Source organism: Podarcis raffonei, chromosome W (assembly GCF_027172205.1).
Source record: "Podarcis raffonei isolate rPodRaf1 chromosome W, rPodRaf1.pri, whole genome shotgun sequence".
NCBI lineage: Eukaryota > Metazoa > Chordata > Lepidosauria > Squamata > Lacertidae > Podarcis > Podarcis raffonei.
The window spans coordinates 11763432-11907610 of record NC_070620.1 but is presented as its reverse complement, the minus strand read 5'-3'; the positions used below and the strand labels follow the sequence as shown (position 1 = coordinate 11907610).

The 144179-nt window shown below is 44.7% G+C and overlaps 1 protein-coding gene across 1 annotated transcript; it reads left to right on the top strand.

Moving 5' to 3' along the window:
- Positions 1 to 110982: 110982 nt before the first annotated feature.
- Positions 110983 to 113914, top strand: LOC128406093 (uncharacterized protein K02A2.6-like; the record flags this gene model as incomplete). The annotated part of the gene is made up of 3 exons (XM_053373135.1): positions 110983 to 112318; positions 112376 to 112830; positions 112984 to 113914. Coding segments are annotated over exons 1-3 (2529 nt in total), but the record flags the coding sequence as incomplete, so codon positions are not given.
- Between the last annotated feature and the right edge of the window lie 30265 nt (positions 113915 to 144179).

Below are 144179 nucleotides of genomic sequence, written 5' to 3'. Positions count from 1 at the left end.
TCCACTGGAAATACTGCACTCTGTTTCTCCTCTGCCCAGGCCCCAAGAGACTAGTAAAATAATTGGCAGGCTAGTAAGTTCTGTGGGTCTGTTTACAAGACAGCTATAAGTGTTTCATTATTGCAGCCTTGTAAATAAGGCTGGATGTCAGGGAACTGCCATCAGCTCAGAGGCGAGAGGTAGAAGGGCAGTTGTGTTACAGGGAGCCTCCGAAGATCTTGTGAAGCAGTTCTTCCTCTGGCGAGGAGGGAAGCCCCGCCTCCAGTGGGGAAGGGGCGCAGGGATCAGAAGATGCTAGGGAGAGCTCAACACCGAGCCTGAGCAAAGCAGAGGGGAGGCAAGTCCCCCTTTGCCAGCGCCCACTCTGCACAGTAGGTTTGGGCGCAGAGAGGGGAGGAGAAGGATGGGGGTCACACGACTGTTATGCTGGGGAATGTATAAGGACCGCCCACTCCCAGATTCTGCTAGCGACTGAGCAGACATGGACTTGCGACGCTCTGCACTGTAAATAGTTTTGTACAGATAATAAAGCCTGGAAAAGACAGGTTGGAGTCTTGCCTGTTTGCTCTCGAGCAACCACACCAGCACCTGACACCATAGAAATTTGTTCAGGTATTGATTTCATTTCCACACACCCCAGTATATTTCTTCTGTGCTATAGGTTGCTCTGAGTGCTCTACCAAGAGAAGATTGGAGCAATGTCTAAGACAGCCTTGTAAAAGAGCTTCCAAAAGTTACTAGCCTGTTGTTGCTTTTAGTTGGCATGGTAAGAGGCTAGTGGCCTCCATTTATGTGCTAACTGCAGCATTGGGGAAAGCCCTTCATCTTTAGCTATTATCTGATTTTGACAAAACACAGCCTATAGTGAGGAAATTTAAACCACAGGATAAAGCTTTAAAACTGAAACAGTCAATATAAAACAGAAATCTAGAATTTTGAACAGTTTATCATCACAAACTAAAGGGCTAGGTATTTTCTAAGTTTGCTAAATCAGTTGTATGAGCAAAAACAAGGAACCATTCAGTAGACTGTGTTATCTTTTCAGACATGATGCTAAACTATGAATTGACACTGGGACTCAAATGCACTCCCCTTCCCTCTTCCTTTACTGTGATGTAAGAAGGAGAGTGGACACTTCCTCCTTTAAACTAATCAGAGTTTCCTGTTGTGTTTGAACTTGGAGGGGGGGCTGTTAATTTAAGCTATGGTTAATTCAAACAAGCCAGGTTCAAATCATAATTTATGATCCCTAGCTGGCTTGAACTAACCACAGTTTCCCAAACTTTAGATGTAACAAAGAGCTCCAGTTAGATTCAAAGCAAGTAGATGCTTCCAGTCTCCTTTTAGTAGCTGGTTCACTGAGGAATGGGGAGCAAATAAGTCTGAGAATCATTTGTGTAATTAAATGTGATTAAATAATCAAGGTTTTGGTTGAGTTCTGTGGTGTATTTGAATAAACTGATGCATTTAGATTTAGCCTGCACAGATTTTTTAATCTATGAATGTGCCAGAGGATTTTAAGTTCAGAGCATTGAAGAAAGTACGAATCTTTGATGCTCCTGATGAACTCCCCAAAGAGTGTTCCAGTCTTCTTGCTGTATCCAACAAATATGGATTACTGTTTGCTGGCTGTGCAGCTGGACTGCAGATCTTCGAGACAAAAAACCTTCTAATGCAGATTCCAGTGGGGGATTCTCCTAATAAAATAGGTAAGTTTTTTCTCTTTCCTCACCCTCATCCCCAGCCTTCCTTAATTTTTATCTATAGAGCTGTATTTTTTAGCATTAAGCATAAACTCACTTGTTCTGCTTTTAATACCCATCAAAAGCTTTGGGGTGGCAAGTATCCTTTGCAAATTATAGGGCTGGGATTTTTTTACCTATTTGGGCTTATGTAGCATAGTGGATAAGGGACAGCTAAACATCTGGAAGTCTGCATTCAACTGTTGCCTCATTCATTAACTTGGTTGCCCTAAGTAAGTCTCCATTTTCTTTTTTTCCTTTTGGATTTTTACAATTTTATATTCAGTCAAACAACACAATATAACATTTGTCATATATAAGAAAAAGAACCACCCCCTCTGTGACTTCCCTCAACTTCCCCTTCTGGTTCTTTAAATATTTACTGCTTCTTGTTGTTGTTTAGTCGTTTAGTCATGTCCGACTCTTCGTGACCCCATGGACCAGAGCACGCCAGGCACTCCTGTCTTCCACTGCCTCCCGCAGTTTGTTCAAACTCATGCTGGTAGCTTCGAGAACACTATCCAACCATCTCGTCCTCTGTCGTCCCCTTCTCCTTGTGCCCTCCATCTTTCCCGACATCAGGTTCTTTTCCAGGGAGTCTTCTCTTCTCATGAGGTGGCCAAAGTATTGGAGTCTCAGCTTCACGATCTGTCCTTCCAGTGAGCACTCAGGGCTGATTTCCTTCAGAATGGGGAGGTTTGATCTTCTTGCAGTTCATGGGACTCTCAAGAGTCTCCTCCAGCACCATAATTCAAAAGCATCAATTCTTCGGCGATCAGCCTTCTTTATGGTCCAGCTCTCACTTCCATACATCACTACTGGGAAAACCATGGCTTTAACTATACGGACCTTTGTTGGCAAGGTGATGTCTCTGCTTTTTAAGATGCTGTCTAGGTTTGTCATTGCTTTTCTCCCAAGAAGCAGGGGTCTTTTAATTTCGTGGCTGCTGTCACCATCTGCAGTGATCATGGAGCCCAAGAAAGTAAAATCTCTCACTGCCTCCATTTCTTCCCCTTCTATTTGCCAGGAGGTGATGGGACCAGTGGCCGTGATCTTCGTTTTTTTTTATGTTGAGCTTCAGACCATATTTTGCGCTCTCCTCTTTCACCCTCATTAAAAGGTTCTTTAATTCCTCCTCACTTTCTGCCATCAATGTTCTGTCATCTGCATATCTGAGGTTGTTGATATTTCTTCCGGCAATCTTAATTCCAGCTAGGGATTCATCCAGCCCAGCCTTTCGCATGATGAATTCTGCATATACCGGTAAGTTAAATAAGCAGGGAGACAATATACAGCCTTGTCGTACTCCTTTCCCAATTTTGAACCAATCAGTTGTTCCATATCCAGTTCTAACTAAATCAGTTGTATGAGCAAAAACAAGGAACCATTCAGTAGACTGTGTTATCTTTTCAGACATGATGCTAAACCATATCCAGTTCTAACTGTAGCTTCTTGTCCCACATAGAGATTTCTCAGGAGACAGATGAGGTGATCAGGCACTCCCGTTTCTTTAAGAACTTGCCATAGTTTGCTATGGTCGACACAGTCAAAGGCTTTTACATAGTCAATGAAGCAGAAGTAGATGTCTTTCTGGAACTCTCTAGCTTTCTCCATAATCCAGTGCATGTTTGCAATTTGGTCTCTGGTTCCTCTGCCTCTTCTAAATCCAGCTTGCACTTCTGGGAGTTCTTGGTCCACATACTGCTTGAGCCTACCTTGTAGAATTTTAAGCATAACCTTGCTAGCGTGTGCAATGAGTGCAATTGTGCTGTAGTTGGAGCATTCTTTGGCACTGCCCTTCTTTGGGATTGGGATGTAGACCTTCTCAATCCTCTGGCCACTGGCCACGGCAAGGCAGTGATCCCCCTTCATGGATCACTGCCTTGCCGTGGCGAAGAGGCTTGAATAACTCACAGAAGCTATGAACTATGCCGAGCAGGGCACCCAAGATGGACAGGTCATAGTGGAGAGTTTTGACCAAACGTGATCCTGGAGCAGGAACCGGCAAGCCACTCCAGTAACCCTGCCAAGAAAACTCCATGGACAAAGACAACAGGCATTTACTGCTACTAATTATTATCTTATTTTTATAATTTTATACCTTAATACTCTTATTTTCTTATCAGTTTTATACCAAATTTTCCTTCATGATTACATCTTACAGTCAATTTCATTCCATGTTGTCCTTACTTAACCTTTGATCTTCTTTTCTTACTTGTAAGTGTTTAATCAAACCCTGCTAGTGAGTCCGTATCTTTACAGTATTTCTGTAAATACAACACAAAAGGTTCCCAGTCTTTTTAAAATTCTACATTATCATTGTCTCTTATTCTTTCCATTAGTTTCGCCATTTCTGCATATTCCATAAGGTTGACTTGCCATTCTTCTTTCATTGGTATCTTGTCGTCCTTCCATTTTTGGGCTAGTAGTATCCAAGCTGCCGTTGTAGCATACATAAACAACTTCTTCTGCTTTTTTGGTAGTTCCTGTCCTATTATACCCAACAGAAAAGCTTCTGGTTTTTTAACAAAGGTTATTTTAAACATCTTCTTCAGTTCATTATGTATCATTTGCCAATAACTTTTAATTACTTTACAATTCCACCACATGTGGTAAAGCGTACCTTCTTTCTCTTTACACTTCCAGCACTTATTAGCACTTGTTCTATACATTTTTGCCAGTTTGACAGGAGTTAAATACCATCGGTACATCATTTTCATATAATTCTCTTTCAAAGTTGTATATGCGGTGAGTTTTAAATCAACTTTCCATAATTTTCCCCAGTCTTTCATTTGTAAGTTATATCCTACATCTTGTGCCCGTTTAGTCATTACACATTTAACCTCTTCATCTTTGGTTTCCCATTTTAATAATAAATTATACATCATCTTCAATAATTTGGTATTATCCTCTACAATTTCTCTTTGAAATCTAGATAAATTATAATTAAATCCTTTCTTTTTATCTTCTTTGAAGACCTCATTTACTTGAAAATATTGTAACCAGTCATTAACATGTTCTCTGATCTCTTCCAATTCTTTCATTTTTAATTTCCCTTCTGTTTCTATTAATAGATCTCTATTTGTAAGCCATTTTCCTCTCCTATTTATTTTTTTAATCGATGTTGCTTCCATTGGAGACAACCACCATGGAGTCTTCTGTTCTAATAAATCTTTGTACCTTTCCTTTGCACCTTTGTACTTTTAAGATCTGGAAGGGAAAAACCACCTCTATCTTTACTGTCTGTAAGTAATTTATGTTTTATTATTGGTTTTTCCCTTTCCAGATGAATTTTGTAATATCCATTTGTCATTTCTTGAAGCATGCTGCATTACCTATAACCGGTACTGACTGGAATAAAAATAACATTTTTGGCAATATGTTCATATTGATCACTTCATATTTATCACTTCCTAACAGTGATAAATTCATTCTTCCCCATACTTCTAGATTCCTTTTTATTTCATTCCATTTTTTTTCATAATTATCTTTAAGCATGTTAATATTTTTGGTTGTCAACCAAACTCCTAAATATTTAACTTTTTTATGAACCTCTGTTTCTATATTTTGCTGTAATCCCCCCCCCCTTTTCTGGTACATTTTTCACTATCAGCTTTGTCTTATTTTTGTTCAACTTAAAACCTGCCACCTGCCCAAAGTTCTGTATTTTTTCTAAGACTTTCGGCAGAGAGTTCTTAGGGTCCTCCACTGTTACTACAAGATCATCTGCATATGCTTTTGATTTATATGTTCCCCGTCCCCCACAATGATTCCTCTGGGTTTGTTTGTTTGTTTACCTACTTGGGCTCATGTAGCATAGTGGGTAACACTCATTGTTCAATAGTGAACAAACTATTGGATACCAAACCAAGAAACACCAGGACTGGTTTGATGAGAATGGCAGTGAGATTGGATGCATGATTGACAAGAAAAGGAAGGCATTTCAGATCTGGCTAAGAGATAGAAACTGTGCCACTAAGGGGGAAAAAACCTATGCCAATGCTAAGAACCAGAGAACTAAAAAACACCTGGTGGATAAAAAAACCCCTCAAGAGATCCAGCACTTAGCCGACACTCATGATGCACAGAGTTTCTTTAAAGCCACAAAGACGGTCTATGGACCAATAAATCATGGCATATGCCCCCTACGCTCAGCAGATGGTACCACACTTCTAAAAGATAAAGAAGCTATTGCACTGTGCTGGAAAGGACACTACCAACATCTCCTTAACCACAACTCCCCCATAGCTGCTGAGGTCCTCTCACAAATCCCGCAAAAACAAATTAGAGATGAGCTTGCAGTATCTCCAAATCTGGGAGAGCTGTGTACAGCTATTAACCAAGTGAAAAACAACAAAGCCCATGGACCTGATGGGATACCTGCTGAAATCTTCAAGGTGGGTGGAACTGAACTTACACAACAACTTCACAAGCTCATCGAAAAAATCTGGGAGAGAGAAGCAATCCCAGCAGACTTCAGGGATGCCAAAATTATCAATCTCTTTAAAAAAGGTGACAGAACTGATTGCGGAAACTATCGAGGCATCTCTCTATTAGCTGTGGCCGGCAAAATTCTTGCAAGGATCTTAGCAAACCGTCTCTTAACAATATCCGAGGTGACCCTTCCTGAATCCCAAAATGGTTTTCGGCCTTCTAGGGGGACAGTGGACAAGATTTTCACCGCTCAGCAACTTCAGGAAAAATGCAGAGAGCAAAACCAACCCCTGTATATGGCGTTTATCGACCTGACTAAGGCTTTCGACACTGTAAATCGTAATGCCCTGTGGACTGTCCTTCTGAAAATTGGCTGCCCAGATGAATCTGTAAACATCTTTCGGCTCCTCCATGATAGTATGACAGCAACAATCGCAGATAACAATGGCTCTCAAAGTGAACCATTCACAGTGGGATCAGGTGTTAAACAGGATTGTGTTATTGCCCCAACTCTATTCATTATTTTCATTACCATGATCCTACACTTTGTTGAAGGTAAACTCACCACTGGGGTAGAAATCATATATCGAACAGATGGAAAGAAAGCTCTTCAATCTGAGCAGGCTGAAAGCAAAGAATAAGGTTACCGTAACTTCCGTCATAGAGCTTCAGTATGCTGATGACAACGTAGTGTGTGCACGCTCAGAGGATGACCTCCAAACCATCCTAAATATCTTCACAGAAGCTTACGAAAAGCTCGGCCTGTCCCTCAACATCCAAAAAACCAAAGTGCTGCACCAACAAGTACAAAATAACCCCTCTGCAGTGCCACAAATCCAACTCAATGGTGTAACATTGGAAAATGTCAATCACTTCTCCTACCTAGGCAGTTATCTTTCCACAAGGGTCAACATTGATGCTGAAATCCAGCATCGCCTGAGCTCTGCGAGTGCGGCTTTCTCCCGATTGAAGTGCAGAGTGTTTGAGGACCGGGACATTCACAGGGAAACCAAAATGCTTGTTTACAAAGCTATTGTACTACTAACCTTACTGTATGCTTGTGAAACATGGACCACTTACAAATGCCATCTCCAACTCCTCAAAAGATTCCATCAACGGTGTATCCGAAAAATCTTACACATCACTTGGGAAGACAGGTGAATTAATATCAGTGTACTGGATGAAGCAAAGATCACCAGTGTTGAAGCAATGATTCTTCAGAATCAACTTTGCTGGACTGGTCATGTTGTGCAGATGCCTGATGATCGTCTTCCATAGCAACTACTCTATTCCGAACTTAAAAGTGGAAAGCGTAATGCTGGTGGTCAACAAAAGAGGTTTAAAGACTGTCTCAAGGCAAATCTTTTAAAATGTAGTATAAACACTGACAACTGGGAAACACTGGCCTGAGAGCACTCCAATTGCAGAACAGCCTTTCCCAAAGGTGTCATGGACTTTGAAGACACTCAAACTCAGGACACAAGGGAGAAACGTGCTAAGAGGAAGGCACACTTGTCAAATCCTCACCGTGATCAACTCCCGCCCAGGAATCAATGTCCCCACTGTGGAAGGACATGTAGGTCCAGAATTGGCCTCCACAGTCACTTGCGGACTCAGTGTTAAAACCGTGTTTATGGAAGACAATCTTACTCGGCTGTAAGGGACTGTGTGCTGATAAGCTAGCAAAGATAAACCTCCGGGCACGCAGCCATCTCTGTACAAGATTTATTGCTCAGCTTCAAAACAGTTACAAGAGTTCAAAAACATACATCCATCTTCTACGAGTCAGATGAGTCGTCTGGCGACTTTTTACGACGTCCCCAGCAGGCCCATTTTCTGAGTTCATGCCTCCTTTTTCCTCTGCTCTGTGAGTGGCTGGGTCCTGGCCTTGGCTCCCCCCGCCCAGCCTCCTCCTTTGACGTGGAAGGGAAACTGCTGATTGCCTGCTTGGGCTCTCTGTACTTGTCTCTCTCCCCCCTCAGCTTTTTAGCAGCCTCCAATTCCCTGACATCGGCTATGAGGGATCGCCGAAGAAGAAGAAGAAGATCTCAGTTCTGTAGAGCTTGTAAGACCAAGTTGTTTCACCAGTCCTAAGGTTGAGGGCAGCAATGGTTTTATTTTTACCTTTCCCTTCCCCTCCCCTTTTTATTTTCTTCTCACTCTTTCCCTCTTCCTGTTGGGCCTTTCCCTCTTCCCCTTTTATCCTTACCCTTGCTGGACTAGTAGCTGGTAATCAGGGTGCCTCAGTTATTGGAGTCGAATTGTCTTTTAATCTATCTGTTTCATTGAATTTCTGATGTTGCACACTGCTCTGAGCCCACTTTGGTGAGGAGAGCAGCTTAAAAATCTAATAAATAATAAAATTATTATTATTATAATTATTATTTTTTTAAAAAAAGGGCCAGGGCGAAGGCTGAAGCCCATTCTCCTCTTTCACTGTGGTACCAATCCAAATTTGGCCCCCGTGGTGCTTTTCCCACCAGGAGGTCACAACAAGGTGTCTGTTGTGGGGGACGAAGGGAAAAGAGATTGTGAGATGCTTTGAGACTCCTTATAGGGAGTGACAGGCGGTGTATCAAGTCCAAACTCTTCAGGCTGCTATTATTGCACTAATTTACACAGTGGGACCAACAGATACTTCACTTGGACTGCACTCTTCCCCAAAACATCATATCAAGGACTGGAAAACGACAACTGCATCATGCTTAGATCACAAGATGATGCAGGTGTTCCCCAAAAACCACCCGCAGTTGGGTGGCTAAAATGGACACAGACATTGACATGAGACAGCCACTGTAGCATCTGAGTGGAGTTAACTAAAGAAAAGATGATCCTTTGGGGGAGGGCTAATCGAATCTGCCCCCCATCCCATGCATGTACCTATGAAGATGTTGGCATGCTGGCAATCAAAAAATGTGTGGGAAGGTGAGACAAAGTTTTTTTCTTAGCTATACATGCAGGGAGGGAGCAAAACTCCAGTAGAATTGTGCCAGCACCTCAGTGGGCTTGCCTCAGCCCAAACTGGCTGCTGTGTAGGTCTGTGGGGCCTTCACTTCATTTATAGTACCCTTTCTCACCAGTGGGGACTCCAAAAGAAACACATCCTTCTCCTGACTTCTACTTGGTACTCACACCATGCCACCAGTTCTAGTGGTGCATCCAGCACCTCAGGGGCTCCCCTTGGTTGCTTATGAGAAGAACTGGCTCTGCATTCCATACACAATCTTGTTGTGCCTGCTGTTTGCTACAGGGACTGAAGATTCCTTCCCCCAGGTTTTGGCCCTGCTCAAGAACCAGCTAAGCACTTCCATGCCCCATTCATTTAAAGTGCAGAATAAACTTGGCCCTTCCATGAATCCCATTGAAATCTATAACATTATTTGGTTGTGTCTCAGCATATTTATGAGACATGTCACTATTACAAAGAGTTTGGAAGAAGAGTTTGGACTTGATATTCCGACTTTGACTTCCCTTAAGGAGTCTCAAAGCAGCTAACAATCTCCTTTCCCTTCCTCCCTCACAACAGACACCCTGTGAGGAGCTGCATGTGGAGGAGCAGGGAAGCGAACCCAGCTCACCAGATTACGAGTCCACCGCTCTTAACCACTACACCATACTGGCTCAAAGACTAATAGATGGCAGCTATACATAACCTTTAGCTTAAAAAAATAGCAACAATATCTATCAAATGGAACAGTGCAGTGTAGTAGCTAGTGTCATAGAATCATAAAATAATAGAGCTGGAAGAGACCATAAGGGCCATCTAGTCCAACCCCCTGTCATGCTGGAACACACAAGCAAAGCACTCCTGACAGACGGCCAGCCAGCCTCCACTTAAAAACCTCCAAAGAAGGAGACTCCACCACTCTCGAAGGTGGCATATTCCACTGTCTAACAACCCTTACTGTCAGAAAGTTCTTCTTAATGTTTAGGTGGAATCTCTTTTCCCATAGTTTGAATCCATTATTCAGCAGAAAACAAGCTTGCTCCCTCTTCAACATGACATCCCTTCAAATATTTAAACATGGCTATCATGTCACTCCTTAATCTTCTCTTCTCTAGACTAAACAAATCCCACTCCCAAAGTCTCTCCTCATAGGGCTTGGATTCTAGACCTTTTACATTTTGGTCACCCTCCTCTGGACATGCTCCAGCTTGACAATATCCTTCTTCAACTGTGGTGCCCAGAACTGGACACAGTATTTCAGGTGTGGTCTGACCAACCAGAATAGCGTGGTAGCATTCCTTCGCTTGATCTTGACACTCTACTCCTATTGATACAGCCCAGAATTGCATTGGCGTTCTTAGCTGCCACATCACACTGTTGACTCATGTTCAGCTTGTGGTCGACTAAGACTCCCAGATCCCTTCCTTTTTTTAATAATATTTTTTATTAATTGTTTGCATACAAATTTTTTAAGACATACCACACAAATTATTATACATATGTCCCTGTTTGGACTTCCTTCAGCATCTCTGATACTCTTCCGGTTTGATTATTTCTCCTGCAATTCTTAACTTAATATTGCCTTTACTTTTTCTAACAAATCATTTCTCCCTTTCCATTTTTACAATATTTCTTAAATTACTCCTGACAGAACTTCTTGTAGTCCTACAAACGTAATCTGATCTTCACAAATACTTTTCAAATACTCAGTAAATTTAGTCCAGTCTTCGGTAAACCTCTGGTCCCGCCGGTCTCGGATCCTTCCTGTTAGCTTGTCTAATTCTGCGTAGTCCATCAATTTCATCCTCCATTCTTCTAATGTTGGTAGTTCTTCTTGCTTCCATTTTTGGGCCAATAATATTCTTGCTGCTGTTACTGCATATAAAAACAACTTACAGTCTTTCCTGTTTATATCATTTCCAACAATACCTAAAAGAAATGCTTCCGGTTTTTTAATAAAAGTATATTTCAACATTTTTTTCAACTCATTATATATCATCTCCCAGAAGCATTTCACCTTTTACATTCCCACCACATATGATAAAATAATCCTTCTTTTTCTTTACATTTCCAACATTTATTACTAACTTTATACATTTTTGCTAATTTAACTGGTGTGATGTACCATCTATACATCATCTTCATCACGTTTTCTTTTAATGCATTACATGCAGTAAATCTCAAACCTTCTTTCCATAGTTTTACCCAATCGCTTAACTGAATATTATATCCTAAGTCTTTTGCCCAATGAATCATAACTAATTTTACCTCCTCATCTTTCAAGTGCCATTCAAGCAGTAATTTATACATTTTTGACAGAATTTTAAAATCATTATTCAATATTTCTTGTTGAAACCTTGATTCTTTTTCACAGAAACCATTTTCTTTGATATCTTGTTTAAACATTTCATTCACCTGATAATAATGTAACCAATCATTAACATACTCTTTCACTTCTTCGTATGGTTTCAATTTCCATTTTCCTCCTTTAATTGCTAATTCCCCATATGTTATCCACTTCCCACTCATATTGACCTTTTTTACACACATCATTTCTAATGGAGACAACCAATGCGGTGTTTTTGGTTCCAATAGGTTTTTATACCTATCCCAGATTTCAATAAGAGATCTTTGAAATATGTGGTTTCCAAATCCTTTATGGACCTTTTTCTTGTCATACCATAAATATGCGTGCCAACCAAATCTATTATCATGACCTTCTAAATCCAACAGTTCTGTATTTTCCAATTTCATCCACTCCTTCAACCAACAGAGACATGATGCTTCATAATATAATTTCAAGTCCGGCAGGGCGAAGCCTCCTCTTTCTTTAGCGTCTGTTAATAGCTTATATTGTATTCTCGGCTTCTTACCCTGCCAGATATATCTTGAAATTATCTTCTGCCACTCTTTAAATATTGCTGCCCCTTTGATTATTGGAATTGTCTGAAACAGAAATAATATCTTTGGTAGCACGTTCATCTTTATTGCTGATATCCTTCCTCAAAATGACAATTTCAACCTTCCCCATACCTCTAAGTCTCTTTTCACACTATTCCACATTGGTGTATAATTGTTTTGAAACAGATCAATATTTTTGGGAATTAGCCAAATTCCTAAATATTTTTTTTAACCACTTCTATACCTATCTGTTGTTGCAATGTTTTAACCAGTTCCTGTTCCATATTTTTAACCAATATCTTAGTTTTCCTTTTGTTCAATTTAAAACCTGCCACTTGACCGAACTGTTCTATCTCCTCTGTTACTTCATTAATACTTATTGATGGTTCCTCAATTGTTAATACCAAGTCATCAGCAAAGGCTTTTACCTTATATTCATTCCGACCGACTGTAACCCCCTTTATCAACTCATTCTTCCTTATCAACCTTAGAAGTACTTCCAGTAACGATATGAGTAATAGTGGAGAAAGGGGGCATCCTTGTCTTGTGCCTTTAGTAATTACAATATTGTCTGTTGTTATATTATTTACAATCAATTTTTTCTCAGTATATATAGCTCTTAAACCATTAAGGAAGGATTGACCCATATCCATCAATTCCAAATTTTTAAGCATAAATTCCCAAGATATATTATCAAAGGCCTTTTCCGCATCCACAAAAATTAACATTGCTTGTTTTTCATTCCTGGCTGTCAAGCAGAGGCTTGACAACCATATGTCAGGAGTGCTCTGATGGTGTTTCCTGCTTGGCAGGGGGTTGGACTCGATGGCCCTTGTGGTCTATTCCAACTCTATGATTCTATGATATTCAATAATATTAACTATGTTCCTTATGTTATCTTTCATCTGTCTGCCAGGAAGAAAACCTGCCTGATCTTTATGTATAATTTATTTCAGTATTTTTTTCATCCTGCTCACTAATATACTTGCAAACAATTTATAATCATTATTCAACAATGAACAATGAAATTGGCCGATAATTCTTTACTTGCATTAAATCAGTCTTGCTTTGGAATAAAAGAAATATATGCTTCCTTCCATGTTTCAGGTAATTCTCCATTATTTAATATATTATTCATAACTTCTTTCATTGGCACAGAAAGAATGTGCTTCATTTCTTTATAGTATCTTACAGTGAATCCATCTGGTCCTGATGTCTTCCCACTTTTCAATTCTTTTATAGCTTCCTTAATCTCTTCTATTTCAATTGGGTCGTTCAGTCTGTCTTTCTTATCAGTCGGGATTTTTTGCACCTCCTTTTTCCTCAGGAATTCTTCTATTTTTCTAATATCACTTTTCTCAGTTCTTTTATATAAGTGTCTATAGAAATCTACAAACCCTTTTCTAATTTCTTTCGGATTATCTGTTTCTTTCCCATCCACTATAATTTTGTTGATTGTATTCTGTTCCTTTCTTTTCTTAATTTGCCATGCCAGCCATCTTCCAGACTTGTTTGCAAACTCAAAATTTTTCTTTCTCATTCTTTTAATATTCCATTCTACTTCTTTATTTATTATCATTGCAAATTGAGTTTGTAATATTTTAATATTTTGCTTTATTTTCAAATTGTTTGGTTTTTCGATTAATTTCTTCTCATTTTCCATTATTTATTTTAAAATTTCTTTCCTCCCTTTTTCTCTAAATTTGTTTTTAATCGTATTTTGCTGAATAAAAAATCCCCGCATCACCGCTTTACTGGCATCCCATACCATATTAATTTTTGTACCCTTATTACAGTTGTTCACAAAATAGTCCGTTAAGTTCTTACGTGCCTTTTCTATTATTTTCTGATCGTCCAAAAGACTCATTTATTCTCCATCAAAAGGATTTTTCTTCTATTCCTTTTATAACACACTTTATTGCATTATGATCCGACATTACTTTTGGCTGTATTTCAATTTTAGAAATTCTTGGTGTTAATTCACTAGAAATCCAAACCTGATCGATTCTTGACATTGACTGATTTGCTTCTGAGTGGTAAGTGAATTATTTTTCTAATGGGTGTCTTAATCTCCAAATTTCTATCAAATTACAATTCTCAATCATCGGGAAAAAAAGTCTTAGGTAGTTTCCCTTCTTTAACTTTCCCACTTGCTCTTAATCTATCCATTTCCATTGACACCACTCCATTCATATCCCCCATTATTATAATTTTCTGATCCATAAATTCAAGTAACTTTTCTTCAAGTTCTTTGTAGAAATCAGTTTTATTTCCATTAGGTGCATAAATCCCGACTATTATCAGTTTTTTGCCTTGCCATTTGACTTGAACTGCCTTCTTCATCTTTGAGAATCTGCTGAGCCTCCAATTTATTTTTTATATACAACACCACCCCTCTCTTCTTGCTTCTGTCTGATGGAATAAATTCGTTTCCTAATTTCTTATTAATTAATGCCTTTCTATGTCTTCTCGCCACATGAGTCTCTTGTAAACAAATAATGTCCAAATTCTTCCTCTTCAGATAATATTGAATTTTATTGCGTTTTTTTTATCGTTAATCCCATTAATATTCCAAGTCCATAATTTCAGCGCCATCTTGTGTTCTTTCTTTGTAAGTCAAATAAATTAAAGTCTTAAACCTGTTCTTCTTCTTCTTTTTCCTGTTCCTGTTCCTCTTCTTCTTCCTCTTCCTGTTCTTCTTCTTCTCTGTCTCCCAATTCCTCCTTCCAATCCCTCTTCCCTCCCTCCGCTCCCGCTGGGCCCCCAAATCCTGCTCCTGCTCCAGCTCCTGCTGCTGCTTCTTCTCTTCCCAGTTCCTTGTATCTTCTCATAAACTTCTGTGTTTCATCTGGGTTTGTAAGTTTAAACTTTTTCCCTTTATGAAAAAAGGAAATACCTTCTGGGAATTCCCATTTAAATTCAATTTGATTTTTCCTCAAAGTTTGTGTCAATGGCTTGTAAGGATCTCGTTTTTTTAACAAGCGAAGTGGAATGTCTCTAAAGATGATTATGAAATTTCCATCGATTATCAATCTTTTTTCTCTATTTTTCTGTAATATCAAATTCTTCATTTCTCTATCTTTGAAAATGATTAGACAATCGCCTGGAAATTTCTTTGCTTTAATCGATCTTGTCTTAATCCGAAATGCACTTTGAATTGTTTTCCTCACCTCTTCCACTTCCATACCTAACCATTGTGCAATTTCTAATGTCAATTTCTCCCTTATGTTCTTCCCTTGTACCTCAGGCACCGATCTCAACCTTAGATTCCCCTCTCTTTGCCTCAAATCATTCATAGCAATCGCATCCCATATACCTTCTTGCGTCTTATTAATTTCTGAAACTTCAGCTCTCATCTTCTCCTCCCCCCCTTAACCTCCCTCATCTCTAATTTTGTTCTTTTCATTCCCTCTTCTAGACTCTGTGTTCTCTTTGTCATCTCCTTCATTTGTCCTTTCAATTCATTAACTGTCATATCAAATTTTTTGTCCATCTGTTCCAACCTAGTCTCTAAGTTTTTCTCGCTTTGCTTAATATCGCTCTTTACCTCTGCAAACATCTTTACTATATCTCCTTTCGATTCCGTCTCTTGTTTTGATCCTCTTCTTTCTCCAGGTGTTGCCCCTTCACCTCCCTTTTTCTGTGAGTGGGACATTTTCTTAATAATTCTCAATCTCAGTTATAGCATCCAATATTTTTTTTTAAAAAAATTGATTTTCTTGCCACTTGCTTGGCTAATCTCAATCGAAATTTATAACATCCCAAAAAAATGAAGGGTTAATTTTTCTTGCCACTTGTTTGGCTAATCTGACCGGTACAATTATAATCCATCAAGTGGAGACAAGGGAGTAAAATAATATCATAAATAATAAAAAATTAAGAGAGTGATAAGGTAGGCAACTGGGAACTCAGAATAATCAAACCCACTCAAAGAATAAAGCAGATGACAAAGGGATATCTTAAAGATTAAATTTAAAAATACACAGCATATCAAGGAAGAGATATTCTATTTAGATTATAAGAGAGTGAGGAAAGGGTTAACAGGGTGATGAAAGGGTTAACAGAAGCAAAGAGAGAGATACAGACCTCTAGGAGCCGCTAAGCTCAAAGAGGGTGAGGAAAGGGTTAGCAGGGTGAGGAAAGGGCTAACAGAAGCAAAGGGAGAGATACAGATCTCTAAGAGCCGCTAAGCTCAAACTAAACCAAAGCAAAACAATGATAAAAAATGGGGGATCAGCAGAGATGGGAGAGGAGAGGGAACAAAGAATTTTTGTTTTATAAAAATAATCTAATGTCCCAAAAAGAAATTTGGCATCTCAAGAAGAAGTAGTAACCAAAGAGGAAAGACAAAAAAATAAAGAAAGAAAAAAACAAGGAAGAGAATGGCGATCTCTCTGTTCTTTCAGTGTCCTCAAAAGACAGAAGCAAGGAAGGGGGGTGGGGTGAGTAAATATCTTCCCTCTGCTCCTTATTTTCCAATATAAATAAGCCAACTTAACAGAAATAACAGTTCAGTCTGTTTTAATTTCTTCGCTTCTTCATACCACTGCTTTGGCACAAAATAAAACTAAAAGAAAGAGCCCAAAACATCAAAGGAAGGCTTCCAAACAATTGACTACGCAGTTCTTTTAAAATCGAAAGTAAAAAATTGCTTAAAAATTTCCTCTTTCCCACGATCTCAGAGGTCCACCAAAAAGACAAATAAAGCGTTCTTACTCAGGGTTTTACCTCTTCCCAACTCCAATCCACGTTCTTTAATTAAGTAAATGTCAGTTATAAATAATAATAAAAAATATTTCCCATTTGAGGTAACTCACTGTTCCTTCCACTCTGTGGGTAGTCTTGCATATAAATTAAACTTCAGACGAGGCTGACCTCCTTTTTGAACCTTGCTGCTTCCGAATCACTCCAAATCTTCTTCTTATTCCGATAGATATTTCCAATTAGATTCAGGTTTCTTAATCTTTGAGAATCAATCGCTGTGACGTGCAAGCCTGGGGCTGCGCTCTCCAAGGGTAGACAATGGCCTCCCGCGGTGCCAGCGTCTCAATACCCGCCGTTCTCTTCACCTCAAAAGAAGTTACCTGACGACGAAGAGACTGCAAAAACTACTCTGCCGGGATTCTGACTCCTGGATCTCCCTCCAGGAGTATTTTGGGGGGGTTGCAGCACCCTAGCAATCCCCCCTTTCCCTCTGGAAAGCCGGATTCTCTCTGGAGAGATGAATCCCGCTTGCGCCCGCTTTCGCAATCGACCGGAACTGTTCTCAAGCCAAGTGTCCCCCCCCTTTTCATTTCATTTTTTCTACCCAGGTGTAGTACCTTACCTTTCTCCCTATTGAACTCCATTTTGTTGGTGTTGGCCCAGAGCTTTCTAGGCTATTCTGGTCATTTTGAATTCTGACCCTGTCCTCTGGGATATTAGCAACCCCTCCCAGTTTGGTGTCATTTGCAAATTTGATTAGCATGCCCTCTATTCCATCATCCAAATCATTTATAAAAGTATTGAATAGCACCAGGCCCAGGACAAAACCTTGTGGAACCCCAATAGTCATTTATTTCCAGGATGAAGAGGAGCCACTGATGAGCACTCTTTAGGTTCGGCCCGTCAACCAATTACAAATCCACCAAACAGTAGCTTTGTCTATGTGATGGCCTGGGAGTCTGATTCAGAGGCTGAACCAGAGGAATCCCAGCCTGCACAGAAAGGAACATTTCGCACAAAGATTACCATAATAAAGGACAAAAGTGGTAAGGACCTAACAGAAGCAGAAGGCATCAAGAAGAGGTGGCAAGTAAGAAGAAGAAGAAGAAGAAGAAGAAGAAGAAGAAGAAGAAGAAGAAGAAGAAGAAGAAGAAGAAGTTATTATTTATACCCCGCCCATCTGGCTGAGTTTCCCCAGCCACTCTGGGCGGCTCCCAATCAGTGTTAAAAACAGTACAGCGTTACATATTAAAAACTTCCCTGAACAGGGCTGCCTTAAGATGTCTTCTGAATGTCAGGTAATTAGTTATCTCTTTGACATCTGATGGGAGGGCGTTCCACAGGGCGGGCGCCACTACCGAGAAGGCCCTCTGTCTGGTTCCCTGTAGCCTCACTTCTTGCAATGAGGGAACCGTCAGAAGGCCCTCGGCGCTGGATCTCAGTGTCCGGGCTGAACGATGGGGGTGGAGACGCTCCTTCAGGTATACAGGACCGAGGCCGTTTAGGGCTTTAAAGGTCAGCACCAACACTTTGAATCGTGCTCGGAAACGTACTGGGAGCCAATGCAGATCTCTCAGAACCGGTGTTATGTGGTCCCGGCGGCCACTCCCAGTCACCAGTCTAGCTGCCGCATTCTGGATTAATTGCAGTTTCCGGGTCACCTTCAAAGGTAGCCCCACGTAGAGCGCGTTGCAGTAGTCCAAGCGTGAGATAACTAGAGCATGCACCACTCTGGCGAGACAGTTCGCGGGCAGGTAGGGTCTTAGCCTGCGTACCAGATGGAGCTGGTAGACAGCTGCCCTGGACACAGAGTTAACCTGCGCCTCCATGGACAGCTGTGAGTCCAAAATGACTCCCAGGCTGCGCACCTGGTCCTTCAGGGGCACAGTTACCCCATTCAAGACCAGGGAATCCCCCACACCAACCTGCTGCCTGTCACCCAAAAACAGTACTTCTGTCTTGTCAGGATTCAACCTCAATCTGTTAGCCGCCATCCATCCTCCAACCGCCTCCAGGCACTCACACAGGACCTTCACTGCCTTCACTGGTTCTGATTTAAAGGAGAGTGTCAGAGGCTCAGGAGCAGAAGAGCAGGGGAGAGAGCAAATAGAGAGCGGAGGAGAGGAATCAGAGGGGAGCGTAGGGGAATATGACAGTGGACCGAGAGATTCCATGAGCTTCTCCAGCGAATCAGAAGATTCCCAGGAGGGGGCGCCTATGGTAAGGGCGAGGCGAGTCCCAGGGGGGACGATCCATAAACAAGGAACCAGAGGGGAGTCCCAAAGGAGTAGCGGAGGAGTAGGGCCAGTTCTCCCACCAGAGCACAGTGGGGGGGAAGAGTCACGTGAGTCAGGACCAGCTTCTCCTCCATCGGGGAGTGGGGAGACGGAGGGAAGGCCAGGTCCAGCTAGCCTCCCCGAAAGGGGGAGCAGTGACACAAGTGTAACGGTCAGAAGGAAAGTGGGAGGCTGCGCGCGCGCGCCAAGTTCAAATGTGGAGGAGCGCGGGACAGCAGAAAACCCGGATTGGGAGCCAGGTCCTAAAGCCCGAAAGAGGGGGGGGGGAAGAGTCGGCAGAATCAGCGTCAGAAGAATCTAGGAGGGCTGAGACTCCGACTAGCAGAAGGACCCAGAGAAAGAAGGAACAGAGGAAGAGGTGGAGTAAGGCTAGAATCTTAAGCTGGTGTCAGGGGGGAGGAGATTCAGATGGGACTTCTACGGTCTGATGGATAGATGTAGCGTTGCGCGCTGCGCGTCTGGAAATGAGACTGAACTTCAATAAAGACTTTTTAACTTGAGCAAGAAGCAGCGTTGGTCTTGTGTGAGCTGGGACCTTGGGCAGCGCAGACAGTAAGTCCCATCTCAATAAAAAAACTCTGCTAGCAGACGAAGATAGGCAAAGATGACTACAGAGGAGAAAGTCAAGCAATTGTAGGAAGCGGTCTCAACGCTCTACGCAGAATTGGCTGCGTCTAAGAAAAGAGAAGGAGAAACAGCTGCGCTCTGCCAGGATCTGCAAGCCAGGTGGGACAGATGGGGAAAGGAGGGGCAGCTGGGAGCCAAGCCGGAGGGAGTTGGCCTCGGGAAAAGGGGGGCGAGTATTGTGACCCATTTTGACGGGAACCTGCAGCAGTACCCTAACTTCAGAGCAGAAGTAGTCTTCGCGCTCAAATTGCTTCGGAAAGATTTTAGAGATGAGGAGGAGAAAGTGGGTTTCATAATCACTCATCTGCATGGGGAAGCTAAGTCGTGGCTGCGAACCTTGTTACGCGAAAATGACCCCGCCCTCAAAGATTCAAGCGCTTTTATTGAAGCCATGGACGCTTGCTTTAAATCAACGGTGGATGTGGATGTCGCTAGAAGGGAAATGCATGGATTGCGGCAAGGAAAAGCGACGGTGCACCAGTATCATTCCCACTTTTTTGGGTTAGTAAATGTGCTGGGCTGGCAGAAGGACTCAGCTGCCGTCAGGGATCTGTTCTGGGAGGGGCTGAATGGAGCCGTGAAAGATGAGCTGGCCAGGGGGGAGAGACCCCAAAATACAACAGAAGTAGTCCAAAGGGCGCTCGCAATTGGGGTGCGCCTGGAAGAACGCCCGTGGAGCAGGGAGGAGGGGCGAAGAGCAAACACGTCAGTTAGAACGACTCCCTTCCTACCCAGAGAGACAGAGCGCGCTCAGTCCACGCCTCCGCTGATGAGGGGAGAGGAGCCAATGGAAATCGGAGGTGCAAGGGCTCAGACAGCAAGCAGAGCCCAAACACCAGGAGCAGTCAAGGCGAAGGCTCCTAGAGGGAGCAGGAAGTGTTACATCTGCGACAGTGCACTGCACATGGCCAAAGAGTGTCCCCAGAGGCTCCAGAAGCACACTGCAGCCTCAGCAACTGTAAAAGAAGCAATTCAGCAGGGAGTAGAGCAGCAGGGAAACGGCGAAGCCTGGTTGGAGACGGAGGCACTGGGGCTCAACCAGGCGAGTCAGTGAAGCAGTCCCCAGAGATTTTGCAGCCCACAGACCCCCTCCCACCCAAACCAGTGGTGCAACTCACCGCATCGCTCCAGCTGCCCGATGGGCTCACCCTGGAGGTCCCTATTACCATTGACTCTGGTAGCAACGCAGACTTTGTAGGGTTGGACTTCGTCAAGCAGCATCGCATAGCACTCCTGCCAGCCACGACGCCCCTAAATGTTGTCACGGTAGATGGCAGGAAGATACTGGGAGGAGAGGTGGTACAGCAGACACCGCCTCTGGTGATGCAAATTGGGAACCACCGTGAAGTCATCAGTTTCAACGTCACCCACCTGTCGGACACGCCCATAGTGTTGGGCATGAGTTGGCTGGATAGGCACAGCCCGGCATTAGCGTGGTACCAGCGGCAATTGACCTTCTGCTCTTCCTACTGCGCAGCGCACTGCATCCAGACCTGCCAGGAAGAGGAGGGGCAAGAGGATGAACCGCAGCTACACCTAGGCATGGTGCAAGCGGTGCCCAACAAGTACAAGGCCTTTTTGGAAGTCTTCTGCGAGAAGGAAGCAGACAAGCTGCCTCCCCACAGACCCTACGACTGCAAGATTGACCTCCTGCCAGGGGCGACGCTGCCGACTGGGAAACTGTACTCCATGTCTGAAGACGAAATGCAAGAACTCAGGGAGTTCATAGATCGCAATTTGAAGCGGGGATTCATCCGGGAATCCAAAGCAGTGGGGGGCAGTCCCGTGTTTTTCGTGAAGAAGAGAGACACGCCCGAACGGAGGCTCATAGTGGATTATAGAATCATCAATTCCAGGACAAAGCCCACAGCATTCCCCATGCCCAAAATTGACGACCTGCTCGCGACGGTGAGGAAGGGACGGATCTTCACCAAGTTGGATCTATGAGGGGCCTACAACCTTATACGCATGCGGGAGGGTGACGAGTGGAAGACAGCCATGTTTACGCCTTTAGGAACCTATGAATACAGAGTCATGCCGTTTGGTCTCCAAAATGGCTCCCATTGTTTCCAAGCTTTCATGCACCACGTGCTAGCGGGACTCCTCTACAAGAAGTGCGTCTGTTTCTTAGATGATATCCTGATCTTTTCGGACTCGCAGGAGGCGCACGAGGAGGACGTCAAGGAGGTCCTGCAGAGACTACGGGAGCACAGACTTTACGCCAAACTGGAGAAGTGCCAGTTCGACACGACAGAGGTGGATTTCCTGGGCTACAAGCTGTCCGACAAGGGACTTGCCATGGACAGCGCCAAGGTCCGCTCAGTGTTGGACTGGAAGAGCCCGCGCAACCGGAAGGAGGTCCAGAAGTTCGTCGGTTTCGCCAACTTTTATCGCAAGTTCATCAAGGGGTTCGCGAAGGAGACGGCGGCCATCACGGACACCCTCAGCTCCAAGAAGAAGAAGTTCACCTGGACGGACCAGGCGGAGCAGTCCTTTCGGAGGCTCAAGCGTCTCTTCGCGTCCGAAGAACAGCTGCTACACGTAAACCCCAGCAAACCGATGAGGGTTGAAACGGACGCCTCGGACAGAGCGGTGGGGGCGGTCCTGTTGCAGCAAGATCCGCAAGGGGACTGGAGACCGTGCGCATTCTACTCCAGGAAGCTCAGCACGTCTGAGCAGAACTACACCATCTGGGACAGGGAGTTGCTGGCCATTCATGCAGCCTTCAAGGCGTGGCGGCACTTCCTCGTCGGAGCCAGACACACAGTGCAGGTCCGCACGGACCACAAGAACCTGGAGTACTGGCGCACGGCGAAGTTCCTGAACCAGAGACACATCCGCTGGGCGGAGTTCTTTGCAGATTTCGATTTCCGGATAGAATACATCCCGGGAGACAACAACGTCATGGCGGATGCGTTATCCAGGAAGCCGCAGTATCTCGAGGAAGCGGCACCGGCAGCGGCCAAACACATTTTCGCACCAGAGGTGTGGGCGTGCGCTTCAGCCGCAGTGGACCTGGACGCAGTCCGTCGCGCGCTACAGGCGGATTCATTTGCACAATCCAAGATGGAGGAGGTGCGAAACGGCACAGCGAGGGACGACGAGTTCCAGATACGCGACAGACTACTCCTCCGCAAAGGGGCTCTCTACGTACCGGGAGACGACCTTCGCGTGAGAGTCTTGCAGCAGCTGCACGACGCGTCCAGCGCTGGGCACTTCGGCAAGGACAAGACGGCGGAATTAGTCACCAGGGACTTTTGGTGGCCCAAGGTGCGGGGAGAAGTTGCGGATTACGTTTCCAGGTGTGACACCTGCCAAAGGGCCAAGCCAGTACACAGGAAGCCGGCGGGTCTGCTGGAACCGCTGCAGACGCCGCTCGAACCATGGGAGAAAGTGGCCCTGGACTTTGTTACAGATCTGCCCAGTTCGCGCGGCAAAACAGCGGTACTCGTGGTCGTAGACCTCTTCACCAAGATGGCGCATTTCATTCCGTGCGCGAAGGTGGCCACAGCGGAACAGACCGCCAAGCTGTTCATAGACCACGTATTCAAAGCTCACGGCCTGCCGCGGTCCATCCTGTCCGACCGGGGCCGCCAATTCATCTCGAACTTCTGGCAGAAGCTGCTGGGCATCCTGAACGTCAAGATCAACTTAGCGTCGGCACGACACCCGCAGACCAACGGACAAGCGGAGAGGGTCAACGCCATCATGCAGCAGTACCTGCGATGCTACGCCAATCAACAGCCCTCGACCTGGGTGGACTACCTACCACTAGCCGAGTTTGCCTACAACAACACGAAGCACGGGTCTACAGGGGTGACACCGTTCTTCGCCAACAATGGGCGCCACCCCAGAACCTTCCCGGGGTTGGAGACCGAGGCAGAGGGGGAGCCACGGGGGGCAGAGCACTTAGCCGCAGAGTTACAGGAGGTCCATGAGCAACTCCGAAGGCACTTGGAACTCGCGAAACACGCCTACAAGATGCAGGCAGACAGGCACAGGAGGGTTGGGGAAGACATACAGGTAGGGGACTGGGTCTGGTTAGCAGCTCAGGCAGTGCCGGCCAGAACGCTAGCTAAGAGGAAGCTAGGACACAAGCAGCTGGGACCTTACCAGGTCGCGGCACAAATCAATCCAGTGGCCTACCGTTTGACACTCCCGGAGGGCTCCAGAATGCACCCAGTCTTTCACAGGTCAGTGCTCACGCCTTACAAGGCACCCCACAGGTTTCAGGCGCCAGGGACCGCACCAGCCCCACGTAGCCCATCGCCAACAGGGGAGGGACCACAGAGGGCGACGCCACTCAACGAGGTCACGCAGATTTTGGACTCCAGATGGGGGGAAGAGGGAGTTGAATATCTCCTCGCCAGGGAGGGTACTCCGGCCAGCGCCAACGAGTGGGTGCCGTGCTACGCCGTGGAGGAGCACTATCTCAAAGACGAGTTCCATTCGATCTTCCCACACAGACCCATGCCGGCGGAGTATTTCGACGACTGGCTTTTCACACCCACACTGTCAGCCAGCACGTTCCAAGGTTTCTCCTCAGATGAGGAGCCGACGCCGGGGATGAGCTCCCCGGAGGGGTCGCTCTCGGGGTTTGCCACGGACCGCTCCTATTGGTGGGACACTCAACCAGAAGTGGGGTGGAGCAGGGAACTGCTGAGGGGGCCCTTGCACACAGCCTCACCCGAGGGACCGGGTGGAGAGGAGGACATGGACGTGTGGGGGGAGGATCTTGGTTTTGAGCACGACAGCAGAGAAATGGAAGCAGAGGAAGTCGACGTCGACGAACCCATCGTGGGGGGGCCTGATCCCGCTGGCCGGTTGCACACCAGGGGGAGAGAACGGAAGCCAGCACTCACACCCCCAGCGCTGGAGCACCTGGAACCCACACCCGAAGAGGGGGAGGGGGGAAGGGGGGGCTTCGACGGGGGGATGGATGTCAGAGGCTCAGGAGCAGAAGAGCAGGGGAGAGAGCAAATAGAGAGCGGAGGAGAGGAATCAGAGGGGAGCGTAGGGGAATATGACAGTGGACCGAGAGATTCCATGAGCTTCTCCAGCGAATCAGAAGATTCCCAGAAGGGGGCGCCTATGGTAAGGGCGAGGCGAGTCCCAGGGGGGACGATCCATAAACAAGGAACCAGAGGGGAGTCCCAAAGGAGTAGCGGAGGAGTAGGGCCAGTTCCCCCACCAGAGCACAGTGGGGGGGAAGAGTCACGTGAGTCAGGACCAGCTTCTCCTCCATCGGGGAGTGGGGAGACGGAGGGAAGGCCAGGTCCAGCTAGCCTCCCCGAAAGGGGGAGCAGTGACACAAGTGTAACGGTCAGAAGGAAAGTGGGAGGCTGCGCGCGCGCGCCAAGTTCAAATGTGGAGGAGCGCGGGACAGCAGAAAACCCGGATTGGGAGCCAGGTCCTAAAGCCCGAAAGAGGGGGGGGGAAGAGTCGGCAGAATCAGCGTCAGAAGAATCTAGGAGGGCTGAGACTCCGACTAGCAGAAGGACCCAGAGAAAGAAGGAACAGAGGAAGAGGTGGAGTAAGGCTAGAATCTTAAGCTGGTGTCAGGGGGGAGGAGATTCAGATGGGACTTCTACGGTCTGATGGATAGATGTAGCGTTGCGCGCTGCGCGTCTGGAAATGAGACTGAACTTCAATAAAGACTTTTTAACTTGAGCAAGAAGCAGCGTTGGTCTTGTGTGAGCTGGGACCTTGGGCAGCGCTGACAGAGAGGTAGAGCTGGGAGAGGACAGATTTAAAGGAGAGGTAGAGCTGGGAGAAGGATGTTATGGTCGATGGTGTCAAAGGCCACTGAGAGATCCAGCAGAACTAGGAAACAGCTCTCACCTTCGTCCCTAGCCCACCGGAGATCATCAACCAGCGCGACGAAGGCAGTTTCAGTCCCATGGTGGGGCCTGAATCCCGATTGGAAGGGATCCAAGAATACACAGAGGAATTATACCAGAAAGATATGGATGTCTCGTACACCCCAGGTAGTGTGGTTGCTGACCTTGAGCCAGACATCCTGGAAAGTGAAGTCAAATGGGCCTTAGAAAGCACTGCTGTCACCATCTGCAGTGATCATGGAGCCCAAGAAAGTAAAATCTCTCACTGCCTCCATTTCTTCCCCTTCTATTTGCCAGGAGGTGATGGGACCAGTGGCCACTTCACTTCATTTTGTGTTTTTTTTAGTGAATATGCATGCACACCCCAAAGACACTAAATGAAGTGAAATAAGCCCAAAGCTTTTTCACTGTATTTCTATGCATATTCATCCAAACAACACGTGTTTTGCTTTGTTTTGGCTTACTTCAATTCGTTTTGCGTTTTTTTGGGTGAATACGCATGCACACCCCGAAAACACGAAACGAAGTGAAATAAGCCCAAACAAAGCTTATTCGTCTCCGTTCTATGCATGTTGACCCAAACAACAATTGTTTTGCTTTCTTTGGGCTTATTTCACTTCATTTTGTGTGTTTTTTAGGGAATATGGATGCACACCCCAAAGACACTAAATGAAGTGAAATAGGCCCAAAGCTTTTTCGCCGTATTTCTATGTATAGTCATCCAAACAACACATGTTTTGCTTTGTTTTGGCTTACCTCACTTCGTTTTGCGTTTTTTAAGTGAAAATGCATAAAAACCGCAAAAAAACACAAAACGTAGTGTAATGAGCCCAAACAAAGCTTTTTCGTCTTCTTTTTTTCTTCAATTTTTAAAATTAATTTTCCAAAAAAAATTAAGACAAACAAACATACATCCCATTTGTAATTAAACTAATCTTAATAACATTGTTAAATGACTTCTTCAAATCCCCCTCGTTGAATTTCATTGCATATCATTTTATCAGGTTTCCAAAATCAATCTTCTCAAAAAAATTAACTTGATCACTTCACATCTTTCATTCTTTCTTATCTAGCTTTAAACATCTTAATTCCTATCCTTTCATATTTAAATCCTAAACCTATCTCATATTTGCAAGCTTTTCCAATCTCAACTGTACTTAAACCAAACTTAGTATCATTGTTAAGTGACTTCCTCATATCCCCCTGGTTGAATTTCAGTGTAAATCTTTTTAACGGTTTTCCAGAAACAATATTCTCATAAAATTAACTTAATCACTTAACATCTTTCTTTCATTCCCATTCGGCATTTCAACATATTAATCACGTTACGTATTTCAATCCTAAGCCTATCTGGTATTTGCAAGCTTTCCAATTAATTTAACTTAACATATTTAACTAAATAGTCTTTAAATTTCGTCCATTCTTCCTGGTAATCCTCCTCCTTCTGGTCGCGGACTCTTCCAGTCAGGTCGGCTAGCTCCGAAAAATCCATCATCTTCATCTGCCATTCTTCCACTGTTGGTACTTCTTGTGTTTTCCAATTCTTAGCTAATAAAAGTCGAGCAGCAGTTGTGGCATACAAAAATAATTTAACATCCTTCTTGGGCAATTCCAAACCTATTATTCCAAGAAGAAAGGCCTCTGGTTTCTTTATAAATGTATATTTCAAAAAAAAATTCAATTCATTATAAATCTCCCAGAAGTCTTTCACCTTGGGGCAGGTCCACCACATATGATAAAAAATACCCTCTTTTTCTTTACATTTCCAACATAAATTATCACAGTTGTGGTAAATCTTTGCTAATTTTACAGGGTTCAAATACCATATATAGATCATATTCATTATATTTTCCTTTAACACTGTATATGCAGTGAATTTGACCCCTTTCTTCCACAATCTTTCCCAGTCTTCAAACATTATGTTGTGTCCCACATCTCTTGCCCAATCTATCATCACAGAGTTAACTTGTTCATCCTTTGTATGCCATTCCAACAGTAAATTACACATTTTAGACAAATTTTTAACTTTAGAGTCCAACAACTCCGTTTCCAACTTAGATTTTTCTTATCTAATTTATACAATTCATTGATCTGGTGATAATGTAACCAATTTATATTGTCTTTAATTTGGTCAAATGGTTTTAATTTATACCCTTCTTTATCTTCCAGTAGGAAGTCTCAATATCTCAACCACTTGGTTTCCATATTTAACTTTTTCTGGGCCTTTGCCTCCATTGGAGAGAGCCATCTGGGTGTCTTTCTTTCTAAGAGATCTTTATATTTTATCCACACATTATACAAAGATTTCCTAATTACATGGTTTTTAAAGTCATTATGGGCCTTTACTTTATCATACCATAAATATGCATGCAATCCAAACACATTATCAAATCCCTCCAAATCTAAGACATTGGTATCCTCTAGTTGTATCCATTCCTTAATGCAACAAAGTGCTGCTGCTTCAAAATAGATCTTCAAATCTGGCAGGGAAAATCCCCCTCTTTCTTTTGAGTCCGTTAGTAATTTGTTTTTAATTCTGGGTTTTTCTCCCTGCCAGATAAATCTAGATAAAGCTTTCTGCCATTCTTTAAAACATTTCACATTGTCTATAATTGGGAGGGCTTGAAACAAAAATATCATTGTTGGCAATACATTCATCTTGACCACCGAAATCCGGCCCATTAATGACAATTTTAAATTTGACCATATCTCTAGATCTCTCTTAATTTCGTTCCATAGTTTCTCATAGTTATCTTTATATAAATTCAAATTCCCCCTGACAAATTCACTCCCAGATACTTAACTTTTTTCACAAAATCTAGGCCCGTCTTTTCTTGTAATAATTTGCATTCATCGTTGTCCTGATTTTTCTCTAATACTTTGGTTTTGCTCTTCTTTCTATGCATATTCACCCAAACAACACGTGTTTTGCTTTGTTTTGGCTTAGTTCAATTCGTTGTTTAAACAAAGCGTATTTGTCTTCTTTCTATACATGTTGACACAAAGAACAGGTGATTTGCTTTGCTTGGGCTTACTTCACTTCGTTTCACAACATTTGGATGAATATGTCGGCATCTACGCTCGGCCAAGCTTGATAAAACTCCATTTTCCAGCTGAGCCTTTGAAATGGCCTCCGACGATTAATTAACGACCTCGAGACTTTGATATGGCTCCAAGGCACATTCTTCAATCAGCAGAGTTCCCAGCAGCATGCAGAAGAGACGAGAGGTTTGGGCTACATTGTAAAGAGTTTTATTTCTAAACTACGCAGAACAGAAAAGACATCCTCTCTCTATGGAAGCAGAGAGCAACTGAACAAAGGAACAAAAGAAACAGGAAACCACTAACGTCACATCCCGTCTCCTTTCCCGTGAGACTCCAATAGTGTGATGGCCTGGGAATCTGATTCAGAGGCTGAACCAGAAGAATCGCAGCCTGCACAGGAGTCCCCGCCTCCAGGGCCGGCTGAGCCGGGGCAGGGCCTTGAATCTGAAGCGCCTGCACCTGTGCTGGATCCTCAGGAGCTGTAGTGGGTATGAGTTGCTCGTGCATAAACTGCCGCCTCTCTAGGCTAAATTGCCTTGTTAAACCTTTCTGACTGCACAGCCCTTCTCATCGTGGCTGCCTCAGTCGCTAGCAGAATCCGTCAGTGGGCGTTTCTTAAACCTCTTCCAACATAAAAGCTGTTTGACGCCCAGTCTCCTCCTCCTCTCACTGCGCAGGAGTCTTCTGCGCTGGGAGGGCGTGGGTAGCGGAGGACCTGTGCTCTCCTCACTGATGTCCAGTGAAGAGTCCTGGAGCCCTCTCTCCGATTCCCCCATCTGCCCCCCTTTATCCCTGGTGTTGCGCTGATTTGCTTCCCCCTCTACTGAGCTGCTTCTCCCCCTGCTGCTGGGTCCTTCGCCAGCATCATCTGGGAGCCTCCCCTTCGCCTCTCGCTCCGATGTCAGTTCCCTGACATCCACCTCCCCCCCAGGACCCCCTCAACCCCCAGCCCAACCTGTGGAACCAACTTCGTCCCCTTCTTCGGCCGACGAGGCGGGAAACCCCCGGAAGGAACTGTCACCATCCTCAGTGGATTCGAAACCCGCTTCCCACCCGCTCTAATTCCTGCCAACGGGGTGGCCCTCCCAGTCTGATTCTTCTTCCTCCGAAACCTCTCCTCCCTCCCCCTCGGAGTCAGAAAACCCCTCAAAAACCTCTTCATCGTCTGTGGTTCCAAATTGCTCCTCCCAGAATCTCTCTAGGGGTTTGGGTTTGTCCGGGAACTGGCGGTGGAATACCTCCACCAGATACCTGTCATCGATGGCTTCCGCGGGAACCCACGTGTTTTCTGACCCAGGTTCCCCCTCCCAAGCTACCAAGTACTCCACCTGGCGCCCTCGCCACCTTGAGTCAAGTATTTCCATGGCCAAGTGATGGTGTTCCCTTTCTTCTACCTGTGGGTGTGTGGTGACTTCTGCCTCTCGCCCCGGGAATCCCCGCCCCTCCCTGTGCGGTGAGAGTAGGGACCTGTGGAACACCGGGTGTATTTTCATGCTGTCGGGCAACTTGAGCTTAAATGCCACGGGATTTACCTGCTGTGTTACCTCAAATGGTCCCAGCCGTCTGGGCTGCAACTTCTTGCACCCCCTTTAAAGGGTAACCCTTGGGTGGACAACCACACCCGGTCCCCCACCCGTATGGTCTCCCCTTCCCTGCGGTGCTTGTCTGCCTGCCTCTTGTAAATTTCCTTGGCCCGCTCCAAGTTCATCTTAAGTTGCTGGTGCAGGGCCTCCATTTCTTCCACAAACTGCTCTGCCGCAGGTACGCTCCACCTTTCCTCCCCACTGCCCGGGAAGGCCCTGGGATGACACCCATGATTGGCCATGAATGGGCTCATTCCCCTGGACATGTGTTCAGCGTTATTGTACGCAAATTCAGCCAGCACTAGTTTCTCTACCCAATCGTTCTGCCTCTCGCTGACGTAGCAGCGTAGGTATTGCTGGAGTATACTGTTCGCTCTTTCTGCTTGCCCGTTGGTCTCCGGGTGTCTCGCTGTTGAGAAGCCCACCTCGACCTGCAGCAAGCTCATGAGCTTCCTCCAGAACCGGGAAGTAAATTGTTTCCCGCGGTCGGAGATAACCCTCGAGGGAGCACCATGCAACCTGAAGATGTGCTCCACAAACAACCGGGCTGTTTCCTCTGCCGTTACCGCATGTGAGAAAGCTATAAAATGGCACATTTTTGTCAGTAGGTCGACCACTACCATGACCGCTGTCTTTCCCCGGGACTTGGGCAAATCAGTCATAAAATCAATGGACACCACCTCCCAGGGTTTTCCCGGCGTGGGTAAGGGTTCCAGTAATCCTGCGGGGGCAGCCCGCTCCCCCTTTGCCCTTTGGCAGCTGTCGCACCCCCGTACATATTCCCGTACATCCTCCCTCACCCTGGGCCACCAGAACTGCCTGGTGACAAGCATCATGGTTTTGTGCTGTCCAAAGTGCCCAGCTGTGGGGTTGTTGTGGAGTTGTTTGAGTACCTTTCCCCTCAGGGTCTCCCCCGGTACATACAGCGCCCCCTTATAGTACAATAGCCCTTCCTTCTCCTCAAACCCTTCTTGGGTTCCTCTTCCGTCTCGGAGTTCCCAGATATTAGTTTGTGCGAACACGTCGTTTCTGGTAAGCCCAGCTAGTTCTCGTTTCCCCACCAAGGTTCCCCCACACACCCATCGGTCCTTGGGGATCACGTGTCGTTTCTCCGGCGGCCCCTCTCCTTCCATGTACTCCGGCTTCTGGGAGAGAGCATCTGCTCTTATGTTTTCCTCTCCTGGCACGTATCGGATTTCGAAGGAAAACTTGGAGAACTCCTGTGCCCATCGAATCTGTCTCTGGTTGAGTACTCGTGCGGTCCTCCAGTACTCCAAGTTCTTGTGATCTGTGCACACCTGGATCTGGTGTTGCGCCCCTATCAGTAGATGACGCCAACGACGAATGGCCGCGTAGATCGCAAGCAGTTCACTGTCATACACGGTATAGTTTTGCTCCGACTTGCTCAGCTTTCTCGAGAAAAAGGCACACGGTTTCCATTCCTGCTTGCTCCTCCCTGGCTGCAAAAGGACCGCCCCGATGGCTCTGTCGGACGCGTCAGTCTCTAGCCTCATGGGTTTCTCCAGATCTACGTGCAGGAGTTGCTCTTCCGACGCGAACGCCTTCTTCAGTTTTTCAAAGGATTGCTGGGCCTCCTCTGTCCACACGAACTTCCTTTTGCTACTGAGACAATCCGTGATGGGCGCTGTCAAGTGGGCGAAGTTCTTGATGAACTTCTTGTAGAAGTTGCTGAACCCTAGGAACCTTTGCACGTCCTTCCGTGTTTTGGGAGCCTTCCACTCCAGCACTGCCTGCACCTTGCTTGGGTCCATCGCTAGGCCTTTGTCAGACAACTTGTACCCCAGAAACTCAACTTCTCTGGCGTGAAACTGATTTTTTTTCCAGCTTGACCCACAACTGGTGCTTCTGCAGTCGTTGAAACACTTCCCTGACGTCTCTGACATGTTGCTCTTCGTTGTCCGAATAAATTAAGACGTCGTCCAAGAAGGCTACGCAGTTCTTGTGCAGCAGAGACCCCAACACGTGGTGCATGAAAGCTTGAAAACTGGCGGAGCCCGACTGTAATCCGAAAGGCATAACTAAGTACTCAAAGGCCCCTAGGTGTGTGAACATTGTGGTCTTCCATTTATCCCCCTCCCTCATCCTGATCAAATTGTATGCTTCCCTGAGGTCCAGCTTGGTAAAAATTTTCCCCTTCCTCACTCGCGTTAAAATGTCGACAATCCTGGGCATTGGGAAGTTCACGGGTTCCGGGACTTCCGGTCAGCGCCAGCGCTTAATGGCGGATTTCTCCCGGAGCTCCCGAGAGAGATCTGCTTCGTGGGTTCGGGTCCGGCTGCTACGGCGGAGCGGGGACCCTCAAAAGTCACAGGCGCGTAGCCTGTGAACCGGAGACTCGGCGGGCACCTTTGCGCCCCCCCGACGCTGTGAAGGAGCCTTTTTAAAGGCTACGGAACAGCGGAGGGTGTGTGGAGCGGTGCTGAGAGTCGCTTTCACCCAGCCTGCGAAGTGAAGCCGCGTCGCCATTAGCGGAGAGCGCTGATTTCTTCCTGAGAATTGGACTAATAAGAGACAACTTTCCGTGAGTAGGACTAAACCTTTAAGATTAATTGGACGCTAAAATTAAAGAAATTGGGCACCGAGACGGACAAGCACTAAAAAGGAAGTCTGCTTTCCGTTTTGTAGCAAGATCAAAGCAAAAGGCATTCAAGCTGTAACTTTTGAAAGGAGATCGTGGGAATTAAGGAATCCTTCACCAAAGTAAAGAGAGCTCCCTCCCCGAAGGCAGGAGGGGGGGGAAGAAAATTTTACAGTATCTTCCTGCCTGTTTAAAAAAGAATTTGGACTGTTTACCGCTGCTCTTAAACCTGGGATCGGACTGCCGGAGAAAAGAAAACCGGCTAAGGACTGTTGTTACATGAAGGTAAAAAAAAGTAACTGAGATATTGACTTTGGTTACTCTCAACTTAGAAACATTTTACTTTGTTGCTCTGTAAAGTTACACGCAGGACACTATTGTTCTGGATCTTTTAAAAATATTTGAAAGGGACTTTGAAGACTTGGAGGGCTTCTGTTTTGTTTTCTCTCCTTATGGAAAGTGTGGGACTGTTTTGAAGGTAAAGAATTTGTTCTGCGCCCTCTAGAGGATTTGTAAATAGTTTCAGCAACAAGTGGACTTTAAAATTTGAGAACTTTTGTTTGACAACTTAAGAGTGTGGGAATGACCTTGAGTGAAAGATTTTGTTATGGCAGATGGTAAAGAGAAAGAGGACTCACAAGAAACAACTGATCTGGCAGACAATACAAAGTTGATCTTTCTATGCAAAGAAGGGCTTCTGTATCAGGAGCGTCTGGAACTGCAGCTGTCCCAAAGACAAAAGTGAAAACTATGTCTTCAGAAGAAACACTTGCTAAAGTATTGGGGAAAATAAATGACTCTTTGGAGGAACTAAAAAAGCAAGGAGCAGAAACTAAAGTACAAGTTGCTGAAACAAATAAGAAAATTGAAGAAATCTCTGGGAAAATTGATTTAAATACAAAAAGTATAACTGATCTTGGAAATAAAGTGAATTCCAATGCAGAAGCAATTGGGAAATTATTGGAGGAATCATCTACTACACGACAGATAGCTGAGGAAGCTAAAGAAATTGCAACGGCCGCTGAGGAAAAGTTTCCACCGGTGTTTAAGAGACTAGATGAGCATGATTTGGCACTTTCTATGCAGGATATGCAACGGAAGGAGAGGAACTTAAGGATCAGACTTGTGCCGGAAAAGGAAGGAGATAACTTGGTGGACTTTTTGACAAAAGAATTTTCTGACTTTTGGAAGCAGGAGCTGGACAAGGAAGAATTTAAGATAGAGAGCGCATTCAGACTGGGAACAAGGCAGAGGAAGAACAGACCCAGAGACTGTCTAATAACTTTGAGATCAAAGGAGGAGAGAGATAAAATATTGAACCTGCACTACCAAACAACCCTTCAAATTGAAGACTTTCACATTGAGATTTTTAAAGATATTCCCAAAAATATTTTAGATGCAAGAGGCCTTTACAAGGACTTGGTGATACTGCTGAAAAGGAACTACATACCATTCAGGTGGGAGTTTCCTCAAGGCTTGTCTTTTAAATACAAGGGGAAGAAAAGAAGAATAAAGACAGTGAGTGATAAAGACAAGTTTTTAGGAGAACACGAAGAAGACCTACAGAAGGAGGTGTTTCCAGGACAAGGGCATCCTTCAAGCAAGGGACCACTAGACACGGATACGGAATCACCGACAAAAGAGGAACAACAATTAGGAGCTGTAGGAGGAAAGAGCAAATAGCCCCATCATGGCTCTGCAACTTCTAACCTGGAATTGTAATGGACTAAATATCCCCAGAAAAAGGAAAAATATATTTCATGCGTTAAGGAAAGACCAACTGGACTTGATTTGTTTACAAGAGACGCACGTGACAAGAGCACATAGAAAATTATTGATAAATAAAAGATTGGGACAAGAATTTATATCTTCAGATAGAGTAAAAAAGAGAGGAGTGGTGATCTATGCAAAGGAAAGATTGCAGCCGAAACTAATTTTTAAAGATGATCAAGGAAGATATTTGGCAATTGAAATTCAATCTCAAGGAGAAAAGTTTTTGATAGTGGGAATTTATGCACCAAATGAGGGGAAAGCTGAGTTTTTTAAGAAGTTGCATGAGACTTTGATGGACTATATGGATTACAACTTAATTATGATGGGAGACATGAATGGAGTAGTTTCAACAAATATGGACAAATCACAAAGACAGGTAGTTACAAAAGACGGAAGACTACCAAAAACTTTGGTTACAGAAGAGTTCAAGATTGAAAAAGGGACACGTCAGGGGTGCCCTATCTCCCCACTACTCTTTATATCGGTCTTGGAGGTTTTGCTAAATATGATTAGGAAGGACCAGTTGGTTAAAGGGGTTCAGGTCGGAGCTAAACAATATAAACTGAGAGCATTTGCAGATGACCTGGTACTTACATTACAAGAGCCAGAAGCTAGCACGAAAAGAGTTTTGGAAATAATCCAAGAGTTTGGTCAAGTGGCAGGATTTAAATTGAATAAGTTAAAGACTAAGGTATTGGAGAAAAATTTAACACAGTTTGAAAAAGAAAGGTTTCAGAATGTGACAGGGTTGACCGTGGTTAAAAAAGTGAAATACTTGGGGATAAATATGACAGCTAAGAATGTGAATTTATTTAAAGACAACTATGAAAAAACTTGGATAGAAGTGAAAAAAGATTTGGAGATTTGGTCAAATTTGAAGCTTTCCTTGTTAGGTCGAATTGCAGTTATAAAAATGAATGTATTGCCAAGAATGTTGTTTCTGTTCCAAGCATTGCAAATAATGGATAAGACGGATTGTTTCAAGAAGTGGCAAAAAGATATATCTAAATTTGTCTGGCAGGGCAAGAAGCCCAGAATAAAATTTAAGATATTAACGGATGCAAAGGAAAGAGGGGGATTCGCCCTGCCAGACTTTAAACTGTACTATGAAGCGGCAGCTTTCTGCTGGTTAAGAGATTGGCTACTTCTTGAAAATACAGATATTTTGGATTTAGAAGGTTTTAATAATATCTTTGGGTGGCATGCATATTTGTGGTATGACAAGGTTAAAGCACACAAAGGTTTCAAAAACCATATTGTCAGAAAAGCACTACTAAATGTCTGGACTAGATATAAAGATTTGTTGGAAAACAAAACCCCAAGGTGGCTGTCGCCAATGGAAGCTAAGGCAGTTAAAAAGTTAAATATGGAGTCTAATTGGCCAAGATATTGGGAAATTTTGGAAAAGGAAGGGGACAGGCTGAGATTGCAGAGTTTTGAGAAACTAAAAGGGAAAGTGAGAGATTGGTTGCACTATCATCAAATAAATGAAGTGTATAAAATGGACAGTAAAATTGGCTTCCAGGTGGAAAAATCAAAATTGGAGACTGAACTGTTAGAATCCAGCACTAGAAATTTGTCAAAAATGTACAACTTGCTGCTGAAATGGAATACACAGGAGGAAACGGTTAAATCAAGTATGATTAAATGGGCTCAGGACATTGGTCATAACATTATGTTTGCTGACTGGGAGAAGTTGTGGACCACCGGGATGAAATTTACGGCATGTAATGCCTTAAGAGAAAATATTATGAAAATGATCTATAGGTGGTACATAACCCCAGTCAAGCTTGCAAAGATTTACCATTTGCCTGACAATAAATGTTGGAAATGTAAGGAAAAGGAAGGCACATTTTTTCACCTCTGGTGGACGTGCCCGAAGATTAAGGCATTCTGGGAAATGATTTATAATGAACTGAAAAAGGTATTTAAATATACCTTCCCTAAGAAACCAGAGGCCTTCCTCTTGGGTATTGTCGGCCAAGGGGTGTTAAAGACGGATATAACTTTTTTTATGTATGCTACAACAGCAGCAAGAATACTCATTGCGAAGTACTGGAAGACACAAGAGCTACCCACTCTGGAAGAATGGCAGATGAAGGTGATTGACTATATGGGTCTGGCAGAAATGACGAGCAGAATCCGAAACCAGGGAAGAGAAGCAGCGGAAGAAGAATGGAAAAAATTCAAGGACTATTTAAAGAAATATTATAAAATTAATGAAAGTTAGAATGATGTTGGACTAGAAAATAAATGGTTACTATTAGTAATGGTTAAGATAAGGAGAACAAGGAAGACTAAATTAAATTAAAATAAGGGAAGATTTGCTGAATAAATGACTAGAAATTGGAATACAGAAAAGGGAGGCACAAGGAAGTCGGAGAAGAAAGGTATAAGAAATTAAGATCTGAAATTGTACTTGTTTTTGTTTTTGTTTTTGTTTGTGTATTTGTTGTGTTTATTGTACTGTATTGTTATGTTTTTGTGGCTATAAAAAATTCTTTAATAAAAATCATATAAAAAAAAAAAAGGGGAAGTTCACGGGTTCCGACACCAAATTGACGGCCCTATAGTCCACAACGAGCCTGGGTTTATTAGTGTCTTTTTTGTCCACAAAGAACACTGGACTGCCTCCCACCGCTTTTGATTCTCTTATGAAGCCTCTTTTCAGGTTCTTGTCAATAAATTCCCGCAACTCCTTCACCTCCCTGTCCGACATGGCATACAGCTTACCCACCGGCAGCTGTGCCCCCGGGAGCAAGTTGATCTGGCAGTCAAAGGGCCTATGGGGTGGTAGTCTATCTGCCTCCTTCTCGCTGAAGACCTCCCACAGATCTGCATATTGCGGCGGCACCTCCCCCTTCCGCTCCACAGCCATCCCAGCCACCCTGGCTACGCTCATCCTTGGGGTTTCCCCTCCTAGACAGTGTTCCAGGCAGTAAGCTGACCCAAAGGTGACTGTCCTCTGATGCCACGCCACCACTGGATCATGTTGTGCTAGCCAGCTCATCCCTAATATTATTGGGGGCCCTGCTAGTGAGGCGACGTGAAAGGCGATGGTCTCCGAGTGCCTGGACACCCTCATTGTCATTGGTGGGGTCTGGTGTGTCACTTCCCTTACTAGAAGCTCCCTGCCATCAATGGTGGTTACTTGCAAGGGGAAATCCAAAGGCAGTAAGTGGAGCTGGTGCTCTAATGCAAAGTCTTTGCTGAAGAAATTACAGGAGCTGCCTGAATCCAGCATCCCTTTCACCTTGACTGGGTGCCCATTCGGGAGTTCTAGCACCACTTCGATGGCTATAGCCGCCTTAGGGGGGTCTGGTTGGGGCACTTCTACTGGTTGCTGGCCTGGCTGCTGTGCCCGCTGAGTGGCAGCCAAGCGTTCCCGTTTCCCTGTTCCTGTTCTTTTCCCACCTCCTCCTCACCCCCTGCGGCTCCCACCATTCCTTGCCAGGCCTTTCTTTGAGGGCAGGCCCTGGCAAAATGTCCTGGCCGCTGGCAAAGGAAACACTTCTTGGTGGTTTTCCAATCCTTTCCCTCCTTCTTGCGACCTTCGCTGGAACTTGAAACTTCCCACGCGCGCGCGCCCCATCTATTTCCATTGGCTCCTCCGGCAGGGAAGGCTGCCTTGGTATTTCAGGAATGCGGTAGTCATGGCAACGTTGCTCTCTCCCTTCCCGCCTCTCCTGGGCCCGCGCTTCCTGCCTTACGCCAATCGCAAGCACAGCCTTGGTCAGCTGATCCATCAACTGCGGGCGGGGTGCGCGGGAAAGCTCATCCTTCACCGTTGGGGACAACCCCTCCTCGAATAACATTTGTATGGGTTCAGAGTCCAGTTGCCACCCAAGACAGTGAACTAACATGGCAAAGCGTGACCAGTAGTCTCTAACTGACTGGTTCCCCTGTTTACAGTTCATCAGTTCCCGCTTAGTCACACTTTGTTGTACATCACTGGAAAACATTGCGTCCATTGCCTGGAAGAATTTCCTCAGGTCCTGCATGGCGGCATTCTGCGTCGCCATAAGGGGCCTGATCCATTCTCTGGCCCCATCCTGCAGGTGACCCACAATATAGGCAACCCTCGCCCCATCGTCTGCAAAATCATCGTACTGCAGTTCCAACGCGTACTCTATTTCCGTTCGGAACGCACTATAGTCCTGGGGCTTCCCTCCAAATTTGTGTACCAGTCCCGGTACCTTCCTTGCTATGGGGGTGGGCCTGACCTGTGCATCTTGAGACCGCCTTTCGTCCAGCCGCGCCGTCAGAAGGGCCACATGCTGTTCCAACTCTCGGTTCCTCTCCACCAGAGTTTGCCCTCCGGCTGCTCCCTTCGTGGCGTTGGCTTCTCCGGTTTTGCTCATGATGCTGCCTGCCTGCTGCTGTGCACAAGCAACTTTCAGGGACTAACGGATTGCTGTAGTGGGTATGAGTTGCCCGTGCGTAAACTGCCGCCTCTCTAGGCTAAATTGCCTTGTTAAACCTTTCTGACTGCACTGCCCTTCTCATCGTGGCTGCCTCAGTCACTAGCAGAATCCGTCAGTGGGCGTTTCTTAAACCTCTTCCAACATAAAAGCTGTTTGACGCCCAGTCTCCTCCTCCTCTCACTGCACGGGAGTCTTCTGCGCAGGGGGGGCGTGGGTAGCGGAGGACCTGTGCTCTCCTCACTGATGTCCAGTGAAGAGTCCTGGAGCCCTCTCGCCGATTCCCCCATCTGCCCCCCTTTATCCCTGGTGTTGCACTGATTTGCTTCCCCCTCTACTGAGCTGCCTCTCCCCCTGCTGCTGGGCCCTTCGCCAGCATCATCTGGGAGCCTTCCCTTCCCCTCTCGCTCTGATGTCAGTTCCCTGACACATATTAACCGCAAAATCACATGTTTTGCTTTCTTTTGGTTTCTTTTACTTCCTTTTGCGTTTTTTTTATGAATATCCATGCCCACCCAAAAAAACACAAAAGGAAGTGAAGTAAGCCAAATAATAGTTTTCCCCCTCTTCTTTCTATGCATACTGACAGAAAAAGCACATGTTTTGCTTTGTTTTGGCTTACATCACTTAGTTTTGCAGTTTTTGGGTGAATATCCATGCACACCGAACAAACATGAAACAAAGTGAAGTAAGCCTAAACAAAGCTTATTCGTCTTCTTTCTATGCATATTGACACAACCCCCCCTTTTTTTTGCTTTGTTTGGGTTTATTTCACGTCATTTTCCTTTTTTGGGGGGGTGAATATGCGTGCACACCCAAAAAACACGAAACGAAGTGAAATAAGCCCAAACAAAACTTATTCATCCCCCGTCCTGACTCAGCCTCACATTTTCCCTATACTCAGTTATTAGAACTGCCAGAATGGCCAGATGTCATGCCCAATCAGTTCAAGAGGCTAATCGTAAGCCAACTAGCCCATAAAGCTCCAGGAGAAGACATAATCCCAATGGAGATCTATAAGATAAGACCTGATTTCTGGTCACCCATTTTTGCAAAACTGTTTTCACACATTAACAGCTCAGGCCGCATACCGGAAGGGTGGAAGCTGAGTATAATTGTCCCAATATATAAAAAGGGTGATAAGAAAAACTCTGCCAATTATAGACCCATTAGTTTGTTAGATGTAGCCTCCAGACTATATGCCAGGCTCCTTCTTGGGAGACTAGAAGAATGGGCAGATACAAATAAGGTGATATCTGAAGTCCAGGCAGGTTTCCAAAATCCACACTGGACCAGTGCTTTGTGATGAACTTTCTGCTATGTAAATACATCCATAGTTTGAAGCAAAAGTTATATGTTGCTTTTATCGATCTAAAGTCAGCTTTCGATACGGTCCCAATACATGCATTGTGGCAGAAACTGGAAAAGACAAATATAGACCTCCATCTATTATTTCTCATTAAAACATTATATACTGACACATCAATACAAGTAAAGGTGGATCTGGCTGACCATCTCACCACTAGAATTAAGACCATTACTGGAGTCAAACAGGGATGCATTTTGGCACCTTTCCTGTTTAATTGTTATATTAATGACATGGTTAAAGAACTGGAGGGCCTACAGTTTGCCCCTGTCACAATTCTCGACCAAAAACTCTCAGTATTAGTGTATGCTGATGACCTAGTACTTGTATCTAGAACCCAGGTGGGCCTGAGACGACTGCTTGTGAAATTAAGTTCATATTGCACGAGGAATGCTTTATCTATAAACTACGATAAGACACAGGTCATTGTATTTGGGAAGCGCCCTAAAAAACATGTTTGCCACCTGGATGAACACATCATAAACCAAGTAAATACGCTCAAATATCTGGGATTGATTTACAGTGGTACCTTGGGTTACATACGCTGAAGTGATTTATTGTCCAGATAAGCCTGGCGTCCAGCCCGCTTCCACTGCGCTCAGCATCGCAGCCTGCATTCCAAAGCTCTGAGCAAAAGCAGAGTCTCACACAGAGTTACTAAAAGCTAAAGGCAGTTTATTTACAGCAGAAACTATCCATTATCTAGCAGGGTACGGAACATCGCGAAGGCACGTCTGCTCCATACAAAACTAAAGCAGAATAGAAAAAGAACTGAGACTCTCGGAAGTGACGCAGAGTCTCTCCGCCCCACAGTAGGCAGGACGCACACTCTGAGCTGTTTAATCCTGTAAGCTCAGGTTCTCCTCACAGTAAATACGCTCAAATATCTGGGATTGATTTACAGTGGTACCTTGGGTTACATACGCTTCAGGTTACATACGCTTCAGGTTACAGACTCCGCTAACCCAGAAATATTACCTCGGGTTAAGAACTTTGCTTCAGGGTGAGAACAGAAATCGTGCAGCGGCAGCACAGCGGCAACGGGAGGCCCCATTTGCTAAAGTGGTGCTTCAGGTTAAGAACAGTTTCACGTTTGAAAATGTTTTATAGATGGTATATAACTTCGGTGAAATTAGCGAAAATGTATAAGACATGTAATAAGTGTTGGAAATGTAAAGAGAAAGAAGGTTCTTTTTATCATATGTGGTGGGAATGTAAGAAAGTGAAAGGCTTCTGGGAAAGGATATATAATGAATTGAAGAAGATTCTAAAATATACATTTATAAAGAAACCTGAAGCCTTTCTGTTAGGAATACTAGGAAATGAGATAAAGAGAAAGGACTGTAAATTTTTCCAATATGCAGTGACTGCAGCAAGAGTGTTGCTGGCTCAGAAATGGAAACAACAGGAAATACCGACAGTGGAAGAATGGAGAATGAAACTGTTAGACTACACTGAGTTGGATAAATTGACTGGGAAAATTAGATATCTAAGAGACCAAAGGTTCATCGAGGACTGGGGGAAATTTGTGCAATATCTGGAAAACACAAGTGAGGGACAGATAACGCTAGAGGGATTTAAAAAAGCACTGTGAAAAACTAAGAAGTATTGTCTAAAGAGAAAGGAAATCAAGGGTATAAACAATGACAATATAAATTACGAAATGCGTATTTAAAATAATGACTATGGATGATTTACGGAGAAGCTGAAGGAAGTCCAGAAAAGAAGCAATTTGTGAAAATTGGATGTGAAATCTTATGTATGTTTTGTTTTGTAAATTAATAAAAAAATTTTTTTTTTAAAAAAAGAACAGTTTCACGTTAAGAACAGACCTCCAGAACAAATTAAGTTCTTAACCCGAGGTACCACTGTATTCAGAAACAGCATCTTGGAATAGACAGCTATCCAATATTAAATTGCAAGCCTTTAAATCAGTAAAAGCTATTTTGAAATTTGCTGCTTGTAAAGGTGGAAATCTGGTTAACCCAGCTCTATCTGTGTATAAAGCTAAAACAATGGCCCAGATTTTATATGGTGCAGAGGTTTGGGGTATCTAAAAGGTCTCTGGTTTGGAACCCCCACAGAATTATTTTTTAAGAGTTCTTTTAGATTTACCCAAAGATGTGCAAGCTGCCATGGTCAGGTTGGAAACTCGCATGTTGAGCATAGAGAGCCAAACAGATAAAGAATCCTTTGTTACTGGTTTAGAGTTCAACAGATGGACAACACTAGGCTACCAAAAAAATGCCTGATTGAGCTCTCAAATGGATTACCCCTTAAAAACTGGGTACGTCACGCTGCCCAACAGATGGGCAAATATGACCTCTCAGTGACTGAGATTAAAGAACTTCCCTTATATTCCCAGAAAAATATCTTTAAACGAACCATAAGGGCAGTGGCAACTCAAAAGGATCTAAGCTCTATGTACACATCTACATATGCCCCATTATATTTTAAACTTAGAGAAGCCTATGAACATAATAATAATAATAATGAAATTGTATTTATATCCCGCCCTCCCCAGCCGAAGCCGGGCTCAGAGCGGCGAACAACAGTAAAATAATACAGCATTCTAAAATCATTTCATTATGAAATTAGTTCAAATCAAATTAATGGCAACCATTGGGGTAGAGTTCTGTGAGGTTTACCAAAGGAGGGGGTCAGGCTGTGCCCTGACCAAAGGCCTGGTGGAACAGCTCTGTCTTGCAGGCCCTGCAGAAAGATGTCAAGTCCCGCAGGGCCCTAGTCTCTTGTGACAGAGCGTTCCACCAAATTGGAGCCACAGACGAAAAAGCCCTGGCTCTGGTTGAGGCCAGCCTAACCTCCCTGTGGCCCGGGACCTCCAAGATGTTTGTGATGACCTGGGATTCGGACTCGGATGCTGAACCTGAGGGATCCCAACTTGCACAGGACTCTCCGCCTCCAGAACCAGCTGAGCCAGGGCTGGGGCATGAGCCTGAAGGGTCCTCACCTGTGCTGGATCCTCAGGTGCAGGCACCAGCTGAGTCTGCTCTGGCTCCTGAGGTGATGGAGGATCCATTGCCTGCAGGTGCTCCACCCTCAGCCCCGTCAGAGGAAGCTGAGGTTGCCTCTGGGTCCGGTAACCCTCCATCCTCTCCTGAGCTGCAGAGGCTCAGGGCAGAGAGGTGGAGGGTACTAAATTCCCACAGAAGGAGTACACGCCTCCAGGCCAGGAGAGGCGAGTCACCAGAGGATCGGGGCCGCCTTATGCCTCGGGGCAGATAAAAGCCTGTCCGGCTTTCCTGCCTGAGCTCCTGACCCACCCTGTCTCCCAGCTTGCATGCCTGTTCCTGACTTCACCCGACTACTTTCTATGCATATTGACCAGGAAAACACATGGTTTGCTTTGTTTTGGCTTTTTTCACATCGTTTTGCATTTTTTGGGTGAATATGCATGCACACCAAAAAACCCAAAATGAAGTGAAATAAGCCCAAGCAAAACTAATTTGTCTGCTCGCTATGCATATTGACAGAAAAAAACCATGTGTTTTGCTTTGTTTGGGTTTATTTGACTTTGTTTTGCATTTTTGGGGCGAATTTGCATGAAAAACCAAAAAACGCGAAACGAAGTGAAATAAGCCCCCAAATAGCTCATTCATATTATTTCTATGTATATTGACCGAAACAATTGTTTTGCTTTGTTTGGGCTTACTTCACTTCACGTTTTTTGGGTGAATTTGCACGCACACCCAAAAAACATGAAAGGAAGTGAACTAAGCCCAAACAAAGATGATTCATCTTCTTTCTATGCATATTAACCCAAAAATGACATGTTTTGCATTGTTTGGGATTACTTCATTTCGTTTTGCGTTCTTAGGGTGAATATGCATGCACACCCAAAAACATGAAGCGAAGTGAAATAAGCCCAAACAAAGCTAATTGGTCTTCCTTCTATGCATATTTACCCAAACAACAATTGTTGTTTTACTTCACTTCCTTTTGCGGTTTTTAAAAAATGAATATACATGCACACCCCCAAAAAAACATGAAAAGAAGTGAAATAAGCCCAAATATTATGTTTTTGTCTTTGTATGCATATTGACACAAAAAATTTTTTTGCTTTGTTTGGGTTAATTTCAGTTTGTTTTGCTTTTTTTGGGGGGGGGGGGTAAATATGCATGCACAGCCAAAAAATGGGAAACCAAGTGAAATTAGCCCAAACAAAGCTTATTCATCTACTCTCTATGAGTACTGACATAAGAAACACGTGTTTTGCTTTCTTTGGGCTTATTTCACTTCGTTTTGCATTTTTATTGTGAATATTCATGCACACCCAAAAAGCAAGAAACGAAGTAAAATAAACCCAAACAAAACTTATTTGTCTTCTCTCTATGCATATTTCTACGCATATTGACCCAAAAATCACGTTTTGCTTTGTTTGGAATTACTTCATTTCGTTTTGCGTTTTTAGCGTTAATATGCATGCACACCCCAAAAACACGAAACGAAGTGAAATAAGCCCGAACAAAGCTTATTCGTCTACTCTCCATGCATATTGACACAAAAAAACTGTGTTTTGCTTTGTTCGGGTTTATTTGACTTTGTTTTGCTTTTTTGGTGTGAATTTGCATGAACACCCAAAAAACACGAAATGAAGTGAAATAAGCCCCAAAATAGCTTTCTCGTCTTCTTTCTATGCATATTGACCCAAACAACAATTGTTTTGCTTTGTTTGCGCTTACTTCATTTCGTTTTACGTTTTTAGGGTGACTATGCATGCACACCCAAAAACCGTGAAACGAAGTGAAATAAGCGTGAAATAAGCTTATTCTTCTTCTTTCTATGCATATTGAACCAAACAACAATTGTTTTGCTTTGTTTCAACTTACTTCACTTCGTTTTGCATTTTTGGGGTGAATATGCAATCACCCCCCCAAAACGTGAAATGAAGTGAAATAATCCCAAACAAAGCTTAGCTTATTCATCTTCTTTCTATGTATATTCACCCCGAAAACACATTCTATTCTTTTTTTCGGTTTATTTCACTTCCGTTTGTGCTTTTTGTGTGAATATGTATGTCCCCCCCAAAACACAAAACAAACTGAAATAAGCTCAAACAAAGCTTATTCATCTTCCTCCTATGCATATTGAACCAAACAACAATTGTTTTGCTTTGTTTCGACTTACTTCACTCCGTTTTGCATTTTTGGGGTGAATATGCATGCACACCACAAAAACACCGAAGAAACACGTGTTTTGCTTTGTTTGGGCTTACTTCATTTCGTTTTGCGTTTGTAGGGTGAATATGCATTCACACCCAAAACCCGCAATACGAAGTGAAATAAGCCTAAACACAAAATATTCGTCTTCTTTCTATGTATAGGTAAAGGTAAAGGTACCCCTGCCCGTACGGGCCAGTCTTGACAGACTCTAGGGTTGTGCGCTCATCTCACTCTATAGGCCGGGAGCCAGCACTGTCCGCAGACACTTCCAGGGTCACATGGCCAGCGTGACATCGCTGCTCTGGTGAGCCAGAGTCACACACGGAAATGCCGTTTACCTTCCCGCTAGTAAGCGGTCCCTATTTATCTACTTGCACCCGGTGCTTTTGAACTGCTAGGTTGGCAGGCGCTGGGACCGAGCAGCAGGAGCGCACCCCGCCGTGGGGATTCGAACCACCGACCATGCGATTGGCAAGTCCTAGGCGCTGAGGTTTTACCCACAGCGCCACCCGCGTCCCCTTCTTTCTATGTATATTCACCCCAAAACACATGCTATTCGGTTTTTTTGTTTATTTCACTTCCTTTTGCGTTTTTTGTGTGAATTATGTATGTACACCCAAAAAGCACGCAACACAGTGAAATAAGCCTGAAATAACCTTTTTCGTCTTCTTTCTATGCATATTAACCCAAAAATCATATGTTTTGCTTTGTTTGGACTTACTTCACTCCGTTTTGCATTTTTATTGTGAATATGCATGCACATCCCAATAACACAAAACAAAGTGAAATAAGCCCAAACAAAGCTTATTTGTCTTCTTTTTATTTATATTGACCTAAGAAACACGTTTTTTGCTTTCTTTGGGCTTATTTCATTCCATTTTGCATTTTTATTGTGAATATTCATGCACACCCAAAAAGCACAAAATGAAGAAAAAATAAACCCAAACAAAGCTTATTCCTCTCCTTTCTATGCATATTAACCCAAACAAAAATTAGAATCATAGAATCATAGAGTTGGAATAGACCACAAGGGCCATCGAGTCCAACCCCCTGCCAAGCAGGAAACACCATCAGAGCACTCCTGACATATGGTTCTCAAGCCTCTGCTTAAAGACCTCCAAAGAAGGAGACTCCACCACACTCCTTGGCAACAAATTCCACTGTCGAACAGCTCTTACTGTCAGGAAGTTCTTCCTAATGTTTAGGTGGAATCTTCTTTCTTGTAATTTGGATCCATTGCTCCGTGTCCGCTTCTCTGGAGCAGCAGAAAACAACCTTTCTCCCTCCTCTATGTGACATCCTTTTATATATTTGAACATGGCTATCATATAACCCCTTAACCTCCTCTTCTCCAGGCTAAACATGCCCAGCTCCCTTAGCCGTTCCTCATAAGGCATCGTTTCCAGACCTTTGACCATTTTGGTTGCCCTCCTCTGGACACGTTCCAGTTTGTCAGTGTCCTTCTTGAACTGTGGTGCCCAGAACTGGACACAGTACTCCAGGTGAGGTCTGACCAGAGCAGAATACAGTGGCACTATTACTTCCCTTGATCTAGATGCTATACTCCTATTGATGCAGCCCAGAATTGCATTGGCTTTTTTAGCTGCCGTGTCACACTGTTGGCTCATGTCAAGTTTGTGGTCAATCAAGACTCCTAGATCCTTTTCACATGTAGTACTCTCAAGCCAGGTGTCCCCCATCTTGTATTTGTGCCTCTCATTTTTTTTGCCCAGGTGCAATACTTTACATTTCCCCCTGTTAAAGTTCGTCTTGTTTGTTTTGGCCCAGTTCTCTAATCTGTCAAGGTTGTTTTGAAGTGTGATCCTGTCCTCTGGGGTGTTAGCCACCCCTCCCAGTTTGGTGTCATCTGCAAATTTGATCAGGATGCCCTTGAGTCCATCATCCAAGTCGTTGATAAAGATGTTGAAGAAGACCGGGCCCAAGACAGAACCCTGTGGCACCCCACTAGTCACTCTTCTCCAGGATGAAGAGGAACCATTGATGAGCACCCTTTGGGTTTGGTCAGTCAGCCAGTTACAAATCCACTGAGTGGTAGCATAGTCAAGACTGCATTTTACCAGCTTCTTTACAAGAATATCATGGGGCACCTTGTCGAATGCCTTGCTGAAATCAAGGTAGGCTACATCCACTGCATTCCCTTCATCTACCAGGCTTGTAATTCTGTCAGAAAACGAGATCAGGTTAGTCTGACATGACTTATTTTTCAGAAATCCATGCTGACTATTGGTGATCACAGCATTCCTTTCTAGGTGCTCACAGACTGTTTGCTTAATGATCTGCTCCAGAATCTTCCCTGGTATTGATGTCAGACTGACTGGGTGATAATTATTTGGGTCCTCTCTTTTCCCCTTTTTGAAAATAGGGACAACATTTGCCCTCCTCCAGTCTGCCGGGACTTCGCCTGTTCTCCAGGAATTCTCAAAGATGACTGCCAGTGGTTCTGAGATCACATCTGCCAGTTCTTTTAATACTCTTGGATGCAGTTCATCTGGCCCTGGAGACTTGAATACATCTAAACTAGCCAAGTATTCTTGTACTATCTCCTTAGTTATTCTGGGCTGTGTTTCCTCTGCTGAATCATTTGCTCCAAATTCTTCAGGTCGGGCATTGTTTTCTTTATCGGAGAAGACTGAGGCAAAGAAGGCATTGAGGAGTTCAGCCCTTTCTGTGTCCCCTGTTTGCATTTCACCATCTTCTCCTCTGAGTGACCCCACTGTTTCTTTGTTCTTCCTTTTGCTACGGACATACCCATAAAAGCCTTTTTTGTTGCTTTTAACCTCTCTAGCAAGCCTGAGTTCATTCTGTGCTTTAGCTTTTCTGACTTTGTGTCTACATGTGCTGGCTATTTGTTTGAATTCCTCTTTGGTGGTTTCCCCCCTTTTCCATTTTTTGTACACATCCTTTTTTAATCTTAACTCAGTTAAAAGTTCTTTAGATAGCCACCCTGGCTTCTTTAGGCACCTTCCATGTTTCCGTCTCATTGGTATTGCCTGAAGTTGTGCTTTTACTATCTCCCTCTTAACAAACTCCCAGCCATCATGAACTCCCTTTCCTTTTAGTATTACTGTCCATGGGATCTCACCCAGCACTTCCCTAAGTTTTATGAAGTCGGCTTTCTTAAAGTCAAGAAATTGAGTCCTAGTATGCTTGGCTGCTCCTTTCCGCTGTATAGTAAACTTCAGAAGAGCATGATCACTTGCGCCTAATGATCCTTCCACTTCTACCCCACTAAGCAGGTCATCAACATTGGTTAGGACCAGATCTAAAATGGCTGTTCCTCTTGTTGCTTCTCCCACTTTCTGGACAATGAAGTTGTCTGCAAGGCCAGTGAGGAATCTGTTTGACCTTATGCTCTTGGCTGAGTTTGACATCCAACAAATATCTGGGTAATTGAAGTCCCCCATTACTACTATCTCCCTTCCTTTTGCATGCTTGGCCATCTGTTCCAGGGAGGCATCATCTATGTCCTCCGTTTGGCTTGGGGATCTATAGTAAACTCCCACAATGAGGTCTCTGTTATTCTTCTCTCCCTTAATTTTGACCCAAATGCTCTCACTTTGGCTTTGAGGTTCTAAATCTTGGATCTCTTCACAGGTATACACATCCCTGACATATAACGCCACTCCTCCTCCTTTCTTGTCTGGTCTGTTTCTCTGAAATAGATTGTATCCCTCCATTATTACATTCTGTAATGGTTCTAGGGGTTGCTCGTGCGTAAGCCTGTGCCAACACCTGGCTGGGTTGCCTGAGTGAACCTTTCCTGTTCGGACAGCCACTCACCCGTGGCTGTCTCAATCGCTGGCAGAATCCGTCAGTGGGCGTTTCTTAAACTTCTTCCAGCAAAGAAGTTCTTTGACGCCCAGTCTCCTCCTACTCTCCCTGCGCGGAAGCCTTCTGCGCAAGGAGGGCGTAGGCAGCGGAGGACCCTTCCTCTCCCCGCTGGTCCCCGGCAAGGAGTCATGTGACCGCCTCTCTGATTCCCCCATCTGCCCCCCTTCTCCACTGGAGCTAAGCTGATTCCCTTCCCCAGAAGATGGGCTGCCTCTCCCAATCCCGGGACGCTCTCTGGGATCCCTCTGGAGCTTGCTCTCTCCCTCCGGCACTGATGGCAGTTCCCTGACACATTCCAATCGTGGGACTTATCCCACCAGGTTTCAGTGATGCCTATTATGTCATATTTAGTTTGCTGTACCAAGAGCTCAAGCTCATCTTGTTTATTCCCCATGCTTTGCGCATTAGTGTACAGACATTGAAGTCCATTAATCATTCCCCCATGTCTCTTATTTAAGGATTTTTTCCTCCCACCACTAGGTCTGCGTGCTGTTTGCTCCATTTGGTTTTTGCTTTTTTGCAATTGTTTTGCTTTTTTTTTTTTTTGGCTGTTGGGAAACTGTGTACGTGCAGCTACTCACACAGAGTCAATTAAGGTTTGGCAGACAGCCAGAAGGTCATGTGATGGAGTAAGTCTGCCTGGTGATAACAGAGACATGGAGACTGCTCTCTGATTGGTCAAGCTCTCTCAAAGGAGTGATAATTAATGGCCTACTAAATGCAATGTGTTAGTTCCAGAGTTCAGAGGTTCAGAGTTCTTTGTGTCAGTGTAGGAGTTGTGAGTCGTGTCAGAGAGAGCTAGCAAAATATTTGTGTTTAGTTCCTGTAAATAGTCCACTGTATATAATAAACACCTAACTACAAGTTCCTGGTTCCTGCTTCGTCTCTCCTGTCTGCAGCCAAGTTGCCAATTACTTCCGTGGATTCTGCGTGTACTCTGCTAGGTCTGGCTAAGGTCCTGCAACTAGTCAGAAAGTTGCGAAACACCAATAGGTTTTGCCAATAGGTTATGGACCCAGATTGGTGCAGATTGGTTGCAGGGAGTTCTGAAGCAGTGGATGCCTGGGTCAACAGTCTCCCAGATTCCTAGCATAGGAGTTGGCGAAGACTGGCCAGAGGTGATCAGCGGTAGCTGTGTCGTGTGTGTGTCGATGCCAGAAGCTGATCCGGCAAGACCTGCGTGTCCTGGGTGTTTGGACGTCTGGGGCTGCTAAAGACAGACACCAGCTGGAGTGTTTGGAAGCTGGATGTTGTGAATTGCTCTCTGGAGTTGTAAGCTGTGAGCTGCTGGCTCCTGTTTGTTGTGGAACACTGCTCAGAAGCAATTGCTTTTCCATTTGCGATGCCATTTGAACAGCTCAACAGCCACAACTATTTGCTATGGTCTTGGCGCATGCAGGCTACATTGCAGAGAGAGTTTCTCTGGGAGTCGGTGGACAGACCTTTTTGGAGCCTGATGCTGAAGACAGAGATAAAGAGCAAAAGCCACAATAATCATGGGACTGGATGATTTGCAGCTGCCACATTTGCGTGGGATCGATTCTGCATGAGAAGTGTGGTTGGCGCTGAGAAATCTCCACATTCGGGAGGTGGCTAGTTCAAAGCTGTCTATCCAGAATGCTCTGTACAAGTCTGAGCTAAAACTAGGAGTTACAATGCAAGACCATCTCCACGATTTGCAGCTGAAGTTTGTGGCACTTCAGGAGAGAGGCTGTAATCTTCCGGAGGAGGAAAAGGTCTGCATTATCCAAAGTTCTCTCCCTGATAGCTGGGACAATCTCGTTCTCACGATGGAAGCTATGCGTGAAGAAGATCTGACTCTGAATTATGTTACTGTCAGGCTGCTGGAGGAATGGCAGAGGCGTGACGGCAAGGAGTTGTCGGCTGCGAGTGCTTCATCAAGTGATCAGCTTGTGAGGAATGCAGGCAGCATTTCTGAAGAGAAACAGCCAAAACAACGTACCCGGGCCACGGCTGGCGAAGAGGCTGCATTTGCTGTTCAGCGTTGTTATCGGTGCAGTTCTACTCAGCATCTGAGGAAGCAGTGTCCGGAGGAGGCCGTGTCTGAGGGTCCAAAGCAGCTCAAGCAGCAGAAGAAGTTTGCAAAGAAGAAGCAGAGGGCGCAACTTGTGACGGCCGTGATCGAGTCTCCTGATGAGCAGCGAAACACCTGGATCATCGATTCAGGGAGTTCCCGGCCTATTGTTTCAGAGACGTTTTTTGCCAATAAGGTTGCTACACCACGGAGCCAGGTGGCATTGGCTGACGGGAGGAAATCTGATGTGGAGTAAGCTGGCTCTGTGTTTGTCTCCTGTCTACGCACGCATCTGGACAACATTTTGTCTGTTTCTTCATTGAGAAGTAACCTGATGTCCGTCTCCTGTCTACTGAAAGCTGGGTTTGTAGTGCTGTTTTGGGACAGTTACTGTGAGATCCAGAAAGGTGGAGAGACATTGGGGAGGCCTCTGGGAGAAAATGGGTTTTTTTGTTAAAAGACTGTGTTCAAGAGTCTGTATTAGCCAGCAAAAACACACAACCTGTATGTAAAAATAAAAGTTTTCATAAAAAATGTTTGCATCTATGGCACAGGAGATTAGGTCATGCCCATCGGCAGAGTGTAACCAGAATGCCACAATTGAGTGATGGGTGTGTGTTACAGGGTTGTGACAAATTCCTTGATTGTAATGTGTGTAAAAAAGTTAAAAGCCACCGTGGGTCTTATCCCAGAAGTGAAAGGGGGAGCTTGTGCATGCTGACGTGGTGGGTCCTTTTGCACTCAGCAGGGGTAATTCACGTTATGCGCTAACAATCATTGACGATGCCACAAGGTTTTGTTGGGTCTACCCCATGAAGAACAAAGGTGAAGTGTTTACCAAGTTCAAAAGCTGGGTGAACTATGTTGAAAGGCAATTTTCTTTCAAGGTGGCTAAATTGCAGAGTGATCAAGGAGGCAAGTTTATGTCTGGACCTTTTCAGTCCTGGTTACAGACAAAGGGCATAGGTCATAGAAAAACGAACCCCTATAGTCCGGAAGAAAACGGATTATGTGAGCGAAAGAATAGAAGTCTTCAAGAGATGATGTACTCAATACTTGAGGATGCTGGTCTATCAAAAGCTTATTGGGCTAAAGCTTTTCTTTCAGCGTCTTATGTACAGAATCACATTTTTCATAGTTCATTTGGAACAACGCCCTATTTCAAATTGTTTAACAAAAAGCCCAAAGTTGATCATTTGCATACTTTTGGTGTAAAAGCATGGGTTCATGTGCCTCGAGCGCAGAGGGAAAAGGGTGATCCCAAAGCGTAACAGCTTATTTTTGTAGGTTACCAAGATTTGGGCAAAGGTTACAGGTTTGCTGTTGGTAAAAATGGGCTGGTTGTTTCAAGAAATGCTACATTCTGTGAGCATAGTGGCTGGTAGAAGCTGCATGCCAGTTCTGAGGTTTGGTTTCAAATATCAAAGGGGGAATCTTTGAGAGCTAAAAGAAAACCAGACAGACACAGAAGAGGATTCTTCTGATGAGGTTAATGAGAATGGCAGTCAGTTTTTGCCAAAGGAGGAACTCCACTCTCCTCAAGGGGGGCGAGAATCTGAGGGGGATGACAGTGAAAGCGAAGACAGTTTTACTCCCAGAAGGTCTCAGAGGGAGAATAAAGGTGTACTCCCAGATCATTTTAAGCCTGGTACTGCCAATGTTTTTCATGTAGCTGCTGAACCTCTAAGCTACAAAGAGATGCTGTCATTACCAGAGGACCAAGTTTTGCTCTGGAAAAGCGCTATGCAGGAGGAAATGGATTCTCTAGTTGAGCATGAAGTGTTTACACCCACACCACCACCAAAAGGAGCTAAAATAATGGGGTGTAGGTAGGTTTACAAGCTCAAGCCATTAGCCACTGGGGATTTTAAGTACAAGGCACGTTTAGTGGCTCAGGGTTTTTCCCAAAGACCGGGGCTTGATTTTGATGAAGTGTTTGCTCCCACAGCTAGAAGAGAGAGTTTGCGTCTGCTGCTGGCAATTGCAGCGAAACGCAAGTTAAAAGTAAACCACTTTGACATCCAGACAGCTTACTTACATGCTAGTATGAGTGAGGAACTCTATTTAGCAGAACCCCCTGGTTTTGAGTCTGGGTCAGGCAACGTGTACAAACTTCACAAGGCAATGTATGGTTTACGACAATCTGCAAGAATTTGGAACAAGTGTTTAGATGAGGCTCTAGTTTCTTTAGGTTTCCAACGCAGCGTTGCAGACAGTTGTCTGTATGCCCGTGGCGCTAATGATAAACAAGAGGTTTCTCTGGTCTTTGTTGATGATTTGTTATTCTTCTCTAAGACAGATAAAAAGATCAAAGCGTTTCCCACGCAGTTAGCCAAAAGGTTCAAAGTGAAAGACCTTGCCACTGCTAAAAGTTATCTTGCTCTGGAAGTGTGCTGGGCGGATGATGGTAGTTTGTAAAAAACAAGCAAATGTGTGAATGCTTGGGTTTGCAGAACAAAGTTGAGTAAAATACTCTGTGTGTGCTCAGAAGTTAATTGCACTGTGTGTGAGCTGTGAGGGGGTGTTGGGAGACTGTGTACGTGCAACTACTCACACAGAGTCAATTAAGGTTTGGCAGACAGCAAGAAGGTCATGTGAAGGAGAAAGTCTGCCTGGTGATAACAGACATGGAGACAGCTCCCTGATTGGTCAAGCTCTCTCAAAGGAGGGATAATTAATGGCCTACTAACTGGAATGTGTTAGTTCCAGAGTTCAGAGGTTCTGTGTGTCAGTGTAGGAGTTGTGAGTCGTGTCAGAGAGAGCTAGCAAAATATTTGTGTTTAGTTCCTGTAAATAGTCCACTGTATATAATAAACGGACGCGGGTGGCGCTGTGGGTAAGACCTCAGCGCCTAGGACTTGCTGATCGCATGGTCGGCGGTTTGAATCCCCACTGCGGGGTGCGCTCCTGCTGCTCGGTCCCAGCGCCTGCCAACCTAGCAGTTTGAAAGCACCCCCGGGTACAAGTAGATAAATAGGGACCGCTTTATAGCGGGAAGGTAAACGGCGTTTCCGTGTGCTGCTCTGGCTCACCAGAGTAGCTTCGTCACGCTGGCCACGTGACTCGGAAGTGTCTGCGGACAGCGCTGGCTCCCGGCCTCTAGAGTGAGATGAGTGCACAACCCTAGAGTCTGGCAAGCCTGGCCCGTATGAGCAGGGGTACCTTTACCTTTACCTTTTATATAATAAACAATTGCTTCCGTGGACTCTGCGTGTACTTTGCTAGGTCTGGCTAAGGTCCTGCAACTAGTCAGAAAGTTGCGAAACAACTTTTTCTTTGTTTTCCGTTTTTTGGGTGAATATTCGTGCACACCCCAAAAACGTGAAACGAAGTGAAATAAGCCCAAAAAAGCTTATTTGTCTTCTTTCTATGAGTATTGACCTAAGAAACACTTCTTTTTCTTTCTTTGGGCTTATTTCACTTCGTTTTGCATTTTTATTCTGAATATTCATGCACACCTAAAAAAGCACGAAATGAAGAAAAAATGAACCGAAACAAAGCTTATTCATCTTCTTTCTGTGCATATTAACCCAAACAAAAATTGTTTTGCTTTCTTTGGGCTTATTTGATTTCGTTTTGCGTTTTTAGGGTGAATATGCCCGAATAACATAACACGAATAACACGAAACGAAGTGAAATAAGCCCAAACACAACATATCCGTCTTCTTTCTATGTATATTCACCCCCAAAACACATGCTATTCTTTTTTTCGGTTTATTTTACTTTCTTTTGCGTTTTTTGTGTGAATATGTATGCACATAAAAAAATCACAACGCAGTGAAATACACCCAAACACAGCTTATTTGTCTTCTTTCTATGCATATTAACCCCAAAATCACATGTTTTGCTTTGTTTAGACTTACTTCACTTTGCTTTGCATTTTTATTGTGAATATGCATGCACACTCCAAAAACACGAAACAAAGTGAAAAAAGCCCAAACAAAGCTTATTTGTCTTATTTCTATGCATATTGAACCCAAAATCACGTTTTGCTTTGTTTTGGCTTCCTTTACTTCGCTTTACGTTTTTTGGGTTAATATGAATGCACACCCCAAGAACACGAAATGAAATGAAATATGCCCAAACAAAGCTTATTCATCTTCTTTCTATTCATATTGACCAAAGAAACATGTATTTTGCTTTGTTTGGGCTTCCATCACTTCTGTGATGGGATGGTGAGCTGCTTGTGCGTAAAATCCTAGTCCCTCAGAGTTTGGCTAAGTCCACAAACCTCTGTCTGTGACGGAGCTCCTTAAGCATGGCTCCATCAGTCGCTCGTAGAATCGGACAGTGGGCGTTTACGGAACTTCTTCCAGCATAAAAGCTCCTTAACGGAAACGCGTCTTCTGGACTCTCGGCGTGACAGTTTCCGGCGAGGAGTAGGTGTCCCTATGGGAGGTCCTGAAACCTCCCCACTATTTTCGCTGGAAGTGTCTCTGAGCCCTCCCTCCGACTCACTTTCCCTTGGAACTCCACTTCTCCCCCTGCTGGTTCCCTCCTCAGCTGAATGGTCTCTCTCACCCTCTGTGAGCCCTTTCACCTCCTGCTCCTCAGATGGCAGTTCCCTGACATCCACCTCCCCTCCAGGGCCCCCTTCACCCCCTTCCCTCCCCTCCTCTGCGGGAGGCGAGGGAGCAAAACCCCTGAAAGAACCTCCCTCATCTTCCGAAGTTTCGAACACTTCCCTCCACCTGTTGCTGTTTCCGGTTTCCAAGTACTCCTCCTCATCGGAGTCTGTTCCTTCTTCCAACTCCGATTCCCTGAATCCTTCCAGTTCCTCCTCATTGTCGGTGGTGCCAAAGTACTCCCTCCGGAACCTCGCTACTGGCTGAGGTTTCCTGGGGAACCTTTGGTGGAACGTTTCGATCAAGATCTCGTCACTGACCTCCTCTGCCGTCACCCAGGTGTTTTCCGACTCCGGTTCCCCTTCCCACGCGACCAAATACTCCACCTGATTACCCTTCCACCTGGAGTCAATGATCTCCGCCACATGGTTGCTGCTTTCCCTTTCTTCTAAGACTGGCCCCCGTGTGGATACCCCTTCACCTTCCCCCCTATATGGTGACAGTAATGACCTGTGGAATACTGGGTGCAGTTTCATGTGGTTCGGTAACCGGAGTCTGAAAGCCACTGGGTTGACCTGTTGGATGACCTCAAATGGTCCCAATCTTTTGGGTCTCAATTTCTTGCAACCCCCCTTGAACGGCAACCCTTGGGTTGATAGCCAGACCTGACTCCCCACCCTAATGGTTTCACCTTCCCTTCTACTCTTGTCTGCCTGCCTCTTATATTCTTCTTTGGCCCTTTCTAAGTTGAGTTGGAGTTGACGATGGATCGCTTCCATTTCTTCTACAAAATGTTCGGCGGCCGGGACACTCCATCTCTCCCCTCCTCCCCCTGGAAACGCCCTGGGGTGGCACCCATAATTAGCCAAAAAGGGGCTCATCCCGGTGGACACATTCTCCGCATTATTGTAAGCAAATTCCGCTAGCGCCAACTTTTCGACCCAATCGTTCTCTCTGTCATTGACATAACACCTCAGGTATTGTTGGAGGATACCGTTTGCCCTCTCCGCCTGCCCATTGGTCTCAGGGTGCCTGGCAGTCGAAAAGTTGACCTCTACGTGCAACAAGCTCATAAGTTTCCTCCAGAACCTGGACGTGAACTGTTTCCCTCTGTCGGAGACCACCCTCAAGGGGGTGCCATGCAGCCTAAAAATATGTTCTACAAACAATTTCGCTGTCTCTTCCGCCGTGACTGCATGTGAGCAAGCTACAAAGTGACCCATCTTAGTTAACAGGTCTACTACGACTAGTATGGCGGTTTTCCCCTGGGATTTAGGCAGATCAGTCATAAAATCTATCGATACCGCCTCCCACGGTCGTTCTGGTGTGGGTAACGGTTCTAATAACCCCGCTGGCGCCCGCCTTTCTCCTTTGGCTCTCTGGCATTGGTCACACCCTCTCACATACTCCCGTACATCCTCCCTCACCTTGGGCCACCAAAACTCCCTGGTCACCAACCACATGGTCTTGTGTTGCCCAAAATGCCCCGCTGTGGGGTTGTCGTGCAGCTGTTTGAGTACTCTCCCCCTCAATTCCCCTTCGGGTATATATAGTGCCCCTTTGTAATACAATGCCCCGTTTCTTTCTTCAAAACCTCCGGGGTCTTCTCCCTCTCTCCTTAAACCTCTGAGCTTATTCTGGGCGTATTCATCATTTACCGTTCCCTCTACCAGTTCCCTTTGCCCCACCCAGGCCGCCCCACACACCCAGCGGTCCTCTGGGATAATATGTCTCTCTTCAGGCGCTCCCTCCCCCTCCAAATATTCAGGTTTGCGTGAGAGAGCGTCCGCTCTGATGTTTTCTGGACCTGGCACATAGCAAATTTCAAAATGGAATTTGGAGAACTCCTGGGCCCACCTCACTTGTCGTTGGTTGAGCACTCGTGCCGTTCTCCAATACTCCAAATTCTTGTGGTCCGTACACACTTGCACCTTATGCTGTGCGCCAATTAGTAAATGTCTCCATCTCCGGAACGCTTTGTGAATGGCGAGTAGTTCTCGGTCATATACGGTGTAGTTCCTCTCGGATTTGTTCAGCTTACGCGAAAAGAAGGCACACGGTCTCCATTCCGACTTATTGCTCCCCGGCTGAAGCAGCACCGCCCCCACCGCCCGGTCTGAGGCATCAGTTTCCACTCTCATGGGTTTTTGTAAATCCACATGCAGGAGCTGTTCTTCCGAAGCGAATGCCCTTTTCAATTCCTCAAATGCTTGCTCCGCCTCCGCCGTCCAAACGAATTTCTTCTTGCTGCTGAGACAGTCTGTGATGGGAGCCGTTAAGTGGGCAAAGTTCTTGATGAATTTACGGTAAAAGTTCCCAAACCCCAAGAACCTTTGCACATCCTTTTTCGTTTTCGGTGTCTTCCATTCCAGCACCGCCTGGACCTTGCCTGGATCCATGGCTAATCCCTTGTCTGATAAGCGGTACCCCAGGAATTCCACCTCCTTGGTGTGAAACTGACACTTCTCCAATTTCACCCACAGCTGGTTTGCTTGCAGTTGGCTCAGCACTTCCCTGACATCCTTTACATGCTGCTCCTCATTCTCTGAATATATCAACACGTCATCGAGGAAGGCCACGCAATTCTTGTAGAGCAGAGGTCCCAGGACATGGTTCATGAACGATTGAAAACATGCGGAGCCTGATTGTAATCCGAATGGCATAACTAAATATTCAAAAGCCCCCAAAGGGGTGAACATGGTGGTTTTCCATTCATCCCCTTTCCTTATTCGTATCAGGTTGTATGCCCCTCTCAGGTCCAGTTTCGTGAATATCTTTCCCTTCCTCACCCTGGTCAAAATGTCATCAATTCTGGGCATGGGGAAAGCCACTGGTTCTGACACTGCATTTAAGGCTCTAAAGTCCACTACAAGCCTGGGTTTATCCGTGTTTTTTTTGTCCACAAAAAACACTGGGCTCCCCCCCACCGCTCTGGACTCTCTGATGAAGCCCCTCTTCAGGTTTTTATCAATAAACTCCCTTAACTCCTGCATTTCCCTGTCTGACATGGCGTACAGCTTGCCCACGGGGAGCTGGGCCCCAGGGACCAGGTTAATTTGGCAGTCAAAGGCTCTATGCGGTGGTAGTTTATCTGCTTCCCTTTCGCTGAAGACCTTGCTCAGGTCAGCGTATTGTTTGGGCACCTTCCCTTTGTCCGCCACTTCCGTCCCTGCTAGAAAGGCTTTTGCCCCTTCTGGCACCTTTCCCTCTCTGCAGTGTTCCAGGCAATGTGCTGACCCAAAGGAAACCACTCTCTGATGCCAGCCCACTAGCGGATCATGCAACGCTAGCCAGCTCATTCCCAAAATAACGGGAGCCCCTCCCAGGGTGGCCACATTGAACGCTATCCTTTCGGTGTGCCTGGCCACCCTCATAACCATTGGGACGGTCTGTAGGCTAACTTCTCCTCCCAACAGCTCCCTCCCATCGATCGTGGTCACCTGCAGGGGGTTGCTTAAAGGGAGCATCTGTATCTGGTGTTCAGCTGCAAACTCCTTACTCATAAAATTACAGGAGCTGCCTGAGTCCAACAGCGCCTTTGTCTTTAGTGGGTATCCGTTTGCCAGCTCTAGCAACACCTCTATTACCAGGGCTGGTCTTGGAGGTTCCGGAGTGGGCACTTTTACTGCTCCTTGGCCTGGCTGCAGTGCCCTGACGGTGGCAGCCAGGCGTTGGCTTTTACTGGCTCCTGGACTCCCTCCTCCTTCCCCCCAACAGCTCCCGCCATCCCTTGCCATTCCTTTCTTTGCGGGCAGACTCTGGCAAAGTGACCTGGCTGCTGGCAGAGATAACATTTCTTGGTGCTCTTTCCCTCCTTCTTCCTCCCTTCACTGGGATTTGAAACTGCGCGCGCGCGCGCTGTTCCAACTTCCATCGGCTCTCCTGGCGGGAAATTTGGCTCTGGAATCTCTGGAATGCGGAAATCCCTCCAACGCTCTCCTTTCCCCTCCCGCTTCTCCAAGGCTCTTGCCTCCTGGCGCACTCCAATGGTCAGCGCTGATTTGGTCAGCTGGTCCATAGACTCCGCCCTGGGCGCCCGGGAAAGTTCGTCTTTCACCGCCGAAGAAAGCCCCTCTTCAAAAAGCATTTGAATGGGTTCCGCCGATAGGTTCCACCCCAATTTATGTATCAACATTGTAAACTCAGTCCAGTACTCACGAACCGATCGGCTACCCTGTTTACAAGCCATCAATTGTCTGCGCACCAGTCCCTGTTCAAGCTCGCTGGAAAACATCAAATCCATGGCGCGAAAAAACTTCCTCGTTTCCTTCAGCATTTCACTATTCCCTGCCATCAGGGGTCTAACCCAGTCTCTCGCCCCCCCTTCGAGATGGCCAATCACAAACGCCACTCGCGATGCCTCGTCGGGAAAGTCGTCAAACTGCAGCTCGAGAGCATACTGCATCTCTGTCCTAAAGGCTTGATAGTTCCTGGGGTCCCCCCCAAACTTCTGCACCAATCCTGGCATCTTTCTTGCTAGTGTAGCGCCTTTTGCCTTTTCTGCATCCTGCGCCCTCCTTCCCTCTAGCCTCGCCGTTTGCAGCGCTAGCTGGACTTCCAACACCCTGTACCTTTCTTCCAGGCTTGGACCCTCTCCAGCTCCTCCTGCTCCCCCGGCTCCGGCTGGGTTGCTCATGATGCCTCTCTGCACAAGCTGCTTTCAGGGACTGTCCGATTGCTGTGATGGGTTGGTGAGCTGCTTGTGCGTAAAATCCTAGTCCCTCAGAGTTTGGCTAAGTCCACAAACCTCTGTCTGTGACGGAGCTCCTTAAGCATGGCTCCATCAGTCGCTCGTAGAATCGGACAGTGGGCGTTTACGGAACTTCTTCCAGCATAAAAGCTCCTTAACGGAAACGCGTCTTCTGGACTCTCGGCGTGACAGTTTCCGGCGAGGAGTAGGTGTCCCTATGGGAGGTCCTGAAACCTCCCCACTATTTTCGCTGGAAGTGTCTCTGAGCCCTCCCTCCGACTCACTTTCCCTTGGAACTCCACTTCTCCCCCTGCTGGTTCCCTCCTCAGCTGAATGGTCTCTCTCACCCTCTGTGAGCCCTTTCACCTCCTGCTCCTCAGATGGCAGTTCCCTGACAACTTCGTTTTGCATTTTTAGGGTGAATATGCATGCACACCCCAAAAAGCACGAAAAGACGTAAAATAAACCCAATCAAAACTTATTCGTCTTCTTTCTATACGTATTGATCCAAACAACAATTGTTTTGCATTTTTAGGGTAAGGAAACACGTGTTTTGCTTTCTTTGCACTTATTTCACTTCATTTTGCGTTTTTTGGGTGAATATGCATGCACACCCCAAAAACATGAAATATGCCCAAACAAACCTTATTTGTCTTCTTTCTATTCATATTGACCTAAGAAACACGTGTTTTGCTTTGTTTGGGCTTAGTTCAATTCCTTTTGCTTTTTTATGAATATTCATGGACACCCCAAAAACATGAAAGGAAGTGAAATAAGCCCAAACAAAGCTTATTCTTCTTGTTTCTATACATATTGAACCAAAAAACAGTTGTTTTCCTTTGTTGTGCTTACTTCCTTTTGTATTTTATTTAAATGAATATACTGTTGGGATACTGCCAGGGAGACAGACCCATTAGGTAGGCCCCAATCATTTCCGGACGATCACCGATCTCCCTGTGGAACAGCATCAGTCAATTAGCGACACAAGCCTCAGAGACATTCCAAGACTCGTGCACACCCTTTTTTCGCAGAGTCTCCTCAACGGAAGATTCAGACAGGAGACCATATTTACAGCTTTATTCAACGTAGATCAGAACAAAGGAAAAACATGACTGGTTGCCTCCGTGTCCAGGAAAACAGCCAGAACAAAAGCTATATACAAAACAGAAACTCCCAGCGAACAGGAAGTAAACAGACATGTGATACACAGCCTGTTCCCTTTTTAAGGTGGAACAGAACTATTTCCCAACATATACATGCGCACCCCCAAAAAAGAAATGAAGTGAAAGAACCCCAAATATTGCTTTTTTGTCTTTATATGCATATTGACACAAAAAAACCATGTATTTTGCTTTGTTTGGGTTTATTTCACTTCATTTTGCTTTTTTTGGGTGAATATGCATGCACACCCAAAAAACAGGAAACAAAGTGAAATAAGCCCAAACAAAGCTTATTTGTCTTCTTTCGATGAGTATTGACCAAAGAAACACATGTTTTGCTTTCTTTGGGCTTATTTCACTTCGTTTTGCGTTTTTATTGTGAATATGCATGCACACCCCAAAAATCACAAAACGAAGTGAAATAAGCCCAAATAAATGTTATTTGTCCTTTTTCTATGCATATAGACCAAAAAATTAAGTATTTTGCTCTGTTGGCCAGCATGACTAAGCCGCTTTTGGCGAAACAGAGCAGCACATGGAAACGCCGTTTACCTTCCCGCCGGAGCGGTACCTATTTATCTACTTGCAGTTTGACATGCTTTCGAACTGCTAGGTTGGCAGGAGCACGGACCGAGCAACTGGAGCTCACCCTGTTGCGGGGATTTGAACCGCCAACCTTCTAATTGGCAAGTCCTAGGCTCAAGTCCTAGACCCACAGCGCCACCCACATCCCTTCTTTCTATACATATTGACCCCCAAAAAAGTTGTTTTAATTTGTTTGGGCTTACTTCACTTTGTTTTGCGTTTTTTGGGTGAATTTGCAAGCACACCCAACAACTGCGAAACAAAGTGAAATAAGCACAAAAAACATGTGTTTCACTTTGTTTCAGTTAGTTCACTTTGTTTTGCTTTTTGGGGGCGAATATGAAACATAGTGAAATAAGCCCAAACAAGCTTATTCGTCTCCTTTCTATGCATTTTCACCCGCAAAATACATGCTATCCCCCCCGTTTTGTTTCACTTCCTTTTTCGTTTTTTGTGTGCACACTCAGAAACATGCAACACACTGAAATAACCACGAAATAAGCTTATTGGCCACTGGTCCCATCACCTCCTGGCAAATAGAAGGGGAAGAAATGGAGGCAGTGAGAGATTTTACTTTCTTGGGCTCCATGATCACTGCAGATGGTGACAGCAGTCACAAAATTAAAAGATGCCTGCTTCTTGGGAGAAAAGCAATGACAAACCTAGACAGCATCTTAGAAAGCAGAGACATAACCTTGCTGACAAATGTCCGTATAGTTAAAGCTATGGTTTTCCCAGTAGTGATGTATGGAAGTGAGAGCTGGACCATAAAGAAAGCTGATCGCCAAAGAATTGATGCTTTTGAATTATGGTGCTGGAGGAGACTCTTGAGAGTCCCATGGACTGCAAGAAGATCGAACCTATCCATTCTTAAGGAAATCAGCCCTGAGTGCTCCCTGGAAGAATTTGCAAGCACACCCAAAAACTGCGAAACAAAGTGAAATAAGCACAAACAAAGCTTATTCGCCTACTTTCTATGCATATTGACACAAAAACCATGTGTTTTGCTTTGTTTCGGTTAGTTCACTTTGTTTTGCTTTTTTTGGGCGAATATGCATACACACCCAAAAAAACAGGAAACGAAGTGAAATAAGCCCAAACAGAGCTTATTCGTCGTCTTTCTATTGCATATTAAGCCAAAAATCACGTTTTGCTTTGTTTGGGCTTATTTCACGTTGTTTTGCATTTTTAGGGTGAATATGCAATCACACCCCAAAAACACAGGTTTTGCTATTTGGGGGGCTTACTTCACTTCGTTTTTCTTTTTTTTTTGGGTGAATTTGCAAGCACACCCAAACAACGAGAAACAAAGTGAAATAAGCACAAACAAAGCTTATTCACCTACTTTCTATGCATATTGACACAAAAAACATGTGTTTTGCTTTGTTTCGGTTAGTTCACTTTGTTTTGCTTTTTTGGGGCGAATATACATAAACAGTGGGGACGCGGGTGGCGCTGTGGGTAAAAGCCTCAGCGCCTAGGGCTTGCCGATCGAAAGGTTGGCGGTTCGAATCCCCGTGGCGGGGTGCGCTCCCGTTGCTCGGTCCCAGCGCCTGCCAACCTAGCAGTTCAAAAGCACCCCCAGGTGCAAGTAGATAAATAGGGACCGCTTACTGGCGGGAAGGTAAATGCCGTTTCCGTGTGCTGCGCTGGCTCGCCAGATGCAGCTTTGTCACGCTGGCCACGTGACCCAGAAGTGTCTTCGGACAGCGCTGGCCGCCGGCCTCTTAAGTGAGATGGGCGCACAACCCTAGAGTCTGTCAAGACTGGCCCGTACGGGCAGGGGTACCTTTACCTTTACCTTTACCTTTTTATACATAAACAACCCCAAAAATCACAAAACGAAGTGAAATTAGCCCAAACAAAGCTTATTCGTCGTCTTTCTATGCATAGTGACCTAATAAACACTGATTTTGCTTTGTTTGGGCTTACTTCCATTCATTTTGTGTTTTTAGGGTGAATTTGCATTCACACCCCAAAAACATGGAACAAAGTGAAATAAGCCCTATCAAAGCTTATTCATCTTCTTTCTATGCATATTGACCCAAAAATCACATGATTTGCTTTGTTTTGGTTTCCTTTACTTCGTTTTGCGTTTTTTGAGTGAATACGCATGCTCACCCAAAAAGGACAAAATGAAGTGAAATAAGCCCAAACAAAGCTTATTTGTCTACTCTCTATGCATATTGACAAAAACAAACCACGTGTTTTGCTTTGTTTGGGCTTCCTTTACTTTGTTTTGCGTTTTTTGAGTGATTATGCATGCACACACCAAAAACATGAAACGAAGTGAAATAAGCCCAAACAAAGCTTATTCGGCTTCGTTCTATGCATTTTCACCCCCAAAACACATGCTTTTCTTTTTTTCATTTTATTTCACTTCCTTTTGTGTTTTTTCTGTGAATATGTATGCACACCGAAAAATAAGCAAAGCAGTGAAATAAGCCCAAAATAAGCTTATTTGTCTTCTTTCTATTCATATTGACCTTAGAAACACGTTTTGCTTTGTTTGAGCTTACTTCACTTCCTTTTGCGTTTTTTTTAATGAATATGCATGCACACCCAAAAACATGAAACAAATGAAATAAGCCAAAAGAAGCTTATTCGTCTTCTTTCTATGCATTTTCACCCGCAATACATATGCTATTTCCGCGCCCCCCGTTTGTTTCACTTCCTTTTGCGTTTTTTGTGTGAATTTGTGTGCACACCCAGAAACACGCAGCGCACTGAAATAATCCCGAAATAAGCTTATTTGTTTTCTTTCTATGAATATTGATATAAGAAAGAGTTTTGATCGCAGCAAAATGCAAGAGTAATGAAATCCCCTCTATACAAGATTGGATTCAAAAGCTGACAGAATATGCCGAATTAGATGGTTTATCAGAAAAAATAAAGAATAAATCAAAACAGGAATTTGTTTCAAAATGGGAGGTTTTCAAAGAATATCTGAAAAATAAATATAGTAGTTTAAATTCTGTCGCAGCATTTGAGGAACTTCAGTAATAGTTGCAAGGTAGATATAAGAAATTAGATTTATTAAGAATAAGTTTAATTATGATAAAAGTGTGTATTGGCAATAAGTAATATGAATTTGAAATATGGAATAGACAGGAGGTTGGGTCTTTAGTGTTAAGACCAATAGATGTTTTATTATTTGCTAAGAAAATTATGTGTTTATGGTTATTCTTGTGTGTAATTTGGTATTTGTATTCTTTTTCTTTTTTCTTGTTGTATCAATAAACTTTATTTAATTTTTTTTAAAAAAAGATATGAGAAAGAAATCACGTGTTTTGCTTTGTTCTGGCTTCCTTTACTTCGTTTTGCATTTTTTGGGTGAATATGCATGCACACCCCAAAAAAACGAAACAAAGTGAAATGAGGCCAAACAAAGCTTATTTGTCTTATTTCTATGAGTATTGACCTAAGAAACACGTGTTTTGCTTTCTTTGGTGTCCGCTGGAATGAGTTAACATGCTTTCTCCCATGTTGATGGCCTTTCAGCTGATTCCCTGGTGGCCCGTTGGAATGTGGAGTTTACCAGGGCTATTGACTGTTTGGCTCCGAAGCGCCCTCTCTGATTGCATGGAGCCCGGACAGCCCTGTGGTTTTCGCTGGAGCTGAGGGCGATGAAACAATCGTTGAGACGGCTAGAGCGTCGCTTGCATAAAAGTCATTCTGAATCAGACCAGACATGGGCTAGAGCTCAACGTCGAGCCTACCAAGTAGCAATGTCGACAGCGAAGAGGGCCTTCTTCACCGCCTCTATTGCATCTGCAGAAAACAGCAGCAGGAGACTCTTTCAGATGGTTCACAATCTATCAGAACCACCTGCACCACTGGGGCCTGGTAGGGACCCCAAGATCTGCAATGCTTTTGCAAATTTTTTTGCAGATAAAGTCACGCAGATTCAGAAGGAGGCAGACTCCACCGTGGGAGTAGGGCCAGGGTGGGAGAGTGCTAGAGTCCTGTCTAGTCTTGTTACATGGGATGAATTCCAATCTATTACCTCCAAGAATGTGGGCTGCTTGGACGAGTGAAACCGACCACCTGTCTCCTTGATCCTTGCCCATCCTGGCTGGTAAAAGCGAGCTGGGAAGGGCTGGGCGATGGGCTCTGAGGGGTGGTGAATGCTTCTCTCTGTGAGGGAGCCTTCCCAGACCCGCTGAAAGAGGCGCTCATTAAACCGTTTCCCAAATAATCTTATTCGTCTTCTTTCTAACAAAATGCAAATGGAAGTTAGGTAAGCCTAAACAAAGCAAAACACGTTTTTATTTGGTCAATATGCATAGAATGAAGCCGAATAAGTTTTGTTGGGGCTTATTTTACTTCGTTTCGTGTTTCTTGGGTGTGCATACATATTCACCCTAAAAACGCAAAACGAAGTGAAGCCCAAACAAAGAAAAATAATTGTTGTCAATATGCATAGAAATTTGTTTGGACTTATTTCACTTTGTTTCGTGCTTTTTGGGTGTACATGCATATTCACTCAAAAAACGCAAAATGAAGTAAAGGAAGCTCAAACAAAGAAAAAAATGTGATTTTTCGGTTGATATGCATAGAAAACAGACGAATAAGCTTATTTTGGGCTTATTTCACTGCTTTGCGTGTTTTTTTGGGTGTGCATACATATTCACACACAAAAAGCAAAAGGACGTGAAATAAACCGGGGGCGGGGGGGAATAGCATGTGTTTTGGGGGTGAAAATGCATAGGAAGAAGATAAATAAGCTTTGCTTGGGCTTATTTCACTTCGTTTCGCGTTTTTGGGGTCTATATACATATTCGCTAAAAAAAGCAAAACGTAGTGAAATAAACCTAAAGAAAGTAAAGCACGTGAAGTTTTTTTGTGTTAATATGCATAGAAAAAAGACGAATAAGCTTTGTTTGGGCTTATTTCACTTCGTGTGGGGTTTTTTTGTTAATATGCATATACAGAAGATGTATAAGCTTATTTCAGGCTTATCTCACGTTCTGTTGCATTTTTTGGATGTGCATGCATATTCACCCTAAAAACACGAAACAAAGTGAAATAAGCCCAAAGAAGCAAAACAATTGTTGTTTGGGTGAACACGTGTCAGGGAACTGCCATCGGAACGAGAGGAGGAGGAGAGGCTCCACGACGATGCTGGAGAGGGGCCAAGTAGGGAGAGAGGCAGGTCTCCTGTTGGGCAATAAATTCAGCGCGACACCAGGGATGGAGGGGGGCCAATGGGGGAAGCGGAGAGCAGGCTCAGAGACTCTTCACTGGACACCAGCGGAGAGAGCACAAGTCCTCCGCTACCCACGCCCACCCTGCGCAGAAGGCTTCCGCGCAGGGAGGCTAGGAGGAGACTGGGCGTCAAACAACTTTTATGTTGGAAAAGGTTGAAGAAACGCCCACTGTCGGATTCTGCCAGCGACTGAGCAGCCACGAAGTGAGGGGCTGTCCAGCCAGGAAAGGTTTAACCAGGCCACCTACCCAGGAGTGGCGGCAACTTACGCACGAGCAACCCCATAACCATTACAGCAATCCGACAGTCCCTGAAGTTGCTTGTGCGCAGCGACAGGCAGGCAGCACCATGAGCCAAACCGGGGGAGCAGGCGCCACGGAGCAGGCAGCTGGAGTGCAAAATCTGGTGGAGAGGAACCGAGATTTGGAACAGCATGTAGCTCTGCTGACGGCGCAGCTAGAAGAAAGGCGGGCGCAGGATGGACAGGTCAGAACCACCCCCGTCGCAAGGAAGGTACTGGGACTGGTACATAAGTTTGGGGGGAAGCCCCAAGACTATAACGCGTTCCGGATGGAAATAGAGTACGCTTTGGAACTGCAGCATAGTGACTTTGCTGATGATGGGGAGAGGGTCGCATATGTCATTGGGCATCTACAGGATGGCGCCCGGGAATGGGTCAGGCCCCTAATGGTGACGCAAAACACTGCCTTGAAGGACCTTAGGAATTTTTTTGGCGCGATGGATGCAATGTACTCCAGCCAATTGGAGCAAAATGTGACTCGCCGGGAACTGATGGGGTGCAAGCAGGTGAGCCAATCAGTTAGAGAGTACTGGTCGCGTTTTGAGATGTTGATCCACCGGCTCGGGTGGGATCTAGACTCGGCGCCCATTCAAATGTTGTTTGAGGAGGGGTTGTCCCCAACGGTGAAGGACGAGCTTTCCCGCGCGCCCCGCCCGCAGTCGATGGATCAGCTGACCAAGGCTGTGCTTGCGATTGGATTACGCCAGGAAGCGCGGGCGGAGGAGAAGCGCGGAGGGAGAGGGGAACGTTGCCATGACTACCGCATTCCTGAAATACCGAGGCAGTCTCCCCAGCCGGCTGAACCAATGGAGATAGATGGAGCGCGCGAGAGAGAGGTTTCAAACTCCGGTGAAGGTCGCAAAAAGGAGAGAAAGGATTGGAAAACCACCAAGAAGTGTTACCTCTGCCAACGGCCAGGACATTTTGCCAGGGTCTGCCCTCAAAGAAAGGCCTGGCAAGGAATGGTGGGAGCCGCTGGTGAGGGGGAGGAGGAGGAAAATGGGCAGGGGCAGGGAAACGCCAACGCTTGGCTGCCGATCAGTGGGCACAGCAGCCAGGCCAGCAACTAATAGAAGTGCCCCAGCCAGACCCCCCCCAAGGCAGCAATAGCCATAGAAGTGATGCTAGAACTCCTGAATGGGCACCCAGTCAAGGTTAAGGCGCTGCTGGATTCAGGCAGCTCCTGCAATTTCTTTAGCAAGGACTTCGCTCTGGCACACCAACTCCACCTGCTGCCCCTGGATTTCCCCTTGCAAGTGACCACCATAGATGGCAGGGAACTTCTGGGAGGGGAAGTGACGCACCAGACCCCGCCAATGAGAATGAGGGTTTCCCGGCACACGGAGACCGTTGCCTTTCACGTAGCCACACTGGCAGGACCCCCAATAATACTGGGAATGAGCTGACTGTCACTGCATGATCCAGTAGTGGCATGGCATCAGCGGACAGTCACCTTTGGGTCAGCTTACTGCTTGGAACATTGCATGGGGGGGGGGAACCCCAAGGATGACAGTGGCCAGGGTGGCTGGAATGGCGGTGGAGCCAAAAGGGAAGGTGCCACTCCAATATGCTGACCTGCAGGAGGTCTTCAGCGAGAAGGAGGCGGATAGGCTACCCCCCCATAGGCCCTTTGACTGCCAAATCAACCTACTCCCAGGGGCTCAGCTGCCAGTGGGTAAACTGTATGCCATGTCGGACAGGGAGATGCAGGAGTTGCGGGAATTTATCGACAAGAACTTGAAAAGAGGTTTCATAAGAGAATCAAAGGCGGTGGGGGGCAGTCCGGTGTTCTTTGTGGACAAAAAGGATACAAATCAGCCCAGGCTCGTTGTGGACTACCGGGGCGTCAACCTGGTGTCAGAACCCGTGACCTTCCCAATGCCCAGGATTGACGACATTTTAACACAGGTGAGGCAGGGGAAAATTTTCACCAAGCTGGACCTCAGGGGGGCATACAATTTGATCAAGATGAGGGAGGGGGACGAATGGAAAACCACCATGTTCACCCCCCTGGGAGCCTTTGAATACTTAGTTATGCCATTCGGATTACAGTCCGGCTCCGCCTGCTTTCAAGCTTTCATGCACCACGTGTTGGGGGTCCCTGCTGTACAAAAACTGTGTAGCCTTCTTGGACGACGTCTTAATTTATTCTGACAATGAGAAGCAACATGTCAAGGACGTCAGGGAAGTGCTAAAGAGACTGCAGAGCCACCAGTTGTGGGTCAAGCTGGAAAAATGCCAATTTCACACAAGGGAGGTCGAGTTTCTGGGGTACAAGTTGTCAGACAAGGGTCCAGCTATGGACCCCAGCAAGGTGCAGGCGGTACTGGAATGGAAGGCCCCCAAGACCCGGAAGGACGTGCAGAGGTTCCTAGGGTTCAGCAACTTTTACAGGAAGTTCATCAAGAACTTCGCTCATTTAACAGCACCCATCACAGACTGTCTCAGCAGCAAAAAGAAGTTTGTCTGGACGGAAGGGGCACAGCGATCCTTTGAAAGCCTGAAGAAAGCTTTCGCGTCGGAAGAGCAACTCCTGCACGTGGATCTGGAGAAGCCCATGAGGCTAGAGACCGACGCGTCAGACAGGGCCATAGGAGCCGTACTTTTGCAGCTCGGAACCCAGCAAGAGTGGAGGCCGTGCGCCTTTTTCTCGAGGAAGCTGAACAAGTCGGAGCAGAACTACACGGTGTATGACCGTGAACTGCTAGCTATCTATGCTGCGTTTCACCGGTGGAGAATGTGTTGGCCTAGTGTGGGGCTCCGAGGAGAGCTTGGCTGTCTGGCTGGTGTACCGGCCACCTAGCGCACCAGCAGCCACCCTGTCAGGCCTATTGGAGGCGGTGGCCGGCTGGGCCTTGGAGTTCCCTAACCTATTGGTATTGGGGGACTTCAACATCCATGCTGATGCCACTCCCTCCTCACAGGCTCTGGACCTGGTGTCTTCCATGGCGACACTAGGGCTCTCCCAGTTTGTTTCGGGCCCCACACATCAAGCAGGCCACACGCTGGATTTGATCTTTGGTGTAGGTATAGATGTGATCATGTCTCCTTCGATGAAGGTGCCATGGTCTGATCACTACACTCTGAAAGCCAGGATTGACTTTCCACCCCCACCCTGCTTAGGTGCCGAGCCGATTTGGGCTTGCCCGCAGAGGCTGATGGACCCTGATAGATTCCGCCAAGCCTTGTGGGACCTTGCTCCCCCGGGCGACTCATTGACTGAGCTTGTTGAGGGCTGGTATATCCAGCTCCTGGCAGCCATCGATGAGATCGCACCGAAGCGCCCTCTGCGACCCCGCAGAAACCAGGCTCCCTGGTTTACCGAGGAGCTCCGGAAAATGAAGCAGGACCTCAGACGGCTAGAGCGAGTATGGCGGGGTGCCCGTGATGGAGCCTCAAGAACACCTTATAGGGCTTTTATGAAAACCTACAAGATGGCGTGAAGGCTGCTAAGAAGTCTTAGTTCTCGGCCTCCATTGCATCCGCTAGCTCTCGCCCGGCGCAATTATTTAGTATAATCAGGTCTTTAACGTCCCTTGAAGGACAGCCAAATTTAAATAACAATTTGACACACAGCTGTGAGGCATCTGCGAGCTTTTTTGCGGAGAAGGTCTTGTTGCTCCGCCATGACCTCCCTGCCAATTTGGATACAATAAAGGAACTGGAGGCCCCTCGACTGTCCTCGGGTCCAGTATTGGACCACTTCGACCGGATATCCCCAGCTGATGTGGACAGACTTCTCCGAGCTGGAAAGCCCACCACCTGTCCTCTCGACCCGTGCCCGTCTTGGCTGATTAGAGCATGTCCAGACGAGGTGCGGGCCCTCCTGGGGGATATCATCAATTTGTCCCTTGGCACGGGGACATTCCCAGGGGAACTGAAGGAGGCATTGGTGTGCCCGCTCTTAAAGAAAACATCATTAGATCCTTTAGATCTATCCAATTACCGCCCGGTTTCGAATCTTCCGTTCCTGGGTAAGGTGATTGAGAGAGCGGTTGCTGAACAGCTTGGTGGGTTTCTGGATGAAACATCGGCTCTGGATCCATTTCAGTCCGGCTTCCGCGCTGGTCATGGGACCGAGACAGCTCTGGTTGCCCTAACAGATGATCTTCGTAGACAGCTGGATCGAGGCGGGTCGGGGCTGCTGATTCTTCTAGATCTGTCAGCAGCTTTCGACATGGTCGATCACGAACTTCTGGACCACCGCCTTGCCAACGTGGGGATCCAGGGCACAGTCCTTCAATGGCTGCGCTCGTTTCTCTCTGGTCGGGGACAGAGGGTGGCGCTTGGGGGGGAATTGTCATCGCGCCACTCCTTGGTGTGTGGAGTACCTCAGGGTGTGATACTCTCCCCAATGCTTTTCAACATCTTTATGCGCCCCCTCGCCCAGCTTGTCCGGAGTTTTGGGCTGGGTTGCCATCAGTATGCCGATGACACCCAACTCTATCTGTTGATGGATGGCCATCCTGACTCGGCCCCAGACACACTGACCAGATGTCTGGAAGCTGTGGCTGGATGGTTATGTGGGAGCCGGTTGAAGCTAAATCCTTCGAAGACAGAGGTCCTGTGGCTGGGACGGGACGATATGGGATTGGGGGGGCAACTCCCATCTCTTGCGGGGGCGCAGTTAGTGCCAGCACCGTCCGTTAAGAGTTTGGGTGTAATCTTCGACACCTCCCTTTCCATGGAGGCGCAGATTGCAGCTATAACAAAGGCGGCATTTTTCCATCTCCGCCAAGCTAAGCAGTTGGCTCCTTACCTCTCTCGCCCTGACCTAGCCACTGTGATCCACGCGACGGTCACCTCCAGACTGGATTATTGTAACTCGCTCTACGTGGGGCTGCCCTTAAGACTGACCCAGAAACTCCAGCGGGTGCAGAATGCTGCAGCAAGACTCCTTACGGGGTCTTCGCTGCGAGATCACATTCATCCGGTGCTATATCAACTGCACTGGCTCCCGGTGGAGTACAGGATCAGGTTTAAGGTGCTGCTTTTAACCTTTAAAGCCCTATACGGCCTAGGACCCTCGTACCTACGGGACCGCCTCTCCTGGTATGCCCCACAGAGAAACTTATGGTCTTCAAATAAAAACATCTTGAAGGTCCCAGGCCACAGAGAAGTTAGGCTGGCCTCAACTAGAGCCAGGGCTTTTTCGGCTGTGGCTCCGACCTGGTGGAACACTCTGTCACAAGAGACTAGGGCCCTGCAGGACTTGACATCTTTCTGCAGGGCCTGCAAGACAGAGCTGTTCCGCCAGGCCTTTGGCCAGGGCACAGCCTGACTCCCTCCCTCGGCAATCTTTGCGGAGCTCTGGCCCAATGGTGGCCAGTGGCTTGAATTTAATTAATTTTATAATGAATGATTTTAGAGTGTTGTTTGTGTTGTACTTTTGTACTGTTTTATTGTTGTTAGCTGCCCTGAGCCCGGCTTCGGCTGGGGAGGGCGGGATATAAATAAAATTTATTATTATTATTATTATTATCTGTTGATAGGGGCGCGGCACAAGATCCAGGTTTGCACAGATCACAAGAACTTGGAGTACTGGAGGACTGCGCGAGTACTCAACCAGAGACAGATTCGATGGGCACAAGAGTTCTCCAAGTTTTCCTTCGAGATCCGGTATGTGCCAGGAGCGGAGAATGTTAGAGCCGATGCTCTCTCCCGGAAGCCGGAGTACATGGAAGGAGAGGGACCGCCGGAAGCCCGACACGTGTTCCCCGAGGACAGATGGGTGTGTGGGGGAGTGTTGGTTGGGAAACGGGAACTGGCCAGTCTCACCAGGGACGATGAGTTCGCCCAAACTAAAATCAGGGCACTACGGGAAGGAAGGGAAAACCAGGGAGAATTTGAGGAAAAGGAAGGGTTACTGTACTATAAGGGAGCGCTGTACGTACCGGGGGAGACATTGAGGGGAAGGGTACTCAAACAACTCCACGACAACCCAACAGCAGGGCACTTTGGTCAGCACAAGACCATGCTGCTTGTCACCAGGCAGTTCTGGTGGCCAAGGGTGAGGGAAGATGTACGGGAGTACGTACGGGGGTGTGACCCCTGCCAGAGGGCAAAGGGGGAGAGGGCAGCACCTGCAGGGCTACTGGAACCCTTACCTACACCGGGAAGACCCTGGGAGGTGGTCTCCATAGATTTTATGACTGATTTGCCCAAATCAAGAGGGAAGACAGCAGTCATGGTAGTAGTCGACCTACTGACAAAAATGTGCCATTTTATAGCTTGCTCGCATGCGGTGACGGCAGAGGAAACGGCCAGATTGTTTGTAGATCACATATTCAGGTTGCATGGGACTCCCTCGAGGGTCATCTCAGATCGCGGGAAACAATTTACTTCAAGGTTCTGGAGGAAGCTCATGAGCTTGCTGCAGGTCGAGGTGGGGTTCTCGACGGCGAGACACCCGGAAACCAACGGACAAGCGGAACGAGCGAACAGTATACTCCAGCAATACCTACGCTGCTACGTCAGCGAGAGACAGAACGATTGGGTAGAGAAACTAGCGCTGGCTGAATTTGCATACAACGCTGAACACGTGTCCACGGGAATGAGCCCGTTCATGGCCAATTATGGGTGTCACCCCTGGGCCTTCCCGGGGAGAGGGGAGGAAGGGTGGAGCGTACCTGCAGCAGAGCAGTTTGTGGAAGAAATGGAGGCCTTGCACCAGCAACTCCAGATGAATTTGGAGAGGGCCAAAGAAATTTACAAGAGGCAGGCAGACAAGCACCGTCGGGAAGGGGAGACCATACGGGTGGGGGACCGGGTCTGGTTGTCAACCCGAGGGTTACCCTTTAAGGGAGGGTGCAAGAAGTTGCAGCCGAGGCGACTGGGACCTTTTGAGGTAACACGGCAGGTGAACCCCGTGGCATATAGGCTCAAGCTGCCGGACAGCATGAAGTTACACCGAGTGTTCCATAGGTCCCTACTCTCTCCGTACAGGGAGGGGCGGGAATTCCTGGGACGGGAGGGGGAAGTCACCACACACTCGCAAGTAGAGGAGAAGGAACACCACAACCAAGCCACGGAAATACTTGATTCCAGGTGGCGGGGGCGCAGAGTAGAGTACTTGGTCGCTTGGGAGGGGGAACCCCGGTCTGAAGACACGTGGGTTCCCGCGGAGGCAATCAATGACGGGTATCTAGTGGAAGAGTTCCACAGTCGGTTCCCACGCAAACCAAAACCACCAGCGAGATTCTGGGAGGAGCAATTTGGCACCACTGACGACGACGAGGAGTGCGAGGGTTTTCCTGACTCCGAAGAGGAGGGAGGAGAAGCGTCGGAGAGGGAGGATTCAGACTGGGAGGCCCACCCCGCAAGGAGAGATCAGAGAGGGTGGGAAGCGGGTTTTGAATCCTCTGAGGATAGCGACAGCTCCTTCCGAGGATTTCCTGCATCGTCGGCCGAGGACCGGGATGAAGTTGGATCCAGAGGTGGGGCCGGGGGTGGAGGGGGTTCTGGGGAGGAGATGGATGTCAGGGAACTGCCATCGGAACGAGAGGAGGAGGAGAGGCTTCACGACGATGCTGGAGAGGGGCCAAGTAGGGAGAGAGGCAGGTCTCCTGTTGGGCAAGAAATTCAGCGCGACACCAGGGATGGAGGGGGGCCAATGGGGGAAGCGGAGAGCAGGCTCAGAGACTCTTCACTGGACACCAGCAGAGAGAGCACAGGTCCTCCGCTACCCACGCCCACCCTGCGCAGAAGGCTTCCGCGCAGGGAGGCTAGGAGGAGACTGGGCGTCAAACAACTTTTATGTTGGAAAAGGTTGAAGAAACGCCCACTGTCGGATTCTGCCAGCGACTGAGCAGCCACGAAGTGAGGGGCTGTCCAGCCAGGAAAGGTTTAACCAGGCCACCTACCCAGGAGTGGCGGCAACTTACGCATGAGCAACCCCATAACCATTACAACACGCATAGAAAGATGACGAATAAGCTTTGTTTGGGCTTATTTCACTTCGTTTTGTGTTTTTGGTGTTTGCATGCATATTCACAATAAAAACACAAAACGAAGTGAAATAAGCCCAAAGAAAGATAATCATGTGATTGTTTTGGTTAATATACATAGGGAGAAGACAAAAAAGGTTTGTTTGGGCATATTTCAATACGCTGCGTGTGTTTTTTGGTGCATGCTTATTCACCCAAAAAATGCAAAGGAAGTGAAGTAAGCCCAAAGAAAGCAAAACAATTGTTGATTGGGTCAACATGCATAGAAAGGAGACAAATAAGCTTTGTTTGAGCTTATTTCACTTTGTTTCGTGTTTTGGGGGTTTGCATGCTTATTCACTAAAAAAACCCCCGCAAAATAAAGTGAAATAAGCCAAAACAAAGGAATAGACGTGTTCTTGAAGAAGAAGAAGAAGAAGAAGAAGAAGAAGAAGAAGAAGAAGAAGAAGAAGAAGAAGAAGAAGAAGAAGAAGAATTTATTATTTATACCCCGCCCATCTGGCTGGGATTCCCCAGCCACTCTGGGCAGCTTCCAAAAAAATATTAAAATACTGTAATACATCAAACATTAAAAGCTTCCCTAAACAGGGCTGCCTTCAGATGTCTTCTAAAAGTCTGGTAGTTGTTGTTCTCTTTGACATCTGGTGGGAGGGCGTTCCACAGGGAGGGCGCCACTACCGAGAAGGCCCTCTGCCTGGTTCCCTGTAACTTGGCTTCTCGCAGTGAGGGAACCACCAGAAGGCCCTCGGTGCTGGACCTCAGTGTCTGGGTAGAACGATGGGGGTGAAGACGCTCTTCCAGATATACTGGACCGAGGCCGTTTAGGGCTTTAAAGGTCAGCACCAACACTTTGAATTGTGCTCGGAAACGTACTGGGAGCCAATGTAGGTCTTTCAAGACTGGTGTTATATGGTCTCGGCGGTCACTCCCAATCACCAGTCTAGCTGCCGCATTCTGGATTAGTTGTAGTTTCTGGGTCACCTTCAAAAGTAGCCCCAAAATGACTCCCAGGCTGCGCACCTCGTCCTTCAGGGGCACAGTTACCCCATTCAGGACCAGGGAATCCTCTACACCTGCCCGCCTCCTGTCCCCCCAAAACAGTACTTCTGTCTTGTCAGGATTCAACCTCAATCTCTTAGCCGCCATCCATCCTCCAACCACCTTCAGGCACTCACAAAGGACCTTCACTGCCTTCACTGGTTCTGATTTAAAAGAGAGGTAGAACTGGGTATCATCCGCATACTGATGAACACCCAGCCCAAACCCCCTGATGATCTCTCCCAGCGGCTGCATGTAGATGCTGAAAAGCATGGGGGAAAGCACAGAACCCTGAGGCACCCCACAAGTGAGAGCCCAGGGGTCTGAACACTCATCCCCCACCACCACTTTCTGAACACGGCCCAGGAGGAAGGAGCAGAACCACTGTATGACAGTGCCCCCAGCTCCCAGCCCCTCAAGACGGTCCAGAAGGATGTTATGGTCGATGGTATCAAATGCCGCTGAGAGATCCAGCAGAACTAGGAAACAGCTCTCACCTTTGTCCCTAGCCCGCCAGAGATCATCGACCAGTGCGACCAAGGCAGTTTCCTGAGGCCTGAATCCCGACTGGAAAGGATCCAAATGGTCTGCTTCTTCCAGGCATGCCTGGAGTTGTTCAGCAACCACGCGCTCAATCACCTTGCCCAAGAATGGAAGATTTGAGACTTGGCGATACTTGGCCATTGTGGCCGCATCTAAAGATGGTTTTTTAAGAAGCGGTTTAATAACCGCCTCTTTCAGCGGGTCTGGGAAGGCTCCCTCACAGAGAGAAGCATTCACCACCCCACGAAGCCCATCGCCCAGCCCTTCCCAGCTAGCTTTTATAAGCAGCCTGTCCACATCCTTGGAGGTAACAGATTGGAATTGATCGTACGCATCTTGACTAGACAGGACTCTAGCACTCTCCCACCCCGGCCCTGCTCCCACGGTGGAGTCTACCTCTTCCCAAATCTGAGCGACTTTATCTGCAAAAAAATTTGCAAAATCATTGCAGGTGATCATGTGGCCCGTACTGGGCCCCGATGTAGCAGGTGATTTCGCTAAATTGCGAACCACCTGAAAAAGTCTCCTACTGCTGTTTTCTGCAGATGCAATAGAGGCGGTGAAGAAAGTCTTCTTCGCCGTCACTATCACCACTTGGTAGGCTCGACATTGAGCTCTAACCCGTGTCCGGTCAGCTTCAGAATGAGTTATCCGCCACCGGCGCATTGAGCTCTAGCCCATGTCTGGTCTGATTCAGAATGACTTTTACGCAAGCGACGCTCTAGCCGTCTCAACGATTGTTTCATCGCCCTCAGCTCCAGCGAAAACCACAGGGCTGTCCGGGTTCCATGCAATCAGAGAGGGCGCTTCGGAGCCAAACAGTCAATAGCCCTGGTAAACTCCACATTCCAACGGGCCACCAGGGAATCAGCTGAAAGGCCATCAACATGGGAGAAAGCATCCCCTACCACTCTCTGGAAACCATTCGGATCCATTAAGTGGCGGGGGCGGACCATCCGAATTGGTCCCACCTTCCTGCAGAGGGGATGGGTTGCGGAGAAGTCCAGTTGTACCAGGAAGTGATCTGACCATGGCACTTCTTTCGTTTCACTTTTACTTAGTGTCAGATCACCAACATCCATAGAGGTAAACACCAGGTCCAAGGCATGTCCGCGGCTGTGGGTTGGGCCAGACTTATTCAGGGACAGCCCCATGGAGGCCATGCTTTCCACGAAGTCCCGAGCGGCCCCTTGTGTTTTTTTTTGGAAAATAATATTTATTACTTTTCCAACAATTTAAACACTCCAAAAAAAAGAACAATACAATACAATACAGAAACACTACATAACACTAACACATTAAACTAACAAAACAAAACAAAAACAGTTTAAAACACATCAAACAATTTCAGTATCTTATCTTTCATTCACTTATTTCAACGACCTCCTCACACCTCCCTTTTTGTATTCCACTTCTGTTAATTGTTTCAGCAATTCCTTCCCATCTTCCTCTGTTTTCTATCCTATAATTATCTTAACACATTCTAACCTTATTTTTTCCTTTAATATTCTATTAATCTATTTATACTTAATTCCTTATAACATTTCTACTAAAGCCCTATAACTTCATTCCAACATTCTTCTAACATTCATTAATTTTACAGTATTTCTGTAAATAGTCTTTAAACTTTTTCCAGTCTTCTTCCACCAACTCTTCTCCCTGGTCTCGGATTCTGCCAGTCATTTCCGCCAGTTCCATGTAGTCCATCAACTTCATCTGCCATTCTTCCCGGGTGGGTAAGTCTTGTGTCTTCCAATACTTCGCGATGAGTATTCTTGCTGCTGTTGTTGCATACATAAAAAAAGTTCTATCCTTCTTTAACACCAATTGGCCGACCATGCCCAGGAGAAAGGCCTCTGGTTTCTTCAGGAAGGTATATTTGAATACCTTTTTCATTTCATTATAAATCATCTCCCAGAATGTCTTAATCCTTGGGCATGTCCACCAAAGGTGAAAAAATGTACCTTCAGTCTCATTACATTTCCAACATTTATTGTCGGGCAAATGGTAAATTTTTTCAAGCTTGACTGGTGTCATGTACCACCTATAAATCATTTTCATTAAATTTTCTCTTAGGGCATTACATGCCGTGAATTTCATACCTGTGGTCCATAACTGTTCCCAGTCAGCCATGATTATGTTATGTCCAACATCTTGTGCCCATTTAATCATAGCTGATTTCACCATTTCATCCTGAGTGTTCCATTTCAACAGCAAGTTATACATTCTTGACAAATTCTTAATTTTTGGGTCTAACAATTCTGTTTCCAATTTTGATTTTTCCACCTGGAAACCAACTTTTTTGTCCAAATTGTATGCCTCCATTATTTGGTAGTAATGGAGCCAATCTCACACTTTGTTTTTCAATTTTTCAAAGCTCTGCAATTTTATTCTGTCTCCATCTTGTTCCAGAATTTCCCAATATTTCGGCCATTTGGCCTCCATATTGAGTTTTTTCTGTGCCTTCGCTTCCATTGGTGACAACCATCTTGGGGTTTTCTTTTCTAACAAATCCTTATATCTTATCCAAACATTAAACAATGCTTTTCTAACAATATGATTTTTAAACTCTTTATGTGCTTTTACCTTATCGTACCACAAATATGCATGCCAGCCAAATGCATTATTGAAGCCTTCTTCAGTGTTTTCAAGAAGCAGCCATTCTCTCAGCCAGCAAAAAGCAGCTGATTCATAATAAAGTTTAAGGTCTGGCAGGGCAAATCCACCTCTTTCTTTGGCATCAGTTAATATCTTAAATTTTATTCGAGGCTTCTTGCCCTGCCAAACAAATCTGGAAATATCTTTCTGCCACTTCTTGAAACAATCCATCTTATCCAAAATTTGCAATGTTTGAAACAAAAACAACATCCTTGGCAACACATTCATTTTTATCACAGCAATTCGGCCTAACAATGATAACTTCAAATTTGTCCATATTTCTAAATCCTTTTTCACTTCAATCCAACATTTTTCATAATTATCCTTAAATAAATTCACATTTTTGGCAGTCATATTAACCCCTAAATATTTCACTTTCTTAACCAATGTTAGTCCTGTCTCCTCCTAAAACTTCTCTCTCTCATTCACAGTTAAGTTTTTCTCTAAAACCTTAGTTTTCATCTTATTCAACTTAAAACCTGCTACCTGTCCGAATTCTTGAATCAGTTCCAATACCCTTTTAGTACTAGATTCTGGCTCCTGTAAAGTCAATACTAAGTCATCAGCAAATGCTTTCAGTTTGTACTGTTTAGCTCCCACTTGTATACCTTTAACCTCTTGGTTCTTTCTAATCATATTTAACAAAACCTCAAGGACCGATATAAAGAGCAATGGAGAAATTGGGCAACCTTGTCGTGTCCCTTTCTCAATCTTAAACTCTTCTGTCACTACATTGTTCACAATTAATTTTGCCTTTTGTTCTGAATAAATTGCACCTATACTATTTTCAAAACCTTGACCTACCCCCACCCCCTGTAGATTCTTCTTCATAAAACTCCAAGAAATGTTGTCAAAGGCTTTCTCTGCATCCACAAATATCAAGACTGCCTTAGTATTGATATTCACTTGTAGTTTTTCTAGAATATTAATTATATTCCTCATGTTGTCAGACAAATGTCTGCCCGGGAGAAAGCCCACTTGGTCTTTATGAATTTCTTCTACTAACACCTTTTTTAATCTTTTAGCCAAAATATCTGCAAAAATTTTATAATCCACATTAAGCAGCGATATAGGGCGGTAGTTCTTGAGCTGTGTCTTTTCAGTCTCTATTTTCGGTATAAGTGTAATGTAAGCTTCTTTCCACGACTCTGGTGCCTTTCTCCCTTCCAATATTTCATTGCAGACTTCCTTCAATGGTTGTATCATTGTAAGGTCCCTTGTAAGGTCGTGTCGGCATGGATATTAAAATCCCCTAGGACAACCAAACTAGGTGTCTCCAGGAGAACATCCGCCACGACCTGAAGCAGCTCGGGCAGGGAATCCTTGGTGCAGCGGGGAGGTCGGTACACCAAAAGGAATCCTGTACTGCCCCTATTGCCCAACTTCCAGAACATGCACTCAGAGAACTGGGTCTTCCCAATAGTATGCCTGGTGTAAACTAATGACTTCCTAAAAATCACTGCAACCCCCCCTCCCCGCCTACAAGGCCTGGGTTGCTGTGCGTAAGAGAAACCTGGTGGACAAGCAGCGGCAAGGACAGGCCCATCTGCTTCATCCAACCAAGTCTCTGTTACACATGCCAGGTCAAGTCCTCCATCCATGATCAAGTCATGGATGGCAGTGGTCTTATGAATCATTGACCTGGCATTGCACAGCAGCACCTTCAGGTCATGTGGGCATCCCTTGCTGATTCTAGGACCAGACCCAGAGGCAGGGATAGTCCTCAGACAATGACTAAACCTGCCTCCTCTGTAATGACATGGTCTGGTCTTAGCGTAACTCCTCCTCCTACCCGTGATCACTGAGATTGGTTGTCCCAGTGCATTCCCCCCTGTGGAACATGCCCCATTTTGTTGGCTGGGACCCACTCCTCGGCAGCCCTGACCCCTCCCCTTAAGAACAAAATAAAACCTTAAAAATAAAAAACCCAATAAAACAATACAAACAAAAAAAATGTAAAATTTACAAAAACATCAAAATCAAACAAATTCCCAACCCCAACCAAACATCCATCCCACCCCCCACATACAAAAAATTGAAACGAAAATTTTAAAACATTTTAAAAAGAACTCTGCGCCCCTCCGAGTCCTCCTGGACAGCAGCAGCAGTAACAGCAACCGTCCTTGTGAGGCCTGTCAGGCCCCGCCCTGGGCCAGGTGGTGAGTGTCAGGAGCAGGGCCCTCAGGCACTCAGGCAGGGGAGTGCTCCTGGGCAGCACAGCAGTCCTTGTGAGGCTTCAGGCCCCGCCCTGGGCCAGGTGGTGAGTGGCAGGAGCAGGGCCCTCAGGCACTCACGCAGGGGAGTGCTCCTGGGCAGCACAGCAGTCCTTGTGAGGCTTCAGGCCCCGCCCTGGGCCAGGTGGTGAGTGGCAGGAGCAGGGCCCTCAGGCACTCACGCAGGGGAGTCAACATGCATAGAAAGATGACAAATAAGCTTTCGGCTTATTTCACTTCATTTCGTGTTTTTGGGGTGTTCATGCATATTCATTCACAAAATTCAAAATGAAGTGAAGTAAGTCAAAACAAAGCAAAACATTTGTTTATTGTGTCAATATGCATAGAAAGAAGACATTTTGTTTGGGCTTATTTCACTTCGTTTCGCGTTTTTGGGGTCAGCATGCATATTCATAAAAAAAAAACGCAAAAGGAAGTGAAGTAAGCCCAAAGAAAGCAAAACAATTGTTGTTTGGGTCAATATGCATAGAAAGAAGAGAAACAAGCTTTGTTTGCTCTTATTTCACTTTGTTTTGTGTTTTTGCGGTGTGCATGGATATTCACCCAAAAACTGCAAAACGAAGTGATGTAACCCCATACAAAGCAAAACATGTGTTTTTTTTGTCAGTATGGTTAGAAAGAAGAGGGGGAAAACTATAGTTGGGATTATTTCACTTCCTTTTGTTTCTTCGGGGTGTTCATGCATATTCACTGAAAAAAACGGAAGTGAAGTAAGCCAAAACAAAGCAAAACACGTGTTTCTTACGTCAATATGCATAGAAAGAAGACGAATAAGCTTTGTTTGGGCTTATTACACACGGTTTCGTATTTTTGGTGTGTGCATGCATATTCACCCTAAAAATGCAAAACAAAGTGAAAGAAGCCAAAACAAAGCAAAACATGTAATATTTGGGTTAATATGCATAGAAAGAAGACAAATAAGCTTATTTTGGGCTTATTTCACTTCCTTTTGTGTTTGTTTTGGTGTTAATGCATATTCACTCAAAAAACACAAAATGAAGTGAAGTAAGCCGAAACAAAGCAAAACACGTATTTATTAGGTCAACATGCATAGAAAGATGACGAATAAGCTTTGTTTGGGCTTATTACACACGGTTTCGTATTTTTGGTGTGTGCATGCATATTCACCCTAAAAACCCAAAACGAATTGAAGGATACCCAAACAAAGCAAAACATGTGTTGTTTGGTTCAATATGCATAGAAGGAAGATGAATAAGCTTATTTCAGGCTTATTTCACTTCATTTTGTGTTTTTTCGGTATGCATGCATATTCACCCCAAAAACGCAAAATGAAGTGAAATAAACTGAAACAAAGCAAAAAATGAGTTTTTTTTTTAATCTATATGATATGCATAGAAAGATGACAAAAAAGCTTTGTTTGGGCTTATTTCAATTCGCTTCGTGTTTTGGGGGTGTTTATAGATATTCACCCTAAAAATGTAAAACAATGTAAAATAAGCCCAAAGAAAGCAAAACACTTGTTTTTTGGGTCATTATGAATAGAAAGTAGAGGAATAAGTTTTTGGGTTTATTTCACTTTCTTTCGTGCTTTTGGGGTGTGCATGCATATTCACAATAAAAACGCAAAATGAAGTAAAGTAAGCCCAAAGAAAGCCAAACAGGAGTTTTTTTGTTGATTATGCATAGAAAGAAAATGAAAAAGCTTTCTTTGGGCTTCTTTCACTTCGTTTCGTGAAAAATGCAAAATGAAGTGTTGTAAGCCCAAACAAAGCAAAATATGTGTTTATTTTGGTTAATATGAACAGAAAGTAGATGAGAAAGTTTAGTTCGAGCTTATTTCACTTCAGTGTTTTTTTGGTGTGCATTCATATTCACCCAAAAAACAAAAAATGACGTGAAATAAACTCAAACAAAACAAAACACATGTTTTTTGTGTCAATATGCATAGAAAGTTGACAGACAAGCTTTGTTTGGCCTTTTTTCACTTCATTTCGTGTTTTTCAGGTGTGCAAGAAAATATTCACACCAAAAACGCAAAAGGAACTAAAGGAAGCTAAAGCAAAGTAAAATATGTGATTTTGGGGTTAATATGCATAGAATGAATACGAATAAGCTTATTTCGGGCTTATTTCACTGCCTTGATTGTTCTTGGGGTGTGCATGCATATTCACCCAGTATTCTTGCCCCCTTCCTATTTAATTTATTTTTATCAGATTTGCCAGATCACCTTCAAAAAATAGAATCACATGCCCCTAAACTTAATCAGAAACCAGTTTCTCTATTATTATACGCAGACGATGCTGTTCTACTATCATTAACGAGCTTGGGTCTGAAACGCCTTATATCTTCTCTGATCCTTTACTGCGAATGTAACAAGCTCTCTATAAATTACGAGAAGACAAAAATTTTGGTCTTCTCGAATGGTTGGAAATTAGAGAAATGGAAAATAAGAGGGCAGGAAATTCAACAAGTGAAAATCTATAGGTATCTGGGAATCTTATTCCAGAGCAATTTAGGGTGGGCAAATCATTGCACAAATGCCATAAAACAGGCAAAGTGCACCTCATCAGCTGTTGCCCGTTTTTATTATCAGAAAGGCAATCAATTTATTCCTGCGGCCAATCAGATATTCCAAACAAAAGTGCAATCCCAGATACTCTATGGAATCCCGCTATGGGTCCAAGCATATAATAGTGATTTAAAAAAGATTCACTCCAGCTTTCTGAGACGTATTCTTGGACTCCCAGCTGTGATCAAATATGAAACAATGTGTGCAGAAATAGGCATACACACAATGGAATATTGGGCCTGGTCCACCTCAATAAAGTACTGGTTACGCTGCCATTTTCGCTGCCCTCCATCAAGTCTGCTCGCTGATTTGCTCAAAGACTCCTACAAATCAAGATGGTATCAGTACCTCGAAAAAAAGATTGAATCTTTAGGCATCGAGCTGGAGCCCCTGTACAATTCTAATGAGCAATACATTTTCCATAATATCCTAACTAGACTAAAGGATGTCGAGAGGCAAAATATTATGGCAGCTGTAAACAAAATTTGTTCGCCCATATTCTATGATTTAAATATCTTAGATAGCAGAGCCAATTACGTCACCAAATTAATAATTCCAGCCCAACGTAGGGCTTTTATGCTGGCCCGTTTGAATGTTTTTCCCTCAGCATTTGTCAGGGGAAGATATCAAAACATCCCTAGAAATAAGAGATTCTGCAGATGTTCTATGAATGTCCCGGACACGGTAGAGCACATTCTCTTTCAGTGCCCATTGTACAGTACGCTCCGTCAACGCGTGCTGTCCCCTCTTCTGGGTGGTCTGGAGCCCCAACAAGGTGAATGTGTGGGATTCTGCCTATCCGACGTTGACCAAAGGGTAACGGCGGGGGTAGCCGAGTTTTTGGTAGCAGTCCTCCAAGGAGCAGGTTAACAAGGAAAACCACTGATTTTATATGTATATATATATATATGTATGTAGCCAACTGCTGCCTTTCTGTTTATATCTCAAGGCTTTTATATGTTTCTTTCTCTTTTATCGTTTTATTTGTATAATGCCTAATAAAGGTTTGAATAAGTAAGTAAGTAAGCATATTCACCCAAAAACCACAAAATGAAGTGAAGTAAGGAGGAGAGGGATCCAACATGGCGACGAAGGTAGTTACCAAGTAATTTCACTTACCCTTATCAAAGTTTTAAGTGGTTTTAAGCGGTTTTTAGCCTCCCTTGTTTTTATCCGGGAGTTTTAATGATCTGCTGGCTGTGCTGGCTGTCTTTTAATATCTCTCCACTTGTGTTATCTTTGTTTTTTATCTGGGTTGCTCCAACGCCCTGGACTCGCCGCCACGGCTACCGCCGCCTCCCTAACTGGGAGAGATAAGTGAAAGGTTCTCCTGGGCATAAATCCTCTGCCCTGTCGACCAGCTCTTTCCTTTTAGCTTTTAGCTTACTGCATATTGCGAAGTGAAGTTTGCCCGACTGCTGGAACCGGGCTGTCTCAAAAATCCTAGGAACAAGGAAGAGGGGAAGGAAGAGGCTTGAACTGGCTGCCTTACTGTGAGTAATTTTATGGCACCACTCTCCTGGAAGTGGTAGTATTCTTGTGAGGAAGACTAAAGGATTTAAGGAGCTCCCCAGCACAGTGCCCACGACGGTTCCCCTGCAAAATTGATTTATGGGCCATGGAAAACGCCCAAGAGACTCTGACGAGGCATTATCCTCTCCGAGGCCTAAGCAATCAAGGAAGGGTTCACCTAAAGGAGGGAGAGGCCCCAAGGAATGTACCTACTCAATAGCAATTCAAAATCGTTTCGATCCTCTAACTGCCCTTGAAACAACATCAAAAGATGAGGTCCCTGAGACGCTACAAATTGGAAACGCTAATGGTAACACAAATGGGGATGGTCCCTATCCGAAGGAGGTGTTGGTAGCCGAATCTGCGGACTGCACAGGATGCGAGCAACTCCATCTAATAATTAGAACTCTAAACTGTATATTTAAGAGAATTGACGGCCTATCCTCTCAGCTGCATAGCCTTCAGCAAAAACTGGATGACCAGCCGGTACAGACAGCCCAAGATGGGGCAGTAGATGTTCCATTGTGCCGGCAGAAAGCTCCACCAAACACTGATCGTATGAAGAACTGCAAATACAATCTCAACCCCTCACTGAATCGCCAATCCCTGACTCTACATCCAAGGAAGATTTCCCTATCCTTCCGGGAAAGGGACCCAAGTTGGGCAACGCTACAAGGGACTAAAGAGCACCTCAGATGGCTTCTAAAACTCGAGACATCACAAATAGATCTTTGTGCTGTGCTTCCCTTAGTCCGCCAGAACAGATATCAGAGAATGTTGCTGGCTTTCCACTCTGCAAAAATCCCCTCTCTTATTATTAAGCAAAAAGTGTTTTTGAATAGTCTTGGCATTTTTCCAACGAGAGTTTTCATGGATTCCATAATTAGACCCCTCCTATCGGAGGGATTAATAAAGGAGACGGTACAACCTTCCCGTCCCGAACCACGAAAGAGGGCTGAGCTGTACACCCCATGTCTGGGCCAGTCCCATAGTACCTCCACTCCTACAACTAAACACTACGATTGTGCCAGTAACTCTTTGACACCCCAGGAGGAAAGAGAGCTTATTGCCTCCTTTGGAGAGTTACCAGTGATGGAACAACAAGAAATTATAAATAGGCTGGACTTACTTAAACTTCAGCTCCTATGTATCGCCTGCAACGGAGTTCCTACGAATAATACCCACTCTAATTTAGCGGTGCCATGCCCCATGGAGGTGGAAACAACAATTCCCCAATACCCAGCATATAAGGTGCCTTCTGCATTGGATGGGAAGGTCTCACTGCTGGAGGCAGACTCTTCTCCTCCCCTTCACGCTGGTAACTCATCCCTGCTTCTAATAGACTTATCTGTTCCCTCCGTGATTAACCGATCAAAGAATGGAACTCAGGATAACACCCCCCTGGATAAATCGTTGCCCCTTCACCCCTCCATGCCGGACTTGGAATCAACATACATCGAAGACCATCCATGACCTGAGACAGTAGTGGCCACTCCAAGTCAGGCTTCTCCACCAAAAACCCAACAATTACGTGAGGAAGACACTACAGTGTCGAGAGTCACCACAGAGTGGACTGAAGACCCAGCAGGACATATAAATCAAATGATCACAAGTGTATTGGTTAGATCTCCAAAGAGGACGGCTCCAGCGGACTTGGCAGGAGCCTCTTCAGAGCCTAGTTGGGCCCGACAGCTAAAAACGCCAAATATTATCTCTACTCACCAGGATGCTAACTCTCTTCTGCCCCAAAAAAATTCTGGCCCTCGCGATTTGATCGTGCCACAACCGGCTCGCACTAGAGCAAAAGACTCACCACAACCGGCGCGCACCAGAGCAAAAGACTCACTACACCAGGACGACAACTTTCAGCAAAGGAAAATAATGGACTTCTTTAAGGGAGCGTCCTTGCCGCATAAGAGCCCCCCACAAGAATTTAAATGACGGTTAGCCGGACAACCCAGAAAACCACCAATATCGATCCTCTGTTGGAACATCGCTGGCTGGTGTAGGAAAAAATGTGACCCAGAATTCCAGTCGTATATCAACTCGTTTCATATCATTCTATTGCAAGAAACTTGGGAGGAGGGTGAAATTGTCATAAACGGATTCGACCTACTATCCCTTCCAGCTTGCCCCTCCCAGAAAGGAGGACGGCCGAAAGGTGGTCTAGTAGTTGGTATCTCACTGAAGCTGCATTTCAAATTTTCATTAGTTTTGACTGCTCCCCCTTATGCTTTATCCGGGTTGATGTCGGGGGGGAAAGTATCACTGTTAATCTCCAATGTCTACCTCTCGCCAGGGGGTTCTTCCCTTGAACTGCATGATAGATGGGAAATATTAGAAGACCATTTAGTATCATGCCGAGTCAAATATTCCAATAGCCAATCCTTAATTGGTGGTGACTTTAACGCACGTATAGCAGCAAATTGGGTCGATTTAACTAAAGCTAAATGGTGGACTGCTCCATGCCTCGACAATTACGATTTGAAACATGCCTTAGGGAGAGCCTCAAAAGACTCTAAAGTAAACGAGGCTGGAGTACTTCTTTACCAAATGGCTATTCGCTTAAACCTAGTACCCCTGAATGGTTGCTGCCCTCCTGATATACCGGGGGAGTATACCCACCTAGGCATAAAATCAAACAGTGTACTAGATTACCTTTTAGCCTCGAGTGACCTGATTTCGAAAGCTCTCTCTTTTAAGATTGGCAATATTCAGTTCAGTGACCACCTTCCACTTGCTGCTACGTTTGACCTAGACTGGCATGGGGACGAGCACAGTCATCCAACTCAATTAGATACTAACGCAGAAAACCCGGTAGAGGGTATTAATACGGCATTACGAGTGAAGAGTATAAAGTGGTCTGTAACGCAGGCTCAAAAATATTCTGAATTTTTTCAGCAGGAGATCATACAAACCTATTCTGCCCTTGGCATAACCACATATGAACACGATCAAACTATTAAGCTATTTGCCAATCTGTTGAATGACCTCACGTCATTCTTTACTGTCCCAACCCACCAGGCAAATTGGGCCCACTCCAAGACAGGTGCACTGTGGTTTAACCGTAATTGCAAACAAGCCAAACAACATCTCTGTGCTATTTATAATGATTACAAATCCTCAGGGGCGACTACGCTTCCCAAGGAGTACTATCAGGCAAAATCAGCTTACAAATATGTGCAAAAAAAGGCCAAACAGGAATGGCAACTGAACTGCTGGCAAGCACTTATAGCTGCCTCAAGTACCCGTAATTCCCGAAAATTCTGGCTGTTGGTTAACAGAAAATCTAAAAGATACCCCTTAACAGTTATTCCTGCCCCAGTTTGGGAATCCTTTTTAAGGAACTATTTTGCCTTACCAGACCTTAATATTAATACAATCGATGGATTCTATGAGCAGCTCCCTCTTTGGCCACCCACTGACCCAGAAGAAATCCACGGACTCATTTCTAATCTTAAAATCGGAAAAGCCCCCGGTCCTGACCTAGTCCCGGCGGAAGCTATAAAACTTCATGCAGACTGGAGGGCGAAAATCCTGGCCGCTACTTTTGATGCCGTAAACAACAGTGGGAAGGTACCAAGAATATGGAAGGATGCGATTATTGTTCCAATTCATAAAAAGGGCTCGACAGATGATCCGGGAAATTACAGGAATATCAGTTTATTGTCATTAATTGGGAAAATATATGCACGGTTCTTGTTAACTAAGCTTACTAAGTGGGCCGAAGAGAACAACCTGATTGGGCCTGAACAGGCTGGTTTTAGACCGAATCAGTCAGCGGTTGATCATGTCTTAGTTTTATACCACCTTGCCCGGAAATATTCCTCTCCAAATAGAGGCCAACTTTGTGCGGCCTTTATTGATTTAAAGGCCGCTTTTGACAGCATCCCCAGAGGATTACTTTGGGGAAAATTAGCCCGATGGGGAATAGACAAAAGACTTTTGTGGCTAATAACTAAATTGCATGACGGATCAGCCGCTAGGGTGAGAATCACTCCGGCCGGCGACCTCTCAAATTCAGTAACTATCAATAGAGGTGTTCGTCAAGGATGTATCCTTGCTCCGACCCTTTTTAATCTATTTATAAGTGATATGAGGGCGCCTCTGATAGATTCTCAAGAAACGATCCACGCCCCCCGTCTTGCCCAATATCGTTGCCCCCTTCTACTCTACGCAGACGACGCAGTGATCCTATCCTTCTCAAGAGTCGGCCTTAGGAGGGCATTAAAAATTTTCGATGTTTACTGCAAATCAAATTTTCTTACAATTAACCATGTTAAGTCCAAAGTCCTAATTTTCACCAAGAGTTGAAAAACCTATAATTGGAGAATAGACGGAAAAGCTATTGACCAAGTCTTTAAATTTCAGTACTTGGGAGTCCTTCTCCAACACAACATGGGCTGGAAGGTCCATCTTGCATATGTATTAAACAGAGCTAAAGCCCTTTCCTTTGCGCTACTGCGTTTTTTCTTTTCAGATGGGGCTTTCCATATTCCATCAGTGTTAAAATTTTTCAAGGCAAAGGTGATATGCAAGCCCAATATGGGGGTCCTTTGTTAATCTAACCCATTTGGAGGTAATCCAAAACCAGCTTCTAAGAAGGTTGCTAAAATTACCCAGGTGTGTAAACAATACTGCTATATGACTGGAACTAAATGTTACATCTCTAGAAACCACATTATGGAAATGCATCCTCTGTTACTGGTTGGCATTATGGCATAAACTTCCAAATCTCCACTTGATACAGTGTCTCTGGAGAGATGACTTCCCTAGCCCCTGGGCAAAAATAATACATGGGAAACTTGTGTCCCTAGGACTATCTCCATCTGAACTATTAAAATTGGATTTAATTTCTGCCAAGAGAATTATAACTCACAAATTAGAGGAGATGGATTTACAATTTAATATTGCGACAGGTGGTGGCACCTGTTCGCCGATAAACCTTGGCTTAACACCACCAACGAAACTTCCATCTTATTTAACTACCTTATCTGTGGTGACGCACAGGTATGCCTTTATAAAGGCTAGATTCAATGTTTTCCCATCAAACGTGTTGGGTAACAGACTCTCCAACAGACAGATCTCACTCCTCTGTGACTGTAAAAGTGGATCTATAGAATCGTTATATCATATAATCTTCTGTTGTCCATTACATTCGGCTTCACGGTCCAAGTTTCTGGCCCCATATTTATCGAGAATTGCTGATGGACCTCAGGAAACCCAAATAATATACTTATTAAACGACGAAGATACAAGTAGATCCCTTGCAGTCGCTAGATACCTGATTAATGTTTTATTTCAAAAGAGGAGAAATGGATCACTGTATGACTCTGACAGCTTAGCTAAACTTAAGAACCATCAATAAGTGCCAGAACTAAGACGCATACCCCCCAAAATCTGATGGATTTGAATTGCGGTTTACATAGAGGGAGCTTATTGTGTATAGTGTTTACTTAACTGAAGTAAAATTGGTTTTATATGGGTGTTTTAACTTGGAACTGTTTAAATTGTATTGTTTATGGATAAATTTTGATGTATTGTTTTCGATATGGGCCAATGGCCGCAATAAATCTATAGAGAGAATAAGCCCAAGTAAAGTAAAACATGTGCATATGCATAGAAAGACGACGAGTAAGCTTTGTATGGGCTTACTCACTGAGTAAGCTCTTACGCACTGAGAAGCTCTTAAATTGAACAAACTGACCACTTTCTATTTTTCGCTCTTTTTTGGTTGGGGAAACCTCTCCTTGTTTACTCCTCACGGCGACGCTATGCCTGCTAGTAAACGCTACAGGAACCTAGAGGATGTAGCTCTCTCAGCGGTTTCCAAACAATCTAAAATAGAGGACTTTTTAAACAAACCTGCTTTTATAGTTCCAACAAAAAACCGGTTTTCTCCCCTTGAAGATGATTGTGAGTGTGGGGAGAGTATTCAAGGTGAGAGCGTGGAACTGGATCCAGCAATGGGGCAAGTTGATCCTGTGCCGCTCAGAGAGGAAGGAATGACAAGTAGGGAGAGCACCCAATTAACTCTAATTGCAAGAATGGTTGATCATATCTTCCAACAAATTAGAGGTGTTGCCTCTCAAATAACCCAATTATCCAAAGAGGTCCACAGTTTATCAGTTAATAACAAGCAGGCATTAACAGAACACCATAGTACCAAAGTGAAATGGCGACAAGAGCAGACCTCTAAGCTCAACATAGAATGCGCAGAGGCTCTTAAAACAAACTCTTCTTATTTAATCTTCCAACCAAGAAAGATCTGCATGACAGTTTGTGGAAGGCCAGATCAAACTCCTAGCTGGAAAGGTGCCCAGCGTTCCAAACGACATTTATCAGACTTACTTGGCATTGGACTTACAGAGATTGACCTCGTTAGGACTGAACTCTTGAATACCACAAATCAAATCAAAAAAATTATGTTAACTTTTTCCTCTACTAGACTGCCCTCACTGATTCACAAGCTGAAACTCAGATTGTCAAGCAGAGGAGTTTTTCCAGCTCGGGTATTTCGCAATTCTATTGTTGCACCCTTATGTAAGATGAGGACTGGTGCTTCAGAGGGGCCCACAAAACCAAAGCCTGGATCCCCAATGGAAGCAATGACATCACAAAATGGAAGTAATGGATCCCCAATGGAAGTAATGACATCACAAAAAAACTTGACAGTTGGGGAGGAAACAGACATGCCTGAGTTGAATTCGCAGGATCATGCCCAACATCAAAATAACCAGGTGAGCCAAAGGAAAAGCCGATTCCTCTAGACAATCATCTTCAGGAATCTGAGCACGGTCAAGGGGATCAAGAGGGTTATTTTACTTTTATCTCCCCCAGAGGATTTACTAGCACCATAGATTATATCCTAACATCTAATAATGTGCCAATTAACCAAGATACCTTCAGGATAATTCCCAGAGCTGAAAGTGACCACTTTCCACTTGAGTTATCTCTGACATCATTAGTTTCTCCTGCCTTTCCTAAATTATTGGATGAAACGGAATATCTGATACTTGGAAATAGAAGGTTAAAATGGAATGCACAGGTTCAAGAAAAATGATTCAGATCCTGGATTCCCATGAATTTGCTTTATTAAAGGGGGAAATGTTGTTAGAAACAGGAAACATAATCGGACTTTATGAGAACATAATCAATCAAATGCGCCCATTGATGACCACAACTAGTGTGATAAAAAACAAAAAGTTTAAAAGACAGACTTGGTTTGATAAGGAATGTCAGAATAGCAAAAAATGCCTAGCTAGGGAACTTAGAAAATTGAAGTTAAAACAGGATAAGCACAGTCTTGCTCTACAAGCTGAGGTAGCCCAATTACGATACAATTATAAATCATTACTTAAAAGCAAGAAACAAATATATTATGGACAACAGTGGAAAGCATTGGGAGATGCAGCACTTCAAAAGGACTCACGGAAATTTTGGCATCTGGTTGCCCAAGGCACAAATGGGCTGGGCTACTCGTTAGAAGCATCTGTCCAAGGAAAAGATTGGGTGACATATTTTACAGGAATGTATATTTTATTTTTTTTATAAAATTTTTATTAGGGTTTTTACATTACAAAATAGAAAAAGGAAAAAGGAAAAATTCAAAATAAAAGTAGTTAAAAACAATCAATCTTTTCATCACATTATTTTTCATTTACTTGTTTCCCAGACCTCCTCATACCTCCCTCTTTTTTTTAATAAGATTTTTATTAAGATTTTTACATTACAAAAAATAAAACAAAAAGAAAAAAAGAAAAAATACAGAATAAAAATTGTTAAAAACAATCAATCTTTCCATCACATTATTTTTCATTTACTTGTTTCTCGGACCTCCTCATACCTCTCTTTTTTGTATTCCAATTCAATTTATTAGCTCAGCAATTTGTTTCCCTCTTTATTCTACCCAAATCTTTATTCTTAAATTGTTGTGATCTTGAAATTTTACTTTTATAAACCCATTTTTTCATATTCTTTTAACCCATTACAGCTAGAAACCACTTAAATTCAATCCAACATTATTCTAAAGCTCATTAATTTTACAGTGTCTCTGTAAATAATCTTTAAATTTCTTCCAGTCTTCTTCCACCGACTCCTCCCCCTGGTCTCGGATCCTGCCGGTCATTTCCGCTAATTCCATGTAATCCATCACCTTCATCTGCCATTCTTCCAGAGTGGGTAGATCTTGTGTCTTCCAATATTTTGCGATAAGTATCCTTGCTGCTGTTGTGGCGTACATAAAGAAAGTTCTGTCCTTCTGGTTTCTTCAAGAAGGTATATTTAAATACCTTTTTCAATTCATTATATATCGTCTCCCAGAAAGCCTTAATCCTTGGGCATGTCCACCAAAGGTGAAAGAATGTGCCTTCATTTTCTTTACATTTCCAACATTTATTATCGGGCAAATGATAAATTTTTGCAAGCTTGACTGGGGTCATGTACCACCTATAAATCATTTTCATAATATTCTCTCTTAAGGCATTACATGCCGTAAATTTCATACCGGTGTTCCACAACTGTTCCCAGTCAGCGAACATATTATTTCCAACATCTTGTGCCCATTTTATCATAGCAGATTTAACCATTTCATCCTGAGTATTCCATTTCAACTGCAAGTTATACATCCTTGACAAATTCTTAATTTTGGGTTCTAGCAGTTCTGTTTCTAATTTTGATTTTTCCACCTGGAAGCCAATTTTCTTGTCCAGGTTATATGCCTCCATTATCTGATAATAATGGAGCCAATCTCGCACTTTGTTCTGTAGTTTCTCAAAACTCTGCAATTTTAATCTATCTCCATCTTGTTCCAAAATTTCCCAATATTTCGGCCATTTAGCCTCCATATTGAGCTTTTTCTGAGCTTTCGCTTCCATCGGTGACAGCCACCTTGGGGTTTTATTTTCCAATAGCTTTCCTAACAATATGGTTTTTAAATGCTTTATGCGCTTTGACCTTATCATACCACAGATATGCATGCCATCCAAATACATTATTAAAAGCTTCCAAATCCAAAATGTCTGTGTTTTCAAGAAGTAGCCATTCTTTCAACCAGCAGAAAGCTGCTGATTCATAATAAAGTTTAAAGTCTGGCAGGGCAAATCCGCCTCTTTCCTTTGCATCCGTTAATATTTTAAATTTTATTCTAGGCTTCTTGCCCTGCCAGACAAATCTTAAAATATCTCTCTGCCACTTCTTGAAACAATCCATCTTGTCCACAATTTGCAATGCCTGAAACAAAAACAGCATTCTCGGCAATACATTCATTTTTATAGCAGTGATACGGCCCAGCAATGAAAGCTTCAAATTTCTAGATCTTTTTTCACTTCACCCCAGCATTTTTCATAGTTATCTTTAAATAAGTTCCCATTTTTTGCTGTCATATTGATTCCCAGGTATTTAACTTTCTTGACCACTGTTAAACCTGTCATATTCTGAAACCTCTCTCTCTTGTGTTAAGTTTTTCTCTAAAACCTTGGTTTTTAACTTATTCAGTTTAAACCCAGCGACCTGACCAAATTCTTGAATCAGTTCTAAAACCCTTTTAGTACTAGATTCTGGCTCCTGTAAAGTCAATACTAAGTCATCTGCAAATGCTCTCAGTTTGTACTGTCTAGCTCCGACCTGTATACCTTTAACCAACTGGTCCCTTCTGATCATGTTCAGCAAAACCTCCAGAACCGATACAAAAAGGAATGGGGAAATTGGGCAACCTTGTCGTGTCCCTTTTTCTATTTTAAATTCTTCCGTCACCACATTGTTCACAATTAATTTTGCCTTTTGTTCTGAATATACTGCACTTATACCATTTTCAAAACCTTGGCCTATCCCCATACCCTGTAAGTTCTTTTTCATAAAAGTCCAAGAAATATTGTCAAAGGCTTTCTCCGCATCCACAAATATCAAAACTGCCTTAGTGTTTATATTCTCTTGCAATTTCTCTATAATGTTAATTATATTTCTCACATTATCAGAGAGATGTCTTCCTGGGAGAAAACCTGCTTGGTCTTTATGTATCTCTTCCACTAACACTTTTTTTAGTCTTTTTGCTAAAATGTCTGCAAAAATTTTATAATCCACATTAAGCAGTGATATGGGACGGTAGTTCTTGAGCTGAGTCTTTTCAGTCTCTGTTTTCGGTACAAGTGTGATATATGCTTCCTTCCACGACTCTGGTGCCACTTTCCCCTGCATTATTTCATTACAGACTTCTTTCAGAGGTTGCACTAACCATTCCTTTAAAGATCTGTAGTATCTAGAAGTCAGTCCATCCGGTCCTGGAGATTTACCCAATTGCATATTCTGAATGGCACCTTCTACATCCTGTTCAGTTATTTTATAACTCAACATTAATTTATTTTCTTGAGAGATTTTTTGTAATCCATTTTTCTTCAAAAATCGGTCTAAGTCAATTTCTCTCTGTGGTCCTTGTGTATATAGTTGTTTAAAATACCTCTGGAAACAATTTCTGATCTCCACTGGGTTCTGTATATTCCTTCCTTCCACTTCTAAATTTATAATTGTATTTTGTTTTTGTCTTTTTTTCATTTGCCAAGCCAACAGTTTCCCACATTTGTTAGCTGACTCGAATGTCTTTTGTCTCATTTGTTTAATTTTCCACTTGATCTCTTGGTTCATCATTTTCATAAGTTGCACTTGGTATAGCTTTATTTCTCTCAAAATCTCCTGCAATTTGGGTTTTACTCTCAATTTTTTTTCACCTTCCTTTATTTTCTCCAAATTTTTTTCCTTCTTCTCATTCTGGATTCTCTTTTTTAATGTATTCTGTTGTATCAAGAACCCTCTCATAACCCCCTTACTAGCGTCCCAGATTCCTCTTTTTTCCACATCGGTGTTCATATTTATCTCAAAATAGTCTCTCAAGGTTTTTTGGGCCTTCTTTAAAACTTCTTCATCTCTAAATAGGGTGTCATTCATCCTCCATCTGAAGGAACCAGTTGGTATTAGTTTCATCTCCATCTTGACAGCGTTGTGGTCGGAGCAGGTTTTTGGGCAGATTTCCATTTTTCTTGCCTTTGGTGCCATTCCTCTAGTTACCCATATTTGGTCAATTCTAGTCCATGTCATTTTGGCTTCAGAAAAGAAGGTTCCCTCCTTAGCCAAGGGGTTCTTTATTCTCCAAATGTCCACTAAATCCAAGTTGTCTGTCATCTCAAAAAAGGTCTTCGGTAGTCTACCATCCTTGGTGACTACCTGTTTTTGTGCCTTGTCCATATATGTAGATGCCACTCCGTTCATATCTCCCAGCAGAACTACGTTATAATCCAAATAGTCCATCAGGATGTCATGCAACTTTTTAAAGAAATCAGATTTCCCCTCATTTGGTGCATAAATGCCTACTATCAAAAATTTTTCTCCCTGTATTTGAATTTCAACTGCCACAAATCTTCCTTGGTCATCTTTGAATATAAATTTCGGTTGCAATCTTTCTTTTGCATAAATCACAACTCCTCTTTTTTTTACCTTGTCCGATGAAATAAACTCCTGACCAAGTCTTTTGTTAACCAATAATTTCCTATGTAGCCTTGTTATATGAGTTTCTTGTAGACAGATCAGATCCAATTGTTCCTTTTTTAATAAATGAAACACAGATCTCCTTTTCTGAGGGGAGTTCAAACCGTCATACCTCCCTTTTTTGTATTCCAGTTCAATTTATTAGCTCAGCAGTTTCTTTCCCTCTTTATTCTACCCTGATCTTTAATCTTACGTTATTATAACATGTTATGTATTGAGTTGAATAGGATCCAAAAGGCAGCAGTCTGATTGGTCCTAGAACAATAGGATTCAGAATGCAGCAGTCTGATTGGTCCTAGAACAATGCAGCAGTATGATTGGTTGGCAGGAACTACCCAATCATGCTCCAGATAGAAGTGAATCCACAACCTGATTGGCTTACAGTAGAATTCCGGAATTAGCCAATCATGTGCAGCCCATTGTGTAAATAATGTATATAAAGCAGATACTTTGAGGGGACATTCATTCATTCCTCCTCACCACTATGAGCTGAATAAAGAGCATGAAATCACTTTGCGACTCTGAGTATATTTCACTGGCGACGAAGGTGGGATCCCGCTGAGCTGACTGCCACACACAGCACCGCAGCACCGCCACCTGCCGCACCGCTGCCTCGCACCGTGTATCCAGGCTTCAGCTCCGGGACACAAGGAACTCAGAATGGCAACCGACAACAGCTTCTCGTCGTTCAACCCAGCATCTGGAGACTGGGAAGTGTACGCCTCCCGTTTCACCTTCCTCCCAGAAGCCAAAGGGGTCACCGACGAAGAAGACACCAAGAAGAGGGCGATATTCTTCAGCGTCTGCGGAGAGGAGACGTTTGAAATTGCCCGGGCTCTCCTTATGGGATGATTTATTTGTAGCTTTACCAGCCCCCCCGGAGTCCACACGCTTCCTCTGCGGTGCTCTGCTCCGAAGGGCTCCTCACAGCTTCAGCAGAGTGTAAACACAGCGTAGAAACAGGAACAGTTGCCGTGTGTGCGTAATAAATCAGGCTTAGCGCACGGTGTCTTCCTTATCTTACAAACAGCTTTATTCTCGTAGCAAAAACAGCTCATAACTCTCCTGGTGACAGAGCACACATTCTTGCTCCTCTCTCGCAACGGAGCAAAAACACACACTGAGAGACACAGTAAAACACTCCCCTCAGTATTCTAAACCACGCCTCAGAATGTGAGACATCACTCAGAACTTCTTAACCCTGTAAGTTCTGATTCTCTCCACACCCCCTCTCGTATCACCTTCTGAGAGGAGTTGTGAGCACACATTTACAGACCTCTGAGTGTTCAACACCTTCCCCACTGCCTTCGCTCCTTTCTGGCATCATTGTCAGGCACCTGTTGAACCTCCTCACAAATCTCAGGTTCGCACTGTGCGAGACCAACCCACGCATTTGTGACCTGAAACCTCTCAGGTGGAATTCCCTTTGTTGCCCGAGATGACCGCCTGGGCACAAACTGGGGTGCTTCTTCTGACCCACTGGGGCCAGCAAGTGCGTCTCCTTCATCAGACGACTCCCCCTCTGACTTGAACTGTCTGTGAGCTTTCTCCTTTATGCTAACAGGAGATGAGGGCTCACTCTTGGACACTCTTTTAACAACCTGTGGAGACGCCCTACCCTGGTCCTGACCCTGATCATGGACCTGGTCCCCATCATCTGGCTCTCCCTCCTCCTCAGATTCAGACAGACAATCTGAGTGAACGTCAGGGCTCGCTTTGCGCCTTGACCAACCATCCTGCTCATAGAACTCAGCATGTTTACTGATCAGAAGCTTGATCTGATCACCTTCTGGATATGCAAATCTCCACCCCTTTGTCGCAGGTTCATACCCACAGAAGATCATTTCCTGGTACCTTGGGCCACCCTCCTGCTGCTGAAACTTTGGTACAGGCACCAAGGCTCTGCAACCAAACGAACGGAAGAAATGCACCTGCGGTCTCTCTCCGTTGAGCAAGTAATACGGGGTGTCACCTACCACTGAATTGTAGCACCTGTTCATCGTGAAATTGGCCGTCTTTACTGCCTCCCCCAAAAAACTTTGAGGCAAACCAGAGTCACACAGTAGAATCTCTGATGCTTGAACCAGAGCTTTACTCCTAAGCTCTGCCACGCCACTCTCCTGAGGAGAAGTCACCTTGTGACGTATCCCTCTCTGGCGAAAGAAACTCTTTAGAGCAGACCCAGTGACCTCTGAACCTCGGTCACTCTGAAACCCCTGCACCTTGGTGGAGAACCTTAGTTCCACCTCTGCAATCCAATCTTTGATCAGTTGCGTTGCGTCCTCCTTCGTTCTCAGCGTGAACGCCCATGAGTTCTGCGAAAAATCATCTGTCAGCGCCAGCAGAAACCTGGTCTTGCCCAGACTTGGCTGTGGCATGGGCCCAAAAAGGTCTGCATGCACAAGCTCAAAAGGCTTTGTGGTTACTCTCTCCACCTTGGGATAACTGTATCCCTTATTCTTGGCTTTCCTGCAAGCCCTGCAATTCAGGGACTTCCGGCTTGGCGCCATCGTCTAATGGCGGATTCCCTCTGAGCTCCGGAGGGAATCTGCTCAACAGGGGTCGGGTTCTGCCGTGGCGGCGACGCGGGGACCCTTAGAAACCACAGGCGCTGAAGCCTGTGGACCTGGTGACTCGGTGGGCACCATTTGCGTGCCCCCCCGACCCGCAAAGAAGCCTTTTTAAAGTCTTCGGAACGGGGGACGGAGGGAGGTGTGGTGCTGAGAGTTCGACTGCTTCCCCTGCTGAGTGAAGCCGCATGCCATGGGCGGAGAGCGTTAACTTCTTCTTTTGAACTTTTGGATCAAAGTAACGACCCGTGAGTAACACGGTAATTGGACTTAAAAGGGAAAATTATTTCTGGGAATTCGGCAAGATCGGGTAAGGTGCTAAAAAGGAAGTCAACCTGCCCGCCTTGTAAGCATTGTAAAGCAAGGATTTTATTACTAAGGTTGTGTGAATGTCTTTTGTTTTTTGTGGAAAAGTGCAATTAACTTTATATTGGGCCAATTTAAGTGACTGTGCTGGAGGATAAGAGAACGGAATTCACCCCTCCCCCAAAACCCGGGAGCGATCGGGCAGAGAGCCTGTGGAAGAGGTTTATAGACTTTGACAGCTGTCAAATTAGCTGTCAAAGCTGGAGAAAAAAAAAGGAGAACTGTGTCTTTGCTGGTTACATTTGATACAATTTGGTAACAAATTGTTAAAAACAAAGAAGAAAAGGTTAATTTGTCATTAAGTAACTAGAATCACTCTAGAGGGGGTTCAGGACATTACAAAAATGGCTGTAAGTGGAAAAATACTGGCTGAACTGGAAAAGACCTTTCGTCTTTTGGGAAATCTACAGAAGCAGACAGATGCTTTGACTATAAGTGTAATAACAATGAAGGGAACAGTAAACAAAATTGCTGAACCTGGAAAGGATATGATTCAAGCTCCTGCAGATGAACAGGGAAGTGTTGCTGCTGATATAAAAATCCTTATAGCCAAGCAGGAGAAAGAGTCTGAGTCATTTGAGATGCCATTTAAAGAATATGAGAAAGAAGGAGGCGCTGGGATGTTGCAGATGGCTAAAGAGAGCCAGAGGCCTATTAAGTTGGAAACAACTGAAAATAAGATCATGACAATGGATGTTTGGCTGGAAGTGAAGAATGGAATCTGGAGAGATCTCCTCTTATGGGGATCGGAAGACATATGGAATATAAATATGGACAGTACAGAGTTTGGAGTCTTTGGGACATTTGAACTTATGAGAAGCAAGAAACAAGATTTTGGCTCCATTGTTAAATATGGAGGTCTGGCTGGAAGAAATATGGACTTTACTGGAACAGAGCCTCTTCGAGATTCGGAATTTAAAATAAAGGACTATCAAGAAAACCGGCAGAGAGAAATTGAGAGAGGGTTAAGTGCCTCGGATGTGAGATCGCCAGGCTGATTTTGGATGGACTGTTGGACCTTGGTTGGGGATCGAAACCGGGAAAGGGGGTGGGAGGGCTTCAGGAATTTAAAGGGTGTAAAAATATGATTCTGTTTTAATTAAGTTGGCTTTTGCCACTAACATAAAAATGGGGAATTTTTTTTTTTTAAATATAATTTTTATTAAGGAATTTTTTATAACCACAAAAACATAACAATACAGTACAATACACAACAAATACACAAACAAGAACAAAAACAAAAACAAGTACAATTTCAAATCTTAATTTCTTATACCTTACTTCTCCGACTTCCTCATGCCTCCCTTTTCTGTATTCCAATTTCTAGTCAATTATTCAGCAAATCTTCCCTTATTTTAATTTAGTTTAATCTTCCTTATTCTCCTTATCTTAACCATTACTAATAGTAACCATTTATTTTCTAGTCCATCATCATTCTAACTTTCATTAATTTTGTAATATTTCTTTAAATAGTCCTTAAATTTTTTCCATTCTTCTTCCGCTGCTTCTCTTCCCTGGTTTCGGATTCTGCTCGTCATTTCTGCCAGACCCATGTAGTCAATCACCTTCATCTGCCATTCTTCCAGAGTGGGTAGCTCTTGTGTCTTCCAGTACTTCGCAATGAGTATTCTTGCTGCTGTTGTAGCATACATAAAAAAAGTTATATCCGTCTTTAACACCCCTTGGCCGACAATACCCAAGAGAAAGGCCTCTGGTTTCTTAGGGAAGGTATATTTAAATACCTTTTTCAGTTCATTATAGATCATTTCCCAGAATGCCTTAATCTTCGGGCACGTCCACCAGAGGTGAAAGAATGTGCCTTCCTTTTCCTTACATTTCCAACATTTATTGTCAGGCAAGTGGTAAATCTTTGCAAGCTTGACTGGGGTTATGTACCACCTATAGATCATTTTCATAATATTTTCTCTTAAGGCATTACATGCCGTAAATTTCATCCCGGTGGTCCACAACTTCTCCCAGTCAGCAAACATAATGTTATGACCAATGTCCTGAGCCCATTTAATCATACTTGATTTAACCGTTTCATCCTGTGTATTCCATTTCAGCAGCAAATTATACATTTTTGACAAATTTCTAGTGCTGGATTCTAACAATTCAGTCTCCAATTTTGATTTTTCCACCTGGAAGCCTATTTTACTGTCCATTTTAAACACTTCATTTATTTGATGATAATGCAACCAATCTCTCACTTTCCCTTTTAGTTTCTCAAAACTCTGCAGTCTCAATCTGCCCCCTTCCTTTTCCAGAATTTCCCAATATCTTGGCCATTTAGACTCCATATTTAACTTTTTAATTGCCTTAGCTTCCATTGGCGACAGCCACCTTGGGGTTTTGTTTTCCAACAAATCTTTATATCTAATCCAGACATTTAGTAGTGCTTTTCTGACAATGTGGTTTTTAAAACCTTTATGTGCTTTAACCTTGTCATACCACAAATATGCATGCCACCCAAAGATGTTATTAAAACCTTCTAAATCCAAAATATCTGTATTTTCAAGAAGTAGCCAATCTCTTAACCAGCAGAAAGCTGCCGCTTCATAGTACAGTTTAAAGTCTGGCAGGGCGAATCCCCCTCTTTCCTTTGCATCCGTTAATATCTTAAATTTTATTCTGGGCTTCTTGCCCTGCCAGACAAATTTAGATATATCTTTTTGCCACTTCTTGAAACAATCCGTCTTATCCATTATTTGCAATGCTTGGAACAGAAACAACATTCTTGGCAATACATTCATTTTTATAACTGCAATTCGACCTAACAAGGAAAGCTTCAAATTTGACCAAATCTCCAAATCTTTTTTCACTTCTATCCAAGTTTTTTCATAGTTGTCTTTAAATAAATTCACATTCTTAGCTGTCATATTTATCCCCAAGTATTTCACTTTTTTAACCACGGTCAACCCTGTCACATTCTGAAACCTTTCTTTTTCAAACTGTGTTAAATTTTTCTCCAATACCTTAGTCTTTAACTTATTCAATTTAAATCCTGCCACTTGACCAAACTCTTGGATTATTTCCAAAACTCTTTTCGTGCTAGCTTCTGGCTCTTGTAATGTAAGTACCAGGTCATCTGCAAATGCTCTCAGTTTATATTGTTTAGCTCCGACCTGAACCCCTTTAACCAACTGGTCCTTCCTAATCATATTTAGCAAAACCTCCAAGACCGATATAAAGAGTAGTGGGGAGATAGGGCACCCCTGACGTGTCCCTTTTTCAATCTTGAACTCTTCTGTAACCACATTATTTACAATTAATTTTGCTTTCTGTTCAGAATATATTGCACCTATACCATTTTCAAACCCTTGGCCTACCCCCATCCCCCGGAGGTTCTTCAGCATAAAACTCCAAGATATATTGTCAAAGGCTTTCTCGGCATCCACAAATATCAGAACTGCCTTAGTATTTATATTCACTTCCAACTTTTCCAAAATGTCAATTATATTCCTTACATTGTCCGACAAGTGCCTTTTCGGGAGAAAGCCCGCTTGGTCTCCGTGAATCTCCTCCATCAAAACTCTTTTCAGTCTCTTTGCTAAAATGTCAGCAAAGATTTTATAATCCACATTTAGTAACGAGATGGGTCGGTAGTTCTTAAGTTGGGTCTTTTCAGTCTCTGTCTTTGGTATAAGTGTGATATAGGCCTCCCTCCACGTGTCGGGTGCCCTTCTCCCCTCCATAATCTCATTGCAGACTTCCTTCAGGGGTTGTAATAACCCTTCCTTCAAAACTTTATAATATTTGGAAGTCAATCCGTCCGGTCCTGGAGATTTGCCCAGCGTCATACTTTGGATGGCACCTTCTGTTTCTTGTGCTGATATTTCCTGATTCAAAATTGTCTTACTTTCCTGAGTGATCTTTTTCAGCCCATTTTTATCGAGGAAATGTTGTATATCCATTTCTTTCTGCGGCCCTTGTGTATACAATTGTCTAAAGTAGCTCTGAAAACAGTTCCTAATCTCAGCTGGGTTGAATATGTTCTTTCCATTCACTTCTAAGTTTGTTACCGTGTTGAGTTTTTGTCTCTTCTTTATTTGCCAAGCCAATAACTTGCCACATTTATCTGCAGATTCAAAAGTCTTTTGTCTCATTTGTTTAATTTTCCATTCTATTTCTTGATTCATCAATTCCATAAATTGTGTTTGGTATAATTTGATTTCTCTTAAAATCTCTTGCGATTTTGGTTTCGATCTTAGTTTCCTTTCCCCTTCTTTTATCTTTTCCAAGATTTTCTCTTTCCTCTCATTTTGACTTCTTTTCTTTAGTGTATTTTGTTGTATCAAAAATCCTCTCATCACGGCTTTACTTGCGTCCCATATTATTCTTTTTTCTACTTTAGTCCTCAAGTTGATTTCAAAATAATCTTTCAAAGTTTTTTGGGCCCTCTTGCAGATCTCTTCATCTCCAAGTAAGGTGTCATTCATTCTCCATCTGAAGGAACCAGTTGTTGTTTGCTTCATCACCATCTTTACTGCGTTATGGTCGGAGAAGGTTTTTGGGCAGATTTCCACTTTCTTTATACTCGATGCCATACCGCTAGTCTCCCAAATTTGGTCAATCCTTGTCCATGTCATTTTGGCTTCAGAAAAGAAGGTTCCCTCTCTTTCTAATGGGTGTTTTGTTCTCCAAATGTCAATCAAGTCCATATTGTCAGTCATTTCAAAAAAAGTTTTTGGTAGTCTTCCGTCTTTTGTAACTACCTGTCTTTGTGATTTGTCCATATTTGTTGAAACTACTCCATTCATGTCTCCCATCATAATTAAGTTGTAATCCATATAGTCCATCAAAGTCTCATGCAACTTCTTAAAAAACTCAGCTTTCCCCTCATTTGGTGCATAAATTCCCACTATCAAAAACTTTTCTCCTTGAGATTGAATTTCAATTGCCAAATATCTTCCTTGATCATCTTTAAAAATTAGTTTCGGCTGCAATCTTTCCTTTGCATAGATCACCACTCCTCTCTTTTTTACTCTATCTGAAGATATAAATTCTTGTCCCAATCTTTTATTTATCAATAATTTTCTATGTGCTCTTGTCACGTGCGTCTCTTGTAAACAAATCAAGTCCAGTTGGTCTTTCCTTAACGCATGAAATATATTTTTCCTTTTTCTGGGGATATTTAGTCCATTACAATTCCAGGTTAGAAGTTGCAGAGCCATGATGGGGCTATTTGCTCTTTCCTCCTACAGCTCCTAATTGTTGTTCCTCTTTTGTCGGTGATTCCGTATCCGTGTCTAGTGGTCCCTTGCTTGAAGGATGCCCTTGTCCCGGAAACACCTCCTTCTGTAGGTCTTCTTCGTGTTCTCCTAAAAACTTGTCTTTATCACTCACTGTCCTTATTCTTCTTTTCTTCCCCTTGTATTTAAAAGACAAGCCTTGAGGGAACTCCCACCTGAATGGTATGTAGTTCCTTTTCAGCAGTATCACCAAGTCCTTGTAAAGGCCTCTTGCATCTAGAATGTTTTTGGGAATATCTTTAAAAATCTCAATGTGAAAGTCTTCAATTTGAAGGGTTGTTTGGTAGTGCAGGTTCAGTATTTTATCTCTCTCCTCCTTTGATCTCAAAGTTATTAAACAGTCTCTGGGTCTGTTCTTCCTCTGCCTTGTTCCCAGTCTGAATGCGCTCTCTATCTTAAATTCTTCCTTGTCCAGCTCCTGCTTCCAAAAGTCAGAAAATTCTTTTGTCAAAAAGTCCACCAAGTTATCTCCTTCCTTTTCCGGCACAAGTCTGATCCTTAAGTTCCTCTCCTTCCGTTGCATATCCTGCATAGAGAGTGCCAAATCATGCTCATCTAGTTTCTTAAACACCGGTGGGAACTTTTCCTCAGCAGCCGTTGCAATTTCTTTAGCTTCCTCAGCTATCTGTCGTGTGGTAGATGATTCCTCCAATAATTTCCCAATTGCTTCTGCATTAGAGTTCACCTTGTTTCCAAGGTCAGTTATACTTTTTGTATTTAAATCAATTTTCCCAGAGATTTCTTCAATTTTCTTATTTGTTTCAGCAACTTGTACTTTAGTTTCTGCTCCTTGCTTTTTTAGTTCCTCCAAAGAGTCATTTATTTTCCCCAGTACTTTAGCAAGTGCTTCTTCTGAAAACATAGTTTTCACTTTTGTCTTTGGGGCAGCTGCAGTTCCAGAAGCTCCTGATACAGAAGCCCTTCTTTGCATAGAAAGATCAACTTTGTATTGTCTGCCAGATCTCAAAGTTGTTTCTTGTGAATCCTCTTTCTCTTTACCATCTGCCATAACAAAATCTTTCACTCAAGGTCATTCCCACACTCTTAAGCTGTCAAGCAAAAGTTCTCAAGTTTTAAAGTCCACTTGTTACTGAAACTATTCGCAAGTCCTCTAGAGGGCGCAGAATAAATTCTTTGCCTTCAAATCAATCCCACACTTTCCAAAAGAGAAAAACAAAAGCCCTTCGAGTCTTCAAAGTCCCTTTCAAATATTTTTAAAAGATCCAAAACAATAGTGTCCTGCATATAGCTTTACAGTGCAACAAAGTAAAATGTTTCTAAGTTGAGAGTAACCAAAGTCAGTATCTCAGTTACTTTTTTACCTTCATGTAGCAACAGTCCTTAGCCGGTTTTTTTTTTTCTCCGGCAGTCCGATCCCAGGTTTAAGAGCAGCGGTAGATAGTCCAAATTCTTTTTTAAACAGGCAGGAAAATACTGTAAAATTTTCTTCCCCCCCCCCCCTCCTGCCTTCGGGGAGGGAGCTCTCTTTACTTTGGTGATGGATTCCTTAATTCCCACGAGTCTCCTTTCAATAGTTACAGCTTGAATGTCTTTTGCTTTGATCTTACTGCAGAACGGAAAGCAGACTTCCTTTTTAATGCTTATCCGTCTCGGTGCCCAATTTCTTTGATTTTAGCGTCCAATTAATCTTTAAAGTTTAATCCTACTCACGGAAAGTTGTTTCTTATTAGTCCAATTCTCAGGAAGAAATCAGCGCTCTCCGCTAATGGCGACGCGGCTTCACTTCGCAGGCTGGGTGAAAGCGACTCTCAGCACCGCTCCACACACCCTCAGCTGTTCCGTAGCCTTTAAAAAGGCTCCTTCACAGCGTCAGGGGGGCGCAAAGGTGCCCGCCGAGTCTCCGGTTCACAGGCTTCGCGCCTGTGATTTTTGAGGGTCCCCGCTCCGCCGTAGCTGCGGGACCCGAACCCACGAAGCAGATCTCTCTCGGGAGCTCCGGGAGAAATCCGCCATTAAGCGCTGGCGCTGACCGGAATGGGGAATTTGGGGAGAGATTTGGGGCAGACCTTAGCAAAAGATTATCAAAAATAAGTGTTTCGTGTGTAAAGATTGGGATTTTTAAGTTTAAATAGGTTAATTAAATTGATGGAGGAATTTAGGGAAAGTATGTTAAGAATAAGTTTTGAAATATAAAGATAGAGGTTTAGAAGTTAAAATTTGTTTAAGATAATTGAAGTAGAGGAAATAAGGTAAAGTGGGGGGGATAAAAATTGCTGAGCTAAAAATTGGAATTGGAATACAAGAAGGGTAGGTGTGGGGAAGTCAAGGAAATTGGGTATGGAATATAATTATGGTAAACTTTTAAATTGCTGCTTTTCTTTTTCTTTTCTTTTTTCTTTTTTGCTTTTTTTCTTTTCTGTTTCCCTTTGTATTCTTTTTTGAAAATCTTAATAAACATAATTAAAAAAAAAAGCCCTGCAATTCAGAAGTTCACCACATTCTCTTACCTTGCACCCTTTGGTGCACTCTGATAACATCTGGATGTCTTCACAGGAGCCATGTGACATTCTCTTGTGCCACACGCAAGCACACGAAACATGAGTGTGAATGGTGGCTTTCCCAGCATTCCCCTCACCCTCCAGAGGTGTTTCCAGAACAAAGAGGTTGTTCTGATTTCTCTCAACACGTACTAGCTGCTTCCCCCCTCTGGAAATTGTACAGACATTCTTGTCAAAACAAACCATATACCCCTCCTGTAAGAGACAAGGTACAGATAAAAGACAATGTTTTATCCCTGGCAACACGTAGACTTCCAGCTGCGCCTGTAAAACAGAAACAAACACATTTTCCACATTGGTTACACGTCTCTGTGACCCATCAGCAAAACACACTGATTTCCCAGCTGAAACAGCCCTGCAGTTCCTTATCTTGACACCAGGTGTCTCAGTGACGAGATGCTTGTTTGCAGCAGAGTCCACAATCCAACGCAGAACTCTCTCCTCACTGGAGCTGTCCTTCGTTGTTGCCTTAGCAACAGACTTCCCGCTGCCCCCGTCCTTGGGGCCTTTGCAGGTGTTCTCTAAAACTGCCATCGAAGCAGATAGCTGATAAGCGCCTTCTTCCCCCTCTGAATCACGTCGTCTCTGCGCCTTCCCACGCCTGCCTCCTCTGCTGGACTGGTTGCCATGGAAACCCGGCTGGTTCCCATGGGAAGCGACCTTGGACACATCCTGCCCTGTCTCCCTTGCTCTCTGTGGGCAGCAGCGGCGCAGATGTTCAGGGGAATTGCAAACAAAACAACGGCGAACGGAAAACTTTGCAAACTTGCCTTTGGTCTTCTCTGCCCCCCCAACCTTGCCAGCAGCGCTCCTTGAGGCTGTACTGCTTCTGGGGACGTGGCTTTTGGCTTCCGCTGTGGTTTCTCTGCAAACCCTCTCCAGCTCCTGCCAAACAGCCTGGTCACTCTCAAGACCCTTGGAATGGCCTGCCTGGCCTGCACCCCCACTCCTGGGTGCACAGCTTCCAGAGGAACAGCTTGCCACTGCTTCTCTCTTCTCCTCTCTCAGCTGCTCTCCAGCACACAGCCCATCACATAGACGTGTGGAAGCATTGCAACAGCCTCCCAACACAGTCCCAGCCCCTTCTGGGCGTCCCTCAGCCCCTCCTGGGCTTGGTGCTTCCTCTGGGCAGCTTCCAGCCCCCTCTGGTCTGACTCCCACTGCGGCCTGACATGCCATCTCCAGTGCCTGCCACACGACCCAGGGCTTGCTCCCGTCCACCTTATCAAAAGGGACTGAGTACGATTCATGGCTGTCTGCCATCTTCTCCCCCTGGGCCCAGCTTACTTAGGGACAGCCGCTCCAGCACCCGGTTCAGTGCAGACCTTCCCCAGCGAGCTCTCTGCCTCAAACGTAGGCACAGCTCCAGCTGGCTTCAGCTTCTCTCCAGCGTCTCTTCAGCTGGCCGCAGCAGACACGCCGGCACGAACTTTGCTTCAAAGCATTTGCTGACAACACCCATAACCTATGGGATGATTTATTTGTAGCTTTACCAGCCCCCCCGGAGTCCACACGCTTCCTCTGCGGTGCTCTGCTCCGAAGGGCTCCTCACAGCTTCAGCAGAGTGTAAACACAGCGTAGAAACAGGAACAGTTGCCGTGTGTGCGTAATAAATCAGGCTTAACGCACGGTGTCTTCCTTATCTTACAAACAGCTTCTTCTCGTAGCAAAAACAGCTCATAACTCTCCCGGTGACAGAGCACACATTCTTGCTCCTCTCTCGCAACGGAGCAAAAACACACACTGAGAGACACAGTAAAACACTCCCCTCAGTATTCTAAACCACGCCTCAAAATGTGAGACGTCACTCAGAACTTCTTAACCCTGTAAGTTCTGATTCTCTCCACACTCCTTGCGCCTGAAGACATCGCTACTGTTCCATACAAAACAATAATGGAACAGCTGAAGGGGCACTTTTCGCCACAGCCTTCAGTGGTGGCTCGTCGAAATGCCTTCTACGCAAAGCGGCAAGCCCCTGGGGAAACCATAACTGGGTTTGTGACCTCTCTCCGCCAAGCCGCCCGGTTCTGCAACTTCTCAGAGCTGGAGAACATGCTTCGTGACCGCCTTGTCGGTGGCCTGAAGGATGAGAAGCTGCAACGACGCCTCTACGCTAAGAAGGACCTAACGTTCCAGGTCGCTCTGGAGGAGGCCCTGGCAACGGAAGCTGCCGAGAGGTCGACGCAAGAGGCTTGGCCGAGCCTGCCATCCCAACCGAGGGTCCACCACGAAGACCTCACCAACGACTCAGGATCCGACAGGGAGGAGGTGCACCAAGTACAGCAGCGCACTCAAGCAGCCCACATACCACAGCTGCCTCGACGAGAAGGAGGGAACTGCGCAAGCTGTGGAGAAAGTCACAAGAGGAGGACCCGCCGTTTCCGCAACGCAGAGTGCAGGCATTGCAGAAAATCGGGACACATCGCCCGGGTGTGTCAGGCTCGGCCCACCCGACGCCAGGCATCAGATGACCAATCCAAGAGCCCCAGGTCCCGGGGCCCAACACACCAAGGCAACTCGACGGAGCTCACGGACTTCCAGGTATACCAGTTGCCCCACCCCAACGTAGAGAAAATTTATGTCGAGGTACAGATAGAGGGGGCCCCATGCCGCATGGAGCTTGACACGGGTTCAACTCTATCCATAATCTCGGCAAAGACCTTAAGAAAACTGTGTCCTACGGGGGGTCCCAAACTCAGGCCGGCCCCATTCACCCTCCGGGACTTCCAGAAACGTAAGGTCCCCACAATGGGGGTGGGGACCTTCAGGGTGCAATACCGAGGGCGGACGCGGCAACTGGACTTGCTTGTGGTCAAGGGCTCCTACATTAGCTTACTGGGATTGGCATGGTTTGGACCACTGGGGCTAGCCGTCACCGGGGTGAACCACACTAGCTTACAAGTGGACGTGGACGCCATATGCAAGGAATTTCCGGGGGTTTTCGATGGGAAATTGGGACAGTATACGGGCCCCCCCATTGCTCTACAGCTTGACCCTGCAGTACGACCGGTCAGGCTCAAGGCCCGCCGGGTCCCGTTCGCCCTGAAACCACGTATAGACGAGGAATTGGACCGGCTCGTGGAGCAAGGAGTGCTGGAGCCAGTGCCTAATGCCCCCTGGGAAACCCCAATCGTCACACCCGTCAAGCCTAATGGTTCGGTCCGCATCTGTGCAGACTACAAATGTACCATAAACAAGGCCCTCACGGCCCATGCATACCCAGTGCCAGTGGTCAGCCATGTCCTTGCCACCCTGGCTGGGTCGAAAATTTTTGGCAAGCTGGACTTGGCCCAAGCATATCAACAGCTGCCAGTAGATGAGGCCACAGCAGAGGCACAGATGATTGTGACGCACAGAGGAGCGTTCAGGGTAAAGCGGCTGCAATTCGGTGTCAGTGTGGCACCAGGCATATTCCAGAATCTAATGGACTCGCTCCTTAAAGGGATTCCTGGCGTCACCCCCTTCTTCGATGATGTGTTGATTGCCGGGTCCACACCAGAGGAGTTTGAGGACCACCTCCGCACCGTTCTGCACCGTTTCCAGACGGCGGGTCTCAAGGTGAAGCGGGAAAAATGTCTACTAGGAGTGCCTCAGGTGGACTTTCTGGGATTTATGGTGGACGCAGAAGGGGTCCACCCGACTGGGGACAAGGTACGGGCCATTTGTGATGCCCCAGCGCCCAAGAACAAGACTGAACTTCAGGCCTTCTTAGGACTATTGAACTTTTACCATTCCTTCCTTCCCCACAAGGCGGCGGTAGCGGAGCCCCTACACAGACTCCTGGACAAGCGGGCCCCTTGGGTGTGGGGCCAGCGCCAGGAGGCCGCATTCCAGGCAGTCAAGGACTTGCTTGTCTCAAACTCGGTCTTGGCACACTTCGACGAGAGGCTGCCGGTGGTGCTAGCATGCGACGCCTCGCCCTATGGAATTGGCGCTGTCCTGGGACACCAACTCCCGGATGGAAGAGAGGTACCAGTGGCATACTTTTCCCAGACACTCAACGCAACTGAGCGGAACTACTCGCAAATCGACAAGGAGGGTCTGGCAATCGTGAAGGGAGTAAAAAAATTCCATGATTTCTTGTACGGGTGGCCCTTCACCGTGGTGACTGACCACAAGCCGTTGCTTGGCTTGTTTGCCCCCGAAAAGCAGACCCCCCAAGTGCTGTCTCCTCGCGTCCTCAGGTGGTCAATTTTCCTTGCCAGCTACCAGTATGCACTGATTCACCGTCCTGGGAAGGCGATGGGCCATGCGGACGCCCTCAGCAGGCTACCACTACCAGAAACAGGCCCCGACCCAGCACCTGCACAAGAGGTTATGAGCCTGGAGCTGCTTCCCGACCGCCCCATTTAGGCACAAGAAGTTGCACACCATTCCAAGAAAGATAGGGTCATCTCCCGGGTCCTGGACTGGGTGTGGAGGGGATGGCCCAGCAGCAGCCCCGGGCCAGAATTCGCCGGCTACACAACCCACAAACATGAACTGTCGGCCCACAAGGGGTGCCTGTTATGGAGAAGCAGGGTGGTTGTTCCCCAGACCCTCCGCAAAAGGGTCCTCACAGCCCTACACGAGACACACCCAGGGGTAGTAAGAATGAAGGCCCTTGCCAGGAGTTATGTGTGGTGGCCGGGGATCGACAGAGAGATAGAGGCCTGGGTCAAACACCGCCAGGCCTGCCAAGAATCCCGTCCAGATCCCCCAAGGGCCCCAGTCCAGTCCTGGGAGTCCGCCCGAGCACCATGGTCACGCCTGCATGTGGACTTCGCTGGCCCCTTTCAGGGGAAAACATTCTTCATAGTGGTGGACTCCTACACCAAATGGCTGGAAGTCGCACTGGTACCGTCCACGTCTACGTCCACAGCCATTCGGGTACTACGCAAGCTGTTTGCAACCCACGGGCTCCCTGACACTCTTGTCTCAGACAACGGGACTGCATTTACGTCAGGAGAATTTCAAACCTTCACAGCGCAGAACGCCATCCGCCACATCCGTTCGGCGCCATTCCACCCTGCCACCAATGGCCAAGCAGAACGCATGGTGCGGACCACCAAGGACACCCTTCGCCGCATGACACAAGGGGATTGGGAGTACTGCCTTGCCACATTCCTTCTAGCACAGCACAGCACCCCCAGCTCAACGACTGGCCGGAGCCCCGCTGAACTACTAATGGGTCGGCGCCTTGCAATAAGATTGGACCGCCTTCACCCCGATAGAGCTCAGGATGAGATAGTGGTGGGGGAAGGCAGGAACCCCCGGACCTTTGTGGCCCAGGACCCAGTGTACGCAAAGAATTTTGGGGCAGGCCCAGCATGGGTACCCGCCACAGTCACCAGGGTCACTGGCCCCGTGTCGTATGAGGTGCTAACAGATGGCAGGCAATGCTGGCGCCGCCACTGCGACCAGATACGGCGACGATTCCCGGGAGAAAACCAGGAGGAGGAAAGGGCAGAGGAGTCCCAAGGGAACAGAGGGGCAGTGAGGCCCATGAAACTGCACCCAGTATTCCACAGGTCATTACTGTCACCATATAGGGGGGAAGGTGAAGGGGTCTCCACACGGGGGCCAGTCTTAGAAGAAAGGGAAAGCAGCAACCATGTGGCGGAGATCATCGACTCCAGGTGGAAGGGTAATCAGGTGGAGTATTTGGTCGCGTGGGAAGGGGAACCGGAGTCGGAAAACACCTGGGTGACGGCAGAGGAGGTCAGTGACGAGATCTTGATCGAAACGTTCCACCAAAGGTTCCCCAGGAAACCTCAGCCAGTAGCGAGGTTCCGGAGGGAGTACTTTGGCACCACCGACGATGAGGAGGAACTGGAAGGATTCAGGGAATCGGAGTTGGAAGAAGGAACAGACTCCGATGAGGAGGAGTACTTAGAAACCGGAAACCGCAACCGGTGGAGGGAAGTGTTCGAAACTTCGGAAGATGAGGGAGGTTCTTTCAGGGGTTTTGCTCCCTCGCCTCCCGCAGAGGAGGGGAGGGAAGGGGGTGAAGGGGGCCCTGGAGGGGAGGTGGATGTCAGGGAACTGCCATCGGAGAAGCAGGAGGTGAAAGGGCTCACAGAGGGTGAGAGAGACTATTCAGCTGAGGAGGGAACCAGCAGGGGGAGAGGAGGAGGAGTTCCAAGGGAAAGTGAGTCGGAGGGAGGGCTCAGAGACACTTCCAGCGAAAATAGTGGGGAGGTTTCAGGACCTCCCATAGGGACACCTACTCCTCGCCGGAAACTGTCACGCCGAGAGTCCAGAAGACGCGTTTCCGTTAAGGAACTTTTATGCTGGAAGAAGTTCCGTAAACGCCTACTGTCCGATTCTACGAGCGACTGATGGAGCCATGCTTAAGGAGCTCCGTCACAGACAGAGGTTTGTGGACTTAGCCAAACTCTGAGGGACTAGGACTTTACGCACAAGCAGCTCATCATCCCATCACACACATTAAGCGGTGATGTGGGACGATAGTTCTTAAGCTGTGTCTTTTCAGTCTCTATTTTCGGTACAAGTGTGATATATGCTTCTTTCCACGACTCTGGTGCCCTTTCCCCCTCCATTATTTCATTACAGACCTCTTTCAAAGGTTGTACTAGCCATTCTTTTAAAGATCTGTAGTATCTAGAAGTCAGTCCATTCGGTCCTGGAGATTTACCCAATTGCATATTCTGAATGGCACCTTCTAACTCCTGTTCAGTTATTTTATAGTTCAACATTGATTTGTTTTCTTGAGAGATCTTTTGTAATCCATTTTTTTTCAAAAATCGGTCGACATCGGTTTCTTTCTGTGGCCCTTGTGTATATAGTTGTTTGAAGTACCTCTGGAAGCAATTTCTGATCTCAGCTGGGTTCTGTATGTTCCTTCCTTCCACTTCTAAATTTGTAACTGTATTTAGTTTTTGTCTTTTTTTCATTTGGCAAGCCAACAGTTTCCCACATTTATTAGCCGACTCGAATGTCTTTTGTCTCATTTGTTTAATTTTCCATTCAATCTCTTGGTTCATCATTTTCATAAATTGCACTTGATATAACTTTATTTCTCTCAAAATCTCCTGCGACTTGGGTTTTGCTCTCAATTTTTTTTCACCTTCCTTTGTTTTCTCCAAAATTTTTTCCTTCTTCTCATTCTGGATTCTCTTTTTTAATGCATTCTGTTGTATCAAGAACCCTCTCATAACAGCTTTACTAGCGTCCCAGATTACTCTTTTTTCCACATCGGTGTTCATATTTATCTCAAAGTAGTCTCTCAAGGTTTTTTGGGCCTTCTTTAAAACTTCTTCATCTCTAAATAAGGTGTCATTCATCCTCCATCTGAAGGAACCAGTTGGTGTTAGTTTCATTTCCATCTTGACAGCATTATGGTCGGAGCAGGTTTTTGGGCAGATTTCCACTTTTCTTGTCTTTGGTGCCATTCCTCTAGTTACCCATATTTGGTCAATTCTAGTCCATGTCATTTTGGCTTCAGAAAAGAAGGTTCCCTCCTTAGCCAAGGGGTTCCTTGTTCTCCAAATATCAACTAAGTCCAAGTTGTCTGTCATCTCAAAAAAAGTTTTCGGTAGTCTACCATCCTTAGTGACTACCTGTCTTTGTGCCTTGTCCATATGTGTAGATACCACTCCGTTCATGTCTCCCAGCAGAACTATGTTGTAATCCAAATAGTCCATCAGGATCTCATGCAACTTTTTAAAAAAATCAGATTTCCCCTCATTTGGTGCATAAACACCTACTATCAAAATTTTTTCTCCCTGTGTTTGAATTTCAATTGCCACAAATCTTCCTTGGTCATCTTTAAAGATAAATTTCGGTAGTAATCTCTCTTTTGCGTAAATCACTACCCCTCTTTTTTTAACCTTGTCCGATGAAATAAACTCCTGACCAAGTCTTTTATTAATCAATAGTTATATGTGTTTCTTGTAAACAAATCAGGTCCAATTGTTCCTTTTTTAATAAATGAAACACAGATCTCCTTTTCTGAGGGGAATTCAAACCATTACAATTCCAACTTAGTAGTTGCAGAGCCATGATGTAGTTACTATGCTTCTCCTCCAACTGCACCCAGTGCCTGTTCCTGTTCTGTTGGTGGTATCACCTTCTTCAGGCGATCTTTTAATTCAGGAGGTGAATCTGGTGTATCTAAAGTTTCACTTACAAGTGCTCTTAACTCTCCTGCAACTTTCTTCTGCAGGTCTTCTCCGTGGTCTCTCCAAAATTTATCTTTGTCGTCCTCTGATCTTATTTTTATCTTCTTGCCTTTGTAGCTAAAAGACAGGCCTTGGGGGAATTCCCACCTGAAAAAGATTCCGTTACTTCTCAACAGAGCAGTCAAATCTCTATAATTGGACCTAAGGTCCAAAAGGTGTTTCGGAATATCCTTAAATATCTCCACTCTTGACTGATGTATTTCCAAGGTCTTCTGGAAGTGCAGACTCAAGATTTTGTCTCTCTCCTCTTTTGTTCGGAGGGTGATCAAACAGTCTCTCACCCTGTTCTTCCTCCCTCCTTTTCCAAGTCTAAAAGCACTCACTATCTTGAAGCTGTCCTTCTCCAAATCTGGATTCCAAAAGTCTGCAAATTCCTGTGTAAGAAATTCAATCAAATTATCTTTCTCCAATTCAGGTACCGCCCTGACCCTTAAATTTGCTTGTTTCTCCCTCAACTCAATCATAGACAATATTGATCTGTGGTCTTCAAGTTGTTTATGTATCGGTGGTATCTTCTCTTCTAGAACGGTGGCTGTAGCGGTTGCAATTTCTTTTGCCTCATCAGCTGTCTTTCGTGTCAAAGTTGATTCCTGTAATAATTTCTGAATAGTTTCTGTATTAGTATTTACCTTCTGTCCCAAATTATTAATGCTTGTAGTGTTTTGATTAATACTTGTAGTGTTTTGGTCAATTTTGCTCGGCTACTTGTTTGCTTATTCTATCCAAAGATTCATTTATTTTACTAAGTGCCTGGGCCAGGGCATCGTCAGCAGCCATACCTTTAGGTTTAGGTTGTGCCAATGGGGTTGCTGTTGGCAAGCCAGCAGGGCCGGATGTCGATGCTCTTCTTTGCAGCCCACCTTCTGTGCGAAATACTCTGCCAGACCTTGTTGCTTGTAGCAAATCTATCTTGTCTTTCCCATCTGCCATAACCCTCAAGATAAAAGTCAAGGTCAGTCACACACTCAGAGTCAGAGTTTGTCAAGGTCAGTCACACACTCAGAGTCAGAGTTTGTTTTGAAATGGAAAATTCCCTTGGCCCAGCTGCTGTTGTAACAATTTTGAAGTTCCTCTAGGGGGACACAGTAGCAGCAACAGTCAAAAATGTCTTAAAGTAACTAACTTTTCCCTTTCGCCCCCCAGTCTCAAAAGGACAACAGTTTCTATCTCAATTATTTCCTGATACTTTGGAATCAGGAGAAGCCAGTCAGTAATATTGTGTCTTAATTGTATCTTCAGACGCAAAGTTAACTGTCAAAAGAAAAGATCGTTTCAGCAACAGCACGTTTCTCAATACGGCATTTTTCCTGTTCACTGGTAGCCCATTTCAGGGATTTGAGCGGTGGATTTTAGCTCCTCTTGCTCTCTCTTTTTGCAGGGAAATACAGTTCCGATCCTTTCCCCCCTCCTCCCCTGCAATCAAGGGGGGGAAATCGCTTATTTGATGTTCGGATTATAATCCTTAGGAACGGACTTCCGGTCGACGCCAGCGATTAATGGCGCCTGCGAACGTGGAGGCTCGGTGGGCTCCATTTGCGCCCCCCCCCGACTGCAAGGGAGCCTTTTTAAAGGCTTCTGAACGGAGCGGGGGTGAGTGGCGCGGAGCTGAGAGTCGCGCACCATCGTACCGTCTTCACGGGGCAAAGGCGCAAGCCATTGTCGGAGAGCGTCGATTCCTTTCTGGAAATTCGGACTGAAAATAACTACCCGTGAGTAGGGGTAAGAAGAGAAATTTATACAAATTTTTAAGCAATTTGGCACTGAAAAGGGGAAGTATCAACAGGAAGTCTGCTTCTCCCGATTTGTAGACAGGACAAAGCAAAGAGAATATAAAGTAGAAACTTTGAAAGACGTATTGAAAGACTCTAATTCAACACTAAAGAAAAAGGATCCCCCTCCGCTTAGCAGGGGCGGAGGGGAGAAATTTGACCATTATTCCTCCTGCAAAGACAGCGAGAGGCATTTCCATCGGCTGCCTCTAAAACCTGGAACGGACTACTTTTGACAGCTGTCAAAGTGCTAAGTGTTAAGAACGTTGATACTCTGTGAAGGGAATAATTGCTTATAAAGAGATTTTGGACAGAAAAAGCTATTTTTGGTGGAAAGTGTGCTTGGTTAAAGAACAAAGGGGAGCTACTAGGACTATATTTGTTACTACTGAAATTGAAATTGAAACTGTGTCCCCCTAGAGGAGATTTGTTGCAATAAGCTTTGTGCTACAAAATAACAGAGCCTGGAAAATTCCCTTTCAAAACAAAGTAACCAAGCGTGAGACTGACCTTGGATTGTTGTATGGGAGTGATATGGCAGATGAGAAGGGAAAAATAGAACAAACGGAAGAAAAAAAGCTTAGATCTGGGAAACAATATAAAACCGACATTGCACAGCAGAGAAGGGCCTCAACATCTGGTCCAGCGGGCTCATCAGGAGTTACAGTTCTACAGCAAAGACCAAAAGTTATGTCATCTCAAGATCCAATCGCCCAGGCATTAAGTAAAATTAATACATCACTGGAATTCTTAGCTAAACAAGTTGCAGAGACAAATAAGCAAGTAGCGGAGGCCTCAGCAAAAATTGACTTGAATACTACAAGCATAAATGAATTGGGGAAAAAGGTGAATTCTAATACACAATCTATTGAGAAGCTTATAGAGGAATCGGCCTCCACCAGGAAATTAGCTGAAGAAGCAAAAGAAATTGCAACTGCTACCCAGGAGAGGTTTCCACCGGTATATAAGAAACTTGAGGACCATGACCTGACCCTGTCCATGTGGGAACTTCAAGGGAAAGAGAAGAATTTGAGACTTCGGGCGGTACCAGAAGAGGAACAAGACAACTTGGTGGACTTTCTTATGAAAGAATTTACTGAATTTTGGCAAAAGGACTTGGGAAAGGAAGAAATTAAGATAGTGAGTGCTTTTAGGATTGGTAGGAAACAAAGAAAGAATAAAGCAAGGGACTGCCTGATCTCGTTAAGATCAAAAGAAGAAAGAGATAAAATTCTCAATTTACAGTATCAAAGACGTTTGGAAATTGGAGACTCTTTCGTGGAAATTTTTAGGGATATCCCTAAACTCATTTTGGATGTCAGGGCCCATTACAGAGATCTGGTGGACCTACTGAAAGGAAATAGAATTCCTTTTAGATGGGAATTTCCTCAAGGCCTATCCTTTAAACTTAAAGGAAGGAAAATAAGAATAAGGACTGTGGAGGATAAAGACAAATTTCTTAATGAACAAGGCGAGAACCTGCAGAAGGGAGTGATTGGAGAGGACCCAACTGACTCACAAGGAACTTTGGATGTAGCAAATTTATCATATGGACTTGCTGAACCAGGGAAAGACACACCACTGACTGAGGAAGAAGAGCAACTCGGGGCAGTAGGAGGGAAGAACAAATAATTTACCATGGCTCTGCAACTTCTAAGCTGGAATTGTAATGGGATCAATTCCCCTCGAAAGAGGAAAAGTGTTTTCCATATATTAAGGAAAGAACAATTGGATTTGATTTGTCTACAGGAAACACATGTAATGAGGTCACACAGGAAGCTGCTCATCAATAAGAGATTGGGACAAGAATTTATTTCATCGGACAAGGTTAAAAAAAGAGGAGTTGTGATATATGCAAAGGAGAAACTTTTACCGAAACAAATTTTTAAAGATGAACAAGGAAGATATCTGGCTATTGAAATTCAACTTCAAGGAGAAAAATTCCTGATTGTAGGGGTGTATGCACCGAATGAGGGGAAATCTGAATTTTTTAAGAAGTTGCATGAGGTTCTTTTGGACTATATGGATTATAATATAATCTTAATGGGAGATATGAATGGAGTTGTCTCCACAAATATGGACAAGGCACAAAGACAAGTAATCACCAAAGATGGGAGATTACCAAAGACCTTTTTTGAACTGACTGACAATATGGACCTGATTGACATTTGGAGAACTAAGAACCCTCTAGAGAGAGAGGGAACTTTTTTCTCTGAAGCAAAAATGACCTGGACTAGAATTGACCAAATTTGGATTACTAGAGGAATGGCACCGAAGATAAAAAAGGTAGAAATCTGCCCCAAAACTTGCTCCGACCATAATGCAGTAAAGATGGAGATGAAACAAACAACACCCGGCTCCTTTAGATGGAGGATGAATGACACCTTATTTAGAGATGAAGAAGTATACAAAAAGGCCCAAAAAACTTTGAGAGACTATTTTGAAGTGAATTTGGCCACTAATATTGAAAAAAGAGTAATATGGGATGCTAGTAAAGCCGTGATGAGAGGGTTTCTGATTCAACAGAATGCAATAAAGAAGAGAAGCCGAAATGAGAAAAAGGATAAAATTCTGGAGAAAATAAAAGAAGGAGAGAAGAAACTGAGAGCAAAGCCAAAGTCACAGGAGATTTTGAAAGAAATAAAGCTACTTCAGGTACAATACATGGAATTGATGAATCAGGAAATAGAATGGAAAATTAAACAAATGAGACAGAAGACATTTGAATCAGCAAACAAATGTGGGAAACTACTAGCATGGCAACTGAAAAAAAGACAAAAACTAAATACAATTACAAATCTGGAAGTGGAAGGAAAAGACATACATAACCCAAATGAGATTAGAAATTGCTTCCAGAAATATTTTAAACAACTTTATGCACAAGGGCCACAGACCGAAATGGATATAGACCGATTTTTGAAGACAAATGGATTACAAGAAATTTCACAAGAAAGTAAATCATGCTGAACTGTAAGATAACCGACCAGGAGATAGAAGGTGCCATTCTAAATATGCAAGTGGGCAAGTCTCCAGGACCGAACGGGTTGTCTTCCTGCTACTACAGACTGTTGAAAGAGTGGCTATTGCAACCATTGAAGGAAGTTTGTAATGAAATTTTGGAGGGGAAAAGGGCACCAGAATCGTGGAAAGAGGCCTACATTACACTAATTCCAAAAACAGAGACTGAAAAGACTCAACTTAGGAACTACCGTCCCATATCCCTATTAAATGTGGATTACAAAATCTTTGCTGACATTTTAGCTAAGAGATTGAAAAAAGTCCTGATTGAGGAGATTCATAAGGACCAGGCGGGCTTTCTTCCGGGTAGACATCTTTCGGATAATCTAAGGAATATAATTGACATTTTGGAGAAGTTAGAAGTGAACATAAACACTAAGGCTGTTTTGATATTTGTGGACGCGGAGAAAGCCTTTGACAACATTTCTTGGAACTTTATGAGAAAGAACCTACAGGGTATGGGGGTAGGCCATGGTTTTGAGAATGGTATTGGTGCAATATATTCAGAACAAACGGCTAAACTAATTGTAAATAATGTGGTTACAGAACAGTTTAAGATAGAAAAAGGGACACGACAGGGATGCCCAATCTCCCCTCTGCTTTTTATCTCGGTCCTGGAGGTTTTGCTGAACATGATTAGAAGGGACCGGATGGTTAAAGGTATACAGGTCGGAGCCAAACAGTTTAAATTAAGAGCGTTTGCAGATGATCTAGTTTTGACATTACAGGAGCCAGAATCTAGTACTAAAAGAGTTTTAGAACTAATTCAAGAATTTGGTCAGGTGGCATGATTTAAATTGAATAAGTTAAAAACCAAAGTTCTTGAGAAAAATTTAACACCAATAGAGAGAGAAAAGTTCCAAAATGAAACAGGCCTGACTGTGGTTAAGAAAGTGAAATATTTGGGGATTAATATGACAGCTAAAAATGGGAATTTGTTCAAAGACAATTATGAAAAATGTTGGGCTGAAGTGAAAAAAGATTTAGAAATTTGGTCAAATTTGAAGCTTTCCTTGTTGGGTCGAATTGCAGCTATAAAGATGAATGTATTGCCTAAAATGTTGTTTTTGTTTCAAACTTTGCAAATTTTGGACAAAATGGATTGTTTCAAGAAGTGGCAGAAAGACATTTCTAAATTTGTCTGGCAGGGCAAGAAGCCTAGAATAAAATTTAAGATATTAACTGATGCAAAGGAAAGAGGTGGATTTGCCCTGCCAGACCTGAAACTTTATTATGAATCAGCAGCATTTTGCTGGTTGAAAGATTGGCTGCTTCTTGAAAACACAGACATTTTGGATCTTGAAGGTTTTAACAATGTTTTTGGGTGGCATGCATATTTGTGGTATGACAAGGTGAAAGCACACAAAGCTTTTAAAAATCATATTGTTAGGAGAGCACTGTTTAATGTTTGGACTAGATATAAAGATCTACTGGAAAATAAAACTCCAAGGTGGTTGTCACCAATGGAGGCCAAGGCTCAGAGAAAACTTAACATGGAGGCTAAATGGCCAAAATATTGGGAAATCTTGGAACTAGAAGGGGACAGATTGAAACTGCAGAGTTTTGAGAAATTGAAAGATAAAGTGCGAGATTGGCTTCATTATTACCAAATAATGGAGGTTTATAATTTGGACAAGAAAGTTGGTTTCCAGGTGGAAAAATCTAAATTGGAAACAGAATTGCTAGAATCCAAAACTAAGACCTTGTCAAAAATGTATAACTTGCTGCTGAAATGGAATACTCAGGATGAGACGGTTAAATCTGTAATGATTAAATGGGCACAAGACGTTGGACATAATATTATGTTCGCTGACTGGGAACAGTTGTGGACCACCGGGATTAAATTCACGGCATGCAATGCCTTAAGAGAGAATATTATGAAAATGATATACAGGTGGTACATGACCCCAGTCAAGCTTGCAAAAATCTATCATTTGCCCGACAATAAATGTTGGAAATGTAAGGAAAATGAAGGTACATTCTTTCACCTTTGGTGGACGTGTCCCAGGATTAAGGCGTTCTGGGAAATGATATATAATGAATTGAAAAAGGTATTTAAATATACCTTCTTGAAGAAACCAGAGGCCTTTCTCTTGGGCATGGTCGGCCAAGTGGTGCCAAAGAAGGACAGAACTTTTTTTATGTATGCTACAACAGCAGCAAGGATACTCATCGCAAAGTATTGGAAGACGCAAGATCTACCCACTCTGGAAGAATGGCAGATGAAATTGATCGACTGTATGGGACTGGCAGAATTGACGAGCAGAATCCGTGACCAGGGAGAAGAGTCGGCTGAAGAAGATTGGAAAAAATTCAAGGACTATTTACAGAAATATTGTAAAATTTAAGAAAGTTAGATGGTGTTGGATTGAAATTGAGAGGTTTCTAGCTGCAATGATATATAAGAACATAGATGGGGGGGAAAGGGTTTGAAAAATAAGGTAATGTTACAAGCTGTAATGCTTTAAATGAAGGATTTGCTGAACAAATAATCTTAATTGGGATACAAGAAGGAGAAGTATGAGGAGGTCTGAGAAATTTGTTATTTAAAAGTATGGTTTATGAATTTAATGCCTTTGTTTAATGTTTCTGTTTGTTTTGTTTGCTTGTTTGTTTAAAAAATTGGAAAACTTAATAAATATTCTTTAAAAAAATATATATATAATCCTTAGGAACGTCCTTTAAGGTTTCCGCTTACAAGTTCATTGCTTTACTCCATTTACAAGAACGGAAGGCAGACTTCCTGTTTATGCCTCTCCGCATTCGGTGCCAAATCATTTATAAAGTTCCTTTAGTTCCGAAATTGACCTACTCACGGATTGTTGTTTTACAGCCAAATTTCCAAGAAGAAGGCAGTGCTCTCCGGCAACGGCTATGCGGCTTCACTCCACGGAAGAAGCAGACGACTCACAGCACCGCGCCACTTCCCCGCTCCGCTCCGGAGCCCTTAACCAGACTCCTTCGCCGATTGGGGGGGCGCAAAAGGTGCCCGCTGAGTCCCACGGTCACAGGCTTCACCCGCCTGTGATTTTTGAAGGGTCCCCACTGCGCCGTAGCGGTGCAGACCCGATTTCCGCAGAGCCGGTCCCCTCCAAGTCAGAGGGAATCCGCCATTGCCGATGGCGCCACCCCGGAAGTCCATATTTTACAGGAATATATGGCCCCTGTCCTGACTCACCCCCACAAGTTTATTATACTCAGTTATTAGAACTGCCAGAGTGGCCAGACGTCACACCCAATCAGATTAAGAGGCTAATCGCAAGCCAACTAGCTAATAAAGCTCCAGGAGAAGACATGATCCCAATGGAGATCTATAAGATAAGACCTGATTTCTGGTCACCCATTTTTGCAAAATTGTTTTCATACATTTCATACATTAACAGCTCAGGTCGCATACCTGAAGGGTGGAAGCTGAGTAAAATTGCCCCAATATATAAAAAGGATGATAAGAAAAGCCTTGCCAATTATAGACCCATTAGTTTGTTAGATGTAGCCTCCAAACTATATGCCAGGCTCCTTCTTGGGAGACTAGAAGAATGGGCAGATACAAATAAGGTGATATCTGAAGTCCAGGCAGGTTTCCAAAGAGGGAAATCCACACTGGACCAGTGCTTTGTGATGAACTTTCTGCTATGTAAATACATCCATAATTTGAAGCAAAAGTTATATGTTGCTTTTATCAATCTAAAGTCAGCTTTCGATACGGTCCCAATACATGCATTGTGGCAGAAACTGGAAAAGACAAATATAGACCTCCGTCTATTATTTCTCATTAAAACATTATATACTGACACATCAATACAAGTAAAGGTGGATCTGGCTGACCATCTCACCACTAGAATTAAGACCATTACTGGAGTCAAACAGGGATGCATTTTGGCACCTTTCCTGTTTAATTGTTATATTAATGACATGGTTAAGGAACTGGAGGGCCTACAGTTTGCCCCTGTCACAATTCTCGACCAAAAACTCTCAGTATTAGTGTATGCTGATGACCTAGTACTTGTATCTAGAACCCAGGTGGGCCTGAGACGACTGCTTGTGAAATTAAGTTCATATTGCACGAGGAATGCTTTATCTATAAACTACGATAAGACACAGGTCATTGTATTTGGGAAGCGCCCTAAAAAACATGTTTGCCACCTGGATGAACACATCATAAACCAAGTAAATACGTTTAAATATCTGGGATTGATTTATTCAGAAACGACATCTTGGAATACACAGCTATCCAATATTAAATTGCAAGCCTTTAAATCAGCAAAAGCTATTTTGAAATTCGCTGCCTGTAAAGGTGGAAATCTGGTCAACCCAGCTCTATCTGTGTATAAAGCAAAAACAATGGTCCAGATTTTATATGGTGCAGAGGTTTGGGGTACCTCAAAGGTCTCCGGTTTGGAACCCCCACATAATTATTTTTTAAGAGTTATTTTAGGTTTATCCAAAGATGTGCAATCTGCCATGGTCAGGTTGGAAACTCGCATGTTGAGCATAGAGAGCCAAATAGATAAAAGAATTCTCTGTTACTGGTTTAGAGTTCAACAGATGGACAACACTAGGCTACCAAAAAAAAATGCTTGATTGAGCTCTCAAATGGATTACCCCTTAAAAACTGGGTACATCACGCTGCCCAACTGATGGGCAAATATGACCTCCCAGTGACTGAGATTAAAGAACTTCCCTTATATTCCCAGAAAAATATCTTTAAACAAACCATAAGGGCAGTGGCAATTAAAAACGATCTAAACTCTATGTACACATCTACACGCGCCCCTTTTTATTTTAAACTTAGAACATACATCTTATTTTAATGAATTGACTTTTGCACAACTTCAGAAAGCTTTTACAGAGTTACGACTAAATACAATAAGCTCTGCTTATAGAGATGGGAGACACAGAGGCATACCAAAAAACAAACGTGTTTGTATTAGGGGATGTTCTGAAGTAGAGGACCTTATGCATTATATCTTGCACTGTCCTTTATATAATGACGCAAGAAAAAGATTTTTAGTACCTATAATGACAAGGTTGCCTGGCCAGAACCTCTCTGACACAATTTTATATCTCCTTGCAGACACAGATAAGTATGTGACCTGGCGTGTAGTACTTTCTGCAACTGCTGCTAGGAAAATTAGAGCAAATTATATAGCCAATGTCAGGGAACTGCCATCGGAGAAACAGGAGGTGAAAGGGCTCACAGAGGCTGAGAGAGACTTATCAGCTGAGGAGGGAACCAGCAGGGGGGAGGAGGAGCTCCAAGGGAAAGTGAGTTGGAGGGAGGGCTCAGAGACACTTCCAGCGAAAATAGTGGGGAGGTTTCAGGACCTCCCATAGGGACACCCACTCCTCGCTGGAAACTGTCACGCCGAGAGTCCAGAAGACGCGTTTCCGTTAAGGAACTTTTATGCTGGAAGAAGTTCCGTAAACGCCCACTGTCCGGTTCTACAAGCGACTGACGGAGCCATGCTTAAGGAGCTCCGTCACAGACAGAGGTTTGTGGACTTAGCCAAACTCTGAGGGACTAGGACTTTATGCACAAGCAGCTCATCTTCCCATCACAACAATCGGACAGTCCCTGAAAGCAGCTTGTGCAGAGAGGCATCATGAGCAACCCAGCCGGAACCGGAGGAGCAGGAGGAGCTGGAGAGGGTCCAAGCCTGGAAGAAAGGTACCGGGTGTTGGAGGTCCAGCTAGCGCTGCAAACGGCGAGGCTAGAGGAAAGGAGGGCGCAGTATGCAGAAAAGGCAAAAGGCGCCCCACTAGCAAGAAAGATGCCAGGATTGGTGCAGAAGTTTGGGGGGGACCCCAGGAACTATCAAGCCTTTAGGACAGAGATGCAGTATGCTCTCAATCTGCAGTTTGACGACTTTCCCGACGAGGAATCGTGAGTGGCGTTTGTGGTTGGCCATCTCGAAGGGGGGGCGAGAGACTGGGTTAGACCCCTGATGGCAGGGAATAATGAAATGCTGAAGGACACGAGGAAGTTTTTTCGCGCCATGGATTTGATGTTTTCCAGCGAGATTGAGCAGGGAGTGGTGCGCAGACAGTTGATGGCTTGTAAACAGGGGAGCCGATCGGTTCGTGAGTACTGGACTGAGTTTACCATGCTGATACATAAATTGGGGTGGGACCTATCGGCGGAACCCATTCAAATGCTTTTTGAAGAGGGGCTTTCTTCGGCGGTGAAAGACGAACTTTCCCGGGCACCCAGGGCAGAGTCTATGGACCAGCTGACCAAATCAGCGCTGACCATTGGAGCGCGCCAGGAGGCGAGAGCCTTGGAGAAGCGGGAAGGGAAAGGAGAGCGTTGGAGGGATTTCCGCATTCCAGAGATTCCGGAGCCAAATTTCCCGCCAGGAGAGCCGATGGAAATTGGAACAGCGCGCGCGCAGTTTCAAATCCCAGTGAAGGGCGGAAGAAGGAGGGGAAGAGCACCAAGAAATGTTATCTCTGCCAGCAGCCAGGTCACTTTGCCAGAGTCTGCCCGCAAAGAAAGGAATGGCAAGGGATGGCGGGAGCTGTTGGGGGAAAGGAGGAGGGAGTCCAGGAGCAAGTAAAAGCCAACGCCTGGCTGCCACCGTCAGGGCACAGCAGCCAGGCCAAGGAGCAGTAAAAGTGCCCACGCCGGAACCTCCAAGACCAGCCCTAGTGATAGAGGTGTTGCTAGAGCTGGCAAACGGACACCCACTAAAGACAAAGGCGCTATTGGACTCAGGCAGCTCCTGTAATTTTATGAGTAAGGAGTTTGCAGCTGAACACCAGATACAGATATTCCCTTTAAGTAACCCCCTGCAGGTGACCACGATCGATGGGAGGGAGCTGTTGGGAGGAGAAGTTAGCCTACAGACCGTCCCAATGGTTATGAGGGTTGCCAGGCACACTGAAAGGATAGCGTTCAATGTGGCCACCTTGGGAGGGGCTCCCATTATTTTGGGAATGAGCTGGCTAGCGTTGCATGATCCGCTAGTGGGCTGGCATCAGAGAGTGGTCTCCTTTGGGTCAGCACATTGCCTGGAACACTGCAAAGAGGGAAAGGCGCCAGAAGGGGCAAAAGCCTTTCTAGCAGGTACGGAAGTAACGGACAAAGGGGAGGTGCCCAAACAATACGCTGACCTGAGCAAGGTCTTCAGCGAAAGGGAAGCAGATAAACTACCACCGCATAGAGCCTTTGACTGCCAAATCAATCTAGTCCCTGGGGCCCAGCTCCCAGTGGGCAAGCTGTACGCCATGTCAGACAGGGAAATGCAGGAGTTAAGGGAGTTTATTGATAAAAACCTGAAGAGAGGCTTCATCAGAGAGTCCAGAGCGGTGGGGGGCAGCCCAGTGTTTTTTGTGGACAAAAAAACCATGGATAAACCGAGACTTGTAGTGGACTTTAGGGCCCTAAATGCAGTGTCAGAACCAGTGGCTTTCCCCATGCCCAGAATTGATGACATTTTGACCAGGGTGAGGAAGGGAAAGATATTCACTAAACTGGACCTGAGAGGGGCATACAACCTGATACGGATAAGGAAAGGGGATGAATGGAAAACCACCATGTTCACCCCTTTGGGGGCTTTTGAATATTTAGTTATGCCCTTCGGATTACAATCAGGCTCAGCATGTTTTCAATCGTTCATGAACCACGTCCTGGGACCTCTGCTCTACAAGAATTGCATGGCCTTCCTAGATGACGTGTTAATATATTCAGAGAATGAGGAGCAGCATGTAAAGGATGTCAGGGAAGTGCTGAGCCAACTGCAAGCAAACCAGCTGTGGGTGAAATTGGAGAAGTGTCAGTTTCACACCAAGGAGGTGGAATTCCTGGGGTACCGCTTGTCAGACAAGGGATTAGCCATGGATCCAGGCAAGGTCCAGGCGGTGCTGGAATGGAAGACACCGAAAACGAAAAAAGATGTGCAGAGATTCTTAGGGTTTGGGAACTTTTACCGTAAGTTCATCAAGAACTTTGCCCACTTAACGGCTCCCATCACGGACTGTCTCAGCAGCAAGAAGAAATTTGTTTGGACGGCAGAGGCGGAGCAAGCATTTGAGGAATTGAAAAGGGCATTCGCTTCGGAAGAACAGCTCCTGCATGTGGATTTACAAAAACCAATGAGAGTGGAAACTGATGCATCAGACCGGGCGGTGGGGGCGGTGCTTCTTCAGCCGGGGAAGAATAAGTTGGAGTGGAGACCGTGTGCCTTCTTCTCGCGTAAGCTAAACAAATCCGAGAGGAACTACACCGTATATGACCGAGAACTACTCGCCATTCACGAAGCGTTCCGGAGATGGAGACACTTACTAATTGGTGCACAACATAAGGTGCAAGTGTGTACGGACCACAAGAATTTGGAGTATTGGAGAACGGCACGAGTGCTCAACCAACGACAAGTGAGGTGGGCCCAGGAGTTCTCCAAATTCCATTTTGAAATTTGCTATGTGCCAGGTCCAGAAAACGTCAGAGCGGACGCTCTCTCACGCAAACCTGAATATTTGGAGGGGGAGGGAGCACCTGAAGAAAGACATATCATCCCAGAGGACCGCTGGGTGTGTGGGGCGGCCTGGGTGGGGCAAAGGGAACTGGTAGAGGGAACGGTGAATGATGAATACGCCCAGAATAAGCTCAGAGGTTTAAGGAGAGAGGGAGAAGACCCCGGAGGTTTTGAAGAAAGAAACGGGGCATTGTATTACAAAGGGGCACTATATATACCCGAAGGGGAATTGAGGGGGAGAGTACTCAAACAGCTGCACGACAACCCCACAGCGGGGCATTTTGGGCAACACAAGACCATGTGGTTGGTGACCAGGGAATTTTGGTGGCCCAAGGTGAGGGAGGATGTACGGGAGTATGTAAGAGGGTGTGGCCAATGCCAGAGAGCCAAAGGAGAAAGGCGGGCGCCGGCGGGGTTATTAGAACCGTTACCCACACCAGAACGACCGTGGGAGGCGGTGTCGATAGATTTTATGACTGATCTGCCGAAATCCCAGGGAAAAACCGCCATACTGGTCGTAGTAGACCTGTTAACTAAGATGGGCCACTTTGTAGCTTGCTCACATGCAGTCACGGCGGAAGAGACAGCGAAATTGTTTGTAGAACATATTTTTAGGCTGCATGGCGCCCCCTTGAGGGTGGTCTCCGATAGAGGGAAACAGTTCACGTCCAGGTTCTGGAGGAAACTTATGAGCTTACTGCACGTAGAGGTCAATTTTTCGACTGCCAGGCACCCTGAGACCAATGGGCAGGCGGAGAGAGCAAACGGTATCCTCCAACAATACTAGAGGTGTTATGTCAATGACAGAGAGAACGATTGGGTCGAAAAGTTGGCGCTAGCGGAATTTGCCTACAATAATGCGGAGAATGTGTCCACCGGGATGAGCCCCTTTTTGGCTAATTATGGGTGCCACCCCAGGGCGTTTCCAGGGGGAGGAGGGGAGAGATGGAGTGTCCCGGCCGCCGAACATTTTGTAGAAGAAATGGAAGCGATCCATCGTCAACTCCAACTCAACTTAGAAAGGGCCAAAGAAGAATATAAGAGGCAGGCAGACAAGAGCAGAAGGGAAGGGGAAACCATAAGGGTGGGGAGTCAGGTGTGGCTGTCAACCCAAGGGTTGCCGTTCAAGGGGGGTTGCAAGAAATTGAGACCCAAAAGATTGGGACCATTTGAGGTCATTCAACAGGTCAACCCAGTGGCTTTCAGACTCCGGTTACCGAACCACATGAAACTGCACCCAGTATTCCACAGGTCATTACTGTCACCGTATAGGGGGGAAGGTGAAAGGGTCTCCACACGGGGGCCAGTCTTAGAAGAAAGGGAAAGCAGCAACCATGTGGCGGAGATCATCGACTCCAGGTGGAAGGGTAATCAGGTGGAGTATTTGGTCGCGTGGGAAGGGGAACTGGAGTCGGAAAACGCCTGGGTGATGGCAGAGGAGGTCAATGACGAGATCTTGATCGAAACGTTCCACCAAAGGTTCCCCAGGAAACCTCAGTCAGTAGCGAGGTTCCGGAGGGAGTACTTTGGCACCACCGACGAGGAGGAGGAACTGGAAGGATTCAGGGAATCGGAGTTGGAAGAAGGAATAGACTCCGATAGGAGGAGTACTTAGAAACCGGAAACAGCAACTGGTGGAGGGAAGTGTTCGAAACTTCGGAAGATGAGGGAGGTTCTTTCAGGGGTTTTGCTCCCTCGCCTCCCGCAGAGGAGGGGAGGGGAGGTGGTGAAGGGGGCCCTGGAGGGGAGGTGGATGTCAGGGAACTGCCATCGGAGAAACAGGAGGTGAAAGGGCTCACAAAGGCTGAGAGAGACTTATCAGCTGGGGAAGGTACCAGCAGGGGGAGAGGAAGAGCTCCAAGGGAAAGTGAGTCGGAGGGAGGGCTCAGAGACACTTCCAGCGAAAATAGTGGGGAGGTTTCAGGACCTCCCATAGGGACACCCACTCCTCGCCGGAAACTGTCACGCCGAGAGTCCAGAAGACGCGTTTCCGTTAAGGAACTTTTATGCTGGAAGAAGTTCCGTAAACGCCCACTGTCCGATTCTACAAGCGACTGACGGAGCCATGCTTAAGGAGCTCCGTCACAGACAGAGGTTTGTGGACTTAGCCAAACTCTGAGGGACTAGGACTTTATGCACAAGCAGCTCATCTTCCCATCACAGCCAAGGTAGCCATTAACTGTAAAGGAGATGAATTTATTTGATCTTATCTATCTACCTCAGGCTATGCTCTATCTTTGTCACCAAACTCTGAGTACAAATTGCACACTGTATTAATTGACATTGTTTTTAACATTAGTGGCCATGTGATGATTTTAGCTTATGAATTTTATTGTTTAATGTCTTGATGTGTACATTGGGGTACTTTTATAGGTCTGTTTAGAGTACGTAATTTTTGATAATATACATGTTTTAAGTCTTTTTTTAATCAATTCAGTATACTTTCTTTTAATTGTCAAATAATTCTGTGTACATTGCGGCAGCCTTTGGCTATGTGCAATAAAACTGACTGAGACTGAGACTGAGTTTTGTATTTTTGGTGGTATGCATGCATATTCACCCTAAAAACGCAAAACGAAGTGAAAGAAGCACAAACAAAGCAAAACACGTGTTTTTTGGATCAATATGCATTGAAAGAAGATGCAAAAGCTTATTTCGGGCTCATTTCACTTTGTTTCGTGTTTTTTGGGTGTTTCTGCATATTCGCTCAAAAAAGGCAAAACAAAGTGAAGTAAGCTGAAAAATAGGAAAACACCTGATTTTTAGTTAAATATGCATAGAAGGAAGATTAATAAGCACTGTTTGGGCTTATTTTACTTCATTTCTTGTCTTTTCGGTATGCATGCATATTTACCCCAAAAAGGGGAAACAAAGTGACATAGGCCCAAGCAAAGCAAAACTGTTTTGTTTTGTTTTGTTTTTAAATATCCATATACAGAAGAAACAAAGCTGAAAAAGCTTTGTTTGGGTTTATTTCACTTTTTTGTGTTCTTAGGGTGTGCATTCATATTCACCCCAAAAACGCAAAACGAAGTGAAGGAAGCCAAAACAAAGCAAAACGTGATTTTAGTGTCAATATGCATAAAAAGAAGAAGAAAAAGCTTTGTTTGGGCTTTTTTCACTTTGTTCCGTGTTCTTTGGGTGTGCATCCATATTTACCCCCCCCAAAAAAACGAAGTGAAGTAAGCCCAAGTAAAATAAAACACTTTTTTCCCACCAATATGCATAGAAAGATGACGAATAAGCTTCGCTTGGGTTTCTTTCACTTTGTTTCGCGTTTTTGTGGAGTGCAAGAAAATCTTCACCCCAAAAATGCAAAACGAAGCAAAACACGCTTTTTGGGGGCGTTATGCAAAGAAAGTATATGAGCAAGCCTTGTTTGAGCTTATTTCACTTTGTTGTGTGTTTTTTGGGTGTGCTTTCATATTCACCCAAAAAATGAAAAATGACGTGAATTAAAACCAAACAAAGAAAAAAAAACACATTTTTTGGTGTCAATATGCATAGAAAGAAGATGAATAAGCTTTCTTTGGGCTTATTTCACTACGTTTTGTATTTTTGGTGTGTGCATGTATATTCACCCTAAAAACGCAAAACGAAGTGAAAGAAGCCCAATCAAAGCAAAACACCATTTTTTTGGTCAATATGCAGAGAAAGTAGATGAGTAAGCTTTGTTTTAAGCTTATTTCACTTTGTTCGGTGTTTTTGGGGTGTGCAAGAAAATCTTCACCCTAAAAACGCCAAACGAAGTAAAGGAAGCCAAAACAAAGCAAAACATGTGTTTTTTGGATAAATATGTATTGAGTTTTGGGGGTGTTTATGCATATTCAACCACTCTGAAATGAAGTGCTGAAAGCCCAAAGAAAGCAAAACACGCGGTTTTTTGGTCAATATGCACATAAAATAGATGAGTAAGCTTTGTTTAGGCTTATTTCACTTCGTTACGTGCTTTTTGGGTGTGCATGCATATTCGCTCAAAAAACGCAAAACAAAGTGAAGGAAGCTCAAACAAAGCAAAACACACGTTTTTGTGTCAATATGCATAGAAAGAAGTCGAAAAAGCTTTGTTTGGGCTTATTTCACTTTGTTTCGTGTTTTGGGGGTGTTTATGCATATTCAACCGCTCCAAAATGAAGTGAAGTAAGCCCAAACAAAGCAAAACACATTTTTTGTGTGTCAATATGCATAGAAAGAAGACGAATTAGCTTTGTTTGGGCTTATTTCACTTTGTTTAGCCTCTCCTCCTTACAGAGGGGAGGAGCTGTGAGCGGGAGCCGTTTCCTGTGTTGGCAGGGGGTGTTCCGGCCCCTGCCCAGCTGCCCTGGCTGCCGCGCCATGTCCCCAGGTAGCCAACCAATCAGGTGGAGGCTTGGGGGTGGGGTTTAGCTGCTTAAATGCGGCCACGGCCGCACTTACCTTTCATTCCTCTGCTGGTGCTCGTCGCATCAAGACCTCTGGAGGAGCTTATTGTTTTTCGGCTAGTTTGGGAGAGTGGGCAGCGAGAGCCAGTAGGAGCCGTTCCTGCAGGGGCTCAAGTATTTTGCCTTGGCAGCAGATTTCTGAGTGGAGTCTCTCAAGGGAAGCGGAATCATCAGTGGTTTGCAGACCGCAAGGTTTGGAGACTGGCTTGTTGGGGGTGGTTGCCTTGCATTTTCTGTGGGTTTCTGTTGCTTTGTCCCCTCTGGGTTGATTTGTTTCGTCCCTTATTGGCCTGAGGGGGCGGTTGGTGTTTTACATCGGGACTTTGTTGCTTGCTCCCCCCCGCAACAGTGGTTCTGTCCTTCGCCCCCTTTGTCCTTTCCCCTCCGTTTGCTTGCTAAAGTTTTTGGACGGAACAACCCCTTCAGTCTGCAGGGGGGTTGGGTTGATGGCTTGGCTTCCCCCTTTTCAAAGCCGGAAAGCCCGTCTAAAATACAGCTTGCTCTGAAGGAGTGGGTTTCTGTGCAGTCAGTTTGAAACTGACCCAAAATTCCCATTTTTCCTCCTCCAAGGGAGCATTTCTAAAATGCTCTAACTTGAGCTCTTGAGCCAAAACCCAGCTGTATAAACAAGTGCTCAAGTGGATGGCCTTGGCTGTTCCAGTGGAGCAGGGATGGCACTCTGTCTATCTTATCTTACATCCTGACCACACTCTGACGCACAGACATAGTCCGGGAACGGCGCCAGGAGTCGGTGACCTCTTGCTCCAAGATAAGAGTATAGGAACACCCTTTTATGGTCAAGAGTACAGGAAGAGGAAAACCCTTTTATGGTTAAGAGTAAGGAGCAGGAACATCTGTGATGTCAACTTGCGTGTATAAGCTGACGTGGCTGGATTCCTGGGGAAGGGGGGAGAGGGTGCCTGGAGGATATATATACTGCATGAAATTTCTCATTTCTTTGGACTTGCTGTGGACTGACCACGCAAGTGCCTTCTGCTATCCGGAGAGCAGAATAAACTCTTTATCTGAATCAACCTCGGTGTCATTTGACTTCCTCCCTCCCTCCCGGGAGCAACGCAGACCCCACTAGTCGGTAAAGTCTAATAAGGCTACAGCTCCCAGCCTCTTTACAGTGGGGTTTTGCGCTGGTCTCTCGGCTTTCCCCTTTTCAGACCTGGAAAGCCTGTCTAAAATACAACTTGTTCCTGGCTGCTTTCCCTCCTTTCTTGGCGGTTAGCGCAGCTTGCGGTTTTTTGTTTACTGGGGGTTGCTGGGGCAACGGGGTAGCCACCATTTCACAGACGCCATGTGGTCGTTGCTGACTGTGCCTTAGACTTTCTTTGGGTTCTTTTTCTACCATTCATTGCATTCCAGCTGTTGAGGGTACTGTGGGGGCGTCTATATTTTCCCTGTTTCTCGAAGTAGCCGGGGGGGGGAGCTCAGCTTCTCAGCGGCCTGGTTTCCTTCGCCCTTATACCCCCCCCCTCAACCTGTTGCTGCCCTTACCTCGTTGCTAGTTTTGTGTTTTCTGTATTTCCACATTGTTGAAAAGGGGTCAGGGCACTGTTGCCAGTTACGCTTCGTTTGCTGTATTTAGGTTGCCGGGGGTGCTGTGGGCAGCTCAACAATTGAAGTGTGGCTGCGTGGCTGCACGGCTGCAGCAAGCGGGATCAGCGTTAAAACTTTTAGCCCTTGTTCCACAGGGTTTTTTCTGATCCCCGCTGCATATCGCTGGGCAAAAAATTCTTTTAAACTTTTGGGTTCATCCTTGCATACGGTGTTGTGACCACGTGGCACTCAAGGGGGCTGCCATTTTTGAGAGTTAAAGTAAAGGTTTTCTCTGCACTTGCTCAGAGCTTGCTAGCAACTTAGCTCTTTATCAGATCTATAAATCAGAGCTAGCATTTCAGGTTTTATGCTGGTTGCAGGGTTCTGCTAATTTCTGCCAAAGCCTGGTCCCAGGTTTTAATTCTTACCCCTTGGCCACATTGTTCCTTAATTGCCCGACAGTCCCCTGGGCAGCAGCTTGATTGCTACTTTGCTGATTACCATACATTGTCCCTTAATTGCTCTGCAAGTCCTTGCCCAGCAGTTTGATTGCTATACTGCTAGCTGCTTTGTCCCTTGATTGCTCTGCAGTTTCCTGCTCAGCTGCTTGATTGTTACATTGTTTTCCTAAGTGCACCGCAGTTACTTTATTGTTATGCTGCGCCTTTCTTTACTACAGGGCTAGGAGAGTTAATTCCTTTTCAGGGCATTGAACCCTTGTATTGAGGGAGAAGCAGCTTTAATTTTGCCTGCTTCCTGCCCATAGGTCTTATTGCCCATCCAGTTTAATATTCCCATGGGGCCCCCGGTGGCTGGTGCTAGCAACACACAATTTAAACGAAAGGAACTTTAGTAGGAAAGGGATTATTGACAGCAAATAAGTAAATTGATTAGAAATACAACATATCTCAACAGTAACTAATAGTAACACACAATTATAGCGGTTGAGGAAATAAATAAATAAATAAATAAATAAATACTAACAATAAATGATAACAGTAATAAAAATAAATAGATAAATAAATAAAAATAAATAAATATTTAAAAAAATAAATTAATAATAGTAACAGTAATAATAAAAATAAAAAATAAAATAAAAAGATTAATACAAATAATAACATAATAGAAACAACAAGTACATAGATAAATAAAATAATAATAATAAATAAATAAATTTTAAAAAAGAGGAAGGAAATAAATAAATAAATAAGTAAAAAAAAAGGTGCTTCTGTGTTGTGCTGCAAATAACTTTGTGTAACAGTATTGTCGTAACTCTTGTACAATTTAGTTTGCCATGGCACCAAAGCGGAAGCGTGCAGCAGAGGAAGCGGCTTCTACCTCGAAGCGCCCGGATGCAAACAACGGCAGTACATAGCAGGAGTCACGTGAGAGGGATAATAATCCTAAGACTGTATTACACTTTTTGAATGCTTTCAGGTCTTTCATGGATGATTATGAGCAATGTTTTTCTAACCAAACTCCTAGGTCTTCTTCCTCTCTCGACATTATTCCCGATACAGTTCCAGCTAGCCTGTCTCGCACCCAGTCAGATGATCTCCCTGGCACATCAGCCGCCCTCTTTACTGATTCACAGTTCACAGGTCCAAGCGCACAGGCTGGAGCTCTGGTGGGTCACCCATTGCAAACTGGGTCACAGGTGTCTCAGGCCCTTTCAGCAGCAGCAGGTGCTGCGGCCAAGAGGCCTTCTGTTCCTAATAATTATAACGTTGCTGTGTCTAGTTCTTCCAATGCCTTGCAGAGTTCACAGCCCAGGGTTCAATCCCCGGAATAAGACACCTCATCAGGCGACGAGGAGGAGCAACAGCAACCAGAGGAGGAGCAGCAGCCTACAGCAAGTGATAAGCCAGCAGGAAAAAGGCGCTCCAAGAGGAAGCACATGTGCAAGAAAAGCAAGTCAAAATCAAGAGACACGGATGATGAGTCAGATGGTTCATTTCCGATCGTTAGCGCCTTGGGCCCAGCAGCTGCCAGAACCTTTCCCAGACCCCCTATGGAACCTTGGAAACGTGAAGTGATCAAGGGAGTACTGGCCTCTGTGGCACCCTCTATGCCCAGGTCTTATAAGAAAGTGTGGTGCGATTTCATGGATTTCAGGTCCAAAGCCTCAGCCCTCTCCCCTAGCATTTCACCCACTACAGATGATGTCTTGCAATACTTAACACACCTTCATAGCTTGGGATGAGCAGCAAAAACCTTGAGAATTCACACGGCCGCCATCACGTTTTTTAGCAGATCCATATTCTCCTCTGACCCATGCTCTGACTTCATTGTCCTTAAAGCAATCGACAACCCTCAAAAAATGAAGGCCGTAAGCCTATTACGTTTGATCTACTTTGCCAGATTTGCAAGAAGCTTAGGTCTGTCTGTTGGTCCAAATATGAATCTTGGTTGTTCTCTGCAGCTTATGCTATCACCTTTTTTGGCGCTTTTAGGGTTGGCGAGGTGGTAGCGGAAGTTTGCTCAAGCAGCACCACACGTGGCCTCCTCATGGAGGACATTCAGTTGTCCGACTCAGATTTGATGGTGTGTGTACGTCAATCCAAGACCGACCAGAGCGGTAGAGGCGCTTTGGTCAAGCTCACAGCTTCTGGTCACTAGGGTCCATGTCCAGTAAAAGATACTAGACGATACTTATATCTTAGACCCTCCCAGACCTGGCCCTCTGCTTATTCATAAGGATGGGTTCCGTCTGATGAGACACCAGTTCACTCAGGTATTACATAAAGCAATTGATGCATGTGGATTCCCATCTAGTGATTACGCCGCACATTCATTTAGGATCGGTGCTGCCACAATGGCCGCCCATATGGGCCTTCCGGCAGATAGGATCAAGGAGCTAGGTCTCTGGAAGTCCAATGTGTACAAGGGTTACATTCAAAATAATATTTAGAACACTATCACTTACCTACTTTTTCATTTCTTTGTCTTCAGCCTTCCCCATTGTGCAAGTTTGGATCTGCGGCCACAGTATCGTCCACTGGGCCCGTCTGCAGGCTAAAGAATGCGGCTTTGGCTTCAATTTGGGTCTTCCATCAAGGGTTCGAGTTTCCTGGTTTTCAAGGCACAGCATGCACTGGGAAGAGCTTATGCCATGCTGAAGACGAAAGCTGCTTCGTTTGGTTTGCCCGACATTCTAATCATCCAGCTAGGGGAGAATGATTTGACTTTCAGAAAGAGCATGGCTTGCTTTGGAACATAAAAAAGGACTTTGATGAGCTGGCTGCTCTATTCCCCGGTACAACATTGTTTTGGTCCAACCTTCTGAAGAGAAGGGTTTGGCGAGGCTCCCATAGCCCTGTGGCCATTGAAAAATCCAGGAAACTCTTAAATCGTGTGGTGGCGCACAAATTGCGCTATATGAATGGCCATGTGATTCTGCATGCTGACATCCGGTTCAGCGAGTTGTCTTTGTTTCGTGATCTTTCGGATCTCAGCAATGATATTTGGATGGCCGACATCATCAGAAGCCTTAGGGATTGGTTGCAGCTGTGAGGGTATTGGCGGCGAGCCTCTTTTGGCTCGGGTGGCGGTTAGGCATTGGAATATGTTTGTGTATTTGAGGGCAGGGTGTGGCCATTGCCTACCCCTCCACTTTATGGGTATTCCGGTAAAGGAATCCGGCGGTCGTGGATCCTGTTCGATGCCCTTGCTGGTGGCTAGGGCCATGGCACGACCACCAGTGACATCAGGGAGAGCTTTCAGTTGTATTTGCATCAACAGGCTCCTCCCACTGGTGGTTAACCCTTGTTAGATTCACCCCTCCCTAAGCGGGTGGAGTCACACTCTGTTGTTTTATCCAATGCCTAAGCCAATACCTCTCACATGCTGTAATCAATAAAGTTGTGGCCTTTTTTAGTCCATTAACCTAATATACTGTGTCCATGTATCTATCGTATCCCCAAGCGGGTGGCGGGTCCTTGAACCACAAAGTGTTTTTTCGGTATGCATGCATATTCACCCCAAAAATGCAAAATGAAGTGACATAAGCCCAAACAAAGCAATTTTTTGTTGTTGTTTTAATATGCATAGAAATAAGAGGGATAAGCAGTGTTTGGGTTTATTTCATTTCGTTTCATGTTTTCTGGGAGTTCATACATATTCACCCCACCCCAAAATGAAGTGCAGTAAGCTCAAAGAAAGCAAAACACGTGTTTTTTGGGTCAATATGCGTAGAAAGTAGATGAAAAAGCTTTGTTTGGGCTTATTTTCCTTTGTTTTGTGGTTTTCGGGTGTGCAAGAAGAAAATATTTACACCAAAAACACAAAACGAAGTAAAGGAAGCTCAAACAAAGCAAAACATATGTTTTTTGTGTCAACATGCATAGAAAGAAGACGAGTAGCTTTCTTTGGGCTTATTTCACTTTGTTTCGTGTTTTTTCGGTGTGCATGCATATTCACCCTCCCCAAAATGAAGTGAAGTAAGTAAAACAGGTTATTTCCGTCAATATGCATAGAAAGAAGATGAATAAGCTTTGTTTGGGCTTATTTCACTTCGTTTCGTGTTTTTGGGGTGTGCATGCATATTCACCCAAAAGAGGCGAAATGGAGTGAAATAAGCCCAAACAAAGTAAAAGACGTATTTTTGGGATCAATATGCATATGAAGAAGACGAATAAGGTTGGTTTCGGCTTGTTTCACTTTGTTTCGTGTTTTTTCGGTATGCATGCATATTCACCCTAAAAACACAAAACAATGTGAAATAAGCCCAAAGAAAGCAAAACACTTGTTTTTTGTGTCGATATGCATAGAAAGAAGATGAAAAAGCTTTGTTTGGGCTTATTTCATTTCATTTCGTGTTTTTTGGGAATGCATGCATATTCACCCAAAAAAGGCAAAATGAAGTGAAGGAAGCCCAAACAAAGCAAAACTGTGGGGTTTTTTTGTCTTAATATGCATAGAAAGAAGACGAATAAGCAGTGTTTGGGCTTATTTAACTTTGTTTCATGTTTTTTGAGTGTGCAAGAAAATCTTCCCCCAAAAAACAAAAAACGAAGTGAAAGAAGCCGAAACAAAGCAAAACACTTTTTTCGTCAATATGCATAGAAAGAAGACGAAAAAGCTTTGTTTGAGTATATTTCACTTTGTTTCGTGCTTTTTGCGGTGTGCATGCATATTTACCGAAAAAACGCAAAACGGAGTGAAGGAATACCAAAGAAAGCAAAACACGTGTTTCTTAGGTCAAATATGCATAGAAAGAAGACAAGTAGCTTTCTTTGGGCTTTTTTCACTTCATTTCGTGTTTTTTCGGTGTGGATGCATATTCACCCTCCCCAAAATGAAGTGAAGTAAGCCCAAAGAGAGCAAAACATGTGTTTTTTGGGTCGATCTGTGTAGTAAGTAGATGAAAAAGCTTTGTTTGGGCTTATTTCCCTTTGTTTCGTGTTTTTCGGGTGTGCAAGAAAATCTTCCCCCCAAAAAACGAAAAACGAAGTGAAAGAAGCCGAAACAAAGCAAAACATGTGTTTTTTGATCAATATGCATTGAAAGATGACTAATAAGCTTATTTTGGGCTTATTTCACTTTATTGCATGTTATTTGGGTGTGCATGCATATTCACTGAAAAAAACAAAAAATGAAATGAAGTAAGCCCAAGTAAGTAAAACACGTTTTTTTCCATCAATATGCATACAAAGAAGATGAATAAGCTTTGTTTGGGCTTATTTCACTTCGTTTTGTGTTTTTGGGGTGTGCATACATATTCACCCAAAAGAGGCGAAATGAAGTGAAATAAGCCCAAAGAAAGCAAAGCACTTGTTTTTTGTGTCAATATGTTTGGGCTTATTTAACTTTTTTCGTGTTTTTGGGGTGTGCAAGAAAATCTTCACCCCAAAAACGCAAAACGAAGTGCAGTAAGCCCAAACAAAGCAAAACACGACTTTCTTTGGTCAATATGCACAGAAAGTAGATGAGAAAGCTTTGTTTGAGCTTATTTCACTTTGTTCTGTGTTTTTTGGGTGTGCATTTATATTCACCCAAAAAACGAAAAATGAAGTGAAATGAACCCAAACAAAGCAAAACACCTCTTTGTTAGGTCAATATGCATAGAAAAAGATGAAAAAGCTTTGTTTGGGCTTATTTCATTTCATTTCGTGTTTTTTGGGAGTGCCTGCATATTCACCCAAAAAAGGCAAAACGAAGTGAAGTAAGCTGAAAAATAGGAAAGCATGTGGTTTTTGGTTCAATATGCATAGAAAGAAGACGAAAAATCTTTGTTTGGGGTTATTTCACTTCATTTCATGTTTTTGTGTGTGCATGCATATTCACCCTAAAAACGCAAAATGAAGTGAAAGAATCCCAAACAAAGCAAACCATGTGTTTTTGGGGTCTACCTGTATATGCATGGAAGGAAGATGAATAAGCTTTGTTTGGGCTTACTTCTCTTCATCTTTTTTGGGGGGGGGGTAATATGTATGCCCCAAAACCTTTCTTAGTCCAGTTCATTAAATTTGCACTTGCTGTTCCAAAAACAAAAGAAAACAAAAACTTTCAGTAGTGAAGTCACGATTTTGAAGATGTGGCGTCTGTTTTCATCTTGCACCTGTGAATTTTCCACTTAACAAAATCTTCAAGGTTGCCACTTAACAAATATCAGGCTTTTATTGGTAAGTCCCCAAAATTGTTTGCTCTTGGAATACAAGCGAATCAAAAACTTCATGAAAACACAAACCATTTATTTTTGTCCTGGCATAAACTTTGCAGTGTCTTTAACAAGCAGAGCAATGACTGTTGCTCTCAATCCTTGTATGCACAATCTCACACACACAGTTACAGTTCAAACATCTTCAGGGGATGCCTTCAGTGGGAGTACACCTCATGAGCCTTCTAAACACAATCCATGGCTCCAGAGCCCTACACAAAACGATCCCCCCTCCTTCTTGATGTTTCTCATGGAGAGAAAACTAAGGGTACCATAGTCAAAATCCAGATGTGGCAACAAAAAGCACTATTTCTAATAACTCGCACAGCTGTATTCCATTGGCTCTTTAATCAAACAGATAGCTTGTTTTCTTCTGTCTGGCTTCATAAACTCAGGACTGTAGAGCAGGAAAAGGGACTCCTGAGGGTCATCCAGTCCAATCCTCTGCAATGCAGGGGCTGCCAACCAAAGCATACATACCAAATGTCCATTTCTTGCTCAAAAGCCTTTGCTGAGAGCCTCTTATGAAAAAAACCCTCTTTCTAGGTGTTTCAAGCAAAAGTGGAACATCACTTGCTCAGCCTGGTGGTTTCAGCCCATACCACTGATGTTCACTGCCTTTTCAAACTCTAGGATAAAGACTTCAGAGTCGGGGGTGTTGCAAGAAACTGCTTGTACTTTAAACTTATTCTTCATTCCTTGGGAATAGTTTGCGTGGCGATTCCCACCCCCCACCAGTTGGAATAAATCAAGAGACAGGACACCAAGATTTTAGGTTAATGGGTGAAAAATGGCCACAACTTTATTGGTTACAGGTAAGAGCGGTATTGGCTTTAGGCATTGGTCCTATCAAACTATCCGGTATGAGAACCGGAAGGGTTAACTCCAGCAGGGGGAGCCCCTGAGATGCACATCCCTAGGCACTCCCCGAGGGTTCACCGCTCGGGGGCGCGCTTTAGGCCCTAGCCTCCATAGGTTTTGGACGAGGCAACGCCCCCCGGAATCCTTTATCGGACTACCCTTAAATATTTGGGGGAGGTGATGGTGCTCCTCCCCCCCGACTCATCTGCATAACAGTGCCCCTACCAATGCCTAACCGCCACACGAGCCCAAGCTCGCCGCCAATACCCTCAGACCTGCAACCAATCCCTAACCCCCGTGAAAATGTCAGCAGGCCATATATCATTGCCAGCATCAGAAAGATGCACACCATCATTGCGGTAGAGGGCCTCCTTGCTAAACTGGATGCCAGGGTGGTCAATTACCCGCCCTCCCAGTGTCGCCACTCTACGTGCCGCCGAGCGCTCCAGGATTTTCCTGGCTCTATTCACAGCAACAGGGTTTTTGCAATCCCTCCAAGTGCGCCTTTCAAGTAATGATGACCATATAATTGTTAGATTAGGAAAGGTGGCCCGTAACTCCCCAAAATCGTTGAAAATATTCCACATTAAGTCCACTCCTTTCCAGTAGGCTAAGTCGTTCTCGCCTAGCTGTATAACAACTGCCTCCGGGGGACCTTCCAAGGCGGCTTTAGCTTTTATTGCAG